The sequence below is a fragment of the Gossypium arboreum genome, chromosome 11 (assembly GCF_025698485.1).
Source record: "Gossypium arboreum isolate Shixiya-1 chromosome 11, ASM2569848v2, whole genome shotgun sequence".
NCBI classification, from domain to species: domain Eukaryota; kingdom Viridiplantae; phylum Streptophyta; class Magnoliopsida; order Malvales; family Malvaceae; genus Gossypium; species Gossypium arboreum.
Genome location: NC_069080.1, coordinates 8,674,441 through 8,818,619, shown reverse-complemented (window position 1 = coordinate 8,818,619; position 144,179 = coordinate 8,674,441). Strand labels below are relative to the sequence as shown.

Below are 144,179 nucleotides of genomic sequence, written 5' to 3'. Positions count from 1 at the left end.
TCTCCCCTTTTGATTCTTTGATATCCTGGAAATGAAACGATCGGAGTACTTGTTGTCAATGGAAATGTAGCTGCCTTTCCTAAACCCTAACCCACATAATTTCTTCAATGTCGATTAGTTTTCATTCACGTTCGTCTTCTTTATTTTTATATATAAATATTCCTTCGTACAATTCATTTTGTTTTGGCAATTTTTAAATAATTTTCTTCTGTATTGCTCTTCTGATAATTGCAATGAGACGAGCTTACAGTGAATCCGGAAATTGCTTTTGATCAACGGGGGTTATTTTCGTGTTCCAGTTCATCGTTACCGTCACCAAATCAATGGGGGTTATTTTTCTCTTTCTGATTAAAAAGTGCACGTGCCACACGTGAGCTGAGCTATTTTCCCGCCTAGCAGCTTTCGTGGCGCCTTTACAATTTTATTTTTCAAATCCCGCTCCATATTTTTCCCGAGAAAAATAGAAAAGGAGCGAACCCCAAAAGAAAAATTAGCAAAAAAAAAAAAAAAAAAAACCGAGAGCATAGAAGTAGCCGGAGCAATGATCAACGAGAGCTCCTTTTCCAAAACTATATGTTCTATCTGCTACGAAGATCTTAAACCGATCGTAGAAGATCTCCAATGCATCTCCATTTGCGGCCATGTCTTCCACGAGCTCTGGTCAGTATTTACACATTCATTTCTTAGTTAATATTCAACTATATATATATATATATCTAAACGGCGTTTTTTTATTGTTTTCTTTTGGAACCGTACAGTTTACAACAGTGGTTTGAGTACTCTTCGAGTTCTACGAAGAAGTACAATTGTCCTGTATGCAAACAGACTTGTGTTGGGCACAATGCGACTCGTCTTTATTTCCAATCAGTTGGAGACCAGACCCAGTCGGTTTGCTCCCAAAAGTTGATCGATCGTGAGGAAGATGCGGAGTCGTTACGCTTTGAAGTGAAGAAGTTGCAGTTCAAAGTATCGGGGCTTAGCGAATCCTTAAAACGTCATGAAGAGAAACACGATGAGATAAACGAGCAGGTACTTTTTGATTCAATTTTTTCGTTCTGAAGAAATGCAGAAAACGCTGTTGTTATATGGAGTAAAAATGGAATTTGAATTGAAAATTTAAATTTCTCTACTTTCAATTTCTCAAATCATGTGTCTTCTGGAGTTTTAGCTGTGTAATTTCAGAGATCAGGCGAGGAAGGAAATGGCCTTGAAAAACGAGGCCCTAAGAGAAAAGGCATCCATTCAACAAAAGCTCAGTTCTAAATCTGAGGTGACTATTGTATGCCATCGGGGAAAAAATATTTTCTTTTAGAGTTTCATTTAAATGATTTTGAGTTTTTTTGGGCGATTGTAATCTAGGAGCTTAGTAAATCAGTTCTGGAATGTTCAAGGCTGGAACAAAGGAATTTGGCACTAGCCAAGGAACTTGCTGTACTAAAACTGTGAGTTTTTTTATTCGTTTTTATACTCTTATTATGTCAAAATGCCAGTTCCAATTATGTTAACAATTAAACAAATCAAACACTTGCACTCAACTCACAACCCAATCTCAAACATATAAATCAATCAAAATTCAATAGCCAAACCCAAATCAGATACGTACCTAAACCGATCTATTAGCACTTTTGCTCTATCTTTGACACTCTAGAACTGAACCTTTAGATATACACATCCACGGGATCTCTCCTTTAGCCCCGTGGAGTGTGTACCTTGAAATCCTACGACCCTCTTTACATCTTTCTTCATGCTACGTTCTAATTAATGATGTTTGTTACTTCCTTGTTTCGCTATGGTTTATGATAGGGTGTCAGATTTCGACCTGGAGCAAGACGAGATTTTAAAGTTAGCCTCACTGGGTAATGAAGGGAATAGCCAAGATGTAGTAGATAATCTGATTAGGTCGCTATCCTGTCATAAAAAGTAAGTTGGTTACCACCTCTGCATAGTCCATCTGCTTACCTTCTTCAAGCTACGTTGTACAAGTCTAGCTGTGTTTTCTAGATAATGAATTTTTATAAGTTCAATTAGTTTTGACTTGGCTAACTTACTAAGATTTATCAATACATTTTGGAAGTTTAATATTGCTCGTCACTGATGCTCAGTTATTACAATTGAGCATGTATTAAGATTTAAGTGGCTTGGCTAACTTGTTTACTGGGATTTAGCAATACATTTTGGAAGTTTAATACTGCTTGTCATTGATGCACAGTTGTTACAGTTGAGCATGTAATAAGTGCTGGGTGATTTAATTTTAACTCCTTGTGGTGGAACACCCTATCAATTTCGAACGCTCAAATGTATATTGGGTCATTGGATGGTGGCAGGCTAGTGATTGAAAAAAAAAAGAAAAAGAAAACGGGAATTAAGATTAACGTTTCTGCTCATCTTGCTTATGACGTCTAATTCCAAATGCAAAGATTGAAAAACGAGCAAAGAAAAAAAAGACTGTTGTCCTAATGTTCTTTCTTTGTTGTGATATTGGACATTGTTTTTCTTTAATATATATTTTATTAATAATTCAAATTGCTGCAATTATCTTTTCCATTTCATTTTCCATTACTGATGGTTGCAATCCATCTCAAACTTCAACAGGAGTTACAAAGAATTGATGGCCAAGTGCAATCTTCTTGGTAGAGGTGAAGCTCGTTTGCAGAAGAAACTTGAGAAAGCAAAATCAAAGATAGACAAATTGAAAGTGAGTCTGCTATGAAGCATTATGAATATCTTTTTGCACGAGAGTTGTAATGTTACTGAAAGTTATTCTGTTTTATGGTTTCATCAGAAAAGAGTCCAGGAAATGGAGACCCTGATTGAAGTGAAAGATAATGAAGTCTTGAGGGCTCTTAAAGCTTCGAAGAAGACTGATAGTAAAATGGGTGACAATTCCGATTATTCAGATGCCAAAAATTCTAAAAAAAAAAGGCGGTTGCAACAACCTAACTTGGAATTGAGTGGAATATCACTTAAACCTTTACCAAGTTCAAAGAAGGAAAACATCCCTCTAGATAGTCCTAAGGCTGCCAATTATGGTAGAGAGGGATGCTCAAGTACTGTGGTTATAGACGATGAGGGAAACATGGGTGAGGATGTATACATAATTTCGAGTCCTGATTTAAAATGTCGAAATGGTGAGAATATTATTCAAGAGTCTGCTACATCACTGCCAAAGGCAGTGTCTGATGTTAATATGGAAGCTGCAACTATGGCTGGATTTTCAGGGTCGAGAACTAGTTCAAATATTGATAATGCTACAGATGCTGCTCCCATAAAGCCCATGTTCAACATTAAAATGGATACTCCGCTTCCACTTTCTGAACAAGGTATCTTGTTATCGTCGTAATTCAAGTTTCATAAGTAGGTTTCTCCGCGTGTTCCTAAAGCCAAAGCATAACAAGTGCATTGATCTTATATGTTGAACCAGGGACTACCTTCCGCGTCATTTCTTAACAGAATATGCATTTGGTATTCTTACATATTTTTTTTTTGGAACATTTGCATACCTACAGGGAATATTTGTTTCTCTGGTGGGCTGCTAGGTCCGGATGGAACTAAACGGCATTTAGGGAAATGGTGCAAGCGTGGCAAACTGCTTGGATCAACGCCTGAACAAGGTTCAACTAAAAATAGTGGTGATTTAATTGCTGTTGGTGCTGATGGGAGAGGTGGTAGAATTAAGGTTATGCGATCTGCGAATCAATCTTCAATGGTGGGTTCAAGAGTAGTTTTTAATCACTATATTTAGTTGAAAATTTTCGTTTCAACAGTTGATCATAATATCAGTTTTTGACCAGCCCAAAGTTATAGATCAACTTAATGAGCACATTTTATCTTTGGCAATACTTAGTATTGTATCTTGATATAGCAAAAGAAAATGTCTTGATAGAACATTGTAATAATTTTGATAAATGTCTTTACCTATATTCCTACTGTACATAACTATTGATTTTTTCCATCAATGCAGGGTGATAAGGAGAATTCAGTTAGTGCAAAGAGATTAAAATGTGGAGCTAAACAAAATAGTTTCCCTTCTGGAGGATGCTTGCAAATAGAGCACTTCTTTGGAAAGACCCATTACTGATTGAAAGTTGAAGACTCAGCACATGGTATGTCCTTGAAGGCCCCTATTCAATTTTTTTGACCAACGAGAACAGCAATTATACTGTAACATTGTTAGTTGACATTAACATTATGGTGTTCGCCATAGACATTTTAGGTTAACCTGCCATCTAGAATCTAACTAGACGGCAGACATGTTGTAGTTCACACCAATCTTCAATAGAAAAAAGGGTGTCTAGTAACTTGGTATCTAGGATTCTAGTGGTATACACATGATAAGGTTTTGCTAATTCATCACTACCATTTAAACCTTGTGAAAATTACGCTTATGAACTTATATTGGTTGATTGACCGACCGGGTTAGGAGTTTCATTCGTGAAATTGTCTTCTATTGTGTTTTAATGCTTGTTAATTCTGATAGCTTCACAAGGTAAACAATTAATCAGCTTAAACTGTCCCCATTTTTCTACATAAACAATATCATAATAAGGTTGACAGAAGTCGTACATTAGATTTTAGGTGAAGGTACTTGACAGGCCCTCTATAATAGTGACCTTATCAATTTAGTCCCTTTACATCAAATGGATTAATTTAGTTTTTGTATTATTATAATGAATTAAATAAGGACAAATTTTATAATAGTTAGCATTTACTATTTAAAAATGTTACCTTTGAAGCTTTTATCGCCTTGCAAATGAAATCTTTTTGGAATTGAATTATAAATAATAATAATAAATTTTATGTTCTTTTAAATAGTAAATGTTGATTTGTTAAAATTTAGTTTTATTTGATTTTGCTAATAATATAAATATTAAATTGATAATTTTAGGAGCCTTTTAAGTAATTTCACCTATGGAGCCTGAAAAATATATTGGTGTGGAAAACTTACAAAATCTCATTTTGTTATGTTTTAATGCAGCTTGAACTTGTACCAGGGAATAATGAAACAAGGCCGAAGCAAATTTGCTTATGTCATCAGTGTATGATGACGTAGGCTTGATGCCTCTTGAATAGTAAGTTATATCATATATTTGTTTGATAAACACTAAAACTATTAACTAATTTTATATATGAAATTTAATTTTGTGTAATTTATATATAAAATTTTGATTTAATTTAATTTTTGTAAATTATTAACATAATTATTGATATAATATTATGTTATATTTATATATATTACAAACATAAATAATTATATTGATCTAATATAAAGTTAAATTTATGTATTTATTTCTATAAATATATATGATTAAATTAAAATTAGAATTTTAAGTATACATTTAAAACACAATTAGAATTTTACATATATAATTTCATATATATAATTACATACTAAATCAAAATTCATGTATAATTTTAATATCTATTTCTATATTTGTATCATATATGTTGCTTATTTGATGTTAATAACTTCCCTACATCATATAACAAGTGGAACGCGTGGGCTGTTGCCACTGGGTGGTATCGTTTAGAAAGGAAGAAAGTAATTTAATGCTGTCCCTTTCTTTCGCTTCCGAATTGTAATTTGCCTCTCACGTTTGACACGAATCAGGGTTGGATGGGGTTGATATATTACATTGAAACTTGAATTACGCACATCGGGGGGGAGTATTAATGTTTTTCTTTGTGCAAGAATCTCGATGGCTTTTGCAGCAAACGTTTTCTAACAAAACTGGCGGTCTTACGTTGAAACATGTCGGTTTGCTGTGTTTGCATGCTGGGTTTTAAAATTTCATTATAACACGTGGTGCTGATTTTCTCTAGATTCGGCCATCGGAATTGGTTCTGTTGCTAATTAGATATGATATTGAGATTAGTTAAGAGACCACATCTTGTTATAAGACGATTGACGATTCCATAACAAATGCCAGCGCCTTTGCTTAAAAAAGAATGAAGAAATGTTTTTTACTTGACAGAGAGAGTTTGTTGAGAAAATAAGCTGAAGAATGTAGAAGATTATTACACCACTTATTCTCTTCAAAATAGGAATAATAATAATAATAATAATAATAATAAAATTACTTGGAATAAAGATTATTTCTGGAGTTCTAAAGTCGTTCTACGCTGTTGAATCAATATACTAATGGCTGCCCCCAGATTTACGCCAGTTTTTGGTCTTCTGGATTCTTTACCTCTGCACCAATATGCCCATTTTATGTAGTAATATATTTTTCGAGACAGTGCTTGGTCTTCTGAGTTTCTGTTTATAATTTATTTGATTCCTTTATTTTAATCTAATGAGAAATATAAAATTTTGAAGGGAAGTTCGACTGCTTCTTGTCGTCTCACAGACTGCTGTACGCGTGTTATTCTCCGATGACTTGAATAGCCGAACTGACTTTTTTTTTTTCTTGTATTAAAAAGAAAACAAAGAAATGGAGGGCAACCGGACAGGCGGGTCTAAGTGGACAGCTAAAAAGCAAAAAAAAAAAATTTCGGATACACTTACGCTCGCATTGAAATTTGAAAGTCAACAACCACCTAATTAGTTGACCATTGTTAGATAAAAGATTCATTTTAGATTTTGTTTCATTTGTGCTTATCTTTTTTTATTTGTTTTAATAAATAATAATAAAACAACTATAAAAAAACCGTAAAACGCTTGATATTGTAATAGTAATTGTTTTATCAAGTTTATTCTTCATATTTTAAAATAACATTATTTAATACATTTTAATTTATTATAATCTATAATTGTTAGGTAATGTTAATGATTGTAGCTAGGTTTATAGAATATATATATATTGTACCAAATTTGTAGCAATAACGAGAATGAAAAAAGACAAAAATATTATTGAAAAATTAAATAGGTAGCCAAAATTTTGTCACCTCTTAGTAGTAGATACTCGTAGGGTTCAATCAATTCAACGCTGTAAGGAAACGGAAGCGTATGTATAATAACCGTATTTGTAGTACCAATTTTTGTTATATAATAATGAAAAGAATATATGTTCTTTTCCTTATAACGAAATTTGTTTATTTATTTTTGTTAGGAAATTTAATTGTTTATGTTAATATTTTATGCTATATAAATGATTCTATATACTTATGATCTATAATTAACTAAATAATATAATCAATTTAAAATAAGGTTAATGTGTAAATTTAACCTTTCTATTTGTTATTATAAAAATTCATTTAATAAAAAGTATTTTTAATAGGATCATATCTTTTAGTAATGATAAATAAAACAGAATTCTTATAAATAATAACAATTTGAAAATGATAAAATAAAAATATAACAAACAATAAATGATATATTAATCAATCTTAAAATTTTTTTTTTTGGGTAATAGAATATAAATCAATCACAAAGGTAAAGCAATTGTACTACAAATTGGGTTTTTATCCAACTAAACTTGTTCAATGATTTCTGTTGGGATTTCCTTAAACCTGATAGAACCATACTAGATCTTTTGCATTGCACTAGCCAATATGTGAGTTGTAGTATTAGCTTCTCTTGAGACATTCTGTAAAATCACCTACCACTTCTTGCTACAAAGTTCTTTTATTCGTATCACTAAATCTTTGTACATTTACCAGGAGATTTGTCTGATATTACTGTAAGGATTTGGGCACAATCCGTGTCAACAATAATATTATCCCATTTAGCATCTCAAGCCAACACAAGTGCATTATTAGTTGCCCAAAGTTCTGCCTCCTCGACACTACATATATATTATTATCTTATAAAACAAATGTAAAAAATATTATAATTCATTTTATAAAATTTCTACAGTTGCTTAGGTAAAAAGAAAGAAAAGGAAAATGTAGAGTAAAACGTGATATTGTTTTAATTTCTATTGGTTAGAAAAATGTGGTAATGAAGACTAGAGTGAGAAATAAGGGTTGGTATTATCCATAAGCAATGCCCATGGATTACGTTTGGACAGACTGACTCAGAGTCAATGGGTTTGAAGTTTGAACAGTTGTCGGCTTTACTCCTCTCCCAAGAAATGTTGACTACTTGCCATTAATACCTAAACCAAAGTCAAACTATGTCTATAAACATTAATAAATTCCCATCACATATTAAATTGTAGACTTTCCACTTATTTTATCAATTTTTTTAATTAATTACCATCTCCTTTGGAACATAAAAACACATCGAATCAATGTCGAAATATGTAAAAAGTAGCATAGATTGAGTTGCGTATTTTCTATCAGATGTTTACATCTGAAACTGGATACCTCAAAGTTGGCTCCACCAACTAAAACGAGATCGCAGTTTTATTTATTTATGTTTATATTAATTATTTTTATTTTACTCGTATCACTAATAACTAAACAATACATATAATATTAAGTGAATACGAGATAACACAGTTTAAATTCATATGAAACGAACCATATATTATACTTAATATGTCATCTTAATGATGTTAAAAAGTGATATGTTAATTATAGTTTATTTATTGTAACCAATATTGCTGATAAATTTTGAGTGGAGGAAATCAACACATTTTACCAAACACAAAACTTGTAAAGTTGGACACTTCATTGTTTAGCCATCTCACCAATGGAAATTCAATCATCTTTGATCGTTTCTTTTTAAGAAAAAATGAATGTTGTTGGTTTGACTCGAAGGGATTTTATGTTTCACACCTTTCACATAGAGTGAGATTAATTATTATAATAATAAGGTGGTGTTGATTTGACTCGAAGGGATTTTAGGTTTCACACCTTTCAGATAGATAGTGAGATTAATTATTATAATAATTAGTATAAATCAATAGTAAAATATTTGGATATAAACATAAGGTGACGATAAGATAAAAATGAAAATGACATTATATTTTATAAATTTATTTTAATGTTTTAAATAAAATAAATAACTAATTATATATTTTGTAAATTCATTTATTATTTTAAATAAATAAAAACTTAAAAAGACGGAATGGAAATATTAATTTTATTCTCAAATATATGAACCATTCAACAATTCCATGAGGTAGAATTTTAAACTGTTCAAATTTTTAAAATTAGGTTTATCTAAGTATTCAATATTTTGAGAGATGTTGTTCAAAATATTCAATTACTATTATATGAAAAATTATATCATTCATTCTTCAACATCATTACTCTTTACTACAAATTTGATTATTTTTTAAATGTTAATAACAATATTTAATCCTTAAATTTGATAATTTTTTTAATTTAGTCATTAAATATTTTAAATTGCCAATTTTAAAGACTAATGTGAATGAAAAAAGAGAAAAATTGTAAAATTCAATTACTAAATATATTTATCATCCCCGCTTATTTATTACTGGGTGCTTTTTGGAATGTGGTTTGTTTATTAATTTGTATATTTTTTCTAAAATATTATGTGAGTTATATTTTATGAACTGAATAAAGTAATTATAAGGTTTTTGGCATAAAAATAACTAAAATTTTATTATAGGCTCTTTTGACACAATGCTTAGAAGTATCTATAATTCTTCCCGAACCCTAAATAGGAGAATAATATCCTCCTACATTTTCAACAATACTCATACCAATCAAACTAAAACTCAACCGACAAAGATATATTTATAATATTATAAAAGAAGGGTAATTTTTAGAGTAAAGTATTTTCTAATTTTTTTATAAAATAGTTTTTATGTAGTTTGTTACAAATAATTTTGGGTTTAAAGATTTTATTTAAGTTATTAAAAGGCATAAATACTTTACTCTAAATTATATTGGTTGGTTTTTTTTTAAGTTCTCCATAACACAAATTTATCATCTCTACTAATAATAAAAGGTGTAACTAAATTAACATCAATCAAACATTTAATTATTTATATAGATGCGAAAATGATGAGCGTGCAGTAATTATTTTCCACAAACATTGAATAACAATGCCCACGATTAAACACACATTACTGTTGGATGGATCCAAGTTTTGAGCGGAAATGGCTTGTTGAAGTCAATATATTTGTATCACCATGAATATTGATACAAACACGTTTTACATGGCTCACTCCTCTTAACAAAGTTTAATTTAAGGCGCAATCAAGCACGATGAGCGTGGACGGCAGGTTGGTACAATTAATTAGCCAAAATGTAAGCTGTTTTTGTTTTGGGTTTAAATTCCAATGCCAGCTAAACAAGGGTTCCTATTTTTGTTTTAAATTTGGGTCAATGGTCTAACCTTATGAGAAATGCATCGGCTTGTTTTCAGTCATGAAAGCACAAGTGGATAAGTTTTTGCCATTTTAAAGGAAGCATAAGAAAGACCAGTTAGCTGAATCAAAGCAGTAATCCCAGAAAAATGGGAAACTGATACATGCAAATTTTAGTGATCCCAATAGACATGTGCATGTCATCAATTTTTTTTTTGGTGCCATTTGTCGAAGTTGAAAAATGTGCCAACTCTGACAAATTTCTTTATGTGAGCTGTAATGAAATGATTGGGGGATGAGTTTGATGATAACCGACCAAAAGGTGGAAAGTCATGTGTTACTTAATATGTAATTAAAAACAATTAAGTATTAATTATTTAAATTTGTTTGTGGAGTTAGAAATATATGATGAAGAGTGTATCTGTAACGCCCCTAACTCGAATCCGTCACCAGAATAGAGTTACGGAGCATTACCGAAGTTACTGATTTATTTATCAGATATTTTATTAATCCGATATCTTTTCTTTTCCACGTTCAAGTCTCGTATTCAAGTCATCCGGATCTTTATAAAGAAATTTGATCGTCGTTTTTATTTATTTCATGTTATAATACATTCAACTAATGCTCTAAACAAAATTATCATTTTACCTCTAAACTTTTAATTAATGACGATTTCATCCTTAGGTTAAAATAAAATAAAATTATTGCAATTTAATCCTTATTTCCAGCCGTTATTCTCACACAAATTGATAACAACCTATGAATTCTATAAAATGTCAGAATTTTCCATAATTTCAACACTTTTCAATTTAATCCTTAAAATATGTTTTTCCCTGATCTTGAGCTAAATTAATAATTTCATTCAATTTTGTAATTTAAATAATAAAATAATCTATTTCATGTAAATTGCTCATTTCTAACATTTTTTTTACAAAATTGCCCATAAAATTTTACTTTTACTCAATTTAGTCCATGAGCCTAAAACATACAAATTAGCCATGCTAGCTGAATATTCATACATATTTTCCTCCTCCTCCTCTCCATTCCACATCCTTAATTTATATAACATGCAACAAGTAACATTATCAATAATTTCACTATTTACTTATGTATATTCAAAACTGTCCATTTGCGTCATAGTCACTAAATTATTTATATCTTAAGCTACAGAACTCGAAATTAAGATCCGCTAATTTTCCCTGAAACTAGACTTACTTATCTTATTACCATAAAATTTTTAGAATTTTTGGTTTAGACAATAAGTACAGTTTATTCTTTAAATTTACCCCCGTTCTGCTGTCTGACAGTTCCAACCCTTCTTCACTAAGAATTAATTATCTCATCGTACGAGATTCGGATGATGTTCCCGCTTATTTCTATTGAAAATAGACTCTTTAAGGATTTTAAACATATAAATTTAATCCCTTAATTATTTTTATCCAATTTTTTATGACTTTCCAAAGTCAGAACAGGGAACCCGAAATCATTCTGACATTGTCTCACGAAACTTATTATATCTCATGATTTACAATTCGATTGCTTACACCGTTTCTTCTATAAGAAACTAGACTCAATAAGCTTTAATTTCATATTTTATTCATCCTCTAATTAGATATCTACAATTTTTGGAGATTTTTCAAAGTTAGACTATTGCTGCTGTCCAAAACTGTTTTAGTGCAAAATGTTGATTTTCATTTTGGCCCAAATTTCAGAGTTCATACAATTCAGTCCTTACTTAATTAACCCCTCAATTAAACTAATTTTCTCAATTAATACTTTTCCTAGACATTATAAGTTATTTCATAACTATTGAAATTCAGAATTTCCACATAAAACTCTAACTTCAAACTCTTTTACAATTTAGGTCCCAAACATTCACTTTCTATTCAATTCTTTCAATAAAATCAGCATATAAACAATTTAAAGCTCTAATTCTATATCAAATCATCATATACTTCCAGCACATATTCATAGAAATTTTCAATTTCTTTCATAGAATCAAGAACTAATGAATTCAACAAATGGACCTAGTTGTAAAAGTCACAAAAAACACAAAAATTTCAAGAAATAATCAAGAATTGAACTTACTTGCAGTAAAAATATGAAAAACCAGCTTAAGGGAACTCTTCCATGGTGTTTTTTCTGATGAGAATGCAGAAAATAAAGAGAAATCTAGATAATTCCACTTTAGTCCAGCTTTATTAAGTAAATTTTGCAATTTTCCAATTTTTCCCTTATTTTCTTGGTGATTTCATGCTCTTGCCTCCAGCCCAAATAGACCTTGGGTCTATTTGCCTTTTAAACCCTCTTTCTTTTATCATTTAAGCTATTTAATCATTTCCCACAATTTTGCATTTGATACAATTTAGTCCTTTTTGTTCAATTAGCTATCAGTACTTTAAAATTTCTTGACGAAACTTTAATATTAACTTATTAACACTCCATAAATATTTATAAAAATATTTATGGCTCGATTTAAAATTCTCGAGGTCTCGATACCTCGTTTTCAATTCTAATTATTTTAATATTATATATATATTTTGTACATTTCACTATTTCAAAATTTTTCCTAACTTCACATTTAACTTATACTCAATAAATTAATAATATTTCCTACTCATTTTTCGGATTAGTGATATCGAATCACTGTTCCGACACCACTGAAAATTAGGCTGTTACAATATCATATATTGTTAGAATAGGGAAATAACAATCAAAGATTAAAGGGTCTACTCATTTCATTGATAAAGACTCTAATAATCCAAATAAGGATCGAGTCTGCTCTTTATATAATATTAAGCTAACAACAAGTTGAGATCAGTGCTAACAACTCTCCTAATTGATCTTCAACTACTTATCAGCTGTAAACAGAAACAGTTACAACAGCTAACAGGTTTAACTAATTTTTAACTACAATAACTAACTACATTGCAGAAGCATTAACAACTAGTAGACTTGCCTAGGTACATTCCTCAATATTCTCCCTGCCTGTCATACTTGCTAGTGACTCTGAGTTTAACTCTGAACTTTGTGAAAAAACCCAACAGATAGAGGCTTGGTGAGAACATCAGCCACCTGATCCTAAGTTGTAACATGACCAACAAGTAGTGTCCCCTGTTGCTACCTTTTCTCTGGTAAAAAATAGATCTAACTCCACATGTTTGAATTTGGAACGTAAGATTGGATTTGTTGCAACAACAACAACTCCTGAACTGCTATACCACATCATTTCTCTATTGTTGATTTTTACATGTAATTCAGTCAACAAGGACTGCAACCATATCTCCTTTACAGTAGCATGGGCCGGACTTCTATATTTTGTTTCAGCATTGGATTGAGAAACAAATTGTTGTTTTCTAGAGCTCCACAAAACAATATTACCTCCTAGATACACATAGAACCATGTGGTTGATCTTCGATCATCTATATCAATTCCCCCAGTTAGTATCTGAATAACCTTCTAGGGACAGTTGAGAGGCTGCAGTAAACATGAGATCATGCTCTAAGGTATTTTGCAAGCATCTTAGATTTCGTTTCACAGCTTTAAAGTGTTGATCAAAGGGCTTATGCATGAACCAACAGACTTTATTGACTACAAAAGCCTACAGGGTCACACCATTTGGTTAAAGCGAACATAATCCAAATACAATTGATATTGTGTTTAGTTGTTACATGAATTAAATTAATTATTGAATTAATTTAATTTGACATTAAATATTGAACACATTATATGTACAAATTTTGTGTACACAAAAGAGAATATAGTTAAAATTAATATATGAATTTGATGCATATAAAATATTAATTGAATATTGTTTACCAAATTATTAAAATAAATAGTTATAATAATTTCGGTCAAAGATAAAATATTTATGGAAGTTAATATTCTTTTGAAAAGAATATGACATTTTAATACCTTCCATAATTTTCTCTAAAAATAAAAAGAGAATTATTCCATTTTTATTATGGGTGATTAATAAAAGGAATAGAATCCCTAATAGGGTGAAAGTTACCATAAAAATAAAACAAGGTCTAGCAGCCGTTTTGAAATTTTCTATGAAAAAGTTCAAGAGAGTTTTATTGTTCGTTCTTGACTGGGTGGATTACATACATAGAGGTCGAGACATTATTGTTGTGGTTTGAGTTCGACATAACGTAGAGGGATCAGAAAAATGAAAAGGTCTATTTTTGACCCTTGGTTCAACCTGATTCGTTCCTCATTCATAGATCCATGGTTGATGATCGTTAGAATAATTTTTTTTTGTTGCGCTATAGGGCTTACCGGCGATCCAATAGTTATATCCCTGAATGCAAGTCCTGTTATAGCCATTCAAAGCAGACTGCTTAGACTGAGTGTCACCATTGCCTTTTTTCTGACTCACTGAATTGGCTTGCATTAGGACATTAGATACAAAATCCAATTGTCTTACTTCAAAATCAAGAAGCGTTTCAGTGAGCAAATCAAAGGGTTCTCAAGTTATTGATGCCAGAACTTGTACTGGCTCATATTTAATTGAAAGACTTGCCAAGATAATGTTCACCTGTTTTTGGTCAGATATCATATTGCCAGCTACAATTAAGCTATCACACATATCCCTAATCTTGAAGATATATTCTTTGACAGTGAACTGACCCTTCTTTTGAGAATACAAAACATGTCTTAGACTAGAAATCTTGACACTAGACTTAACAATAAATCTTCTTTCAATGGTTGCCCAAACATTAAAGCTAGTATGTGCACTAGTTAGATACACCAACACTTCATCCCATACTATAACAGCCTAATTTTTTAGTGGTGTCGGAAACAATGGTTCAGGACCACCAAATTTGGCGAGTAAGTTCGTAAATATTATTATTTAATATTTACGAGTCAAATATGGTTTTAAAAAGGTTTTTGAATTACTAATTTGTATTTTATAATGATTTATTAGGTCAAATGGTTTTACAAAATAAAGTATCGGAACCTCATTTCTATAAACCGAGCCATAAATATTTTTGTAAATATTTATAGAGTGACATTAAGGTAGTATTAATGTTTCATTGAAAAATTTTAATGTTTCGGTAGTTAAATAATTAAAAAGGACTAAATTGAAAAAGGTGTAAAACTTGCTAATAATAGAATTTAAGTGATTAAATGGCTTGATAAATAAATGAGGGAGGACTTAAGAAGCAATTAAACCTAAATTAAAAAGGATGAGGCGGCATGAGAAAAAAAAAGCCTTTAATGGCAAAATTGTAATTTTTATGAACTTAAATAAAACAAATTGAAATTGAAAAGCTTTCTATGCATTTCTTCTACAATATTCTGCCAAAAATCAACATAGGAGAAGGGCTTAAGCTGGTTCTTTTATATTTTTTCTTCAAGTGAGTTCAATTCTTTCATGTTTCTTGTAATTTTTATGTTTTTTAGATTGTTACAATTAGGTCTAACTAAATCTTACCTTAGTTTTTTATTTTATTAAAAATTTTGAAAGTTACCATTGATGAATATTAGATGTTTTTTATGAATAACATGGATTTAGAGCACTGATTGTGTTGTATGATGATTATATAAAGTATGTAACACCCCTTACCCGTATTTCAATGCCAAAATAGGGTACAAGGCATTACCGGACTTACATCACAAGCAAACATACATATCGAGTCATAAATTTTGTATCCAAATTAAAACCATTTGTATTCAATCATAATGTCCCTAATATGAGCCTATGAGGCACAAAATATACTTTAGAAGTGGTTCGGGACTAAACCGAGAGCTCAAGAAATTTTTATAAAACTTAGAAAATTTTTGCTAGAAACAGGGGTCACATGCCCGTGTGGTTAAATAAGCTTGTTCTTTCCCCGGTCTAAACTCAAACTTCATTTTTCTTGATCTATAATATCAAATTTAACTTATTTAATCATCACATTATTCAATTCAACCCAAAAATACACTATAGAAAAATTTATATTTTTGCCCTTAAACTTTTGACATTTTATATTTTAGTCACTAGGTTCGTAAAATGATTTTCATCCAATTTCTTCATTACCCAAGCCTATCCGAACCTTGTTCATGCTCATGAAAGCTCATATTTTCCATTTATTCACATTTTACCACACATTTTTAACCTTTTACAATTAGGTCCCTTTTTGACATTTTCATCAAAAATCACTTTGTCAATGGTTTTTAACTAACAACAAACATGAATTTTCTACCATTAAACATCAAAATACAAGCTTATTCAACATGGGTAAAATTTTTGACTTTGATTTTCTTTCAAATTAGTCCTTAGAATAGCTAGATCAAGTTATAACATTAAAAAAAATGTAAAAATCATTAAAAATGGGACAAAGACGGACTTACAATAGCTAGATCAAGTTACAACATTAAAAAAAACGTAAAAATCATTAAAAATGGGACAAATACGGACTTACAATTGTGCTTGGAAGCTTGGCCAAAACCTAGCTATGGTTTCCTCTTCAAATTCGTCTAAGGGGGGACTAAATTGAGAAGATGGTCACTTTTATTTCGTTATTTTTGTCTTGTTTACTAGATTATCAAAATGCCCTTCACTTAAACTTTGAAAATTTTCCCTAATCATGTCCATTTTTGTCCATGTTAAATTATAATGGTCTAATTACCATTTAAGGACCTCTAATTTAGAATTTCATAACAATTTACTGCCTTTAGCCTATAGAACTCAAATTTTGCACCTATTGCAATTTAGTCCTCCTAGTCAAATTGAGTACTCAATCGATAAAATTTCTTAACGAAATTTTCACAAAATTATTCTATCATGCTGTAGACCTTAAAGAAATAGTAAAATAAATATTTACACTTTAGATTTGTGGTCTCAAAACCACTATTTTGATTTGACCCAAAAGCGAACATTACAAAGTAATTTTGTTAAATATTAATTTTAGGATTAAATTGTGAAAATTTTAAAATATTAGGGTTTTATAGTGAATTTTTATTTATTAGGGGCTGTATAATGGCTTAGAATATTTGAATAAATTATTGATTGAGGAAAATGAGTTAATTTGATAGAGTAACTAATTAAAGGATTAAATTGAAAAAATTATAAAAGTTTGGGGTAATTGTGTAAATTTAAAAATAAAAAGGTATTAATTGTGAAATGAATTGGAAGTGAAATATATGCTAATGAATGAATAATTTTATATTTTAGATCAAGATCTCGTAGAAACTCGTGAAAAAGGAAAAATAGTAGAATAGTCCCTGAACTTCTGTAATTGTTACAATTCAGCCCAGGTAAGTTCATACGGTTAAAAATTTAATATTTTGTATAAATTGATGAATGGTATTATTTATTTATTCTATTTTTGGAATTATAATATTAAATTAGATTTCGGTTTGAATGGAAAGTGAGATTTGAGTACATTTGTATTTTGGTGTATGATAGTATTGTGAGGAGACAACAATATTTTTTCCAAGTAAACCGGGGTTCAACATTTGTTGCGAACTCTTGTGTTTTACTTTATGTTCAACTCTTATGAGTTTCTATTAAGCTCTTTCGAGCTTCTGTTGGCACACTCGGGAAGACCAGCTCTTATGAGCTTCTGTTGACGATGTACTTTTATCCGTAAGTCATTCTTCGAATGAAAAAATTTCGGTAATGAGATTTATTAAATGAATTTGAAATACATTTTATTTACTTTTATATTGATTTGAATAGAAATGTAATTATTAGTAGATGTTGTAAATGACAAGAAGTTGATGATGAATGACAGGGAATTGACATGAATGATTTTATTTATTTGATTTGTTATAGTAGATTTGGTAAGATTTTGTTTAACCCATCGAACTTACTAAGCTTCATTAAGCTTACATGTATTGTTTAATGTCTTTGTAGATTTTGAAAGGTTGGACGATTGGATCAGCACTCAAGTCACACTATCCAACTTATTTCTGTAATGACCCGAATTTCACAGTTATCGAAAAAGTGTATTTTCGAGTCTCCGTTTTTGAAAAGTGGATTCGTAAATATTTATTAAGAATATTTACGAAGTTAATTGAATGGTTAATTAAAGATTAATCAAGTGAATTAGCTTAAATTAAGGATTAATTAGGTATAAGGATTAAATTGAATATAGTGTAAAAACTTAATTGTAGAATAAAGAAAAGCCAAAGGACTAAATTAGCAAATAAGCCTTATGTGACAAGTGTGTGGTAAGTATAAATACATGTGTATTATTTTAATTAGTACAAATGTATGTATGTATTGGCTTATTATTTAAGAAATAATAATTATAATTAAAATATAATATAATAATATAAAGTATAATAAATAAAAGAAATAATAAAATAAAGACAAGTGTAATAATATATATATATACATACAAGTGTTAAATAAGTATTTGTTATTAAATAGATTTTTATTATAGATATTTTTATTGTTATTAAATTTTATATATATATATATATATAAAGTAAATAAAAGAAAATGAGATAATGAAAAGAAACAGAAAGCCAAACGAAAATGGAAGAAAGAAAGGAGAAAAGAAAGAAGAAAGGGAAAATTGAAAGTTTGAAGTTTGAGGTTTAAATAGGTAAGTCAATTTAGCCATTTTTACTTAATTTTGATGTTTTGGAAGCCATGAAACAAGATTTTGATGAAATTAAATTGATATATTGAAAGTTATTAGATTTTTAAATATTGTTTATGTTGAATAAAATGATGAATTAGGGATTAAATTGATAGAAATTCAAGTTAGAAGTGAGATAAGGATTGAATTGTAAAGTAATTCATAAGCTTTGAATAGTAGGGACTAAATTGAAAGAATTTTAAAATTATGGTTTTATGCTGAAATTAGAGAGCTGAAATTAGTTTAAAGTGAAAATTGAATGAAATATTGAGTTAAATGTGAAGAGTAAAAGTTAGTCTCGGTTTGGGACTAAATTGGAATTTAGACAAAAGTTGAATAAAAATTGAAACAGTCAATGTGAAAATTTTACTGTATTAATGATTATAAATTTTATTAATTTCGTAGCTAACGGGGTGTCGAAAAATCCTCGGTTAAGAAAGGAAAAGACGAGGTCAACGAGGGTTAGCTCGGAAACCACAGTTTGTGTTTCTATAATCCGAATTTAATATTTAATTGTTGAATTTATTATTTAATGTGTAGGGTGATGCATTGAAAAGTGAAATTTAATTGTTAATTATTATATTTTATTGAATGTTATGATAAGTAATTAAGGTAAGCATTATTGTGTTTTATGATTATTGAAATGAATCAAAATGTATATTGTATTGCAATTAAATTGCATGTGGATTGATATGGAAAAATGTATTAAATTGAATTACAAATGAAATTGAAAATTTGAAAGCTCACTGAATGCCCTATTAACTGTATCAGGCTAGTCGGATATAGTTGGCATGCCATAGGATTGGAAGTGTTCAGGGATATTCCGACTGTGTGTCGATGAGACACTATATGTGTTGACTACTGTGACTATTCCGGATTCATTTCGAAGAGGTACTTTGTACCGATCTTATCATATCGCTCATCGTTATTGTTATTCTTTATTACAGTATTCGGCTTCGGCCGATGAAACACTGTATACTATCCCCGGTGTGTGGGTTGGATTCGTGTATCTGTCCAGATCCGAGTCATGTTAATAGGGGTAAATAAAGGTACTGAAAAATTAATTGCTACCGAATATTTGACTGTTACGGAATAAATGATTGACTGATACTGAATAATAATGATTAAATGATTGTTTATTGAAAAATACTGACTGTCATCGAATAATTGATTGCTACGAGTAAAAGATTACTACTGAACGAATAATCGTTACTGGATGACTAATTGTTATCGAATGACTAAATGTTATTGGAAGAAACTGATAAATTATTCGATACTGAAATAAGTTTACTGATATTGAATAGTGAACAGAAACATAAGTAAGACATATGAATGGAGAATATTATTGTTGAGAATTAAACGGAAAATCTAATCAAGTTATTAGATGATGAAGGTTGAATGAGTTGTAAAGAAATTATCTATGAAATGAATAAATGAATATTTATGATTATTATAGGACAATAAGTGTATGTTATGTTTAAATGTTCGGATTATAGAAATACCACTAAGTTCATACTCAGCGTACTGTTTGTTTCCGTGCGCAGATTAAGTTAAAGCTAGAATGTTGAATAAGCATCCCAGGCTGATCCCGAACTCAATAAGGTAACACATGTTAATTGTTGATAATGGCATGTATCTAGGATGTCTTAAGTGTGTTATTTTGCATTGTGATTGTAATAGTGTAATAAGTAAATTGGTATTTGATAATGATACATGATAAGTGTTTTAAGTCAAGTATTGGATTGTTTTAGTATTGGTATTTTGTATTGATTGTGGTTTGAAATTTGCAAGGTTGGCTAGTAAAGTGTGAAAGGTTCATTATTGAGTCCACACGGCTTGGCGCACGGGCGTGTGACCAGACCGTGTGAGACGCACAGCTTGCACGTGGGCATGTTGTTAGGCCGTGTGTCCCTTGTACTTAAATTGTTACAACCAAGTTAGTACACGGGCGTGTGCCTCGGTTGCCACGGCCGTGTCTTAAAGTCAGTTTAGTACACGGGCAGGCCACACGGACGTGTGTCATGGCCGTATTTAAAAGTCAGTGTTGCACACGGGTTGGTGACACGGGCGTGTCCCAAGCAGCATAGGCATGTTAAACTAGCCACACGGGTGTGTGGTACTGTTCAAAAGAAGAAAATTTAAAATTTCACGAAAAATTTCCTAAACTTCCGATCGAATCCCGGTTTTTTTTAATTATACTTGTAAAGTACTGTGGACCCATTAAAGTTATATTTAGATGAATAATATTGCATTTATACTTGTTTATGTGCAAATGTACTGTAATGATTGGTAATAGTCTGTAATCCTGTTCTGATAACGGGACGGGGTTAGGGATGTTACAATTTCGGTAGTTTTTGAAACATTCAGTACGATTTATATGACATGTATAGGCTTTTGTACGGACTTAGTTAAAATTAGCTTGTGTAAATATTATGAAACATACATATTGGCAAGAAATTAAGGTATGAATATAATTTAGTTAAAGTGAACTGCGGTAACCTGGTTAGATAGGTCAATTAGGTAACGTTGGTTACTTGATGGACATATTTTCAAGTTGTCATTAAAGGTGCCTATGGTTATATTGGTTGTATGTGGTAATAATACATGTTTGGGATTCGATTTTAATTTGTGTAGAATGTATTGTTTTGGCTTATTGACGTATAAATTGTTGAAGCTAGGTTGGTATCAATTTGGGTGAGAAATGTGGCTTAGAACATAGCCTATTTTCGTCCACACGGGTAAAGACACAGGTGTGTGTCTTAGCCGTGTCTGACATGCGACTAGAAGACACGGTTGTGTGTCCCTTGTATCTTTTAAAAATGCAAGTCAGTATATTCACACGGCCTAGCACACAGACGTGTGGCTTGGCCGTGTGACCTAAGTCAGAGAGTTACACTAGTATGGACACGGACTGGACATGGCCGTGTATCCTTATTTCGAATGCCTACACGGCCTGGCCAAACGGCCGTGTGACCCCTGCAGTGTTGAAAATTTTGAATAATTCTAAAAAAAAATTCTCTGAGTCTCCGATTTAGTCCCGATTTGTTTCTAATATGTATTCCGGGTCTTGAGGGTTCATTTAAGGGACAATAAATATGATTTTGATTGGTTTTATTATGCGTATTGGTATGTAATGTAATGTAATGTTTGGAATTTCTATCTGATTAATCTGTAAACCTTAGTAATGCTCTGTACCCCTGTTCTGGGGACGAATATGGTTAGGAGTGTTACACTTCCAATGGATAACAGCCAAGAAGCTAGAAGCTTGTCCTGCTGTCTATGCATTAAAAAGTCTAAATTTTCAACCAAATGACCATCTTTATCTACCAAGATTTGAGGAGAGCCCAAAACATACCCTTACAGATCATATCCTTCAAGAATTAAGAGAATTTGGCATTTTCAAAAAAAGAAAATTATTCTCTCCAAGTTTGACAGTATTATATTTTGGAAAATGCTGAATTTTTCTGATGATGGTAAAAGAAACTGATCCTGATTCAGTTTGATATGGATTCACCTACTCACTAGCACTTGAGGAATGCTGTTGACTCTCCTCATTTCTTAGAACTACCTCTAGAGCCATGACAAAACTAGTAAACCTTCAGCAGCTCTAAAAAAATCACATCTTGTAACGAGAAACCATAACTCTGATACCATGTTAGAATAGAGAAACAACAACCAAAGATTAAAAGGTCTATTCATTTCATTGGTAAAGACTCTAATAATCCAAATAAGGACCAAGTTTGCTCTTTACTCTGCTGGAAACAAAAACCGTTACAACAGATAACAGACTCAATAACTAATTGTCATTAACTAACTTTTAACTACAATAAGCATTAACAACTAGTAAACTTGCCTAGGTACATTCCTTAATTATTAATCCCAAAAATTGTTTATTTTTAAGCACCTAAAATTAAAAATATACTAATTTTTTCTTTTAAATTCAAGGATAATACAAAAATAATGTGATTTAAGTTAAAAGACTCAATTAGTTTGAAGCCATGTGGATGGCGTTTCTGGGAAATTTCATGAGTTGAACATTTGAAGCACGCATTTCTGAAAATTTACTCTTTTTATCTATTTGCTTTTGTACCCGTGGAGTATTAAGCATCAACCCAAAATAATAAATTTCTAATAGAGGGTAATTAAGCAGAAATATTAAACTCCACCTTTTTTTTAAATACAAAAGCAATCATAATTAAGAATATGGAAAATATTAACATCAAACGTTGGGATTTCAATTTTTAAACCTGTTTGATATTATCCTCTAAGTGTGACTTTGAATCTATTATCACATGAGGAGGCAGAAAGTGAAGAAAAGTGATGGTTTCAAATAATTTAAATGAATTTTTAAAATAAAATAAAAGTTCATATAAATATTTATGTAATAAAAAGAAAAAAGTTTTGAGAGAAAAACTTGGTTTGCACGTGCATGATATCACATCTTGAGACGTAAGCTATTTCGAACTTTGGACCTTGAACCAACTCCTCGCCGGAGTTGGCTTAATTTTGTTGTGTCCAAATCAAAGGCTTTGAATAATAGACTTTATTTTTTCTTTCTTATATTCCAAAGAATAATGATAATAGACTTTTCGATTCTTGGTTTGTACATTCCTCGGCATTAGTCGTATTCCTCTCTCCTATATATAATACTAGAAACCTATCAAATGTTACCACAAAACTTCCTACATCACAATAACAATAATATTCCTTTACATCACACTGTTAGGTTGCCCCCACTAATACCCAAATGGAGTTTACGAGAAAGAATCGACAGCTTCTATCTAGGATAGCCACTAACGACAGACATGGAGAGAATTCACCTTATTTTGATGGGTGGAAAGCCTACGACAGCAGCCCTTTTCACCCTATTCACAATCCTGATGGTGTCATCCAAATGGGGCTTGCCGAGAATCCGGTTGGTTTGCTTTTGCTTTTTCCTTACCCTTTTCCATCCTTTCATCACTTTCCTTTATTTGCCTTCCACACCCTGATTCTCACCCCAGTTATCTTCCTCTTTTTTATGTTTCGTTTTTTCAGCTTTCCTTTGATTTGATTGAAAGGTGGATCCGGGAAAACCCTGATGCTTCCATCTGCACCGCTGAAGGACTCGATAAGTTCAAACATATTGCCATTTATCAGGATTATCACGGCCTCAGGGAGTTCAGAGAGGTATATATATATGAACAAAATATTCTCGCAACGTTTATTACTTTCTAAGGCAACGATGAAAAACAAAGTGATTAATGGCGGCATCTCTGATAAATTATTACTTCTTCTTCTTCTTCTTCTTCTTCTTCTTCTTCTTCAGGCTGTAGCCAAGTTTATGGGAAGAGTAGGCGGAAACAGGGTCACATTTGATCCGAACCGTATAGTTATGAGCGGCGGAGCCACCGGAGCAAACGAGACCGTCATTTTTTGCTTGGCCGACCCTGGCGACGCTTTTCTTGTGCCTTCACCTTATTATGCAGGGTAGGTGGAATATTCATAATTTACCCTTCAAAATTCAATATGGGTTCACCCAGCGTTTTTGATATCAAATTGAGTTGCAAAACATTTGAACTGTTTACTTTGATTATTAAAAGCTTAAGTGCTTTATTGACTCTTACCGTAAATATAATGCTGTGAGATAGGAGGCAATTTCTTAGAATTTGGTTTCTAGTCAACACCAACATTTCAAAATGGTTTGATAATAATTTTATTAAATATAAGTTAGGTCAAGCTCACGTGAATAAGAAAATACCATCTTAATTAACTCATTTGCTACATATAAACTATGATTATTGGATTAAACTTAAAACATCTGGACTTTTGTCTTTGACCTTTGGCTTCCAGAAAATTCTAATAAGTAGACCATTATGTTGACTCCAATTCCTCAAATTCAACTAAAACTTTATGATATAGCTTACAGGTAGCCAACTGTTTGGACAATTTCCATTATTCTTTACACATTTTCTGCTTTATTTAAGAGTGTTTAAAACGTACTTCTCCTCTTATTACTTGGTTTCACCTTCACATATTCCTTCATACTTCTTCTGTTTATGACATTTTCTCATATCCTAAACATTAAATTCAGTCGTTAATTTTTTTTTAAATATTTAAACCATGCAGATTTGCCCGGGATCTAAGGTGGCGTACTGGGGTGGAAATAGTTCCTGTTCACTGCAAAAGCTCAAACAATTTTCGCATAACAAGAGCTGCCCTGGAAGAAGCCTATGAAAAAGCTCAGAGATCGAATATCAATATCAAAGGCGTCATCATAACCAACCCTTCGAATCCTTTAGGCACGGTCCTCGACAAAGAGACCCTGAGAAGCATAGTGAGCTTCGTCACCGACAAGAACATCCACCTCGTTTCCGATGAAATCTATGCAGCCACAGTCTTCAGCTCTCCCAGATTCATTAGCGTCGCCGAGGTCATGCAGGACATGGACTGCAACCGTGATTTGATTCACATTGTTTACAGCTTATCCAAGGACATGGGGTTCCCTGGTTTCCGAGTCGGCATTGTTTACTCCTTCAACGATGATGTTACGAATTCTGCCCGAAAGATGTCGAGTTTCGGATTGGTTTCCTCTCAGACACAATTTTTACTGGCTTCGATGCTGTCTGATGATGAATTTGTGGGGAACTTCTTAAGGGAGAGTTCAAAGAGGTTAGCCAAAAGACACCATGTTTTCACAAAGGGACTGGAAGAAGTCGGGATTTCCACTATAAAAAGCAATGCCGGTTTGTTTTTCTGGATGGACATGCGACAACTCCTTAAAGAACAAACTACCAAGGCCGAAACAGAACTGTGGCGTGTGATTATCAATAAAGTGAAACTCAATGTCTCCCCAGGCTCTTCTTTCCAATGCTCGGAACCTGGCTGGTTCAGGGTCTGCTTTGCAAACATGGACGACGAAACTGTTGAAGTAGCACTCGACAGAATCCGAGAATTCGTTCTTCAAGGCAAGGAGGAAAACAAGCTTGAAGCAGACAAGTCTCAAGCTCAGGCTCAGCGTTGGCGAAAGCAAAATCTTCGCCTCAGCTTCTCTTCGTCTAGGTTATACGATGAGAGTCTCATGTCTCCGCACATGATTTCCCCTCACTCCCCAATTCCTCACTCGCCCCTCGTTCGAGCCAGGACTTAAAAAAAAAAAAAAACCCAATATTCATGACCTACGTAGCATGGCATGGCATGGCATGCATGCCTAGTAATGGTTTTTTTTTTTTTTTTTCTTACTTCACCTTTTAACTAGTGATCTTAATTCAATTTTAGGAGATTGGTAGAGCTCAGATTGGTTTACTTTCTATCTTTTAGTCTGAAGCGTATTCAATCTGAAACATAGTGAATACTATTGTTTCTTTCTCTTCATTTTTTTCCACATTAAAGCCTATGCTATTAAGCATTGTTTTTGTGGGAGATCACTATGTACTGTAGTATCAGGTAATGCTAGTCTTAATTTGTACCTGTTTGATTATTTCAATAATAATGATAAAATAAGTGCCTTGTACTTCTAATTTATTTTATAAATTCAGTTTTATTGTGTGCATCAGTTGGATTATCTTTTATTATTTATTTTTATATTATAAACTAGATGGAATCTCAATTTTGTAGATAACGTTCTCCATGTCTTAAATTTGCTTTGGTGGTGAAAATATATAAATAAAACACTTCTGACAAGAACTCATGGTACGGAACACGTTGTGATCATGATATGTGCACTACGAATGAGAATAAATGCATATATATATATATATATATATTATATGCTGGATTTGTCCCAAGCAATCTATTAAATTGACCAGGTTTCTAGGGATATCTAGAAAGCCAAATATTCCATGGTTAACTGAAACACGTATACTGTTAACCTACGAAATAATACATTTCCGAAAATATCTTCATTAATGCGGTTTGAGTGAAATATTGGAGAATTAAGCTTTCTTGTCTTGTTTTAGGTTTGCTGATGTAGACTAATTAGAAATATATAAGATTAGCAGAAATCGGTGAAATCAATGATTAACTTGTGTATTTTGTATGTGATAATTATCTATGAGATTTATGATAAATGTTAATTTAATTATACGTATTTTTATTTTGGTCATTTAATTTTAAAATTTTTAATTTTGGTAATAATATTTTATTGTGCAAATAGGGTAAAATGAATATTATTGTACTAAAAATCATACTAGATTTAATTCTCGGAAAGATGTGCGAATAGGGTAAAAATGAATATTATTGTACTAAAAAATCATATTAGATTTAATTCTCAGGAAAGATTGGAGGGATCACAAACAATCTCACTTAAAGCCCAACCTCCTAGACATAATCTCCGTACAATGTAATTTAATAACACAATATATCACTACAATTACACCTCACAAAATATTGAAAGATAAAATAAAAACAATAAAGAACACTAGAAATTTAACGAGGTTCGGCAAATTATGCCTACATCCTCAGACACTACCAAATATATTTCATTGCAAAAAATATAAGTGAAAAATTACAAATAAGAAGAGGGAAAATTTGCCCTATGTAGAAAATGACAAATTTTGGGATGATTCAAAGTTGGAAAAACAACCAATTTATAGTAGTACAAACTCTCCATAACATTGTATTTTTTAGATGTAGGATGGTGCTTTGCCAACAAATCTACACCTTAGCAAATTTCCACATCTTCAATCTCCTTACAGAACAACATTTGATAGTGTCTTCAAATTTCAATCTTCAAGTTATAACATTGATCAAGTCCAAACATAGTTGGAACTTGACCGTAGTCACAACCCTAGTCATCATACTCGACAGAATTATCGGTGGTTGAAAGTTTTTGGATCTTTACTCCACCTTCTTCCAAAATCTCTCGTACAAAATTATATTGGACATCAATGTGCTTCATCCTTGCATAATAAACTTGATTTTTTGCTAACTAAATAAGCACTATGACTATCACAATGTACTTTGACATACTTTTGCTTAATTTTTAGTTCACCAAGCAATCCTTGAAGCCAAATTGGCTTTTGTATAGCCTTTGTGGTTACCATATACTCAGCTTTTGTAGTAGATAAGGAATCGTTGACTGTAAAGTAGACTTCCAACTAATTAGTGCCTTTGCAAGAGTAAAAACATAACGAGTAGTTTATTGTCGTTTGTCCAAATCATCAGCATAGCCTGAATCACAATATCCAACCACATCCTGATTATCTTCTTGCTCAAAAATCAATCCAATATATCCATTGTATTATGGATATATTGCAAAATCCATTTTACAACTTATTAATGCTCCTTTCCTAGATCGTGCATATACCTACTCACGACCCCAATTATTTGTGAAGTGTTAGGTTTAATACATACCATAGCATACATTAAGCTACCAATAACATTTTCATATGGTATCTTTGATATATATTCTTGTTCTGCATCATTCTTTTGAGACATAGAGGCATTAAGCTTGAAATGAGGAGCAATGGGAGTGCTAACACATTTTGACTTTTTATTCATGCCAAAATATTTTAGTAATTTTCTCAAATATTATTTTTGAGTCAAACAAAGTCTGTTCAAGCTTCTATCTCGAGTTATCTCCATGCTAAGGATCTTCTTTGCTTCTTCTAAAACCTTAATCTCAAATTCCTTTTTCATCTATGTCTTTAGCTTCTAAATCTCTATTTTACTTTTGGAAGATATCAACATATCATCAACATAAAGCAAAACATATATGACAAAACCGTCTTAAAGGTTGCGAAAACACACACAGTGATCATATTTACTTCTTGTGTACTTTTGTTCTGTCATAAATTTGTCAAATTGCTTGTACCACTACACCAGGGATTGCTTTAAACTGTACAATGATTTTTCAAGTTTTCAAACTAAATTTTCTTTTCCAGCTATCTTGGATCCTTCTGACTGAGTCATATAGGTTTCCTCTTTCGAGTCTCCATGTAAAAAAAATGAGTTTTTGCATCCAACTGAACTAGTTCTAGCCTCAATTATGCCATCAAAATCAATAAAATTCAAATAGAGGAATACTTCACAATTGGAGAAAATACCTCATTGGAATCAATTTTCTCCTTTTGAGCATAGCCTTCCACCACCAATCTTACTTTGTAAGTCTAATTCTTATGAAGGGTTTGTATTTCTTTGTAAACACTCACTTACATCCAATTGTCTTCTTTCCCTTCGAAAGACTAACTAGTTTTCAAATCTGATTCTTATGAAGGGAATGCATTTATTAATTAATGGCAATCCTCCACTTTTCTTCTTTTGAACTCTGAATTTGTAACACCCCCTACCCGTATCCGTCATCGGAACAGGGTACGAGGGATTACCAGAGCTTATCGAATCATTATTAATTAGAGGAAAAAGTAAAACAAAGTAAGCATGTAATATTTAATAAATTCGTATAACATGGTAATTAACTTACCGCTTCTCTATATTCAACATAATTGTGCAAAACATAATTATTTGAATTGATCATGAGCCCTAATACCTATTCTTATCACATTGTTTGTCATATAATTTATATAAATATCAAGAAACATGTATGGGCTCAACTTTCATTAAATTTCTCATATGCATATACTTTTACACATCATTTATTCACATAACTTATAACAATCATATCTATGTATTTTAAATATGCTTTCATAACAATTTGTCTTGATTTTAGACTATCTTACATTGGAGCTTTACTCATCAAATCATTTGAAATACTATCTTTATACAAATAGTGCACTTGAGTTGCACAATTCTATAATTATGAACGAACACATTTTTAAAATATATTCTATGTTCATATATCATAGTCTCATGTCTCTATATATCAAATATATATACCATCATTTTTTGTGTTTCAGATAAATACATATAACCATACATAAGCATGCCATTCACTATTTCTTCATATCTATCACAATTTCAAATGATGATTCATGTGAATGAACTCAATAATAACCATGAAAATACTTACCACATTCATTCACACATATTCCACTTATAACATATTTTTTTATATTTGGCTTGACATTTACTAAGCAATATTGGATATTCATTTATTAGGCAATATCAAATATTCAAATTATTCTTTAACATATATAACATTTAATTCAAACATGAATTTATAACATTTTCATTTTAACAAAGTTTAACATTTACCAAATATAATCGAGCATGTGATCAATTTATGCATAAGTCACTCATATATTTTCTTCCTCCTCCTCTCTATTCCACTTCCTTAATGTATATAACACACTTGTAAGTAACATTATCTATAATTTTTACTATTTACTTATATGAATATTCAAGTTGTCCATTTGTGTCATAGTAACTAAATTATTTTTATCTTGAGCTAGAGAACTCCGAATGAAGATCCACAAATTTTCCCTAAAACTAGACTCACGTATCTTCTTACCATAAAATTTTTAGAATTTTTGGTTTAGCCAATAAGTACAGTTTATTCTTTAAAATCACCTCTGTTCTGCTGTCTGACAGTTCCGACCCTTCTTCACTAAAAATTAATTATCTCCTCGTACGAGATTCGAATAATGTTCCCGTTTATTTCTCTTGAAAATAGACTCACTTAGGATTCTAAATATATAAATTTAAGCCCCTAATTATTTTTCTTAGTTTTTTTATGATTTTCCAAATTCAGAACAGGCGAACCCGAAATCATTCTAACTTTGTCTCATAAAATTTGTTATATCTCATGATTTACAATTCTTACATCGTTTATTTTATAAGAAACTAGACTCAATAAGCTTTAATTTCATATTTTATTCATCCTCTAATTCGATTTCTACAATTTTTGGAGATTTTTCAAAGTTAGACTACTGCTGCTGTCCAAAACAGTTTTAATGCAAAATGTTGATTTCTATTTTACCCCAAATGTCATAGTTCATACAATTCAGTCCTTGCTCAATTAACCCTTTAATTGAGCTAATTTTTTTCAATTAATACTTTAGTCTATCATTTTAAACTACTTCATAGCCCCTGAAAATTAGAACTTTAGCACTAGACCTTAATTCCAAACTCTTTCATAATTAGGTCCTAAAATCAATTTCCATCAATTTTACTTGATAAAATCATCATACATCAAAATTAAAGCTTCAACTCTATATTTATTCATCATATGCTTTCAGCACTCATCCATAGCAACTTAAAAATTAGCCATGGAATCAAAAACTAATGACATAGCAAGTTGGACCCAATTGTAAAAGTCCAAAATATTAGAAATTTCAAGGAGAAAGTAAGAATTAAACTTACATGAAGCTAGAGTATGAAAAACAGCTTGAACCCTCTTCCATGGTTATTTTTCAACTGATGAAAATGAAAAGAAATGAAGAGAATTCTAGATATTCCATTCTAGTCCCCTTTTATTTAGTAAATTTTGTTATTTTCCCATTTTGCCCTTATTTCCTCAATTTTCCTAATTTTTCTCTGCTTGTGCCGCCTAAAGTATCTCCTTTAGGCTTATTTGCACTTTAGGTCCTTCCTAATTTGACAATTGAGCTATTTAATCCTTCTAGCAACTTTTACACCTTTTTTAATTTAGTTCTTTTTATTTAATTAATCACCCAAACGTCGAAATTTTCTAACAAAATTTTAATACTACCTCATTGACACTCCGTAAATATTTATAAAAATATTTATGGCTCGGTTTATAACACCGTGATCTCGATACTTTTTTTCTTAATTTCTTGACCAAATAAATCTTTATAAAACACAATTTACTATTTCAAAAATCTTTTAAAAGCTACATTTGGCTCACAAATATTAAATAATATAATCTACGAGTTCATTTTAAGGATTTGGTAGTCTCGAACCACTATTTTCGACAACATTGAAATTTCGTTTATTACAGAATTGCTTCATTAAAAGTGGTAGGGATGTCATTAGCTACTACTGGGAATGTATAAACCATCATATCAGTAAAGCAAATAGGTTTTCTAATTATTCTCCTTGGCTTATCAGTTGCAATTGATTTAAGTTGTTGTAGAAGTTTTTGTAGAAGTTTTTGGGTTTGAACCTCCTCTTCACTGGAGCATCTTTCTTCCACTAGATCTTCCCTACTAGAGTCTTATTCTACCATAGAAGAATCATTAACTTTTTTATTTGTTGGAATCACCACTCTTTCAAACTCCACATGCTTATGAGTATCACTTATCTGCTCATTTTACACCTTTGGCAACATCGTAGATTCATCAAAGGTGACATCCCTACTGAAGATAATTTTCTTTGTTTCTGGACACCATAGGTGAAAATCCTTTATGCCAAAAATGATCCCTAAGAACACTACTTTTCTTTGCTCTTGGATCCAACTTTAATTCATTAACATGCTAGTATGTAGCAGGCTTCGCACTCCATTTCTCTAATGGTGGTTTTCCCTCAATTGTAGTAGATGACAAACGATTGATGAGATGACATGCAAATGTTATAGCCTCAACCCAAAACTCTCTACCTAATCCAGCATTAGAATTACTTAATGATGCATTCGATTCATGTGCTTTACCACCTCATTTTGTTGTGGTGTAGATTTGATAGTGAAGTGCTTGATGATACCCTCATATTCACAAAACTTTGCAAATGGATCACTTCTATACTCTCCACCATTGTCTGTGTGAAAGTGTTTGATCCTTGATTCTGAGATAGGTAAGATAAAAGATGAACTAAATTCCAATGAACCTTTATTGAGACAGAAGAGCTACGAGGGTATTGAGGTAAACAATGAATTAAAATTAAAACCCTTTGTTGAAGAACCGCCTAAATTGGAATTAAAGCAATTAGCAGATCAAGTAGAATACACGTTTCTTGGAGATAATTCCACATTACCAGTAATTATTGCTTCAGGTTTACAGCCAACCAAAAAAGATAAGTTACTCAAAGTTTTAAAGGAGCATAAAAGAGCCATAGCCTGGAAGATTTCTGGCGTAAGAGGGATTAACCCTTCTTTTTGCACATATAAAATTTTAATGAAAAATGAATTCAAACCCTGTGTGCAAGCGCAAAGATGGTTGAATCCTAACATGAAAGACGTTGTAAAAGCTGAGGTAATTAAACTTCTAGATGCTGGAATTAATTATCCTATCTCTGACAGTTCCTGGGTAAGTCCTGTGCAGATTGTTCCTAAGAAAGGAGGCATGACTGTCGTGGCCAATGAGAAGAACGAATTAATTCCAACACGAACAGTCACAGGATGGAGAGTTTGCATTGACTATAGGAAATTGAACGATGCCATAAGAAAAGATCACTTTCCCCTACCATTCATTGATCAGCTGTTGGAAAGATTATCTAAACATATGTATTATTGCTTCCTAGATGGACTTTCTGGTTATTTCCAAATCCTAATAGCTCATGAGGACCAAGAGAAAACGACATTTACATGTCCATACGGTACGTTTGCTTATCGACGAATGCCTTTTGGATTTTGTAATGCTCCTGCTACTTTTTAGCGATGTATGCTGGTTATTTTTTATGAATTCGTGGAAGACATTATGGAGGTTTTCATGGATGACTTCTCGGTATTCGGTAACTCTTTCCATCTCTGCGTTAAAAATTTTAAAACGAGTTTTGATTAGATGTGAGGAAAGAAATCTTGTACTGAATTGGGAAAAATGTCACTTCATGGTTTGTGAAGGGATTGTGTTAGGCCACAAAATTTCTAGCAAGGGAATCGAGGTTGATAAAACAAAGGTTGAAACTATTGAGAAACTACCTCCCCCTAATTCAGTTTTAGGTCATGCTGGATTTTATAGACGATTTATTAAAGACTTTTCTAAAATAGCCAAGCCTTTAACGAATTTGCTAGAGAAAGATGTACCTTTCAATTTCAGTCAGGATTGTTTAGAAGCATTCAATATTCTTAAGGATAAATTAATTAACGCTCCAATTGTATTTGCACTTGATTGGAATTTACCTTTTGAACTAATGTGTGATGTGAGCGATTTTGCAGTAGGAAAGGTTCTTGGACAGCAAAAAGACAAGCACTTTCAACCGATTTATTATGCTAGCAAAACATTGACAGCTATACAAGAAAATTATACGACGACCGAGAAAGAATTATTGGCTATGGTTTTTGCATTCGATAAATTTAGACCATATTTAATATTATCTAAAGTTGTTGTTTGCACTGACCACTTAGCTCTTCGATGTCTCCTTACTAAAACAGATGTAAAACCTCGACTAATAAGATGGATTTTATTGTTACAGGAATTCGATTTAGAAATTCAAGATAAGAAAAAAGCAAAAAATCTTGCAGCAGATCATCTATCCAGATTAGAAAACCCACATCTCAATGAACTGAACGAACATGAGATAAATGACTCATTCCCTGAAGAACAACTTTTTGCTATCTCTGACTCTGAAGAACCTTGGTTTGCAGACATTGCGAATTATTTAGCCACTAACATTATACCAAAATAGTTTTTCACATCAGTAAAGAAGAAAAACTTGATGGTCGCTAAACTAACTAAAAATTTGACTTAAGACAAGCGCACCCATCAAACAGTAGTATAGTTATGGTGAGACCGGAAATATCATATCCACGAGGACTAAAAGTACTAGTAATTACTATCTTTTTATTATCTAGCTTAAAAATTAAGAGAATGTTTACCTAAAACTAATTATCTAATTAGCTCAGATTACGATAGAGATTAATGTTGGAAAATACTTTTGAAAAATCGATTGAGAAGACAATACCCAAGAAAGAATCCACCTAGACTTCACTTATTACCTTTGAATTAGACGATTTATTCACTTGACTTATTTCGTAAAAATCCCTGATTTATGTTAATATCCCTTTCGAGACTAAAAACAACTGACTCTAGGTTGATTAATTGAAATCTCTTTCTAATTAAAACCCCTATAGTCGCATTAACTCGATCTATGGATTCCCTTATTAGATTTGACTCTAATCCGACAGATTTATGAAGTCCTATCTCTAGGATTGCATGCAACTCCGCTTAATTATGAATGATCTACTCTTAAACAGGGACTTTTCCTCCACTGAATAAGTACATCAAAAACCTGAATTAATATCTTGGAAAATTAAAAAAAGGATTAAAACTCACAATTAAGAATAAGAACAAATATTTATCATATAAATCAAAAAGTAATAAGATTCGTCTTAGGTTTCATCTCCCTTAGGTATTTAGAGAGTTTAGTTCATGATAATAATGGAAAACATCTCAAAGTATGGAAAACAACAAAACATAAAGAAACCCAAAGAACTTTTAGGAAATTGGATGAAAATATTTAGTCTTGATGTAGATCCTGTCTCTGAGGTGATTCTGATGGTTGTTCTTGAGTACTTCATTGCCTTCTACTTGTGTATCCCCTTTAATCCTCTTCTAGGGTGTTTATATAGGCTTTAGAATACTTTAAAACCCTCAAAAGTGACTTTTTCAGAGTAGAACTAGACTTGGGCTCGACAGGGACACGTGTGAAGGTGCTCAGGCCGTATGCAATCTTGACTTCGATTAATGTTGACACGGCCATAACACACAGGCGTGTGGTCTATCCGTGTGTCATACATGGGCGTGTAGATCACCCGTGTGGAAGTGCTTAGGCCGTGTGAAACACTGATTTAGGCCCAATTTGTCCGTTTTTGGCCCGTTTCTTACTCTTTTTGCCATCCTAAGCTCTTCTGAGTATAAAATATGAATTTAAAGGATTACGAGCATCGAATTCAATAAAACCAAGGAAAAATCATCCATAAATATGTCAAGCATGGGGTAAAAATATGTATATATTACGGTTTATCAATCGTTTTGCTTGTTTGAGTTTCTATTATCTTTTTCCACTTAAGGGAAGCTCTTAACACTTCATCTTTTATCTTCCTTGTATACATCCACACTCTTTAAGAATAATCATCAACAAAAGTTACATAATAATTGTAACACCCCTAACCCGTATCTGTCGTCGGAGTAGAGTTACGAAGCACTACCGAAGTTTACATTTCAGAACTGTCAAAAAATATAAAGTATTTAATTCATATCATCAATCACAGTAAAATCAATCAATAGCATACATATTTTCCCTTACAAGAGCCCTCGAGGCCATAAAACCACATTAGAAACAAATCGAGACTAAATTAGAAACATATAGAAATTTCAAAGAAAAGATGAAAATTTACAAACTGCAGGGGTCACACGGGCGTGTGGCCAAGACGTGTGACTCACACGACCAGGAGACACACCCGTGTCTTAGGCCATGTAGGCATTCGAAATAGGGACATATGGCCGTGTCTCAGCCTGTGTCCGTACCCGTGTAACTCACTGACTTGGGTCACACGACCAAACCACACACACGTGTGCCAGGACGTGTAGCCTTCGAAATAACCTCACACGCTCGTGTGCCAGGCCGTGTGAAAACTGGAGGGTATACTGACTTGTACCACACGGCCAAGCTACACGCCCGTGTGTTAGGCTGTGTAAAGTTACAGACTTGTTTCCTTTAGAAATTACAGGGGACACATAGCTGAGACACACGCCCGTGTCTCTGCCCAAAAATAGGCTATTTTACAAGCCATTTTTCTCACCCTTTTCAACATGTACCTATAATCCCTTTTTGCACATATACTTAAGCCCTCAAAAGGCATCAAAATCATGCATAATCAAGCCAAACACATATGGTATAATAACATCCAACCAATATGCCCAAAGGCACCTCAAATGACAGCATTCAAACATGTATAAACATGTACTCAATTTGGCCAAAATAATTGATTAACTTCTAACTAAGTTTGCAACATTACACAACAAGTAAATCACTTACCAAAACATACCATTTTGTACCAACTATACTACATAATCATTAGTATCAAAAAACATATATGCTTATTATGGCAAAACACCAATTCACAACAAGTTATATGTTATATCTAATATGTACATTCAACTACTTTTCTATCTACCATCATTCAACCATAACAAGTCATATATCAACCATTACAAGGCTACTTATATACACCTTATAATATAAATAATTTTACCAATACAAGGCCAAATTGCAAACTAACCGAATAGTCATTTCCATAACCAAAACACATAAGCTAACATTAGTCAAAATACCTATACGTGCCATTATAACCTTAACCACAATTTCAAAATATACCGATATAATCGTTAGTGTAACACCCCAAACCCGGCCCAGACGTTATGGTCGGATCCGACATGCCACATCGAAGCATTCAAAACATTTTATATTGTTGATCCAGAAAAACTTACTTAGTGTTTTAAAAGATGATTATAGGTTAAAGTGGATGGAAGTCATGCACCGGTAGGAAACCGGAAAAGAGGAGGTGAGTCCATCGATCGCTTAAGTACCAAGCTCCTTCGGATCCAATCCTAGACATGCACATCGCCATTGCCACACCTTAACGTCATGTATATTTCTAGGAAACCGATTTGATTAAGTCTTTTTTAGGAAAAGTGATTAATTTTGGAAAATACTTTCATTGCGGAAGCTTTGCTTGTCATCGTGGTATTTTGAAATCAATTGTTGTTTTTGAAAACGCTACTAAAGCTTTCCAACTTCAACAGTTAAAATAAGTAATACTTATCTTAGTAACACATATTAACACCATCAAAAATAATTAAGCGGCCTTATTACATTTAAAAACCCAAAACTTCAAACGTAAAAAAAAGGATGTCTAGGTCACCAGAAGAAAATCAAACTTTCAGAACGGGTGGCCACTCCGAATTCCCTCACAGCTCCAAGCCCACTATGGTTGGGGATTTCCTGCGTGGATGAAAATAAAAGGGGTGAGTTTGGGGAAACTCAGTGTGTAAGGAAAACCCATTCAAAGCCCAAGTCAGCTCAAGCCTATTGGGCCTAAGCCCATTCAGGTAACAGTGGTACTGGACCAGAGCCCTTTTCAGATTACAATAAACAGGGCCTTAGCCCCTTATTTCGATAACAATATGGCCCATAGGCCCATTTCAAAATACATGCAACATCAATAAACATATGCAAGCCCATTTGGGGAGACTACTCAACCCACCAACCACTACACTCCACCCGTACCAGCCATACACTCCATGTGGGAATAGCTCAACCCACCCAAATTTAACACTTCACAGTTGCAGCCTTGCTACTCAGTTAACAGTAAATTGAGGCAAAGCCTCCAGTACGTAGACAAGCCACTTTTAGTACTTCCTCCGTCAATATCCCAATCCCATGCATCAGATAATAACAACATGACATGCAGTAAATAACAACAGTCAAACATGCATTTAGGTCAATTTAACCCTAGGGGTATTTCGGTAATTTTGCACCTAGGGGTATAACAGTAATTTTCCATACATAGGGGTATTATAGTAATTTAGCTGCTTTTAGAGTTTTTCATGCATATTCCTACTTTTCACGTACTAACAGAATCACGTACCGAGGGTTCTTACCAAATTGGGCCTGTTGGCCCATCATTCCAATTTTGGCCCATTAAGCCCAAAAATATCGCGGGCACAGAAATCATGCACTTTACAGTCCAAATTTTGCAGCATACCAAAAACATTAATCGATTTACCTCACGAGCATTCGCACACTCGCAAATCTACAAAATACCGGTTTTCGGCATTTCGACTTTTCGACTTTTACCGATCCAGACTAAGAAAGAGGGTGTTAGTTACACACCTGTTTGCGACGATATGTTGACGAGATCCACACACGAACCGCCTACAATTGGATTACTAACACGTTAATCTAACTATTCAAATACAAACTACGTATTAACCCCTTACAATATTCGGCCAACCACACTACAGATCATAGTAAGCTTATAAGAAATCAATAAGCAACTCATTAACAAATTTTTGTCAATATTTACCACATAATCATAATTTCACTGCAAGCTGTCTTCCTGAGCAACAGTCACTAAATCATTTATAACTGGAGCTATGAAAATATACTCATATATCTTATATCAATAAAATTTTCAGAATTTTTGGTTTGGCCAATCAATACCAGATTTTTCTCAAAGTTTCGCATGTTTCACTGTTTGACTAATCTGACCACTCTTCATTACGAATCAAATTTCTCATTGTACAGAATTCAAAATATGTTCTCGTTTATTCCATTTGAAACTAGACTCATTAAGCTTTAATTACATAATTTATGCAGCTTCTAACTCATCTCCCACAATTTATGGTGATTTTCCAAAGTCACGTTATCTCTGCTGTCCCAAGCGATTTATTACCAAATCACTCTTTCACACATAACTTGCATGCATGTTTTTTTAAACATGTATATCACCAATCAATCATCACATATCTATGATTTTACTTAAGTATAATCTCCATTTCATCATTTTAAAGCACAACATATTAGCCGATTTTTCCCTTAGCATCTAAGCACATGCATGCTCATTTGTTTGGCTCAACTTCACATATCTTCCATTTTCCATCAAAAGAACATGAAACAACAACCATTTCCTTCATTTTAATTCATGACCAAATGCTCACAACACAACCAAAAACCAAAATATGCTTCAAGAGTTACGGTAGAATCAAGAAGAACTCATGAACATCAAGATAGAAGCAAACTACCATGAACTTACCTTCAATTTTCTTCCCCAAGTGACCGAACATTCAAGAGCTTTCTCCTCTCCTTTCTCTTCTCTAACTTTAGGCTATGATGAACAAAGATGGACAAAACTTTGTTCTTTTCACCCCTTTTTCTTTTAATAAAATTTCATATTTCATCCATTTAATTCTTTAATACAACAGACATGAAATTTCAATCATGGAACATTTACTTAACCCATTATCATGAAACATTTACCTAACCCATTATCATGGAACATTTATCTAACCCATTATCATGGAACATTTATCTAACCCATTATCATGGAACATTTACCTAACCCATTATCAATTTGTATCAATTTGTACCATAAATTATGGATATCAAGTGCTCATTTTGTCTACAACAACATGATGGCTGGCCACTTCATGTAAAATGGGAGGTTTGTCATGCAAATCCTCCTATTTTGCACTCCTATTTATTTGGCCACTTCAATTTAGCCTATAGCATTTTCAAACATTTTCACATAGGTCCTATTTCATAATTTCACTCACAAATGACAAAATTAAAGCATGAAATTTTGCCAACATTCACAGAATTCCCAAAAATTGGGGCGTTACAGTTGGATAGTATGATAAACCTCCGACGAGCTTCCAACCCAATCAACCTTCCAATAGTCTGAAAAGTAAAGAAAAATAACTACGTTAGCAATGAATGTTTAGTAAGCTCTATAAACTTTAATCAGATCAATCCATTTCCAATCTGAGATTTATACATAACAAGAATAATCATATACCGATACCACACAATTCATGAAACTAAATTCAACAACTCACAAATTGAATAATTCCACAGCATCACTTATACCTATCATCTCTAACAAAGTAGGATTTTATAAAGACTTTAAATCTCTTTCAATTTTCTTTCTTTCGTTTGCATGTCATTATTTCCCATTACATTTACTTTTTTTAGCTTAAATAACATCATTAATATAACTCATCATTCTATTTTTCATCACTCATTTCATATGCATAATACACAAGACACAAGCATATCATCAACCATAGCCAAAGGCTAGTGCAATTAAACGTAGCCCTTTTTGAATTAATCACATGATAAGACATTTTATAAGAAATTACATAATTTAAATCTTACCACTTTTTCATGAGTACAAGCATATATTCATTTGAGCATTTATCATTTCAATACAACTTATAAGTAAACATAATACCATTCAACCAACAGCTTGGCACTTGCCTAAGCATCAAACAGCAGCACATGTTAGCATACTTGAACATTTTTCCTATAGATTCAACTTTGATAGCCTTATTTTTTCAACATGTCACACTTGAGTTTATTACTCGCCTCAACTTACATAATTACCATGTATCAACATATCAAATATATTCATATGTGTACATATCATGATACATATCATTATTTTACCATTTCATCATATACATATATCATTCCTTTCAATATATTGATATATAAACCATTTCTATGTAATTCACGTAAATACCTGTTCTAATTCGTATCAAACCCATATATCCTCGTAACAGAATTGTGCTTGTTAAACCACTTAGAATATCGTTAGATACGCGGATAGTACACACGAGGTGTACTGAACTGTAATCCGTCAATTCCTATACATGTATGCTCATACGAGCTATAAACGGTAAGCTCCTTTGAGCTGAATAACGGTAAGCTCATACGAGTTGAGTATCGGTAAGCTCATAAGAGCTGGAACCGGTAACCCTAATGACATTCATTTGTATCTTACGAATTTCTAAGGTTCAAACAGGACTCGACTGTCGTCGTGCGTCGTTGAATTTTCCTCGTTTCATTAAAAGCTAAATTATATAATAACATATTTATATATCGATTAATTTTCGATAAAATTTCATATAATAACATTCAATTTAATCAAAAATATACATAGTATAGTTCATACGAACTTACTGGCTAAATTGCAGAAATACCAAAGTTTAGGGGCATTTTGGTAATTTTTTATATTCCTCGATTTTCCACTCGATCTTGATCTAAATTAATAATTTTATTCAATATATTAATTTAGACAATAAAATAATTCATTTCATACAATTTGGTCATTTTTAAATTTTTTACAAAATTGCCCCTAAAGTTTTACTTTTATTCAATTTAGTCCTTGAGCCCAAAACATACAAATTAACCATTTTTACCCAGAATTGAGCTTAGTTGAATGTTCATGGTATCCAAAGTAGTCCATTTATGCAACAATTTCACATTAAATCCTTGTACTTTTATTAATTTAACAATTTAGTCCCTAATAGAAAAAAATCATCAAAATCACTTAACAAAATACTTTTAAATACAAATAAACATTCCAAATTCATCATCTAACATAAAAAATCACAAGATTCATCAATAGAAACATTCAAAATTTTTAACAGTTTCAAAATCGAAGGTAGGGGCTAGTTGAACCTCGTTGCAACGATCTCAAAAACATAAAAATTACTAAAAATGAGACGAAAAATACTCACATGCAAGCACAAATAGGGATGGTCGAATTAAGCTTCATCCATGGATTCTTTTTTTCTTTGCTATTCGGTTGAAGAAACAAAAATAAAGATATATGTGTTATTTTGTTTCTTTAATTATTAGCCTTTATTAATTATTTACTTATTTAACATTGAAAACTAACCAAAATTTCAATAATTTCAAGCCATTACCATCCACTACCAACTCTAATGGTCTAATTTTCATATAAGTACTTCCACTTTAAAGTTCTATAGCTATTTAATACCTTTAGCTATTAGAACTCAAATTTTGCACTTTACGCGATTTAGTCCTTTTTATCAAATTAAGCATGTAAACGTTAAATTTTCCTAATGAAACTTTAATACCACCTTAATGACATGCCGTAAATATTTATAAAAATATTTACAGCTCGGTTTATAAAAATGAGGTCCCAATACCTTATTTTCTAAAACCACTTGAACTTAATAAATTATTTATACAAGAGAAATCATTATATCAAAAACCTTTTTAAAAACACAACTAACTCGTAAATATTAATTATAATATTTACAAACTTTTCAGATTTGGGGGCCCCGAAACCACTTTTCTGACATCATTGAAAAATGGGCTGGTACAATAATGTTTTCTCTGAAAGAGCTTGTTTTAGAGGGACCCTAGACATCTGAGTGAACATAATAGAAAATGACTTTAGTATCATAGATTACAGTCTTAAACTTTACCATTGTCTATACTTCTCTTTGATGTAACGATCATTGAAATCTAGTTTAAAGGTTCTTACTTCTTTTAATAACCCTTGATTTATGAGTAACTTTAAGGATTTTTCACCTATATGCCTCAAGCATATATGTCATAGCTTAAGTGCTTTTAACTTCCAGTTTTCAGTTGATGTCGTAGCAACTATCCCATTAACTATACTACCCAGATAATGATACATGTTATTATTTTGGTTGAACCCATTTATTACCACATGCACACATAATCTTCATAACATCATCTTTATCTCTCACTTCAAAACCTTTTGATTACAAGGTTTCCACTTAAATGAGATTCTTTTTTGACAAATAACGAATATAATGTAAAATTATGATTGATTCATCATGATTTCTCAATTGAACGAAATCAATCACATATATGGTAAGAGGAGTATTATTTGTTGTATAGACATCTTTACATTTAGTTCTTTAAAATCAAGGAACCATTCCAAATGAGGACATATATGATAGCTACAAACTGAATCCAACATTTATACATTGGAATGGCTAGTTACTTATGTAACAAGTGAAAGATTTGAATCTTCATCATCACCCTCAGCTATTTGATTTTGTTGCAGCTTTCCCTTTATCAGGTTTACCCTTATTTTTCGACTCTGGGAAATCTTTCTTCCAATGTCATTTCTCTCGATAGAAAGCACACTCATATTTACTTAGTTCCCCCATTGACTTGGATCTCCCTTTCTATACTTCAAATATGTGAATGACCTTGGACTATCAAAGCTTTTTCATCTCCAGTTGAGTTTTCATGCTTTTCCTTCTTTCTCAGTTCATTGTTGTATAAAGTTGCATACACTTCACTAAGAGATACATCAGTTTTCCCATGAAGTAGAATAGTTTCGAGGAATCAAACTCTTCAGGAAGTGACCCCAACAACATCAAATTCAAATATTCATATTTGAAAGTCTTATCCATATTCACAAAATTAGTGACTAATTGATTAAAGCGAGTGATGTGATCATTTATAGTAGTACCCAAAACATAAGTGAAGCGAAATAACCTTTTCTTCATGTAAAGTTTATTATGATTGTTTACATAGATTAATTTTATTAATCTATTTTGAAAATATATTTTACATAGTTTAAATTTAAATTTTAAATTTTAAATTTTAAATTTTAAATTCAAGTATGCTACCTAAAAATTAAATTATTTTTAATTTACTAATAGTTGGATGGCTACCAATGTAGTTTAAAAAAACACTCAGAAACCCACATCTATAGATTACAAAATGATTAAATATATTTTAATTGATACACACATCTAGCCAGTGCATTGCACAAGTATATTTTGTTGCACAAGATATAAACAGGTGTTTTTGTTTTCTTGGAATGTCCCTTGTATTGCTTACAAATCATATACTTGTTGGGTTAAGTGATAAAAAATTTAATATCTAAAATTTTAAGTTTGAGTATTGTTAATTAGAAAAAGAAAAAGTTTTCTTGGGTTACTTTGATATACCAATTCAGAGCGCTTACCATTTGTTATATTGGAGAATTTTTTTTTTGGGAGGAGAGGGGTTGACAAATTTATAGATGTGAAACTCTGTTTTAAAAACTGATTGATAGGATCTAATTGATAGGATATGTAAGTATTGATGACTAAATGAGTTATTATACCAATTAGAAAAAGGCTTTTTGTTATCAAATTAACGGTGGGTGACCAAAATCAGAACGAATTCAAACGTTAGGTGACCAAAACAAAAATACAGACATAATGAGTAACCATTTATATAGTTTAGCCAAGATTTATATATTTACATAAAGTTTCATACGTTAATTATTCATAATATATAGATTTTAATTATTGATATATATATTATTTATTTAAAATTCACAACATGCAATATGAATTATTTTTCCTTTTTCAATAAAAGATAGTTGTTCAAAAATTCAACCTAATACAATTAACTATGTAATATTATTTGTTTCATCTTTGTTATTTACTTACCTACCACTATCCAAAAAAATCTAAAATTAGGTCCAGATGTTACATAAAGGAGAGGATCATGAGTTAGAGGAAAAACCTAATTATTGTTAGCGAAATATTAAAAAAAAGTAATGTAAGACAAAAGTAAAATAAGTTACCTTTTGGATTATTATTGAAATAAATAAATTTTAATTACAAAATTTAAAATTCAGATAATACACGAAATACCAACTTTAGATATTACTATCAACGTCAATTGAATGCTTAATTCAACGATAAGAACTCTAGTATGGTAGATGTATCTTTGTCTGCAAAAAAAAGGACACGTATAGATACGAGAATATATAACATGAAAGCCTGATGATTACGATTTATATATATAGCAGTAGTGCAAAATCTGAGAAAAAAAGACAGGTCAGTTAATTGCAAGTTTGGGACAGTGTGGTGGCAGATGGTAATTGGATCCACGTTAGTGAACCAACATGGAAACGTAAAATTGAAGTCATTTCTCAAAGGGGATGAAACATCCTGCCCCCACCACCAACAATATGTTTGTACTCTATTCTGCAGCTGATTGCCCCATCAGCAGAGTCCAGAACCGACCACCCAGCTTTAAATGCTTTTATATCTGTACAAATTAATCAAGGGGCGACATTTTGGCTATGTTAGCTCAATCCATTACTGATTTGTTCACCGTCCAAGGCTTCTCTACACCTATTTCTTTCTTCCTCACCTTAAATATGATCTTCTAGAATCGTGAGGATATGTATATGTTAATTAATTTTATCAAGGATAGAGAAATGATAGTTTAGAAATCGAATTTAAGATATTATAAAACAGTAAGCGAAGCTCACTTAGTTATAACTTTTTTTTTAATAATTTTATTGTAAGTTGTGAATATATTTGTTCTTTTTTATACAATATTTAGAATTATATATAGTTTATTTCTAACTTATAAATAGAAAGATAATACATTTCAGTACACTCAAACTCAAGTCCTCTTGTATTAATAATAATGTCCGTACCAATCAAACTAACACTTAATCGATCGGCATTATTACATATTTTTGTTTTAGTACAAAACTATAATTAAGTATTCAACAAGGGCAACTTGCACTTGGCAGAATATCTCTTGCCAAGTATCTATATATGTTATCCTAGTCAATGTAATAATAAATTGTTTCTTCCCCGCACCAGCCAAATCATAAGTTTGCTTATGATAAATTTATTTTTGGTATGATGGTAAATAGTCTGTAATGTTAATAATTTTATGTTGTAATGAGATACATAATATAATGAATTTAAATAACTTTTTTTATGCTTTGTGTAATTGAATTAGGTGCTTAGTTCATTAAGTATGTGAGTTTAGTTATTAAGTTTACGGTTAAATTTAATATTTCTAATTATTTTTCTTAATTTTTGAAATAATTATAATAATTATTTTATCAAAAACATAATTTATGCGATAAAGTATATATCAAGTGACATATATATTAATGTACAAATATTTAGTATGTATAGAATGACTCAACTCAAATCATTTTCATGATTCTTTTTGTACTACAAGTTATCTAACAAAGATCACACTCAAGATAATATCAATGAAATTTGATAATATATAATTTGTGTTAACACGTATTTTAAATGTGAATGCTTTATCTAACTTTTTTTTTTTTTCTCTTAGTCCAATTTCATATGGCATGTTGTGTTGAAATGTTCAAATAATCGAACACTATCCTAAAGTCAACTAAAGTTTTTCATCAATTGAAGTGAGGATGCAGGAGAATTTTATACGTATAGACAAGTATAGAGGTCAAAAGAAGCAGGCATGCGATTGGAGTTGATTATGTGCGTTAGATGAGCTGACCTCAACTCGTCATTTCGACGAAGAAAAAGAGCACGTCGTGGACTGCTTTAAATTTTTTTATTTTTCCATTCACTCTTCGGCAAGTGCACGTCTCTAAGTCTCCAACAATGCTGGGCTATTTCCTTTGCCATTAAACGAGATGCGGCCTCGTGCCTTTTCTTGAATATTCTTAATTTCAATTATGGACAAAATTACTATTATTATTAATTCGTTTACACAATGTGTATAGTAATATTGATATAAATTAGTCGAATATTTTGTTGATATAGTTTTTTACATACAAAATTTATTATCAAAATAGCATATTTATTAGGATTATTTATCAAAATAATAAGAAATCAACTGTAATCGTCTTAGTCTATAATGATTTACGTTATTTTTTTCATTTCATATGCACTAAAGTGTTTTAGAAAAATTGTTTATGAAAAGTGTTGTGTTACATAACGGAACTTATTGATGATATTAAATAAGATTATGACCATAGTTGTGGACTTGGGATTTCTGTCAGCTTCATTATTGATCATATTCAACTATTGGTGAAGGTGAACTGGGAAGAAGCATAGTAAGACAGTGAAGGTCTTATTTTCTGTTTCGATAGCTTTTGTATTTTTGGTGTACATTCAAGATGTCTCCGATGAATCCAGGTTTATTTAAAATTATATTTGAGTGAGATTTCCATCATTTCAACTAATGCTTATAATGGATAAACATTAATAAATTATTTTAGCCTGTAAATCATTCTCATCCACATGTTAAAAAATAGAATTTGAAGGAACCAAAATTCCATCACACGTTTGTCGCATACAGCTTAAATAAATGTACTAAACATAACATTATTAGACATCAACAGGTTAAAGGTATGTGATTTCTATTTTTGGCCAATACATACTTTGTTACAAGCTTGACAAATTGGATAAAGTTGAAGAGTTGAGTGAGAAGTTAGGGTAAAGCATTTTTTTTTTCTTTCAATCTGACACATTTGATGCACTTTGTATTCATCTATTTTTTAAATGAATTATGATTCACGTGTTGTTTAAGATGAAAAAGTGCACGCTGAATACTTATCAGATACAAATAATGCAACGGGTCACGTTGGTTATCAACTTTAATAAACTTGAATACAAGAATTCCATCCAGGGCCTGATCTTCATCTGGAATGTTGCATTACAGCAGCTATATCTGTTTCTTTTTGCTTTTGCAAAATTAATTTATTCAAAGAGTTGATTAGTTTAATTTGAATATATATATGCATGACTTAAATGAAGCTACACCTGCTAATAGTAGTTCATTAAACTCTAAATAATGAGAAAGAATGACAGAAACCTGGAAAGCTTGACTAGTAAAGTCGGACCCTTAAATTCATGAAAGACAGGCAGACGAAGCGATCTTCAAATGAGAATTTGTTGATGAGCTAACTTCATTGTTTAATTTTCAGCTGGGATTCCCTTTGACATTGATATTCAAATTCAAAGGTGGAACTTTATTTTGCTTGTCGTAGGGAGAAAGAAGAAGATTCAAAAAGAGAACAGTTTGCAGTACAGTAAAGGATAAGATTCAAGGACTCGCGGCAGCAAAGGGTCACCAAGTTTTCTATTAATTTGAAAAAATTCCACAAGTAATTTTTTTTTAGCATTCTCAAACTTATCTTAGAACTACCCATAGTCCATCGTCAATCCATAAATTGGAGGATAATAAGCTTTAGCGCACTTGAACTTACATTTTCCTTTATTGATAATAATATCTATGTCACTCAATTGGCACAAATAAAATATAATAAGACGGATGACAAATCTACAACTCTACTTATAAAATTAAAAAAATATATTATTAATATACCAAATCCTTAATTACGTAAAACATTTTCTGAATACACAACATAATACAATTGTTGAAATGAATTACATAAAAAATTATCCAATTACACAAATTATTAAAACTTTTTAAGGACACACTTTCTAGAAATTTTATTGGCAGAGGAATCAGTTGCTATTAGATTTGCAAACCCAAAGATACTTTAAGAAGAAAGACAAAGTAATTCCGTTTTCAAGCCCAGCTGAAAAGGAAATAAATACACAAATAATAAATTGGGCTAACATTTTAAAACTAGTGTTAAAGATCCAACTCGAATTGAGTTGGATCTACTGAATTCGGTATATAGTCAACAGGTCTTGACCCAACAATCTTAATCCACGTTAACTCACCCAATTTAACTAAGCTGGTCCAAAGTAAAATTATTATAACAAGACATAATGACATAATGATAAATTTAGTATTTAAATTTTAATTTAATTGGTATAGATATTGTTGTTAATGCAGAAAAATATGAGTTCGAGTGCGCTGAAGTACATTATTCTCTTATTTATGAGTTAAAGGAGAGAGTATAGGTAATTCTAGGTATTGTATAAAAAAAAAAACAGATATAATCGAACCTAGAATGAGATAGTTCAAAAAAATAGTACTTAATGCTTATTTATTTTGTCACTTTAACTCTATTTCTTTTTAGATCATTTTGACTTATAATCTTTAAATTTTATTTAAATTACTTTATTCAAGAGACTTACAAATTGATTGAAATTTTGAAATTTTAATGGCACTAAAGTAGTAGTTTATAGGCAATTTACATGTAATTTATTGTCAACATAGATAATTTTTAAAATTTTTATGAGTTTTTTTATTTTTTTAATTTTAATGTTTTTAAATTTTTATAAAACATATGTAGATTGTCATATGAATTATCACATCACTATTGTTAAAATTTTAACAGGTCAATCAACTTTTCTATCTAAAAATATCAATTTAACTAAAATTTAAAAGTTATAGATAAAAAATCCCCAAAAAATTAAGATTAAAGTGATAAAATAAATAAATTTTAGAAACTAAATACATTATTATCCTTACAATAAAAGATGACTAATGGTTTTAAGAGTTTTAAGTTTTAACATGCAACTACCTCTTAAAATAACCACCCGTTTAAAAAAAAAGTCTTTATTCTTTTTCCAAAATATAGTTATCTTCTAAATTGCAAATAAAAAACATTTGTAAAATAATTAAAAATAAATTAAGCCTTTAATAAAAATTGTAATAAATTAAGTTCTTAATTGAAAGAGTTAACTACATAGATAGTCATTTAACTATCAAAAATTTTCATTTTAGGCACTTAAAAAAAAATACAATTTAAGCACTCATGTTACATAATTCGATCATTTTAGTCACTTCCGTTAAAATCACAAACGACAAATTGACATGGCAGTTAAAAAATATGTATAATAACAACATTAAGATCATTATAGGTTCTGATCATATTTGCTCTTTTTGATACAATGCCTAGAACTATTCATAAATAAGAGAATAATACGCTTCAATACATTCGAACTCACATCCTCATGCATTGACAACAATACTTATGTCAATCGAATTTATTACGGATCAGATATCTCCCTGTACAGAGTTTTAATGATTATGCCGTCTGTTTCTTATAAAACTAGACTCAATAAGGATTTCATACATGTAAGGTAAAACTCCTAATTATTTTTGTACAATTTTTGATGAATTTTTAAATTCAGAACAGGGGATTCAGAGACCACTATGACCCTGTTCCACCAAAACTTAAATATCTCATAAAATATAACTCATTTACCTGTTTTGTTCCATCTATATGAAAATAGACTCATCAGGCTTCAATTTCATAACTTATTCATCATTTAATTTGTAACACCCTCTAATTCTAAACCGTCGCCGGAATAGGATTACGAGGCGTTACCGAACATATTGGTTAATTTACAAACAATTCATGAATAAACAATAAATATATTAAAATTAAATCATTAAGTCTCTTTTATGAACCCTCGAGGCCTAAATCACATATTATAAATGAATAGGGACTTATTCAAATACTCCGAAAATTTTTCGTAATATAATAATTATTTTTTTTTAAAAAAAATTCAATATAATCTCTTTAGAAACATCTAACCTTTCCTGCAATTTCAAATTTGCAACTAACTCAACACAACAACAACTCAACAAATACAATCTTCATCCAAATCACATTCGTTTCATAACAATATCTCTAATCCTTATTTTATCTAACATTATATCCATTCATACTTTCAAGTAGTATTTAAACATCTTAATTAATTTCCATTCATATCATATATCAACTTATATTAACTTAACTAATATATTCATGAGTCGATACAAAACATAGTCACATAAGCTCCTATACATGCCATATAAACCATATAAAGTATTTATAACAAAATCTACTGGAAAGTCGAGATAGTGTGACTTGAGCGTGATGATCCAATCCTCTGACCCTCCCGTTAATCTACAAAGAGCAATAAACATTACAAGTAAGCTAACTATAGCTTAGTAAGTTCATCGGCTTAAACTATAAACCTTACTAATATTAGTTTCTAAAATTCAAATCATATGGACATTTCAAGTAAATTACTTTCATCCTGTAAGTTATAATCTCATTTTAAAAATAATTTACTTAATTGAGCTAAAAAATAATGATAACATTATCTATATTTCTTTTTCCACACGTTACAATTACGACTTACCAACTTATCAATTTAAGGAATGACTTACGGATTTGAGTACATCGTGATCTGAAGCCTGAAATCTAACTGAAGCACATAAGTGTTAAACAGAAACCCGAAGGCTAGTTGAAGCTCACTAGAGCTGAACTGAAACCCCAAAAGGGTTAACTAAAACTCATATGAGTTAACGGAAGCTCGTAAGAGCTAAATAGAAAGCAAACATGAGAGTTCGCAACAAATACTGAATCTCGGTTTACTGGGGTAATTTACCGTCAATTCATCTTTTTCACCGAACGATTGTACTCATTTCCTGCGTTCCGTTCCTCCGAAATACTCAATTCAATTTCGTAACTTTTGTACATGATTTAATTATTTTCAACAATTAACATACATAAATATTAATCACTATTCATAAAATAACATTGAAATTTAATAATTTAACCGTACGAACTTATCCGGAACAATTTGCAGTAGTTGTAGAGATTTCTGGAACTATTCCGAAATTTTCTCTTTTCCTCGTTTATCCTTGATTTCTTGATCTATAATATAAAAATTTTCACTTATCAGTATTGACTTCACATTCATTCTATTTCACATCCTTAATGTTTATAACCCGCTTATAAGTAACATTATCTTCAATTTCACTATTTATCTATGTATATTCAATGTTGTCCATCCGTATCATAGTCACTAAATTATTTTTATCTTGAGCTACTGAACTCCAAATTAGAATCCGCTAATTTTTCCTAAAACTAGATTCAGATATCTTCTTATCATAAAATTTTCAGAATTTTTGGTTTAGCCAATAAGTACAGTTTATTCTTTAAAGTCACCCCTATTCTGCTGTCTGACAGTTCCGACCCTTCTTCACTAAAAATTAATTATCTCCTCGTACGGAATTCGGATGATGTTCTCATTTATTTCTCTTGAAAATAGACTCATTCAAGATTCTAAACATATAAATTTAAGCCCCTAATTATTTTTATTCAATTTTTTTATGATTTTTCAAAGTCAGAACAGGGGAACCCGAATTCATTCTGACCTTATCTAACAAAATTCATTATATCTCATGATTTACAAATCCTTTGCTTATACCGTTTCTTCTGTAGAAACTATACTCAATAAGCTTTAATTTCATATTTTTTTCATCTTCTAATTCAATTTCTACAATTTATGGTGATTTTTCAAAGTTAGTCTACTGCTGCTGTCCAAAATTAATGTTTTAGTGCAAGCTGTTTATTACCATTTTTCCCCTAAGCTTTTAATAAATAACAATTTCGTCCCTACTCAATTAGCCTCTCAATTGAGCTGATTTTTCTCAATTAACACTTTACCTAGACATTATAAGTTATTTCACAACTATTAAAATTCAGAATTTCCACATAAAACCTTAACTTCAACTCTTTCACCATTAGGTCCCAAACATTCACTTTCCATTCAATTCTTTCAATAAAATCAGTATATAAACAATTTAAAACTCTAGTTCCATGCTAAATCATCATATACTTCCAGCACATATTCATAGAAACTTCCAATTTCTTTCATAGAATCAAAAACTAATGAATTCAACAAGTGGACCTAGTTGTAAAAGTCATAAAAACACAAAAAATTAAAGAAATAATCAAGAATTGAACTTACTTGCAGTAAAAATATGAAAAAAAACTTAAGAAAACCCTTCTATGGTGTTTTTGCTGATGAGAATGCAAAAAAATAAAGAAAAATCTAGATAATTCCACTTTAGTCCTAGCTTTATTAAGTAAATTTTTGTAATATTCCAAATTTGCCCTTAATTTATCAATTTTCCTGCTGATTTCAAGCCCCTTGCCGTCCAGCCCAAATAGACCTTGGGTCTATTTGCCTTTTAAACCCTCTTTCTGTAATAACCTAAATTTTTAGTGGTGTCGGAACAGTGATTCGAGATCACTAAATCGAACAAATGAGTAGAAAATATTAATAATTTAGTGAATATAAGTTAAGTGTGAAGTTAGGAAAATTTTTAAAATAGCGAATAGTGTACTAGAAATAAAAATTTTAAAAATTAGAATCGAAAATGAAATATCGAGAGTTTAAAAATTTTAAAACGAGCCATAAATTAATAAGTTAGTATCAAAGTTTCGTTAAGAAATTTTAAAGTTTCGATAGTTAATTGAATAAAAAGGATTAAATTGTAACAAATGTAAAATTTTGGGAAATGATTAAATAGCTTAAATGATAAAAGAAAGAGGGTTTAAAAGGCAAATAGACCCAAGGTCTATTTGGGCTGGACGGCAAGGTGCATGAAATCAGCAGGAAAATTGATGAATTAAGGGCAAAATTGGAATATTGCAAAATTTACTTAATAAACTAGGACTAAAGTGGAATTATCTAGAATTCTCATTATTTTTCTGCATTCTCATCAGCAAAAACACCATATAAGGGTTTTCTTAAGATGGTTTTTCATATTTTTACTGCAAGTAAGTTCAATTCTTGATTATTTCTTGAAATTTTTGTGTTTTTATGACTTTTACAACTAGGCCCACTTGTTGAATTCATTAGTTTTTGATTCTATGAAAGAAGTTGAAAGTTTTTATGAATATGTGTTGGAATTATATGATGATTTAGCATGGAATTAGAGTTTTAAATTGTTTATATGCTGATTTTATTGAAAGAATTGAATAGAAAGTGAATGTTTGGGACCTAATGGTGAAAGAGTTTGAAGTTAGGGTTTTATGTGGAAATTATGAATTTAAATAATTGTGAAATAACTTATAATGTCTAGGTAAAGCATTAATTGGGAAAAATTAGCTTCATTGAGGGATTAATTGAGTAAGGACTGAATTGTATGAACTGTGAAATTTGGGGCAAAAATCGAAATCAACATTTGCACTAAAACAGTTTTGGACAGCAGCAGTAGTCTAACTTTAAAAAATCACCATAAATTGTAGAAATCTAATTAGAAGATTAACAAAATATGAAATTAAAGCTTATTGAGTCTAGTTTCTCATAGAAGAAACGGTGTACGCAACGGAATTGTATACCATGAGATATAATAGATTTTGTGAGACAATATCAAAATGATTTCGGGTTCCCCTGTTCTGACTTTGGAAAATCATAAAAAATTGGATAAAAATAATCAGGGGCTTAAATTTATATTTTTAAAATCCTTAATGAGTCTATTTTCAATAGAAACAAACATAGACATCATCCGAATTCTGTATGAAGAGATAATTAATTTTTAGTGAAGAAGAGTCGGAATTGTCAGACAGCAGAACAGGGGTGACTTTAAAGAATAAACTGTACTTATTGGCTAAACCAAAAATTCTAAAAATTTTATGATAAGAAGATATATGAGTCTAGTTTCAGGAAAAATTAGCGGATCCTAATTTGGAGTTCTGTAGCTAAAGATAAAAATAATTTAGTAACTATAATACCGATGGACAGCATTGGAATATACATAAGTAAATAATGAAATTATAGATAATATTACTTATAAGCGGGTTGAAGATGAAGTCAATACTGATAAGTGAATGATTTTACAATGATAGATCGAGAACCCGAAGCAAGTCGAGGAAAAGAAAAAGTAGCTGATTAGTCCCTGAACTTTCACAAATTTTGCAAATCGACCCAGGTAAGTTCATATGGTTGAAGTTTAATGATTATATGTTAATTTTATGAATTATATAATGTAATATGTATGATGAAATATATTTATTGATAAATAGAGAATAAAATAACAACCCGAAAATCAAATAAATGATTAAATTGAGCGGAATGTCGGATTTGAGTACTTCTGATCAGTGACAAGTGATAAGTGGTAGCCTCAACTACACTTATCTGATCAGTGATAAGTGACAAGTGACAAGTGATAAGTGGTAGCTTTAGCTACACTTATCTGATCAGTGACAAGTGATAAGTGATAAGTGGTAGCTTTAGCTACACTTATCTGATCAGTGACAAGTGATAAATGTGATCAGTGTAAGACCGTGGCAGGACTATGACGTCAAAAGGTGATAAGTGATCAAACACAAGACCATAGTTATACAATGGCAAAGTGAAAGTGAAGTACTCAATTTTCCGTAACTATTCCCTAATTTGGTTAAAGAATGATATGTGACAAATGGGCCCCAAAAGAATTAAAGGAAATGGATAAGTGGTAGTAAGTTTATACAAGGGAACTCATCAATGGCTGTGGTTGACAGGTGAACTTAATAATTGTGTATATTGTATAAGTGTATAAATATTTGGTAAGATTTATGTTTTATGCCTATGAACTTACTAAGCTTCTATAAGTTTACATGAGTGTAATCAATGTCTCTTGTAGATTGACGTGGAAGTATACGGAGGATCGGATCAACACAGAGGATCACACTATCCAGATTATCTCCGGTAGCTTTTGTAAATTTCTTTTTGATTTATATGGCATGTATAAGGTTTGATGATTATATAAATGCTAAGACTTGTTTAATGAATATACATTAAAGTAAAGAATGATGAATATGTTAAATAGTATGATTATAATAGAAATATAATTTGGTATCAAACTGATTGAAATGAATTGGTTGGTTGGATTGGTCTCGGTTTTAAAATTTGCAGGGAAGGTTAGATATTTATAAAGGGGTTATATTGAACAAAAAAAAAATACTTTGGGATTTTGCAAAAAATCCCCTATGGTTTCGATTTAATTCTGGTTTGGTCTCGAAGTATGTTTTGGGCTTTGGAGACTCATCTAAAGGACGCCATGACATGTTTTAATAAATGAATAGTATTTAACTCGTATTAATGTAAAATTAATTCAGTAAACTCCAGTAATGCCTCCTACCCTATTCCGGCGATGAATACGGGTAAGGGGTGTTACACTTTCTTTTATCATTTAATCTATTTAATCATTCCTCATAATTTTACCTTTGTTACAATTTAGTCCTTTGTATTCAATTAACTATCAGAACTTTAAAATTTCTTGACGAAACTTTAATACTAACTTATTAACACTCCATAAATATTTATAAAAATATTTATCTCGTTTTAAAATTTTCAAACTCTCGATACCTCATTTTCGATTCAAATTTTTTTTTAAATATTTATTTCTAGTACACTATTCGTTATTTCAAAAATTTTCCTAACTTCACATTTAACTTATATTCACTAAATTATTAATATTTTTCTACTCATTTGTCAGATTTAGTGATCTCGAATCACTGTTCCGACACCACTGAAAATTTAGGCTATTACATAATTCCATTTCTACTATTTTTAATGATTTTTCAAATTCACATCACTGCTGCTGTATGAATCTGTTTTATGGCCAATTTTACCATTCCAAGGATTTTCATGATTTAGTTAAGACATAAAGCATACATGTTATCATATATAAACTTGATTAGCCATTCCAATAGCTAATCAATTACAAACCCTTTTCTTACCAAACCATAACCATATCATATGATCATTTATACAAAGTGAGTATATTGCTATACATGCCACACTCAAAATATACAAGCCATTTTACCAATTTAGGTCTTCGGATAGTGTGAACAAGCCTTCGACCTATCCTGATACTCAAGCCGGCTTGTCAAAACTACAATGAATGAAAAGGAGGGAGTAAGCATAAATGCTTAGTAAGTTCACATGTAAATAACAAGTAACATGATTATGCAATCCAACATAAACATCAATAAAACACTCATAACATAAAAATACTTACTATCTTACCACAATTTTGTCTCACCAAGTTCTCAACCAAAAATTAATCTCATACCTGTCCATTTTCACTTCTTCAACACATCCATCATCGAATCACTTTCGTTTTAAGCATCCTCAATATTCTCTTAGGATTCTCCCGTTGAACACGTAGGAATATAATTTCGGATACGCGGATAGTGTGCACGTAAGTGCTATACTCATAACTGAACAAGCTCAATAGCTTTTGAATCTATGTAGCCAAGCTACCATGTAACTCGCCCATAAACGAACTCGGACTCAACTCAATGAGCTCGGGCGTTCGCATCCATAAGTGAACTCGGACTTAACTTAACAAGCTCGGATGCCTAGTTACATCTCACGAACTCAGACTCAACTCAACGAGTTCGGAACTCAACCATCCTAGTGACATGTCACTTGTACCCTAATCTATTCCCAAGGTTCAAACGGGATTCTTTTCAATTACACATTTCGATCGCCTTCTTCAATATATAGAAATCGATACTTGCTAACATCTCATACTTATCAAGTTGTTCACATAATTTGCATATCACCAAATAATAATTTACAAAACATCATATTTCATGATAATAAGTATCATATCATATAAATAACATTAAATCACTTAAAATAAAAATTATGTTACCTTATTTACACATGAACTTACCTCGATACAAAATATTAGCAATCGAGCCTATTCCTCGTAAACTTTGTTTTTCCCTCGATCGCGACTTGAATCTTGTTTCTCTTGATCTATAATGCTAAATTAATTTTATTTAATACATACATTCATCAAAACAGCCCTTAGTACGAATTTTGGCAAAATTACCATTTTGCCCCTAAACTTTCACATATTTGCACTTTTTCCCAAAAGCTCGTAAATTAAACCTCATCCTATTTTCTTATATTTTATGACATGCTGATCATTTTTCCCTTCTATGGCAACATCAAATTCACACTCTAACATGTACTTATGACTATTAGGTATTTTTACCGATTAAGTCATTTTTCTCGTTTTCACTTAAAACCGAGTAGCACAAGTTATCTAACATAATTTAAAACCTCATATTCTATCATAAAGCACCAAAATACACAAATTTCACCTATGGGTATTTTTCCAAATATGAATCCTAGGTTGACTTATTGTTAGCATAAGCTAAATCGAGCTACCGGGATTCAAAAAACGTAAAGAACATTAAAAACGGGGCTTGGAATCACTTACTATGGAGCTTGGAAGCTTGAAACAAACCCTAGCTATGGAGAACCCTTTAAATTTTGGGCCTAATGAAGAAGATGGACAAAAATTGGCTTTTAATTTTGTTTTTAATTCATTTTAATAACTAAATGACCAAAATGCCCTTAATTAAGAACTATGGTGTTTTATCTTCCTTTAGGTATTTTTGTCCAAAATAGTATAATGGTCTAATTACTATCCAAGTACCTCCACTTTAAAAACCCATTACTCACAAGTACTTAATACCTTTGTGAACTAGAACACACATTTTACAACTTTTGCAATTTAGTCCTAAATATCAAATTGGACCCTCTATCGATAAAATTTCTAAACGAAATTTTCGCACAATCATGAAATCATGCCATAGACCTTAAAATGATAATAAAATAAATTTATCTACCTCAAATTTGTGGTCACGAAACCACTATTCCGATTAGGCCCTAATTCGGGATATTACAACTCTCCCCCCTTTAAGGATTTTCGTCCTCGAAAATCTTACCAGTAAACAGGTTGTGGGTATTGATTTCTCATAGTTTCCTTAGGTTTCCATGTAGTCTCTTCTACCCCGTGCTTTTGCCACAATACTTTCACGAAAACCACATTTTTATTTCTTAGTTGTTTGACCGCTCGAGCTAAAATCTTAATTGGTTCTTCTTCGTAAGTCATATCCGGTCGTAGCTCAATTTCTGTCGGTGAAATTATATGTGAAGGATATGAACGATACTGACGTAGCATAGATACGTGGAACACATCATGCATCTTCTGTAATTCAGATGGCAATGCTAACCGGTAAGCTACTGGTCCAACTTTTTCAATTATTTCATACGGTCCAATAAAACGCGGACTTAACTTGCCCTTCCGTCCAAATCTAATAACTTTATTCCATGGAGACACTTTTAAAAATACCTCATCACCAACTTGAAATTCGATTTCCTTTCGTTTCAAATCCGCATAAGTTTTCTGTCTATCCGATACAGCTTTCAAACAATCTCGAATCACTTTCACTTTTTCTTCGGTTTCTTTTATTAGATCAACTCCATAAATCTGATTTTCCTTGAGTTCAGTCCAATACAATGGCGTTCGACATTTACGACCACACAATGCTTCATAAGGTGACAATCAAGAACAAGTATCCGTTACCGAGAATTGATGATTTGTTTGATCAGCTGAAATGAGCAACATGATTTTCAAAGATTGACTTGAGATCTGGGTACTACCAGCTGCGAGTAAAAGAGTCGGATGTGCCTAAAACTGCTTTTAGAACAAGGTACGGTCATTATGAATTTTTAGTTATGCCATTCGGGTTAACAAATGCTCCTGCTGTGTTTATGGATTTGATGAATCACATATTTCGACCATACTTGGACAAATTTGTTGTGGTATTTATAGATGACATCTTAATTTATTCGAAAGATGAGACAGTGCATGCCGAGCACTTGAAAATAGTTTTGCAAACTTTGAGAAATAATCAGTTATATGGCAAGTTTAGAAAAAGTGAATTTTGGCGTTGGATTTTTGGGTCACATTGTTTCAAGTGATGGTATACGGGTTGATCCTAGTAAAATTTTGGCCATTTTTGATTGGAAACCACTGAAAAATGTAACCGAGGTTAGAAGTTTCTTGGGGCTAGCTGGGTATTATCGGCGGTTTGTAAATGAATTTTCTATATTTGCGTAGTCGAATCCTGAAACAGGGGAGATTTTAACTAATAAACTGTACTAATTGGCTCAACCAAAAATTCTAGAAAAAAATTTAGTAGATAGATATATAAGTCTAGTTTCAAGGAAAATTTACGGATCTTAATTTTGAGTTTCGGAACTCGAGATATGAATTTTTAAGCGACTATGACACAGTTAGCCAGCTTGTCTGGAAATTTTAAAAATAAATTATTTGAGCTGCTTAATTAATGAATTAAGTTCGTTAACACCTCGTACTCGACTCTAGTGACGTTCTCGGGTAGAGGGGCGTTACAGAATTAATACTCAATCAGCAATTATAACATATTTTTATTTAAGTGCAAAACTAAAATTAAATATTCACCATACAACACTTAGCACTTGGCTAAATATCTCTTGCCAAGTATCTATGTTATAATAAATTGTTTCTTTCCCCACCAGCCAACTCATAAGCCGCTTATGATAAACTTATTTTTTGGTATGATTGTTAGTAGTCTGTAATATTAGTAATTTTATGTTGTAACCACATGCATAATATAATGAATTTAAATAACAATTTTTTTATAATTCGGGTAATTGAATTAGGTTCTTAGTTTTATGTGAGTTTAGTTATTAAGTTTATGCCCAAACTTAATCATTTTAATTATTATTTTTAAAAATTTTGAAATAATTATAATAATTATTTTTATAAAAAACACAAGTTAGGCGATAAAATATGTACCAAATGACATACATATCGATATACAACTATTCAATACCTATATAAAGAGTCAACTCACATCATTTTTATTATTTCTTTTGGTACTATAAATTATCTAACAAAGATCACACTCATCACAACATCAATGAAATTTGTTAAATATAGCTTAATATGGTAGATAAATATACCCCAACCCTTGAATCATAGACTTGTTGAGATTTTAATTAAGTTTCATTGTTGAATGATTAGAGTTTAGTGAGATAATTATGAGAACTCCTGAAAATAATTGTAGTTTTTTAGTATTTTGAAGTCCTGTAATGTATTTATAAAATCGGATAGAATCAAATGGGAGAACAGATAGTTATAGGGAAACTAAATATTAAAGCCCTAGTGGGTTAAATTGAGAAAATGCATATTCATGTTTGAGTTTTGATTGTTTCTATGTTTGATTGTGTAATCGATATTGTTTTCGTAATTGTATTGTCGTATGTAGTTAAAGACGACACCAAGATGTCAAAAAACAAAAAAAGCAAAAGTTGTAGATGAGTAGCATTTTCGGTTTGTATTTTCATAATTTGTTTTCAATACATGGCCTATTACGTAGTTGAACTTATAAAGTTAGTGTTGAGAAGAAATGATATGAGAGGTATGTCTATATTTGTTCTATTTGAGATGAATTTGTATAAGCTTAATGTTTATATATGTGTATGTTTGAGATAATTATATTATGATACTAATTATGTTGGTAAACGCGTTTGATAATTATTGGTAATGAAAACTGCCCTATTAGTGGTGTTAGATAGAGTTACAGGTATAATTGGCATACCATAAGGTTTGTTATGTCAGAGGGGGTTTTGGCATTGAGCACGGATTATTATTTGATAACTCTCTATTACCCTGAGGGCTAAGAACATATCACTAGTTCAAAAACCTTGGGGTACGAGTATATACTAGTTTAGTTGTAAGTATTGGTGCATTTATGCCCGACCAACACTTATGTGTGTACTCTAATATGTTAGTGGATTGATACATGTATCCATTCTTAAGTCCAAATCAGTTAATAGGGGCCGAAATGTGTATAAATTGTGTATTAGATTTGATAATGAAATGTGAATAATGTGATAGTATTGAATACTGATTACAATATAATAAAACGATATGCAAATACTTTAAGGTGCATCGATATTCTATTACGTTGTAACGCCCCCTTTACCCGAGACCGTCGCCGGAGTCGAGCACGAGGCATTACTAAACTTATTTGAGCACTTAAACAAATTCAAACAATTTATATCACACTTTCCAGATAAGCTGTCCAACTGTGTCATAGTTGCTAAATAATTCATATCTCGAGTTATAAAACTCGAAATCCAAATCCGTAAATTTCTCTGAATTTATACTCATATATCTACTTACCAATTTTTTTCTAGAATTTTTGGTCAAGCCAATTAGTACAGTTTATTATTTAAAATCTCCCCTGTTTCAGGGTTTGACTATTCTGACCTTTGTGTATTACGAATCAGATATCTCTCTGTACAGAGCTTCAATGACTATGCCGTTTGTCTCTAATAAAACTAAACTCAATAAGGAATCTGTACATATAAAGTATGACTTCTAATTATCTTTGTAAAATTTATGGTGAATTTCCAAAGTCAGAACAGGGATCCAGAAATTGCTCTGGCCCTGTTTCACAAAAATTTAAACATCTCATAAAATATAGCTCATATACCTGTTTTGCTTCTTCCATATGAAAATAGACTCATCGAGATTCGATTCCATAATTTATTCATTATTTAATTCCATTTCTACTATTTTTAGTGATTTTTCAAAGTCAAACTACTGCTACTTACCGAAAACTATTTTAGTACAAATATTGTTAACTAGTTTATAACATCTTTACTTCAATTCATTCAAACTCTATACATGCCATATAAATCTTCAAACATAAAACAAAAGCTACCTAATTGATCTGGATAGTGTGCTTTGTTGTGTTGATCCGATCTACCCACTTCACTTCAAGTCAATCTACATAAAAATATTAAACACACACCAAGAAGCTTATTGAAGCTTAGTAAGTTCATAGGTTAAAAGTAATGCTTACCAAACATAATATTTCCAAACAATACCAAAACATTTACTAAAGTTTCTGCGATTCACAACCATTGTTATAATAATTCACATAGTTGAGCTCAACAAAATAACTACTCAATCTCTTTCATTTGGATCACTTCTCTTTATTTCTTATAATCAAATTAGGAAACGGCTTACGAAATTGAGTATGTCGTTGCTCAATGCCACGATTCACAACTCAATATGGTTTTCCTCATTGAAATACCATACCTACATTTTTCAACTCGGTATGGGAAATGCCATACCTACATTTCTTAACTCAAGTATGGATTTGATAATACCATACCTACATTTCACAACTTCAGTATGGATAATACCATACCTACATTTCACACTTTGCCATGGAACAACCATGGTCTTATCCAATCAATTCATCACACGTCCACGATACTGAACGTACTCAATCCTGCGTTTTTCCTAATTTGCATTTCCACATTTATTCTTTCATTAACAAAATCTACACAATCCCACAACAAATTCGTATATAATAACACATTATAAACTTCAATCATTCACAAATAAACATCTAAATTCAACCATATGAACTTACCGGCTAATTTGTAGAAGATATTGAAATTTTGGGACTATTCATAACTTTTTCTTTTCCTCGTTCTTCTTTGGATTCTTGATCTATAATATAAAATATTTCTACTCATTAGCATTTATTTGATTTCTATTTCACTTCACAATTTATGCTGTTCAAATTTCGAAATTTCACTTTTACCCCAAAATTTATAGTTTTCACAATTTAGTCCCTACTCAATTCACCCATCAATTGAACTAATTTTCTCAATTAACACTTTATTTTATCATTATAAACTATTTCAAAACCTTTTATATTCTTAATTTCAACAGCAACCTTCAATTCACAACTTTTTCACAATTAGGTCCTAAATATCATTTCCTATCAAAATCACTTAATAAAACCACCTTAATATGAAATTAGAACTTAAATTTCATAATAATTCATCATAAAATTCCTTATCCATCCAGGGTAACTTCCAATTTCACCCATAAAATCAAAAACTAATGAATTCTACAAGTGGACCTAATTGTAAAAGTCATAAAAACATAAAATTATCAAGAAAAAGCAAGAATTAGACTCACATGATGTAAAAATATGAAAAACCAGCTTTCTCCAGACCTTCTATGGCGTTTTGGCTGAGAAATTATGAAGAAAATGTCTAGATTTTTCAATTACATCATTATTTAACTATTAACTTTTATCTATTTCCAATTTTGCCCTTGTTCACATTGTTTTCTTGCTTATTTCATACCCAAACCGTCCAGCCATTAACCTTTGGGTCTAATTGCTCTTTAAATCCATCTTTTAAATACTTAAGCTATTTACTCACAATGTAACAAATTTTGTGCTATTTTCAATTTAATCCTTTTCAATTAATTAGCCATCCAAACGTTAAAATTTTCTAACTAAACTTTAATACTAACTCAATGACACTCCATAAATATTTATAAAAATATTTATAGCTCGATTTTCAACTTTGAGGTCTCGATACCTCATTTTTGACCCGTTTGACCTAATAAATTCTTTTAATTCACTAATTTCACCATTTCACAAATTCTTCTAAATTCTTACTTGACTCATAAATATTAAATTACTATCTTGTTCAATCTTATTTGTCGAATTTAGTGATCTCAAATCACCATTTCCGACACCATGAAAATTAGGCCGTTACAACTCTCCCCTTTAAAAATTTCGTCCTCGAAATTTGTTACTGAAAATAGATTTGGATCTGTGATCTTATTGACTCCTCTGTTTCCCAGTTGCCTCCTCCATACCATGTCGATGCCATAATACTTTAACCAATGGTACTCTTTTGTTCCGCAATTCCTTAACTTCACGAGCCAAAATCTTCACTGGTTCTTCTGAATAAGTCATATCTGGTTGAAGCTCAATTTCAGTATGGGGAATTACGTGTGAAGGATCTGACCTATACCGCCTTAGCATAGACACATGAAACACATTGTGAATCTTCTCAAGTTCCGGAGGTAAAGCCAAACGATAAGCCACAGGACCAACCCTTTCCACAATTTCATATGGCCCTATGAATCTCGGACTTAATTTTCCCTTTTTACCAAATCGTAACACCCTTTTCCATGGTGAAACTTTTAAAAATACTCGATCACCCACTGCATATTCTATGTCTCTTTGTTTTAAATCCGCATATGACTTCTGACGATCCAAGCGACTTTTAGACTATCTCGAATAATCCGGACTTTCTCTTCGGTTTCTCGAATCAAATCAACCCCAACTATTTTTGATTCACTCAATTCAGACCAACACAATGGAGTCTTGCATTTTCTACCATAAAGAGCCTCAAATGGTGTCATTTTTATACTAGACTGATAGCTATTGTTGTAAGCAAACTCAGCCAACGGTAAATACCTTTCCCAACTGTCACCAAACTCGAGTATACAACATCTTAACATATCTTCTAAAATTTGAATCACTCGCTCGATTGTCCATCTGTTTGAGGATGAAATGTTGTACTAAAATTCAATCTGGTGCCTAAGGCTTCTTGCAATTTATTCCAAAATCTTGAAGTAAACCTCGGATCCGATGCGAAATGATAGATATTGAACTCCATGTAGTCTCACAATCTCTAACACATACAATTCGCTAACTTATTAAGTGAAAAATCTATCCCGACCGAATAAAGTGTCGACTTTGTCAATCTATCAACAATCACCCATATCGAATCTTTCTTTCTGAGTCACAGCAATCCGACACAAAATCCATTGAAATATGCTCCCACTTCCATTCAGAATCATAATGGGTTGTAATAAACCCGTTGGCACTTGATGCTCGCTTTAACTTGCGGCAAATCAAACATTTTGCAATAAATTCGAAATTTCTCTTTTCATACCGAGCCACCAATATGTCTTTTTCAGATCACCATACATTTTTGTACTACCGGATGAATAGAATACATACTATTATGTGCTTCGAAAGAATATCATTCTTTAAATCGAATTATTGGGAACACAAATCCTATTATGATAGCGCAATATACCTTCATCATCAATCTTGAACTCGAATCTAAATTATCTCGAACCATTTGTCGTTTCAAAGACCAATTTTGGATCTTCATTCTGCAGCTTCGAATTTGTTGAAGAAACATTGGTTTTACCTTCAATTTTACTAATACAACACCTTCTTCATTAAGAGCCAAATGAGCATTCATTGCGAAGTGCAAACAAGGATGACTTTCGACTCGAAGGCATCAAGAACTACATTAGCTTTCCCGGATGATAGTCAATAACCAAATCATAGTCTTTCAAAGAACTCTAACCACCGCCTCTGTCTTAAGTTCGGTTCCTTCGAGTCATTAAGTATTTCAAACTTTTGTGATCCGTATACATATAACACTTCTCACCATATAAATAGTGTCTCCAAATTTTTAAGGCAAAAACAATTGCACTAACTCAAGATCATGTGTAGGGTAATTCTTTTCATGTGGTTTTAATTGCCGTGAAGCATAAGCCACTACCTTTCCGATCGCATTAACACACAACCCAAACCACTTAAAGATGCATCATCAGTACACAACATACGGTATACGATTCGGTTGAGTTAAGACCGGAGCTTCATTAACATTTTCTTTAATCGATCAAAGCTCACGACATTCATCGACCACATAAACTCAACATTCTTCGTAATAAACGAGTCATTGGTGAAGCAATCATGGAAAAATTCTTTACAAAACGGCGATAGTATCCTCGCTAATCCCGAAAACTTCGCACTTCAGTTACATTCTTCTGTTTTCCAATTCACCACCGCCAAACTTTACTTGGATCCACACGAATTCCTTCAAATGATATAATATGACCCGAAATCCAACCTCATGAAGCCAAAACTCACATTTACTAAATTTCGCATATAACTGTTTTTCTCTCAAAGTCGTAGTACAATTCTCAAGTCTTTGTGCATGTTTGGATTCGTCTTTGAATAGACCAATATGTCATCAATAAATACCACCACAAATCTATCCAAATAAGACTGAAAAATTCGATTCATTAAATCCATAAATGCAGCGAGGGCATTCGTTAAACCAAAAGGCATTACCAAAATTCGTAGTGACCATACCGAGTTCAAAAGCGTCTTTGGCACATCACACTCTTTAACCTTCAATGATAATACCCGGATCTAAGGTCTATTTTTGAGAACACCTGCAGACCTTTCAGTTGATCAAACAAATCATCGATACGAGGTAATGGATATTTATTTTTAATTGTTACCTTATTCAACCGCACGTAATCAATACACAATCGCAACGAACCATCTTTCTTTTTCACAAATAAGACAAAGCGCCCCAAGGTGATGTACTCGATCGATGAACCCTTTATCCAATAACTCTTGCAACTGTGTCTTCAACTCTTTTAACTCGGTTGGTGCCATTCTATACGGTGTTATTGATATTGGAGTGCATGCGGAATTACATCAATTGTGAATTCAACCTCACGATCGGGGTAAACCGGTAATTCCTCGAAACACATCAAGAAACTCATTAACAATCGACAATTGTTCCATCTTCAATTCGAACCCGAGTATCAAGAATATAAGCTAGAAATGCTTTATTACCTTTCCGAATCAATTTTCGAAATGAAAGGTGAAATAATCCTCGACATCATTCTTTTATCCCCAAACTCACCTGAAACTATTTCCCACATCGACATTTTAAATCAATCCGTTTTTCTCTACAATTTACTATGGCATCGTGTTCAATCAACCAATCCATTCCAAGAATAACATCAAATTCTCGGAAAGGTAACAACATTAAATCGTGAGAGAATTCACACCTTGTATTTTCAAGGGACAATTCCGACATATTAAATTAACCAACACACTTTGCCCTAGTGGATTAGTAACTTGCAATTCAAGGTCGGTGGACTCAACAGGTCATTTTCTTTTCGACACTAATGCAAAGGTAAATATATAAATGTGTAGATCCAGGATCAATTAAAGCATACACGAATCATCAAAAGATAGAAATTACCAGCTATCACATCCGGAGCGAAGCTTCTTCCCTTGCGGATAGCATATGTACGTCAGGTACTCTTGTCTCTCGATCGGTCAGTAGTATCTCTCGTTCCCGAATGAACAGTCCCAGTAGCACTACTTTGACTGAACGTTTACCTTTCGAGGAGTATTTGCTTGCTTCTCCCTTGTTCTCTATCTTCTTTTAATAATTGAGGATGTCCGAATAAAATGATCAGTTCCACCACATTTATAGCAAGCTCGGCTCTTCCCCAACACTCACCAATATGAAATCTACCACAATTTTTACATCTAAGTCTCGAATATTTTGCACACTACTAACACTAGCTGCTGGTTTCTTAGTTACTCCGACATCTTGTTGAGTCGTTTCTTTGTTATTCGATCGTTCGGGATTATAACAGTCGACGAATCATTTCGAACTTTTTGGCGAAAAAGTCGAAGTTGGTCTAGAAACTTCTTTTGTATACCTCTTTACCTCTTCTTTCTCTTTGCATCTTTCGTTATACACTTCTTCCATCTTTTGAGCTCAATCGAATGTAATCACAAATTCCGAATCTCTGTACCTCCAATCATCATTCGATTTCATCATTAAGCCCTTCTTCAAATCTAATGCACATTTCTTCCTCTGTCGGTACAACATCCCGAGTATATCTCTTGAGATACACAAATTCTCTTTCATATTCGCCACTATTTTATTCCTTGTCAAGATCAAGAAATTCTCTCTTCTTCTTATCTAAATATCTCTTTCCCACATACTTCTTCTTAAATTCGTTTTGGAAGAATTCCCGTAAGTTTATCTGCAGTACCACTTTGCCTCAATGGTTTCCCACCAATTATACGCTTCTTCTTTCAATAGCGAAACGCACATCCCAAATAATCCTCCAGAGAACACATCATCTGCTTAAAAACTCTCTCAAACTCTTTAACCAATACTCGCTTTAACCGGATCATCGTCCGATCTCCTCGAAATTCTTCACTCCAAACTTTCGAGTTTTTCAATTGGTGTTCTTTGCTAGATTCAGTTATCGGAGGAGGTGGAGGAGCAACCGGGGTACTACAGATGTTGAGATAGGGGAGGAGGTTGCGAGTCTGATTTCTTTCTCGCACATTCTCATTATACCACCGATTCATGAATCCATAAATCATATTTTGAGTTCTTGTTCTCGCATCAATGAAATTGGAGCTTCACTACTTGTTCCTTGTTCAGAGGTTTGTACTGCTATTAACTACTTCTTGCTCGGTTTGTTCTGGTCTATCGACATCTTTTCAAATCGAAGATAATCTATAATAAAAACAAGGATTAGATCGGATCATACACAAGACACTATCACGATTTATATGGCATGTAATTCTAGATACTTTTCACATCATACATATTCCGAGAATCGCTAAACCGAAGCTCGATACCAATAAATGTAACGCCCCTTTACCCGAGACCGTCGCCGGAGTCGAGCACGAGGCATTACTAAACTTATTTGAGCACTTAAACAAATTCAAACAATTTATATCACACTTTCCAGATAAGCTGTCCAACTGTGTCATAGTTGCTAAATAATTCATATCTCGAGTTATAAAACTCGAAATCCAAATCCGTAAATTTTCTCTGAATTTATACTCATATATCTACTTACCAATTTTTTCTAGAATTTTGGTCAAGCCAATTAGTACAGTTTATTATTTAAAATCTCCCCTGTTTCAGGGTTTGACTATTCTGACCTTTGTGTATTACGAATCAGATATCTCTCTGTACAGAGCTTCAATGACTATGCCGTTTGTCTCTAATAAAACTAAACTCAATAAGGAATCTGTACATATAAAGTATGACTTCTAATTATCTTTGTAAAATTTATGGTGAATTTCCAAAGTCAGAACAGGGGATCCAGAAATTGCTCTGGCCCTGTTTCACAAAAATTTAAACATCTCATAAAATATAGCTCATATACCTATTTTGCTTCTTCCATATGAAAATAGACTCATCGAGATTCGATTCCATAATTTATTCATTATTTAATTCCATTTCTACTATTTTTAGTGATTTTTCAAAGTCAAACTACTGCTACTTACCGAAAACTATTTTAGTACAAATATTGTTAACTAGTTTATAACATCTTTACTTCAATTCATTCAAACTCTATACATGCCATATAAATCTTCAAACATAAAACAAAAGCTACCGAATTGATCTGGATAGTGTGCTTTGTTGTGTTGATCCGATCTACCCACTTCACTTCAAGTCAATCTACATAAAAATATTAAACACACACAAGTAAGCTTATTGAAGCTTAGTAAGTTCATAGGTTAAAAGTAATGCTTACCAAACATAATATTTCCAAACAATACCAAAACATTTACTAAAGTTTCCTGCGATTCACAACCATTGTTATAATAATTCACATAGTTGAGCTCAACAAGAATAACTACTCAATCTCTTTCATTTGGATCACTTCTCTTTATTTCTTATAATCAAATTAGGAAACGGCTTTACGAATTGAGTATGTCGTTGCTCAATGCCACGATTCACAACTCAGTATGGTTTTCCTCATTGAAATACCATACCTACATTTTCAACTCGGTATGGGAAATGCCATACCTACATTTCTTAACTCAAGATGGATTTGATAATACCATACCTACATTTCACATTTCAAGATGGATAATACCATACCTACATTTCACATTTCAAGATGGATAATACCATACCTACATTTCACACTTTGCCATGGAACAACCATGGTCTTATCCAATCAATTCATCACACGTCCACGATACTTAACGTTACTCAATCCTGCGTTTTCCTAATTTGCATTTCCACATTTATTCTTTCATTAACAAAATCTACACAATCCCACAACAAATTCAGTATATAATAACACATTATAAACTTCAATCATTCACAAATAAACATCTAAATTCAACCATATGAACTTACCCGGCTAATTTGTAGAAGATATTGAAATTTTGGGACTATTCATAACTTTTTCTTTTCCTCGTTCTTCTTTGGATTCTTGATCTATAATATAAAATATTTCTACTCATTAGCATTTATTTGATTTCTATTTCACTTCACAATTTATGCTGTTCAAATTTCGAAATTGCACTTTTACCCCAAAATTTACAGTTTTCACAATTTAGTCCCTACTCAATTCACCCATCAATTGAACTAATTTTTCTCAATTAACACTTTATTTTATCATTATAAACTATTTCAAAACCTTTTATATTCTGAATTTCAACAGCAACCTTCAATTCACAACTTTTTCACAATTAGGTCCTAAATATCATTTCCTATCAAAATCACTTAATAAAACCACCTTAATATGAAATTAGAACTTAAATTTCATAATAATTCATCATAAAATTCCTTATCCATCCAGGGTAACTTCCAATTTCACCCATAAAATCAAAAACTAATGAATTCTACAAGTGGACCTAATTGTAAAAGTCATAAAAACATAAAAATTATCAAGAAAAAGCAAGAATTAGACTCACATGATGTAAAAATATGAAAACCAGCTTTCTCCAGACCTTCTATGGCGTTTTGGCTGAGAAATTATGAAGAAAATGTCTAGATTTTTCAATTACATCATTATTTAACTATTAACTTTTATCTATTTCCAATTTTGCCCTTGTTCACATTGTTTTCTTGCTTATTTCATACCCAAACCGTCCAGCCATTAACCTTTGGGTCTAATTGCTCTTTAAATCCATCTTTTAAATACTTAAGCTATTTACTCACAATGTAACAAATTTTGTGCTATTTTCAATTTAATCCTTTTCAATTAATTAGCCATCCAAACGTTAAAATTTTCTAACTAAACTTTAATACTAACTCAATGACACTCCATAAATATTTATAAAAATATTTATAGCTCGATTTTCAACTTTGAGGTCTCGATACCTCATTTTTGACCCGTTTGACCTAATAAATTCTTTTAATTCACTAATTTCACCATTTCACAAATTCTTCTAAATTCTTACTTGACTCATAAATATTAAATTACTATCTTGTTCAATCTTATTTGTCGAATTTAGTGATCTCAAATCACCATTTCCGACACCACTGAAAATTAGGCCGTTACATACGTAGCAAGGGAAATGATACATTGATATTGAAAATGATCCTGTTAGTAAAAATTGATAACTGAAACATGAATATCCTGAAGGTTTATATCAATAACATGAGATAATGTGATTATTGATGTTGAATTTAAACTTGGATATAATGTTTTATAATGCCATCTTATTATGTTTTATTATTTAATACTATTACGTGTTTATTTCAAATATGTTAGCACTATTGAATTTTCATACTCAACGTGTGAATTTGTTATTTTTGTACGTAGGTATCGACAAGTTGTGATTTGATCACGAGAATTGAGAGCATTCAAAAATTCATACTCCAGCTCGGCAAATGTTGGATATTCTCGTTTTGAACCTAGTTATAAATGGCACCTACCTAAGTTACTAGGTTGAATTATGTGTCAAATATGTTATTTTGGCCATTTGGCTATATTTTAGGCATAGTTTGGTTCATTTTTTGAATTTGATCACTAGATTTATATCTATGCATATATGTGTTAGTGTTTCTTGTTGGTCATTTAATTAGGTTATGATATGATGCATTGGGTGCCATGGTTTCAAATGTTTTGGTTGTGTGTTCACATGTTAAATTGGTTTATTATGATTTGGTGATAAGTTAGATTATGTTAGATATGAAATGGTAGTCATTTGTATGCTTTAAAAGGCTAATTTTAGGCTATTTTGCATTAGTGTCTCAAGATATCAAGAGTATGTCTCGAGATTTCAAAACAAAAATGATCATTTGGTGCATTTTTGGGTTTAGGTCTTGAGACTTGCAAACATCGAAGTTAAGGGTCTGAAACAAGAGACTTGTGTCTTGAGACATAAGAGACCAAATCTTGAGACATGAACCCCAATGTCTCAAGAAACAAAAATAAAAAATCAAGGGAAACAAGTCTTAAGACTTGTTTATATTGTCACAAACATCAGTTCAGAATTTGTTGATTGAGTTAGGATTCGTACCTTAATTTTATATTTGATGTGACATAACTCGAGCCTCTTTGTATAGGTCCATTTGATTATGGAGTAATACATTTTTCATTTGCATAATACGAATTTTATTAGTAATCCTCGTATGCATGTATAGTTATAAATGAAATGGGTTGAGATAGTTTGAATTGCTCTCACAATGTAATGTGACATTACGCATTCGGATATACGATCGGGTTGAGTGTGAAATTTTACATCTTTCACATCTAATTTTTGTTATTAATGATTTGTCATGACAAATTATAGTTTCTTAAGTTTTTTTTATCAAAATGTTTAAGGTTTTAATAAAATATACGTGTAACATTTACCCTCCAACCCCTAGAAATCGAAAAACCTTTTAAATATACTTAAATTCTTGTCTTATTTGTTGTTACAACAATAATGGTGTCATCGAAATTAAAGTTGGATCGAAAACCAAAACTAAAACCAAAATCTCAATCATATATCATATATATTATATTATATTATATTATATATTACAAGGTATGAGATCTAAAGATATAGACAACTTACTTAATTCAGACGTGGGTCATTATTATTTAAAATCTTAAGTGAAATTTTGACAACACTCAGTAAATTTTTATGTAAAAAGAATATAAAATTAACACAAAGATAAATAGTATTAATTATGAAAATATTATTTAATTATCATTAAGATAAATAAATATTTAAATTTTTATCATTAGATTTTTAAAAATTATCATTATGATTATCATTAAATTTAAAATTTTATTTTATTTATTTCATTAAATTTTAAAAAATCATAAATATGTATTATTTAATTTAATATAACTATATATATAAATTTTAAAATTTTTAGAAAAAATTATATAACTATTGTATAAAATTATTTTAAAAATAATATTTTAATATCTTCATTTTAAACATATTTTATACTCGTACTTTCAATTTTTAAAGCATTGTTAATTCTTTTTAAAAATTTAATATAATTAATACAAATAATTAAATTTTACATGGCACGGGAAAGAAACTAATTATGGATATATATTAAAACATTTTTACATAAATTTATTTTTCAGTCGCATCATAACTTATTCGAAGTGAGCATGGTGAGAGTGAGTGGACGAGGGGCAGAGCAGAGGTGTGTCAGGGCCTATGATATGATTCTACACTCACACCAAGATCCTGGGCCCAAGCCAGCAAAATATGAAAGCGACGCGTGTCTTTAACCATTAATATCTCACCTCGCCATCTAAGCTCCCTGAGGCAGAGCCGCATAGGTTCTTGTCTTTGACTCGGCCCTTGTTTTGCTCTTGGCCACTGCCATTGCCGAATTATTAACTTCAAATTCACAACAAACCTTCCAAAAACAAACAAACAATCAACAACAAAAACCATCCTTGAGGGTGTTCATTCCCAGCCCCTCAATCTTCCTAAACCCTAAAATCCCCCCCCCCCCCCCATAAAAAAAAACTAAATCCCATTTCTTTTTTCCTTCCCATTTCGGTCATTCACGGTTATCCCCAAAATTTCCTACTTTTGATATCCCAATCATTCCCTCCCTCTCTAATTTGTATGTCATGGACCATCAAATGCATGATCGTTCGTCAATTCTAGCCCAGAAAACCTCGAATTCCTACGATCTCATAAACCATTCCTCGGTATGGCTCGAAATCCGTCTCTTTTATGTTCGAATTGCGCCCTGCGTGGTCGACAACGTTCCCGACCACCTAACGCTCTGCCACCTCCGCCGCGAAATCGGTGTCTCTCTCGAAATCAACGGCTCTCGTGTCCCGGCTTCTGATTCGGCCGTCCTTACCCTTCGCTGCGACCGTCTCAATCGGGAATCATCCGAGGTTACTTATTTAAGCACCGATAGCGTCCGTGTCACGGGAGGGTTTGAATTCGAGGCTTACGAGGATGAAAAGAAGGTATTGTTGTGTGGCTCGTTGGAAAGGATGGAAGGAGAGTGGAGCATGGATTGTTATCTGGCGGCAGCGGCTAAGGAACCTGGAAATTCAGCTTTTTTTAAGCCCAAGATGGGTGTTTCAGCGCCGAGTATTGAAGTTTATATTGCCGGGTGTTGTGCTGGCAGGCCCGTGATATTGACCAAGACAATACTTGGGAGCCCTAGGAGGAAAGGAGCATCGAGGCTTAAATGGATGTTGGATGCAATTCCTGAGGACGAGGAATTCGGGAAAGGGAATGATAAGGGTGGCAATGGGTTTATCAGACACCGGAAATTGCAGGTAAAATGTAACTGGTTTTATTGTCAGTTTTTTCAATATCTGATCAATATTCATTATGTTGATGTAGATGCAATCATTCAAGCATGGTAGAAGCAGATTGGCATTGAGTGAAAAATGTTGATTGTTTAAAACTCTTATGACAGGGTTTCAAAGGTTATTTATGTTATTGGTGCACAAAGATTGTTCTTGCTTTTATAATTCTGCGAGTCGAAATGCCATCTGGGCTTTGGGTTGACTATATATGATGGGAAAGTTATTTTTTTGTCAGATGGTAGGCACCAAGGATTTATGTATGACGATACTTCTAGGGATATAATTGCGTTCTACCTGTTTCTTGATAAAGGGTTGCCGTTTTCTTTGCTGTAATTATGATGATTAGGTCGTTCATTTGCACCTCCAAGCAGTTTTTTTTTTTTTTTTGGGGGGGGGGGGCATCTAATCCGAATTATTTAGGGTATTGTCAGCTGCTCTGAGTAATCGGTTTTTTATATTTTCCCACCCAAATTTGTCTCCTGGATTCACTTTTAGGGTGCAAATATAATATGTCTGAGTTCCGGAGGAATAAGAGCAACAGCTGCCTGTTATGATGGCATAGCTACATCATAAACCAACATAGGATGACTGCTGCTTTGAGTTTCTTATTTTCTTTTTATACAGATGTATATATAAGTTTGTTTCTTTACCCCTTGTGTGTAACAACGAGCTTCAAAATAACAATGGGAATATCCAAAATGTGCTTGTTTTGTGCATTGCAGTAGATTCTCAGCTTCTATTTTTTCTTTCTTGCAATTCAATTTGTCCATTAATGGTTTTCTTGTCATCACATTTTACTACAATGGAATGATTGTTGTGGTGGTGTACAGGTTACAGATGCCGAAGTCGAAGATTACGACTCGGATGGTAAAATTGGACTTAGTCACTATGCTGAAGAAATGTATGCTGGCGAAGATGGCCAACTTTCATGGTTTAATGCCGGTGTTAGAGTTGGTGTTGGAATTGGCCTCGGAGTGTGCCTTGGGGTTGGAGTCGGAGTTGGACTGCTTATGCGATCATATCAAGCAACTACCCGGAATATCAGGAGGAGGTTTTTCTAAGATAGATCTCTTCACCTATCAGCTTCGTTTTTTGTTCTAATCATAAAGGAGAAGGATATCTTTCAGGATTTTGATGGCAATCTGGAAGATATCAGGGTTTCAGGCCAGAAATAAATGAAAAGCACAGGACAGCAACTCAAACTTATAAATGCAAGGTCCTTTTGGGTTCTGGTAGGTGGGTGGAACTTGTTTGCTTAGCATGGTTAAGATATGAAATTGCTCTCGAGAATCTGCTAACTGCTATAGTAAGTGACTCTACGATCCCCTCAATAGCTTAGTAGACTATGGATTGTAAATATATCGTTTTTTTAAATTACACCTTGAGCCTGTTGATATTACGGACTTGTTCAGCAGTTGGTTTGGTGTGAGGCTTGAGAGTAGTCTTCCACAAAAACATATCTAGTTTTCTATATCCTGTAGAAATTTTGATTTGTATGGTCTGTGAGAAGATCATATGTTTGTTGTTTTGGTAGGAAATGTAAAAGTTTTATGTTCTGTATCGAACTTTGGGCAATTCTTCCATTCAAATTGAGTTGCAAGCTTGTGAGCTGTCTGCTGCTTTGTGAAAACTAAATAAAAAGTCTCCGCTTTTAATTTTTAGCTTATTATACAGGTATCCTGTTTAAAAACATTGTTCATGATACAAGGTTCTGAGTTAGGTAATTGGAGGTTGGCACCTTTAGTGAGTTCTTGGAGACTCAGTGCTTCAATCAGTAGGGGCTATTTGCTACTAATTCCTACTTCTCATTCCTTAATTCTCCTGCTAATAAATGCACAAAAGAATATTTGAAAGTACTAAGGCGCTATATTCTACTCTATGATTATTGCTTTGTGTGGATCAAATTAGACGGAACTGGTTATAATATTAGGCAGTACATTACATGTACTATAATTAGAAGAATTCACTTAGATAATAGATTGTGATATTATTATTTGATTATTGTTTAAAAAATTAATGGTAAAAACTTATCGATAACTCTTTTTTACCAATTACCGATCATTAACAAAAAGCTTTTAATAATTAGAAGTGTAATTCAAAATTAAATTTTGTACTGTAAAATTGAATTTTCTGTACACGCTTTGTTTTAATACCCATTTGCCTAAGCTGTTTGGAAGGCATCCTTGCTGCATGGATTTGTTGGTGCATTCGAAAAGCGTGTAATGAATTTGTGTTCGTGGGGATCAAAACATGCTTGGGAATTGTTTTGGTCCAATCATAATGAAATCATGAATCCATATTTCTTACTCCACTCAGTGTAGAAAAGAGATCAGTCTTATGAATAGCATCCTCCATCATTTGATGGTGTCAAAACTTAACATCGATGCAACCTTTGGTCTGCTGAAAAGAGTGGTAGGCATTTCATTGCCAGGGAACCATTATTACGTGTGACATTTATTGTCCATCAGCATTTATGCTTAAAACCAAAAGCTTTGAGGTTTGACTCTGATATGATATCATTAAGAACCAAGAATTGTGGAATGTAACAACTTTGGACTGATCAATGGTGCTAAATAATGTGATCATCCATGACTGACTACATGCGCCAACGTCAAGTTACAACAAAGTTGCAGATTGGATGACACATGTTCCCTTATGATTCCTAATGAACTAATAATTCTCGCGTTCTTTAACGAAAGAAAGAAGGGGATGTTTCGTATACTATATATTTGGACGGAGTTTTTGTAACATATATGCATGTAATGTCACAATTCATAGCCTAGCCTACTATATAAAATGTGGCAGACAGAGCTTCAAAAAACAAAAATCTTATGCCAATAGTCTGAACGCAGCGCAGGGCGTTTATTTGCCAAAAACTGGGACATAATTGGAATTTTGAAATTAATGGTCAGTTGCCCAAAAACAAGGGTACACATTTCATTCCTTTAAAATTTCTCCCGAAGCTGAGGTGCTACATCAAGCAACAAGGATAAGACAAGACGCGTAACCACAGTTTTACTTATGCAAGCAACTACCCCTGGCGAAACTTTAGCCCCGCAAAATGCCCAAAGTTACACTCATCAACCATATCCAGTACCAGTAACCTCTAATTCCCACCCGAAGTCTCTTTTAACCTCGTCACAATAGTGAGTGCACGATCCGAGGATGAACCTCGCCTCCAACTCCACGGCGTCGCCTATGCTCAGATCCTCTTCCGGAATGCGTCACCGTGACAACCCTACGCCTCTCCCTTTGGTTATTTCCCTCAACTGCATTGAAGATTGCGCCCTCGAGCAAGAATCCTTAGCCGGCGTCGCAGTGGTCCACCACGTCCCTCTCAGCAGCTTAGGCGACGGGAAGATCGAGGGGGCCGCCGCCGTTCTTCTCCACTCCCTTTCCTACCTCCCTCGAGCTGCCCAGCGTCGCCTCCGTCCTTACCAGCTCATCCTCTGCCTCGGCTCTTCTGACCGCGCCGTCGACTCCGCCTTAGCTGCTGACCTCGGACTACGTCTTGTCCATGTCGACGCCTCGCGAGCTGAGGAGATCGCAGACACTGTCATGGCGCTGTTTCTGGGCTTGCTCCGTCGCACGCACTTGCTCTCTCGCCACGCGCTTTCGGCTTCCGGTTGGCTTGGATCAGTTCAGCCGCTTTGTCGGGGAATGAGGCGGTGCCGAGGACTAGTGTTGGGAATTGTTGGTAGATCTGCGTCGGCTCGATCTCTGGCCTCTAGAAGCTTAGCTTTCAAAATGAGTGTGCTGTATTATGATATTGTGGAGGTAAAAGATCGGCTAGTCTCGGGAATTAATGGTCAATTAGGTTGACTTCCTACTGCACTAGACACTCTTAACTTTCTTTAACTCCGTTAGACTGCTACTTAAAATTGACCTCTTATTTCCTTCCCCAATTTAACTTCGAACTTAGCATTCCTGTACTTGCTTGTTTATGAAATTTAGCAAGTCCTAATAAGGTATTCTCTTATTTACTTTGGGCGGATGCTTTGTGAAAAGTGTCACAGATTTTGTCAAAATCAACACTATCTGAAATTGCTATAGGCATTTTGACCTGGTGTAAAGATCTTAAAGATATACTCTCTTCTAACATGTTATTCAGTTATACCTTCTTAGGTAAACTGAAAAGGAATTACAGATCTACTGCAAAGTGCATTTAAATTAAAAATGAGCTTGGTTTTTAGTGGTATATATATGCATGTTTTATATTGTTTACATGGTCCGTTAAATCAGAGTCTCACTGTTTGGATTTTAGTAATTAACAATTATTTCTCATGCTGTTGGATCAATTTTCCATTGGAATAAAATTTCCTCTGAATCATGTTTTTACAGGACAATGGAAAAGTAAGTAGGTCGTCTATAACATTCCCATCAGCTGCCCGTAGAATGGATACACTTAATGATTTACTAGCTGCAAGTGACCTTATATCACTTCATTGCGCTTTAACAGATGAAACCATTCAGATTATAAATGCTGAATGTTTGCGGCATATAAAACCTGGTACTTTTGCTTTCATTTGTTGTTCCAAGAAATTTATGATTTCTTCTCCTTCTTTTGTATGAGTCTGTTTATTTTTCGGGGTATTTCCCTTTAGGGGCTTTTCTTGTAAATACGGGTAGCAGCCAGCTCTTGGATGATTGTGCATTGAAGCAGCTTCTCATTGATGGCACTTTAGCTGGTTGTGCGCTGGATGGAGCTGAAGGACCACAGTGGATGGAAGCGTGGGTATGATGAATTTTCTTATGCTATGAGTTCAGATTTTACCGTGCTATGCTGTTTATATAGGAAGATAGTGATTATCTTTAAAATTGTGTGTGTCTAGACAGAATTGGTTCTTTTTGTGTTTTGAAACACCAAAAAGGTCTCTGGGTCTGTGGTCAGGTTACAAGATCAGCCATCTAAATGAGTTCATCTTTGCAATATGTTACATTCTTGTTTCTGTTCCATGACATATCGGATTCCTTCCATTTTCCATAATCTGCGATTTTAGTTGAATTCTGTTCCAGTACATGCAAATTCCAAGCATGCTGAGGTCAAAATTTTATAATTCTGCATATCTTTATCTCCTTCATCATCTTCATCTAAGATAAAATAGTACTTTTCAGCTTGTGATAGAAAGAGTCAGTTTCACCTGTGTTGAGGTAGTATATTGCCATTTTGTTTTCCATAACTAAGATTACTGAAGATTTAACTAATCAAATTATCCTCACATACTTTGTTTCAGGTGAAGGAGATGCCCAATGTATTGATACTTCCTCGAAGTGCTGATTATAGTGAAGAAGTGTGGATGGAGATTAGGGAGAAGGCTATCTCTATGTTGCAAACATTCTTTTGTGATGGGGTTATTCCAAAGGATGCTACTTCTGATGAGGATGAGGAAGAAAGTGAAATAGTTGATGAAAAAGGACAGTCTAGCATACAAGAGAAAGAAAGTGCTTTGCGGGGATCCAGCGGTGAACAATTTACTGATGATATTCAACATAGTCCTGAAAGTTCCCTTAAAAAGGATACCAACCAAGCTAAGGATTATCCTAATCAGAACCAGCATTCTGGTATGTCTTCTGGTACTCCAACTAAATCAGATGCTAAACGCAGCAGATCAGGTAAAAAAGCCAAAAAGAGGCATGCCCGCCGAAATAACCTACAAAAATCGGATGAGCCCTTAATATTAGAGAAAGAAATTACTTCACAAAGAGAAGATGACACTGCTATGAGTGGCACAGATCAAGCATTAAGTTCTGGTTCTCGTTCTCCTGTAGACTCAAGAAGTAGGAAAACACCTAAAGAATTAACACAAGGGTCAACTTCTGACCAACTTCTTAAGATGAGCAGGAACCTAAGTGGACAGTCTGGGGATTTGCTGAAGGAGGGATATGTTATAGCTATGCATGCAAGAGATCGACCTGCACTCCATCTGTCCAGACAAAGAGTTAAAGGTGGTGGTTGGTTCCTAGATAGCATGTCAAATGTAACTAAAAGAGATCCTGCAGCCCAGTTCCTTGTTGTCTGCAGAAGCAAGGTTTGTTGACAGGAATTTATGACTTTTGCAGTTGGTCCTTACTTTCTGCACTGCCTTTACTTGAAATTATTTTTGGTCGGCTTTGTTTGAACTATAGTTCTGGGGCTTTTGGCAATTGTAGTTGAAAATTTTATGCATTTTTCCAGGACACAATTGGTCTGCGTTCTTTTGCTGCTGGTGGGAAGTTGCTGCAGGTAACTTTACATTTTACAAATTATTAGGGAATCTCTTGCTAAGCATGACTTCACTTAAAAACTTGTTCCATCTTTTGATTGATTCTTAGCTCAAAATTTCACTGTGAATCAGTACCAGGAATTTGTCGTGAAATAGTCTTTTAAAATTTTAAAGAGCCTGTGCAATTAAAAGTTTTTGGGTGAAATTCTAATTTATGCTATTGTTATTGGCTAATGTTTTCTTTGAATTAGAGCAAAGTAATCTTCTCTGGGTAATACCTCTAATTTTGTCACCTATATACGAGAGTAGTTATGTTGTACCTTCTCATTAGAATATTGCAATTTTTATGACATTATCAGCCTAGACACAATGATGGCTTTTTGGTCCCAAAAGAGCACACTTGTTTTGCTGTTGCACTTCTCTTTAAATATGTTGAAATCCAGCTTACACTGGGTAAATAGACATTTCAAAGGGAGAGAGATTTTCAGTGGCAATGTATCTCAAACAATGTTGCATATTTAAGATACTAAATAAGAATGCTAGTATAGACAATTGGGGTATTGAGAAATCTTTTGTTGTCTTATGTTTTAATCCATTCTTAGTTTCTGCTTTGTGATGAAGTCAGATTTTAGTGGTCTATATTCTCGTGGCAGATTAATAGAAGAATGGAATTTGTATTTGCGAGTCACAGTTTTGATATTTGGGAAAGTTGGACATTGCAAGGTCCGTTGGAGGAATGTAGGCTGGTCAATTGCAGAAATCCTTCAGTAAGTGCCCATCATTTATGTAATCCTCTTTGTACTGACTATATAGTGTATGAACGCCTTAATTCTAGGTTATATTACCCGGATATGAAAGCGAGTATGGACATAGACTCGACAAAATGTATCAACTATTTAAGAATAAAAAGAAGCAATTCCAAATATTTGAAAGATTTTACCTCCATATTTTATATTGGATTATGTTTTACGGTACAAGTATCCCGACATGGATATTTTAAAGAAAATAAATAGTGCATAGCTCAGATAAGTGTCTCTCCGTAGATTGTTCTCCCTTTTCTCCTTTGCGGTGTTACCTTCTCTCATTGTCCTTTGCTTCGATTACTTGAAATGGCAGGCAATTTTGGATGTACGCATAGAGATTCTGGCAGCTGTAGGGGAGGATGATGGGGTAACTCGGTGGCTTGATTAGGTTGTCAACGGATTTAGCGGCTAACTTTTCGATAGCCTACTTTTATTTTTTATTTTAAAATTCTTCCGAGTTTGTATTTCCAAACGAAATCGCCAGAACGGTTTGTAAATCTTTCTTTACTAATTTTTGTTCATTATTTTGGTTTATTTTTGGGTGGGGGAAGCATTATGAGCATTGAAAATCCATTACAGATGAGCTAAAAGGTCGGGGGAGGATCCAAAAGTAATGTGCAATTGTGACTCGTTGCATATTGTTAGCGGTACATGGTTCACGTGACATGTTGAATCGGACCCCACCCTCCGTCCTCTAGCCAAGCATCTGACGCAAGCATGCTTAACTAATAATTTCGTTTTCGATTACGACATAAATTACCGGTTAAACTATTAAAATAATTATTTTTGTTTGTATCATGTTACATTTTAATTATTTATATTTAAAATATTATATTTTAATTATTTATGTTATTATTTTATTACGAAATGGTTATTTTGCCGTTAATATTTGTTTCTTTTCAAACGGTAGTTTGCTGTGACAGTTAAAATAAGTTTTTAAATGTCAATGTGGATGCCAACATGGATGTCAAGTTAGATGAGAAAAGTCAAAAAATTTTATGACAATAAAATACAAAATTTTGTATTAAAATTTAATTTTTTTATTTAAAAAGAAGTAATAGTTAAGTTTTTTTTTTGTTATCATCATATAAGAACAAAACAATAGCAATAAGGGGAAGAAATGGACGCACTGACTTGTATACCTGCTTGCTACTGGTTGTCCAAATAAACAAAGGTGAAGCATGCTTTTTTTTTTTTTCATATGTAAAAAAAATTATAATATTTGAACTTAAAACTCAGGTAAAGAATAAAAAAAACCGTTACTTATTGTAATTCATGTCAAGATCTTCCATTGAATCAACCTTTTATTCTTCCATTTTGAATAAAAAATTCAACTGATTGATGGAGTACTCAATTTGATTTTTATTGTTTTGATAACTATGAAAATGGATGGTTTTTTAAGTCAAAATAGAAACGAAAACTAAAAGAAAAAGGAGACCAATGGTTCTTTTTTCTAGTTTAAAGATTAACCCGATGCATTAGTTTTGATTATTTCGAAAACCAAATTAACATTTTCTTTTAATTTATTTAATTAAAAGATTAATTAATTTACTTCATTGGACATCTACATTAACATTTAAAACTCATTTTAACTGCTACGTCAAATTATTGTTTGGGAGGTAATAATCTTAATGATAAAATGATTATTTCGTAACAAAACGATAACATTAAGACTAAAATATAATATTTTAAACATAAGTAATTTGAAGTAAATAAAAATGATTATACTAATAATTTACAGGTAGTAGACCGTTGTTTAGCCAACTATCCACCCACAAACTGCTTTTTTCCGGCAATGGTATGAAGTACAAGCACTCGTTTCCAACATCTACCTTAGCTGCTTATTTTGACGGTATAACCTTGTAAATAAAATAATTCTGAGCGAAATATTACACGAACCACTTGTTATTGTCTAAATTGCTGATGTTTTTATGATTAAGTTCACTGGTTTTTTATGAAATCCTGGAAAGCTTTGATAAACACATTTGCTTCCTATGAGTCTAGAATTTTAGTTTTTAAGCCTCCCAAGATTTGGACGGTGCTAACATGATCATACTTGATGTTACACCCGTGGCATCCACTTTACCTTTTGAATAGAATAAAGGTTAATATATATATATATATATTCTTTTATTTGAAATTTAAATTGTTTATAAAAAAAGATTACTTTTTTTTTCAGTAAGTAGTAGTAGGTGGGGAAAAAAATCTTCATGAGTTAGAGAGAGAAAAAATAGTTTATTTTTATCGAAATATTAGATTGTGATGTAGTTAAGATGCGGGTAAAAAGAAATATAAAAAAAGTAAAATTTGGAAATCTTCCATGAATTAGCTTTGTTTTTTTTTTTGAATATGATATATTTAATATGCGAGTGAAGGAAATTTATAAAAAATTATATAAAAATTAAAATTGACTTTAAAAACAATTATCATAGCACATTTAACCAATATCTTAGTTGAAGAGTGGAAACAATGAAAGAGGGCACACCGCAACTGATTGATTCGAATGTTACTTATAAATAAATTAATTTCAGTTGAATCTTTTATAAATATTACTTAAAATAATTAATTTTGATTTTAAAAATTTTAAAAATGGCAGACATAATTCCAAATTACTGGTATAAAAGAATAATGATTGGATGAGATTGTAAGTCACTGTCGTTCTTTCCAAAAAAAAAAAAACATAGCTACTGTCGTCCACATCAATCTAATGATCTAAAGTTATCCACGTGTACGGTAAAAGCTCGCCATTATGTAAAATCCGGAGTTTTTGGTTGTGCCGTCTCCCGCACCATGGAAACCAACCATACCCCTTTCTATATAAAATCTCATTGTCAGTTCCCTTACCACACTTCATTGCTCCTCGCCTTTTGTCTGCATTTTCTGGAAGTTAAATTATACATAACAAGAGAAAGGAAAGCAAAACCAAAGCCTTAAGCTTATGGTGTCCGTGAGCCCCAACCCGGCTCCTGGGTTTTACTTTTTCGATCCCATGAATATGGGTCTTCCTGGTCTTAGTTCTCTGCGGCCTGCCAACGCGGTGGCGCCTCCTCCCCCTACTACCGGTTCGCCGTATTTGGAGGATCCGAGTAAGAAGATCCGGAAGCCTTACACTATTACCAAGTCGAGAGAAAGCTGGACTGAGCAGGAGCACGATAAGTTTCTCGAAGCTCTTCAATTGTCAGTAAATTCATTAAGATATTTTTTTTTTCTGATTTTAGCTACTGTTTTGTTTGTTGGAAAATTGAATTGAGTGAAGTAAGAGGCAAAGTCAATTCCTTTTTCTTTTCCTAGTTTGGTTTTTACTCCACATAAATGGCGTTGTTTGTTTGGTGAGTTACTGGATTAACATACTGATATTAACTCCAAGTGTATAACTTAAGTTCATTCAATGCATAGAATTTGCATTAGCCTCCAAGATAGCAATTCTGTTGTTTACGCTTTAGATGCACATTTCCTGGCTCATGGTGCTGATGTAGTTCCTTCATCAATTTATCATTGTAGATTTGATCGTGATTGGAAGAAGATTGAAGCATTTGTTGGGTCCAAGACAGTAATCCAAGTAATTAAAAAATATATATATGTTATGATTTCTTCACTAACTACTAGGCTATATGTTATTTTCGATATGTTTTACTGAACGCCTCAATGGATGCTCTTGGCAGATCCGTAGCCATGCACAAAAGTATTTCCTTAAGGCTCAAAAAAATGGGGCAACTGAACATGTACCTCCCCCTCGGCCAAAAAGGAAATCAGCTCATCCGTACCCACAAAAAGCTCCCAAAAATGGTCAGTGAGGCCGCGACATTCGTATTCTTTTTAGGCAATTCTTGATCTTAAATTGACCCTCATCTACTTGTTGCAGCTGCTGTTGTACCCCAAGTGGTTGGACCGTTTCAATCTTCATCTGCCTTGCTTGAATCTGGTTATACCTACAGACTAGATTCATCATCAGTGCTTGAAAAGCCAATTGCTAAGGGAGCTTGGTCTTCCAGGGGTTACGACTCTGTCCCACCTGTCACTGTTTCTCAACGGACTAAAGGTTTTTAATTATTCCTGCACCTTTTTATGACCTTGTTCTCTTCCTCTTGAGTCTCAATACTATAGTAACATACTGATATTGTATGTTGTAGATGATGCAACATTTGCTGGACCAAATATTGCGCCCAACTGCTGTTACAGTAGTAGTAAGGAAAGCACTCCCAGTATTTGGTCATTTGGTGAAACAATTGCCCAAGGGGATCATAGGAAGCAATCTAGAGGTTAGTATTTTTATTTCTACTTTGAGCTTGATACTGGCATCAATGGACGATGTTAATGTATTTTTGTGGACTTCAAATTTTTGCTTAGTTCACTCCAGAGAAAAAGCTTCATTCAAAATTTGGGTAACTATTTACTTGGTTTTGTTGCTGTCATTCAAACACTTGACTTTTAGGAAAACCATATAAAGAAAAATCTTTTTGATGCTTTCCTGTCATGAATTTTCCTTTGCCCTTTTGACGATAACTCAAAAACTCTGCTTTTATTTGATGCAGTTGTGCCAGATTTTTCTCAGGTGTACACTTTCCTTGGCAGTGTCTTTGACCCCGGTGCAAGTGGGCACTTGCAGATATTGAAGCAGATGGACCCAATAAATGTGGAAACAGTATGTCACCCTGAATGATGTTCATATTCTGAATGTTTCAGTTGGCTGTGTGTGTCGAGGTAGAGATTTCATTGTATCTTAGAATCTTATGGTCTTTGCAGGTGGTGTTGTTGATGAGAAATCTTGCTACCAATTTGAAAAGCCCCGAGTTTGAGGATCAAGTAAGTTCTTGCTCCTCTTATTGGCATGCATTTAGATTCACTGTTGGCACTCGCACTGTATATGTCTAATTTTATGATTCAGTTTTTAGGCCCGAAACATTATCTGCTCTTATAAAACTGAAACCACATTCAAGTTGAATATGAACTGATCACTCTTTACCTCCTTACCATCATTTGTCTTGTATAAATGTCATCCTGTGATTTTGTTTTATAATTTCTTCTTTGCAAAAGAAAATGAAAACTGGTTAATGCCAAAAGATTAAACACAATTGTTTCATTTTTCATCTATTAGGAATAGAGATTTCATTTTTTACTGACTAATAATAAAATGAATGCAGAGAAGGTTGCTTTCAACGTATGATGCAGAGTCCAGAGGAGGTTAAATTTGGTAGATTCTACAATGTTATTCACCATCATAAACCAGCTACTGCTGTTACAACAGCATAATAAGTTACTTGAAAGTTTTTGAACCATCCTTTCTTTGTCAGCTCATTGCTCTTTTGATGGCTTGAGCACCAGGCTGCAAGAAAAACGGATGCAGCCGGTTAACTTGCAAACAAGACGTAGAGGTCAGATGTGCATGTATATATGGACACATGTATGTAATGTATGTATGTATGTACGTATGTACATATGTGAGGTGTAGATATGATCTTTCGTGGACCTGGTAGCTTGTCATATAGACTGGTGTCCTTTTTTATGCACTGTGTATATCATACAAAAGTCGTTGGTTAAGAGGCTAATATCATGTATAAAAAGAGCCGTTGAGTTTTCCACTGTAAATATTCTCAGGACTAATAAAATTAGGGTTTGCATTACCGTCATTGACTCATTTCCCAATGCTGTGCCGTGCTTATTAGAATCAATTTTTATCTGGTACAATTTCTATACCCAGTGTAATTCTTTTACTCCTTAAAATTACCTAATTGGATTACATTTACATAGCTGAAATCCACCATTTGTAAAAACATATATCAATTGTCAGCTGTGCTAATGTTACTAAATCATGACCTTATAATGTTCTTTGCAGACAATTAACTTTAGCATGGATGGTGTTGGTGAATTTGAAGCCATGGAACGTGGTCTAATACTCTTATTTTGATTTCATGTTAGCATCAACTAGAAAATGCACGCATGCAAAGCTTCCTTTAAAAAACATGAAACCAAACCCAGTATAACTGAATGTTTCAGTTGGAAAAAATTTCCCGTGCATATATACCAATTTTTTTAAAGAAAATAAAAATAAGCTCATCATAGTTCAGACTATCGGCACATACTTTTTCAGGTTGGGTCACAAAGGCCATGTATAGAAACTTCCGACATTTTTCAACTGTTTGAAAGAATTTCCACGTAAACTCGGGAAAATCATCCCCAACAATGGTGTTAGCATCAACATTTTTCATTTTTAAGTGAAAATTCTTTCAGGCATGTTTGAAAAAAATGATGTTACAAAACAAACAATCGAATGCAGTAGGTTGAGTGAAGGTGGTTCATTTTATTTGAAAGCAAAATCAATGTTGGGTAAAACTCCTGAGCTGTTATTATTAACACCCAAAACTATTGGCGACACTAATACCTCTGGAGCTCCAAGATTGTAGACAAAATTATCTAAGCTGGGAGATGGACAAGGTACGCATGAATGATGCACCTGGAGTACATTGGACTCAATATGATGCTGAGATGCGAGTTGGGTTTTGTAAGAATGAATCACACATCCTATGTTTGAGTTTGTTAGCTTGAAGCACACTAATATTGTGGATGATTACTACAAAGAATTTGAAGCTCTATTAAACTTGTTCCAATTGTGTGATGATTATGCTTTAAATATCTTTACTAGCAACCTTAGATCTAAAATTTCTCATATCTGCAACGGCAGCCAATGAATGCTCCGGAGGGACTCAATTGACAGGCCAAATTGCCGGTCAGGTTTCTCAAACGGGAAACCATCAGACAACTGGTGCAAAACAAATTTCCTTTTTATTTTTTATCAGTTGAGTTCACAGAATCCATCAGTTTTCTCTCCAGCTGTTGATGCCAATGCAAGGAGTCCACAAAAGCCTTCTATTGGCCACAAGAAACCACTTGAACCTCTTGCTTCATCACAAATCCTGAGAATGATTGTCAGTGGTCTACTATAACCGAAACTAAAGGATATTCGGTCCATCTTTAAGATTAACCATTTTGTACACATTTTAACGGGATTCCCCGCAGTAGAAGGAGAATGGTATTCGAGGCCTTCTCTGACCACGGCATTTATCAACTCAATGATATTTGACGGTCACCTCTGTTGCATGCAGATTTCATTTATTTATTTCAAATAAGGGTCAGATTTCCAAATAGGGAACTTCACTAAAATTTGACATTCTATGTTAACGTTGAGCACTTTATTGATGATATCTAGTTTCTCTATGTGTACATTTATTTCTGCCTTTTTTATATAAGCAATGTTGATCCTTTTATTGGTATCTACTTTCTCTATGTTGTTGGTAGTGGCCAAATGGGGGAGATGATATATCAAAACGGCAGCAGATTAAGGGGAGACAAAGGCAAGGTAAAATCAGTAAAGATAATCATGCCATGGAATTTGCTAAGCACCATCCCTTTACCAAGTATTTACATTAAGTTACTAATTCTTGGATACAGTCCGGATGAAAGAGGACGTCTTTGCTGTACGTGCTGCTGTTAGGGGAGATGATATATCAAAACGGCAGCTAACGACCGAACAAGCCTGGCATAGATGTGCGAGTGGGGAAATGGGAAAGGATGAAAAAGCCAGTTCTCAAGCAGGTAAAGATTTGAACCATAAGTCTTCCTCAACATATGGATTTAAGCACAAAGGACAATCAAGAGCCTGAATGGAACCTCGCTTATATTTTTCCAAAAGGAATCCACTCATTGTAATTGCCCAAACTTATTTTATGTTGTAATATAACGACATTTTTCCTGGTCTGATGTCTGTTCCCTTCCCTTTAATTATATCAAGTCCTACCCTATGCAACATGTTGCTCTCTATATATTGCTTTTTTAGTTTCTACTCTACTATTGTTTCAACAGGACCAAAAACCAAGGGGCAATTGCTTTTTTAGTTTTTACTCCCCAACTAGAAAATTCGGTCAGGACCAAGGGGTCGTCCCTCAAACCAGAGTAGCTCGAACTATTTGCTGTTCTGGAAAAGGAGCCCCTACTGCATAGATCAACACTGATTTATCGCCTGTACGAGAGAATTCAATCCCTAGCTGCAGTTTAAGTTTAGGGATTTAGGCTATACTAGTGTTTAATCAGGGTTCTTGATCACAGGAGAATTTCTGTTGTCTTAGCTTAATTCACCTGCAGAATTTGATATTACAGCTGGATAATTACGTTAGAAGGTTCTATATGCAAAAAAAACAATGATATTGTGAGGTTAGGTTCAATCATTTTCACTTTAGTAAAAACTTAAAGCTCAGAATAACACCAAAACGACAAAAAGAACAAAGAGGCAATTGCAACCAAATGCCAATTTCAAATATGATAATGACCATTTTAATTACAGTAAGCCAGAGAAATCCCTCCTGAATTAAGAACATCAAACCTATCCTCAATTCTAGGAGAAACAATCCACTGGGGATAGGGCAAAACTACAACCAATGCCATTATCTATACTGAAAACCCATGTCTGGCTCATGACCATACATACCTTGGCCTTGACTATGGCCAGGTGCACCAAAAGGGCCCATCTGCTTCGACTTTGACCTGAGTTCCATCTCAATAAGCCTCTGCAATGCCTCAGGATGATGGCTCCCACTGCCGACATCATTACCTGAAATATCAAACAAATAATAATGTGGATAATATTCGCAAATAGAACGCGAAATGTAATCATTATGGTAACAGTAGTTCAAATACAAGACAACCCACAACAGACTGCAGGAAAATGTCTTTTCATTTTTTCCAGCAGAATTGGGGGATCCCAGATGAAGTAATCATTTTGCAATTATGTGCAAAAAGTTTTGGCATGGTCATTATCATCCTTCTTAAATCACCTTAAGATAAAAACAGTCCATAACATTAATTGTAGGCATTTCCAAGAATGAAATGGGCGGGTAGGTTTTCCAAATTTGATATTGGCAAAGATGAGAAAGAGACAAGACATGTATTATATACTTTACCTGGAGGCATTCCAAGACCAGCAAAGTTGGGTTGGGGCTGCCGGTGACCATGCCCCAATGGAAAACCATGCATTGGATTCAATTCAGGTAGCAAACCAGCCATCTGATTAGTTGAATGAGGTGCCAGCGGTGGAACACAGGGAATTCCACGTTGCATGATTGGAGGAAAGTTTCCGGGTATATGCATTTGTTGTAACATAGGATGATGAATCGGAGGATCAAATCCAGTTAGTCCACTGCTAGGATGATGGAGAGGATGAAGCATATTTGCAGGTAAATGATGATTTGGTGGGGCATCATGATGGATCATGCCTTCTGGAGCCACGAACTTCACCTGAGAACCGATGTTAGAGCGATGAGAATCTAATGGATGAAGCATAGGACCTCCATGATTCAATTGAGGATGAAGCAGTGGAGAAGATGGTTGGACATTTAGTGATGGAATATCTGGATCCCTCATGTCATAGGGACCAGGAAGAAAAACGGGACCTTCTTTCCCTCCTACCACAGGTCTTTCATCCTGGAAGATGGCCTTTAAAGCTACTAGCTTCTCAGCAACATCAATCGGTGTCTCTTGGGAGGGCAGTAACTCTGATTTTGCACTACCAGCCATGAAATTCTGGAGTTTCACAGGATTACTGACACCAAGCAAACTATCCTCTTCAGGAAGTCCAATTTCAGCAGATCCATCAAAACCACCAAGTTTAGATCCTAATCCAGCTCGGATACGTGATGAATCTGCTGCAGATGGAGCATCATTATAGCCTAACAAATGCTCTTCAATGCCATCAGATTTCATTCGCTCTCTCTGGGTAAATGGTAAAATATTTTTTTCAAAATTAGTCCTGTTTGACACAATGTGACCTGCAGAAGGAAGAAGACTGTCATCTGTAACATGTGGGGGAAGCCAGTTAGATTCGGATATATCAACTCTTGCAGAATCCGTTGAGGCCCTCTGAATAGAAGCTGGTGCTCCAACTGATTGTAGTTCTTTCATGAAAGCACTTCCAAAAAGTGTTTCAAGAGTTAGACTCTTCCCTGAACTGGAAGCATTTTCTGCATTTGTGTCTATTGAATCACAAGGTGCCATATCAACACTTGCTGTTTCAACAGTGTGTACCCTTTCTGGAGACCCAACGTCAAGATTGGAAGGTGATGCTATGTTTTTCACACTTGTTTTATTTTGTAACAATGAAAGAAGGTGCTGGGATGCATGATTGTCAATAATAACTTCTTGCTTCTCACATTTGACATCAGCTATTTTCCGTCCTTCAATAGCAGGAGGCAACCTCGGATCATTTTCAGTGCCTTCGGACAGAATTGACTTTTCAAGATCCTCGCATGTGAGGACAGTTGGAACTGCTGCTAATTTATTGACATCCTTAATATTCCATGATTGCTCAGAGTTTTCAATTCTAGGAGACATCAAATTTGATATAACATGCCCGTCCGCAGGTTCAGAGTTTTCAAATGGAAAGTTTGCCTCTACATGCCTAGTAGCTATCCTATCATGGGAACCACCTTTTTCACCACCCTGAATAAAAGAGAGTAAGTCTTTTGGCCTGCCAAGGGAGAAATCATCTGTAGGCTTCTTTTCTGCGATGACAAGATGAAAAGAATATTAGATCATACTTTTTACTTGAAAACTAAGCAGATTCACTTAAAGCCAGATTACTTGATGAACAAGAGCCAACAAACCTTCATCAAGAAACAAATGAGCAAACTTAGAAGAATGCGAATTGTCAGAGGCCCATGTCTCATCTGTGTTGCTGTCATTAGGCTGAAGAACAAGAGATATTAAAGGCTGTTAATCATTTCTTCAAGGAAAACAGGGAGTAAAAGGATAAAAATAAAATACTTAAATAAACTATACATGGATAAGATGTATGGTTTATTGATCAACCAGGTTTTAATTACTTTAAGCAGGGAATTAAAAATGAACATCTAAGTCATACGGAGCAGATGTATTTGACATATGTTTTTGAATTTGAAAGCAATGTCTCGAAACCAAAATAATACCGCAGTGATATTAGTGGAGCCACCTCCATTTGCTGTTACAGCAGTTCCAAAAAGCTTGTCTAGAATTGAAATTGAACCATCCTGGTTGGTTTCAGTCACAATTTTATCAGCAACGAGCTTCTTGGAATCAAGTTCAGTTACTTCACCATTCCCAGGGGCTATAAAGGCTTCTGAAAGACTAGAACTCTTGTATATTTGGGAATCCTTGCTTACTGTGTCATTAAATTTATCTAAAGCTGATGGGGTATTTGGAGCCTTCACACTCTTAATATTGTCTAAAAGGTGAATGTTTTTACTTTCAAGCCTCTGCTCACTCAAAGTTTCCTCTTCACACTGCTTAGAATGTTTGCCCAAAAGATCATCAGAAATCCCATTTATAAGAAGGCTGCCTTTGGACTCTGAAAGGTTGCCATCAATTTCAGAACTCCCAACCTATAGAAGCATACCAGAAGATCAATTCCTAATAAAGTGTAATGGCAAATAATGTATGTGAAATATGAGAAGCAACATCTGTCAATATAATTGAAACATGCTTTCTCTGAATGGCATCAGCTCTAAGTTACAATATAAGAAAAGTACAACCACTGAATGAAAACAACATGCAAGCACAACCACCAGGTAACAATACCCCATATTTCAGCTCTCCAAACAGAAAAATAACAGATTGGCAAAAACAAGGAACAGGAAAAAATACACGTCACAGCACAATGTAACCTGTGTCAAATCTATACTTCCATTAAATAACTTAAAATATATATATCATCTTCAATAGAGTCTCAGTTATGCATGTGTACCATTGGTGCCCTTTTTCCAGTCAAATCCAAAAGGAGGAGAAGGGAAGTCTTCACCCAAAACATCCCACAGAATTTCAGCTATATACAGATGGCCATTTTCACACACTAATTTTAAATGATAAACTTGCTCCTCCCTATTCCAAAAAAGATAATGGGAAATTCAAAATTACCTTTATAAATTGGGAAGCAACACAATTTAAATGGAAACGTTGCTAGAGAACAAAAAACTTAGAAGTAACAGGTACATGAAGAGCAAATAGTTGGTTGCAATTAAAGATCACAATGGCAAAAAGGATGTGAAGTTACAAACTTACGATGGCAAAATTAGATACCAGAAGGTACAACAGAGAACATGATGAGTGTTTTAAATCCTGAAAACTATTTTAGTACCTACCTGTGAAGAATGGGAGTGCATTGAACTTTTGGTTCCAACATTCCTTTCCAAAACTGTGCTCGTAAAACCAGGTGGTACAAGTGGTCTAGATGCAGGAGTTTGTGAGTGAAGAGAAGTTTTGTCAGAAACAATATTTGATGCTGGAATAGATTCATCCGATTCCTTGTTTCTATTTGCAACTCCTTTATCACCTTTGGAGTCCTTTAGCAATTCAGAAATATCGAAGTCATCTTTACGCCGTTCAGGATTAATCTTCTTCTCCTGGAAAGCTTTCTGTTGTTCCTTCCTCCATGACTCAAAGGAAGCTAAGAGGGAAAGTGATCATGCTTCAGTTTTTATTATTCGAAAAGAAAGCCAGAGTAGAAAAGAAGATAGAACAAATACAAAATAAACTACAATCAGCAGAGTTATCTACAAAAGAGAACCTACCTCTTCTCTTTCTTTCCTCTTCTGCTCTATCTTCACTAGTGAACTCAGCGGAACCAAATGTTTCATCATTATATGAGTCCTTAGTTTCCCTCCTTGAATGAGGTACAGCCTGAAAAGAATAACATCTATTAAAGCAGCATTTCAATTGCTACCGGATCATCTTACAATTCCAGACAGATATAATTTAAGCAGAATACTTAATACTTTTATGCTAAAATGGATAAAACAGCTATCATGATGCTAGTCCCAATATTGTCTGCAAATGACAACTAAAAGCAAATGAGTACCTTATAAGGGCGAGGTGGATGGTATGGCTCATTACTTCTATTAAGATGGTATTGGTCATTAGCTCGAACCTTTGGACCAGAAGCTCCGGCCATATATCCAGACGGTCTAGGAAAAGAACCACTCCCCAAAAGCCCATCATGATCAGGACCTTGCCAAGACCGCCGGGATTGATTACCATGGCGTCTTCCATGATCTATGTAGCATTAGAATCATTCAATTTCCAACATAATACAATTTTTAGATGCTGTATGCAGCACATAAATGAAGTGGATAAAAGCCCCAACTACAAGAATGGCTTTAGCAAACATCATGGAGGTTGAGGCAATGAAGTGAATTACCACACGTGTTAACAAAAAGCACAATACATACTAGTCCGTATAAACAGTAAACATAAATCATACCATGAATAGAACAATAGAACTATAAACATTACCAGAGTCCCAATCAGATTGAGTATCACTGTCTCTATCACTCTTTCCACTAGAACGGCTGTCCCATCGTCCATGAATGCCCCGGGAATAGTCTCCTCTTGTAGGTGGTGAAGAACTATATTCATTACGTCTATAACCTGACAAGGTGCCAGGAATTCTTTGCCGATCTTGTGATGTATCCTCAAAGTCACTGCAACCAACCACATACCAATGAATACCAAAAAGATCTAAGTTTGCCTTCTTCACAATTTTATTAAGTACACACTCCAAGAACATGAAAAAGAATCTCACCTCAAAATTGAATGATCAAAACCCAGGGGTAAATTTTTGCAAACATCCAGTTCACTCAATGACAATAAAAAGTCTCTGGTGTATGAAATTCTTGGTTTCCTGAGTCATTAAAAACAAATTGGCATCAGCGTTACTCAACAAAAAACATATGCAAAACATTGAAAAATTAAGTATTCATCCGAACGAAGTGATTACTTTTGAGGTTCCTTACTGGTATCCGCAGGCTGATCTAAGGAATGCTGTCCTTCATTTTCTAAGCTCATTTCTACAAAAATTCAAAGATGAGAATATACTAAATATTCTTTAACAGTTTTAGCTCTATTTAGCTCCCCGCAAAATTCACTACTCAAGAACTCAAATTTTTGAATCTGCTAAGCCAATTCCCATATATCTTATCCCAATCCAAGTTCCCAAATTCTCCCAGATTAAGGCGTCGCCATCATCAATTAACCCCAAATCCAAAGACCCCTAAATGAAGATACAGCTGATATGAGGCTACTCCATTCTTTTATCAAGATAAAATCTACAATAAAACCCAAATGACTAACAAAATATTACACTACTACGGCCACCAGAACTTCTCTCCGGGAATCCCCTAAACCAAACACGATCATTTTTCCCGATCTGAACCAAAAGGATATTTACGAAAAAAATCAGCATCTCCTAAACATATATATCATCCCGAGTATTTAATCAAATAAAAGCACTAATTAAATCGAAATGAGAATTTCTAGGGTTTTGTGCTAAACTTCGGAAATTCAGAGAGAAAACTAGGGTTTTGTTCTTAACATAGAGAAATCAAATTGTAAACGAGCTACCTCGATCGAAGGAAATGTGTGAGAGAGATCGAAAGTTAAGGTTTCGATCTGTAAGCTTCTTTTTTTTTCAAAGAAATTGAATCGATGGGATAGAGAGAGAAAACAAGTAGCGTGTTTTTGGGGTTGGAGAGAGAAAGTTTTGACCTTTGAGAGAGACAGCGACTGGCAATGCCTCTCTCTCTCCCTGCGCCAATTTACTCTTTCAGAACGACGTTCTCTACCTTTCCCTACGCTAAACAAACAAAGAAACAATAATTAACGTGGAAGTTGCGTCTCGTTTTCTACACGCTCCAATTTCATTGGCTCCTATACTCCTCTTGCGCGCGCGTGGGAGCATAAACCTAAAACATGAAATTTACAAGCGTAGAAAAATTAACAAATGCCTCCTCTAATTTTCAGATTAAAATATGCAATAAATCCCATAAGGCCATAATCTTCAAAAATTTAGAATTTAATTTTGTATTTTTAAAATCTTTTAAAATTTAGATTTAATTATTAATATTGTTATTTTTTAATTTATTAAAATGATATTTTAAAATTTTAAAAAGAATCAATTTTATAACCATATAATATAACTAAAAAATAATATTGTAATAAATTTAAATTTAACAAAGTAATCTTAATTTTATTAACAGTTGGACCTAAATTTTAAATTTTAAAAAGTAAAAGGACTAAATTTTTAAAAATAAAAAGTATAGGATCTAAATTCTAAATTTACAAAGAGTCAGGGAGTGTTTACATATTTTAACCTTTACAATATCATCATTTTTTAGTGGCTTAAATGATACTATATGTTATTATCACTACTTCTGGCAAGGTTAAACAATTCCTCTCGTTGTTTTATGAGATCCTGACTCCTGATAATGATCATCAATGGTCTATTAAAACAGGGTTTAGAGGCTATTTGATCCAACTTTGGGATTAACCATTTTGCACATAATTTTTCAAACGTTTTAATGGGGGTTCCCTCCCCTACAGTAAAAGGAAAAGGGTATCAGGTGCCTTCTCTAACATCACCGCCGTTGGTTGAGCCGAGTTCCAAATAAAAACATCTAGAAAGGTTATGCATGAAGGAGAAAGAGGGATTCAATTGAAAATTCCTTTGCAGAAAAAGTTGGCTGAGATTAGAGAATACTTTGATACCCTGCTTGTTGATTCATACAACGAAGATCCTGCAATTACATGTGAGTACATTAATTTCTGCTTTTTTTCTGTGTTTTGGTAGTAGCCAAATGTGTTTTGAAGAATATAAGCAATCATGTCGAGCTGAAGCTACTTGGTCTTTTTATTTGTAATGAATTTATACTTCCTCTTATGTGAATTTAATTGTTAGTGTTGTGGAACGAATCTGTATATGCGATTTAATCAGACTTTCAGAACAGGTAAGCCTCGATACAACTCGGTTAACTCTAATGTTCTTTCGTAAGATCTTTCTCATTTCAAATTTACCCCATAGCGGGCTGATGCTGAGAAAACTATGCACCCAAAGCTTATCACCTCAGATACCGGGCAACAAATCAGTGAACTGAACTGCAAGGCCGAGGAAGAAAAGGACAAAAAGCGGGCTGAAGTCAGGAAGCACCAAAAGTTTTAAGGTGGGTCAGGTGCTGTTTGTATTTGATGATAAGAGATCCATGGTGCAGAGAAGAATCCAGAATGCATGCACAAATAGACATATATGAGAAAACCTGATTCCATGGCCGTGTTTCATCTGTTTCATCAGAGATCTGATTACAGGAGAATTTTGGATGTCTTAGCTTAATTCATGTGCAAGAGATCAGCTGGATAATTACATTAGAAGGTTCTATATGCGAATAATAAAGATTTAAATTGTAAGGTTTGAATAAATCTTTTTCAGTTCGTAAAGAATTTTTCAACTTTTCGCCAAGTTAAATCACTATTTTAGACCTAAACTCGATACTTTTTCTCACATTGATATCAGAACTTTTAAATTTGTTTTTAACCAAGTTGAAGTTTAATTTGTACTTAATAATTGTTCTCATTTTGATGTTTAAACTTGACAATTGTTCTCAAATTGAGGCTTAAACTTTAAAGCTTTCAAAGACAAACTTGGATAATAAAATATTGAAATCCTAATGTTAGAACATTTGCCAAGTTCAAGGTCTAACTTGAATTAAAAGAAAAAAATTCAGACTCAAATGTAAGAACAATTACCAAATTTAGGAACTAACTTGAACCAAAAAGATATTCAGGCCCCAATATGAAAATAGTTGCCGAGTTCAAACCCAAAATGTGATTTAACCCTTAAAGGAAAGAAAAACACACTACACAAAGCACAAAAGGGCAGATTGCAACCAACAGCCAATAGCAAGTATGATAATGATCATTTTAGTTACAGTGAGCCACAAAAATCCCTCTTGAATTAAGAACATCAAACCTAGCCTCAATTCTCGGAGAGAAACAATCTAGTAGGGACAGGGCAAAACTACAACCAAATGTCATTATCTATACTGAAAACCCATGTCTAGCTCGTGGCCATACATCCCTTGGCCTTGACCATGGCTGGGTGCGCCGAAAGGGCTCATCTGCTTTGACTTTGACCTGAGCTCCATCTCAATAAGCCTCTGCAATGCCTCTGGATGATGGCTCCCACTGCCAACGTCATGACCTGAAATATAAAACAAATAATAATGTACATGGTATTCGCAAATAGAACGTGAAATGTAATCATTATGGTAACAGCAGTTTACATACAAGACAACCCACAACGGATTGCCGGAAATTTTCTTTTCATTTTTCCAGCGGAATTGGGGGGTCCTCGATGAAGTAAACAGTTTGCAGTTACATGCAATAAGGTTTTGGCATGGTAATTATCATTCTTCTTGAATCACTTTAAGCCTTAAAACAGTGTAACAGTAACTGTAGGCATTTCCAAGAATGAAATGGGCGGGCAGGTTTTCCAAAGTTGAAATTGGCAAGGATGAGAAAGAAACAAGACATGTATTAAATACTTTACCTGGAGGCATTCCAAGACCAACAAAGTTGGGTTGAGGCTGCCGTTGACCATGCCCCAATTGAAAACCATGCATTGGATTCATTTCCTGTAGCCCAGTCATCTGATTATTTGATTGAGGTGCTGACGGTGCAACACCAGGAATCCCTCGTTGCAAGTGGGGTGGAGGAAAGTTTCCAGGCATATGCATTTGTTGTAACATAGGATGATGAATTGAAGGATCAAATCCAGTTAGTCCACTGCTAGGATGATGGAGGGGACGAAGCATATTTGCAGATAATTGATGATTTGGTGGGGCATCATGATAGACCAAGCCTTCTGGACCCATGAACTTCACCTGAGAACCGATACTAGAATGATGAGAATCTAACGAATGAAACAAAGGACCTCCATGATTCAATTGAGGATGAAGCTGAGGAGAAGATGCTTGGACGTTTTGGTTATGTAATGGAATATCTGGCTCCCTCAATTCATAGGGACCGGGAAAAAAAACTGGAACTTCTTTCCCTCCTACAACAGGTCTTTCATCCTGGAAAACGGCCTTCAAAGCTGCTAGCTTCTCAGCAACATCAATTGGTGTCTCTTGGGAGGGCGATAGCTCTGCTTTTACACCACCAGCCATGAAATTCTGGAGTTTCAAAGGATTACTGCCACCAAGCAAACTATCCTCTTCAGGAAGCCCAATTTTAGCAGATCCATCAAAACCACCAAGTTTAGATCCTAACCCAGCTAGGATATGTGATGAATCCGCTGCGGATGAAGCATCATTATAGCCTAACAAATGCTCTTCAATGCCATCGGATTTCATTTGCTCTCTCTGGGTAAATGGTGAAATATTTTTTTCAAAATTAGTCCTGTTTGACCCAACGTGACCTGAGGAAAGAAGAAGCCTATCATCTGTAACATGAAGGGGAAGCCTGCTAGATTTGAATACATCAACTCTTGCAGACTCTATTGAGCCCCTCTGAACAGAAGCTGGTGCTCCAACCGATTGTAGTTCCTTCATGAAAGCACTTCCAAAAAGTGCTTCAAGAGTTAGACTCTTCCCTGAACTGGAAGAATTTTCTGCATTTGTGTCTATTGAATCACAACTAGCCGCATCAGCACTTGTTGTTTCAATAGTGTGTACCCTTTCTGAAGACCTGATGTCAAGATTGGCCGATGATACTATATTTTTCATACTTGTTTTATTTTGTAACAATGAAAGAAGGTGCTGGGATGCATGATTGTCGACAATAACTTCTTTCTTCTCACAGTTGGCATCAGGAATTTTACATCCTTCAATAGCAGGAGGCAACCTTGGATCATTTTCAGTGCTTTCTGATAGAATTGACTTTTCAAGATCTTCACATGTGAGGACAGTTGGAACTGCAGCTGATTTATTAACATCCTTAATATTCCATGATTGCTCAGACTTTTCAATTCTAGAAGACAGCAAATTTGATCTAACATGCTTGTCCGCAAGTTCAGAGTTTTGAAATGAAAAGTTCAACTCCCCATGCTTAGTAGCTAGTCTATCATGGGAACCACCTTTCTCGCCACCCTGAATAAATGAGAGCAAGTCTTTTGGCCTGCCAAGGGAGAAATCATCTATAGTTTTCTTCTCTGCGATGACAAGATGAAAAGAAGATTATTAGATCATACTTCTTACTTAAAAACTAAGCAGATTCACTTAAAACCAGATTACTTGTAACAAGCACCAACAAACCTTCATCAAGAAACAAATGAGCAAACTTAGAAGAATGGAAAGTGTCAGAGGCCCATGTCTCATCTGCATTGCTGTCATTAGGCTGAAGAACAAGAGATATTAAACGTTGTTAATCATTTCAAGGAAAACAGGGAGTAAAAGGATTAAATAAAATACCTAAATAAACTACATGTAGATAAGATGTATAGTTCAATGATCAACCAGGTTTTAATTACATTAAGCAGGGCAACTAAAAAGGAGCATTTAACTAAGTCAATCAGTGCAGATGTATTCAATATATGAGCTTGAATTTGAAAGCAATGTCTCATAACCATAATAATACCTCAGTGTAATTAGTGGAGCCACCTTCATTTGCTGTTAAAGCATTTCCAAAAAGCTTGTCTAGAATTGAAATTGAACCATCCTGGTTGGTTTCAGTCACAATTTTATCAGCAACCAGCTTTTTGGAATCAAGTTCAGTAACTTCATTGTTCCCTGGGGCTATAAAGGCTTCTGGAAGACTGGAGCTCTTGTATATTTGAGAATCCTTGATTATTGTGTCATTAAGTTTATCTAAAGCTGATGAGAATGTTGGAGCCTTCACACTCTTATTATTGTCTAAAGGGTGAATGTTTTTAATTTCAAGCCTCCGCTCGCTGAAAGTTTCCTCTTCATTCGGTTTAGAAGGCTTGCCCGCAAGATCATCAGAAATCCCATTAGAAAGAAGGCTGCCTTTGGACTCTGAGAGGTTGCTGTCGATTTCAGAATTACCAACCTATAGAAGCATAACAGAAGATAAATTACTAATTGGGTGTAACAGCAAACAATTTACGAGAAAAATAGGAGACACAACATCATTCTATATAATTGGAACACGCTTTTTCCTAATGGGATCATCTCCTAAGTTACAATATAAGAAGAATAGCATATCGGCCAAAACAAGGAATAGAGCAATAACATGCTAGAGCAGAGCGCCATGTAACCTTTGTCAAAACTGTACTTCCATTAAGTCACTTGCAAAAATATATCATCTTCGTTGAGTCTCAGTTCTGCGCGTGTACTATTGGCATCATATACAGACATCTACCATAAAACAACAGGGATTTTTTTACAGTCAAATCCAAATTAAGAAGGAAAAAGGAAGTCCTCGGTTAAAAACTTCCCACTGAATTTCAGTTATATATGGATAACCAATTCCACGCACTGGTTTTAAGTGATAAACTTGCTCCTCTCCCCATTCCGACCAAAATAATGGAAAATTCAAAATTGCCTCATCTTTGACTAATTCATACTTCATTCCTGTTATATTATATATTAAGAAGCAGCATAATTTTAACAGCAAAGTTGGTAGAGAACAAAATTTGAAAGCAACCAGTACATGAACAGTTCGTTGCGATAAAAGATCATGTGATAGCAAAAAGGAAGAATACTAGAACTGGTCACTGACACTTACAATTAAAATTAGATGCCAAAAGGTACAACAGAGATCATAATGGGTGTTCTAAATTCTGAAGACCTATGTGATACTTACCAGTGAAGAATGGGAGTGCATTGAAGTTTTGGATCCAACATTCCTTTCCAAAACTGTGCTCGCAAAACCAGGTGGTACAAGTGGTCTAGACGCAGGAGTTTGTGAGGGAAGAGAAGTTCTGTCAGAAACAATATTTGATGCTGGAATAGGTTCATCTGATTCCTTGTTTCTATTTGCAAGTCCTTTGTCAACTTTAGAGTCCTCTAGCAATTCAGAAATATCGAAGTCATCTTTACGCCTTTCAGGATTAATCTTCTTCTCCTGGAATGCTTTCTGTTGTTCCTTCCTCCATGACTCAAAGGAAGCTAATAGAAAGACATCATGCTTGAGTTTTTATTATTGGAAAACTATGACACAGTAGAGAAAGAAGATAAAACATGTACAAAATAAACTACAATCAGCAGAGAGTTATCCACAAAAGAGAACCAACCTCTTCTCTTTCTTTCCTCTTCCGCTCTATCTTCACTAGTGCACTCAGTGGAACCGAACGTTTCATCATTGTATGAGTCATTAGTTTCCCTCCTTGAATGAGGTACAGCCTGGAAAAAAATAACATCTATTAAAAGAGTACTAGATTTGCTAGTGGATAATCTTACAATTCCAGGCAGATACAATTTAAGTAGAGTACTTATATTTTTTAAGCTAAATTAAACAGACAGGTATCGTGATACTGGTCCCAAAATTATCTGCAAATGACAACTAAAAGCAAACAAGTACCTTATAAGGACGGGGTGGATGGTATGGCTCATTGCTTCTATTTAGATGGTACTGGTCATTAGCTCGAAGCTTTGAAGCAGAAGCTCCTGCCGTATATCCAGATGGTCGAGGAAAAGAACCACTCCCCAAAAGACCATCATGCTCAGGACCTTGCCAAGACCGCCGAGATTGATTACCATGGCGTCTTCCATGATCTATGTATCATTAGAATCATTCAATTTAACACTAATTAGTCCATAAAAATTTTAAACATAGATCATATTATTTGATAGAACCAAAGAACTATAAACATTACCTGAGTCCCAATCAGATTGGGAATCACTGTCTCTATCACTCTTTCCACTAGAACGACTGTCCCACCGTCCATGAATGCCCCGCGAATAGTCCCCTCTAGTAGGTGGTGATGAACTATATTCATTGCGCCTATAACCTGACAAGGTGCCAGGAATTCTTTGACGATCTTGTGATGTATCCTCAAATTCACTGCTCCAACCACATACCAATGATTAACAAAAAGATCTAAGTTTACCTTCTTCATAATTTTACTAAGTAAATACTCCATGACCATAAAAAATAATCTCACCCCAAAATTGATTGATCGAAACCCTTGGGTAACTTTTTGCAAATATCCAGTTCACTCAATGACAGCAAAAATTCTCTGGTGTATGAAATTCTCGATTTCCTGAATCATTTAAAAACAATCGGTTATTAGCGTTGCTCAGCCAAAACATATACAAAACCATTAAAAAAATTAATTATTCAGCCGAAAGAAATGCTTACTTTTGAGATTCCTTACTGATATCCGCAGGCTGATCTAAGGAATGCTGTTCTTCATTTTCTAAGCTCATTTCTACACAAATTTAAATTTGAGAATATTCGAAATACTCTTCAACAGTATTAACTCTAGTTGGCTCCCCGCGAAATTCAATACTCAAGGACTCAAAATTTTGAATCTGCTAAGCCAATTCACTTGTGTCTTATCCCAATCCAAGTTCCCAAATGCTCCCTAATCAAGGCGTCGCCATCATCGATTAACCCCAAACTAAAGCTAATTCACAAATCCTTAAATGAAGATAGAGCCGATATTAGGCTACTCCATTCTTTAATCGAGATAAAATCTACAATAAAACCCAAAAGACTAACCAAATATTACGGCCACCAGAACTTCTCTCCGGGAATCTCATAAACCAAACACGAACATTTTTTTTTTCGATCTGGACCAAAAGGATATTTACACAAAAATCAGCATATGTAAATATATATCATGCCGAATATTGAACCAAATAAAAGATCCTAATTAAAATCGAAATGAGAATTTCTAGGGTTTTGTGCTAAGCTGGGGAAGTTCAGGGAGAAAACTAGGGTTTTGTTCTGGACATGGAGAAATCAAATTAAAAACGAGCTACCTCGATCGAAGGAAGTGTATGTGTGAGAGAGAAGGTTTCGATCTGGAACTATTATTTTAGCTTCTTTTCTTTCTTTTTTCTTTTTTTCAATGGATCGATGGGATAGAAAGAGAATTAGAGAACGCATTTTGCGTGTTTTTTGGTTTTTTTTAGCATAATATCAAAATAATAATAATTACGAAACTAATTTAACACTCAATTTATTTGGCGAAACAGTAATAACACAAAATCTCGTCTCCTTAACAATTTCTGGGGAAAGTTGGGATAAAAATGTTTGGTTTTTTTTTCTCCAAAAAGGATAAAAATGTTGAACGGGATAAACTTGAAAAAAAAGAGTGAATTTATAATAAAATTACAATATAAATATTAAATAATATGTTTAGAGTTTTAATAAAAATATTAAATATTTTAAAAAATAACAATGAGTTGCTATTAAGTAAGCATGGTAATAATGATGAGAATGAGAAGGATATTGATATCATCATATTTGTCAAGAAATTCAATAGCCTCATCAAATTTTAAAGGGTTAAGTTAAAAAAATTGCATGTCGCATTGGGAAAAAACCAAATCATATCAAATATGAAGTAGACAAGTCAAGAAAGAAGTTACTATAATCGCCTGGTTTGGAGTAATACTTCCGATTGATGGAGCCTTTCACATCATTTGCTTCCTAGCTTTTGAAGACTTTAAGGTATCATCTACCTTTAGTGAAAAATATGCATTTGATGTGTTGGTTTTAAAATTTTGAGATGATGAATTCTAAACGTAGTAAAATGAGATAATTTTTTTCTTTTCTAAAATAAAAGTTGATTTGAAATTTGTTAGGGCGAAATTAAATTATAATTTTATAATAATAAAAATATAATTTTATAATTTTAATAATATATATCTTTATAATTTTTAAAATATTAAATTAAATTTTATTATTTTAGAGAATCAAAGTATGATTTTATTTTTAATATACCCTGCATATTATTATTATCATCGTCACACATCATATACTTGTCCGAATAAAGGAACTTGGTATAAAATTAAAAATGTATGGGTTTCTAAAGAAACAAGAGACGCTGCAACTAGTCTTCAAATACTCAAATTAGGTACAAAAATTCAAGTAATTGTCGTGTATTAAAATACTGAGAAGTAAAATGCATTGCTTTGGATGCTTTAGACAAATAAAAAATGATGGGTAACTTTTAAACCATGTATCTTATTGAATATTAGTTGTCGATGTGCATTAGTGCTTTGTTTTATTTTGAGCTTTAATGGTCTTGTATTCATGTTTTAAAATGTTTTATCGATATATGAGGAAGACATACAATTGAATATATGTTAATGCATTTAATATTAAGTTAATTAGTGAGAAAATTGAGATTAATGATATGAGATAATCTCAAGTTTGTTTTTAGAATCCTGATTAAAGATGCTTATGGATACATCTTAAAATAAGGAAAGTTATAAGAATCTTAAAATAGATGCCTTGTCCTTATTTTCTTACATGTTTTTACGAATATCTAGGCCATACAATGTAGTTTCAAGAGATATATTCCTTATTACATGATTAATATGCATGCACGTTGAGTTGCACATGTTTTTTAATAACCTATAGTTTTTCTGTGTTATGTTTTGTGTTCCTTTCATCTCAAATGTGTTTTGATTGGTTTTTGATAAAACTTTTAAGGGGAGAAGAAGAGAGAAAAATTATACATGCTTTGATGTGTATATATTTTTTAAGGGTAAATTATATTAACTATTAATTTTTTTTTGTTACTGAAGTGTGTTGCCTGCTTAGCTGTATAGTTCTTAGAGCAGTCAAACCTAATAATAGTTTTCATGCAGCAAGATAATCCATATCCTCCATCTTTAACGAGCCACACAAGTCAAGTGCCAATGCGGTAAAAAAATAGCAATTTATTATGCTTAATATTTAGAACATGATCTGTTTGTCTTCATACTATGCTAGATTTGTCCAAGTTGGATGTGGATTTGGCAATGGAAGTTGAATTATATTCCAAGACAGTGAAATAAGTGGCTAACTTGGTGGCAAAACATAGTCTTGTCCTAGATTTATGGTTGGTTAAGCAGTTTACTAGTTGCCTTCCGTCTTACTTCAAGGGATAAATAGTTGTGTGTGGGACACTGGTTTTCAGTTGCATAATATCATTTCCATGGTGACATTTTCTTTCTGTTATTTTTGGTGCATGTTTCATTCCCCGTCAATATGTACGAGTTTTTGCAAGCTTTTTCATGCTGAGGGCATTATATCAATATGGATCCACAAGTCTGCTTAACCTTTTAAATAATTTGATGTTGCAGCTGCAAGATTTACAGAGTATTTATTTAAATGAAAACAACAAGAACCATTGATAAATGGAGAACATGGAAAAAGCTTATTTTGGACTTGATATGCAAAATCTGCTATTGTACAGTAATAATATTCAAGGTATTTGAACATGGAAAAAGCTTTGTTTTGGTTTTGTTAGTGTTCTGGGCCCCGGGCGAAATGGGCCGTCTACACATATTACGCAGTATTGACATTGTTGATTGTTATGTTTTTTTTTGGGTAAAAGTCCAAACATTAGGGTTCGTTAATGATCGGTTTAAGTTGTTGCAATATTGTGCGAGCTTTGAATCTACTCTACATGCAAGGATTAAGAAGGTTGGGTGGTAGCTAGAACTGTTATGCTTAAAAGGCATATCTGCCGGAGTAGATTCGGTCCATTTTAATCCAAGATGGGAAAAACTGGATTATGACCCATAACCAGTAGACAAGGAATGGATTTATTCTTTTATGTTACAATTTTATTTAAAACGATTTATATAAATTTTAATACATTAATAATTTATTTTATATAATTTCTGCGAGGGAAAATATTTGGCAATTCTTTCCAAATATATTCATGCTCGATTATGAAAAATTATAATTTGATCATTTAATTATTATATATTTATCATTTAAATCAATCTTTTATTAATTTGGTAATGAATGCCAATGTGGGTCATTAAATTTCTATTCACCTCGAATATACCATTAGTTATCCAATACTAATAAGTTTTCGTTTTAATCAAACAACCATAAAAATTATTCAATGGTCACTGATGTTATTGATTTGTAATGTTTTAGTTGCCCATTACTTCAATAATAGACTCAAGATGTGGCACATTAACTTGTGTAATAACTAATTTGGTCCCTAACTTAATATGCTTTTAGATCTTTTCAATGTTAAAGCCAAAACAAATAAAAAACTTAAAATCTAAAAATTCATAATTTATTTTCTGGGATTATAAAAATTATAATCATATAAATTTTCTAAAGAAAATTAAAATATTTGTAAAATTATAAAAAATTGCCTAAATTTAAAAAAGTCTAAAATTTAAAATTTTTATTAACTGCTACAATTTACTCTGCAGTTTATCCATATTTGAGAATTGTTTGTAAATATCAATTCACAGTCTAAATTATTGACATCATCTTTTCCCTTTTTGATGCACTTTGTATTATTAAGTTAACAACTCACGTTAATGTCTGTTATCAAGTTAAAAGAGGGATGATTTAAATGAACAAATTGAAGAGTTTGAGTGATGAAATTGTAATTTTATATAATTAGATGACTTTAAGGTAACTTATTGATAGTTGAAGGAGCATGGTTCGGATTTGGAGTATACTTATTTTTTGAGATCATAAAACGGATAATCGTAGTCGGGTCGAACGCGGGTTTTAAAAACCGTACCCGTCTAAGACCATTTAAATATCGAAGAGACTAGGGCCGTAGTGAAACCCCTTCTATCTTTTTCTCTCTCGATTTCGCTGTCTGGATTCTGAATCCTTCATCGATACGACATGGAGTTTCCGTACATGGAAGCTGTTGTTGGTACGCTCTTCTCTTCTTTCATTTCTTCGTATTGTTTTAGCTTGAATCTCTTCACTTTCCGGATTTATTCTTGTCTTTCCTTGCTCACACATGTTGATTTTTCCACCCTATTTCTGACGATATTATTTATTTGTTTATTTTTAAATCTGGTTCGGATTGAAATTATTAAAATCTTTTTACGTTTTCATCGGGACTTTTTTTGTTCCTTTTATTTTATTGTCCGTTCTTATTTATTAGTTTCCACTGTGGTTCCTGAAATGAAATACGAAGCGCTTCTCTCTCTCTCTCTATTTTTCTTTCCTTTTTAAATTTTCATAGATTAGTTGGAATATATTTTTTTCCCTAGTTTCAATTTGTATTCATGCATATGAATATGTTTTCTTTGATTGCTAGTGATTGGAAATTCTAGGTTTTGGAGTTAGCTTTCAAGCATATTTCGAGTCTTTTTTTTCCTTCTTATATCAATGAAATATAAAGAAATACGCGGAAATGAGCTAAATTATGTTGGCAGTTTCTTCAAGTGTCCTGTTTAGTGATTGTCGGAAGGGGACGGGGGTTGATCTACTAATTAAGTAGCTTACAAGTTGAAGGAAATTGGGCAATCATGATAATGAAACTTTTCACTCGAAAGAACCAAAACATGTACTTGCATTTATGCCCCGTTGAGGCGTTTTATGTTTTGTGGTTTTGCGCATGTGGGTACTTTCAGAGATGATCGCATGAGTATGTTTCATCATGCTTAAATGGTTTGTATCTAGTTCTTTGGGGTTTATCTTCTTGTTGGTTGCTAAAAAACACTGGGAATAGAAGTAAAAGGACAATTCCAAATATTTAGACAGTCCTTGTTGCTGTAAACTGTTGATTGAACTGAATATACCTTATTGGTTTTGGGGGTCCAATGATTTGTAAGATCATTTTAGCCTGTTTATAGGTTTTATCTTTTGCATTTCAACCTCTTTGGCTTTTCGCTTTTTTCTATTTGTTAAGGAATGTGTTGTGCAAAGTACATGACACAGATTGTGGGACTTGTTAATCACTTGGTTACTTATGTTCTTAAAGAAGTTTGTTTTTCATTCTTGTACTAATTTGATGGTTATTAATGAGTTTGTAAGTGCTCTGTTCTTTTTCTCTCCCAACTTACCCTCTATTATTTACAGGTTTTATGATATTAATGTACTTATTTGAAACTTATCTGGACTTACGGCAACATGCTGCTCTCAAATTGCCAACTCTTCCAAAAACATTGGAAGGAGTAATCAGCCAAGAGAAATTTGAAAAGTCTCGAGCCTATAGTCTCGATAAGAGGTTGGTTTGTTGTTTCTGTTGATCATTTACTAGATTACATTGTTACATTAGTGAATAATCAAGCTTCTTTTTAACTTGATTTGACATAGTCCTTGATGCATCTCTCCTATTCGCAGCCACTTCCATTTTGTTCATGAGTTTGTGACAATCCTGATAGATTCTGCAATTTTGTTCTTTGGCATATTGCCTTGGTTTTGGAAGGTGAGTTGTTTGCTGTTTAATAAATGGATCCTCCCTTTTGATGATTGTCACTATCTTGTAAATTAATTGTTATTTATTGCAGAAGTCAGGAACTTTCTTGCCTTTAATAGGTCTAAATGAAGAGAATGAAATATTGCACACCCTTTCATTTTTGGCTGGTGTTATGATATGGTCACAAGTGAGTTCATGATCTTTTCTTTGTCTTCTGCATCCCTATACAATTATCATTTTGTGTAAGTTAACACAGACCATTTATTTGTGGTTTTATCTTGCAGATCACTGACCTACCCTTTTCTCTTTATTCAACTTTTGTAATCGAGGCCCGCCATGGTTTCAATAAAGTTCGTATTCTTAATTGCTAAATCTCTTTCTTGTTTCTTTGTTTACTGCTATTTTTGGAACTTTTTTTTTTTTAATGTTTAAGATCACCCTTATCTTGCTGTTCCTAATTATTTTCTCATATGTTTGGCAGCAAACAATATGGTTATTCTTTAGGGACCTTATCAAAGGAATATGTCTTGCTATTGTACTTGGTCCACCGATTGTTTCTGCTATTATTGTCATAGTACAGGTAAAATTGTGTACATTTCTAGCATTTGGTCTCTCTGGTCAAATATTACTGGTCCTTTCTATTATAATCAGACAATTGTTAGCTTAAGAACAAGATTTTATGGTCTTAATTGCTTTGTAGTCTTTTTGCTATTATTGTTATCCTTCTCTGACTATGGTGAATCTTAATTTTGTGATTGCAGAATGGAGGTCCATATCTGGCTATCTATCTTTGGGCATTTATGTTTGTACTTTCTCTTGTAATGATGACAATTTACCCTGTTCTGATAGCTCCACTTTTTAATAAGTTCACCCCTGTGAGTATTTCTTAACCATTGTGTCATAGTTTCATTCAAGCTTCCTCGTTTCCCCTAAGTCTAATTACTTTTGTTTTGCCTTGGATGGCACTGTGGGAAATAGCTTCCTGAAGGAGAGCTCAGACTTAAGATTGAGAAACTTGCTTCCTCCCTCAAATTTCCTTTGAAAAAACTATTTGTTGTTGATGGATCCACAAGATCAAGTCATAGCAATGTAAGTATTATCATTTGTAGTTTTTTAATATTCTATCATTTAAGACAACACTATGTCTTTCTTTTGTAAAACCATTTATGTAAAAGTTTGAACTGATAGTCTAATAGTGATTACTTCAATCATCTTACTTTATATAGACTTGTGGCTGCTAAATATATTATTTACACACTCTAGGGGCATTATTGTCATGAATTGTGTGATGCAGTGGATGGCATTGAGGAAAAGCAAACTAAGTCTATTTCTTTTTCTTTTGGCCAGAAAACTAATTCTATTTCAATTTGATAAATATTTGTCCCTTGTTCACAAAGAGATTGATTGCACAAGTGCTTTTTCATCCCACTTATGGTTCAATGTTTTCAACATCGTGCAGGCCTATATGTATGGTTTCTTTAAGAACAAGCGTATTGTCCTTTATGACACATTGATTCAGCAGGTATGGATCTAATACTAAGCAAAAGTTTCTTTGCCTCTTATGTCTGCCCTTTCCTATCTTAAGATTTTTGTATTGAGCAAAGGATGGGTGCAATATTATCGCTTGTGTGCTAGGATCATCTTCCTTCATTGTTAGGCATACAGGACCTTCCAGTAAAATGTCTTAGGTCTTCATTTTAAACCTAGTGATGATGATTTTTTGTTGAAGCTATTCTGAGTAATTATAAAGTGAATGGAAATTCCAGTCTTCTAATATTTAATTCAGACTCAATATATTTTTTTCCTTCAACCTTATTTCCTACTGTTGAGCATATTGGCTGTTATGTACATTTACTTGTAAACTGGGAACATTGTCTGCCAATCTCAGGAGACTTGAGTTTGTGGCAAATATAGTCGAATGTTATGCCAGTAGATTTCTCTCCTAGCAAACAATCTTATTTCTTATATGGGAACTTATATGTAAGTCCACTCTGTTTATTTTGATTCTGAGGATGCACTTGACTTAAAGTGAAAATTGCCGAATACATGGCTTTTTCTTTTTCCAGTTTATGGAAGAAGTTGGAAAGAATGATTAAATGATCTCGTCATTGTCTGTGTAGTGAAGGCTTCCTTAACAGTCGGGAAAGATCTTATTAATTTGGATTCTTTTTGCAGTGCAAAAATGATGAGGAAATTGTTGCTGTTATTGCTCATGAACTGGGGCATTGGAAGCTAAACCATACTATGTACTCATTTATTGCTGTGCAGGTATGCTGTGGTTGTTCTCTTGCAATCTTCTTTTTTTCTCAGAAGAAAAAAAAACTCACTCCCGTTTTATTTATCCTTGGATATATGAGCACCATGTTATGACTATATTATGGTTCATGACTCTTCATTTTTGTTGTGGTGGAATAGCAGTGAAGCTGTTAAAAATGATCAGAAAATAATTGTTCATGGAGGTGATTTGCCTGCTTAGCAATATAGTTCTTAGGGCAGTCACACCTTATGATAGTGTTCATGCAGCAAGATAATCCCATATCCTCCATCTGGCACTACAAAATATTATTGAGTTAGATAAACCAAAAGCATGTTAATGAGCCACACAAGTCAAGTGCCTATGCTGTAAAAAAATAGCAATTTATTCTGCTTAATATTTAGAACATGAACTGTTTATGTCTTTATACTATGCTTGCTAGATTTGTCAAGGTGTATGTGGATATATTTATAATTTCTTGCTCCAGTAACTAGTTCCATTCCTTTGTTTTGATGTTTGTTTGTTTTTCCCTTCCTTCCAAATGCAGATTCTTACTTTTTTGCAATTTGGAGGTTATACACTGGTCAGGAACTCAAGTGATCTTTTCCGGAGCTTTGGGTTTGACACACAGCCGGTACTAATTGGTCTTATTATATTTCAGGTACAAAAAATACCTAAACAATGTACTCATAGTTGAGATACCTAGCCTAATAATGAGATGTACTCTATAAGCATAACTAAGCTCTTAACAGGCGGCAGATACATTGTTATTTGTTTGCATATAGATAGGATTGAAGGTTATGAATCATTGCTCGTTATGATGGAATGGAAAAAGAATCAGTTGCCATACTAACCATTCTCTGACCTTATTATATGCAGCATACTGTAATACCACTCCAACACCTTGTAAGCTTTGGTCTCAATCTTGTAAGCAGATCATTTGAATTTCAGGTAACTTCTATTTTGCAGCAAATGCTGATTTTGAGTTTTGGTGCTTTTCTCATAGGCTTTGACTGGCATGAAGGATAGAAATGAGTGAGGATGGAAAATTTTTTAATTAAACGAGTTTAGGTTCATAATCACTTTCCTACTATGTAGCTTAACCATTAAATTAACAGAATTTACATCCTTGCTTATTTCCATTGTAACACCCCTAACCCTTATTCATCGTCGAAACAGGGTTACGAAGCATTACCGGACTTTTCAGATCAAATAAGAATATTTCATATACATATATATCAGAAACCAATCATAAATCACTTATATTGTCCCTTATATGAGCCCTTGAGGTCCAAATTATGCATTAGAAATAAATCGGGACTAAATTGGGAACTCAAGAGAATTTTTCGTAAAATTTCAAAATTCTTCTTAAATGCAGGGGACACACGCCCGTGTGGCTAGGCCGTGTGACTCAGACGGCCAAGAGACACGGCGTGTGTCCCCTTTACCTAGGAAGAATTTTGAAATTTTACGAAAAAATTCTCTGAATTTTCGGTTTAGTCCCGATTTATTTTTAATGCATAATTTGGGCCTCGAGGGCTCATACAAGGGACAATATGAGTGATTTATGATTGGTTTCTGATATGTATGTTTAAAGAAATGAAATGTTCATATTTGATCTGAAAAGTTTGGTAATGTTTCGTAACCTTGTTTTGGCGATGGATAAGGGTTAGGGGTGTTACATCCATATCCTTCTCATCAATCTTTGGATTTAATAATGTATGGTATTTATTGTTTTATGTAGGCTGATGCCTTTGCTAAGAAGCTTGGGTATGGATCTGCTTTACGTGCTGGTCTAGTGAAGCTACAGGTGAATTTCTAGTCATTTTGCTTTCCTTTGTTGTTTAAATCGGAATCTACTATATCGTTTCAAATATGAAATCTGCTTCATTGTTGTTACCTTCATGCAAAGTCCATCCAATGATAATATCTGCATGTAGCTTATATTAAGAGAAAAAAAAAGAAAGGTTAATGAAGTTAAAATAAAATACTAGTTACATGTTAATGAGGAGTTGTTGGTGCAATTTTTTCAGGAAGAAAATCTGTCTGCTATGAATACAGATCCGTGGTACTCAGCTTATCACTATTCTCATCCTCCTCTTGTTGAAAGATTGGCTGCAATTGATGCAGCTGACAAAAAGGAAGAGTGATAGGGATGACATAATATTAAGAACTGGGTTTGAATTATTTCATTTCATTGTAATATTTTTGTTTGATGATCTGTATTTGAGTTGCATGGCGTCCTCACTTTGTCACTAGTTCAGGCACACTTATTAGTCAGAAAGCTAGTTAAAATGGAAGGAACTCAGCAGAAAAGAGGGAAAAAATAGACTAGACAAATGATCGGAGAAACATCGAATGCAATGAAACTTTGATTAAATATGTTCTGTCTTTTTACTGCACTCCTTTTATTTTGCCACATCTGCAGGTCTATTTTCAAGGCAAGGAAAAAAACCCCAAAAATAAGTTTCGAGTATTTTTTGTTTTTCTTAAAATGTTTTTATTAGTTGGTGTGTTGTTCTTGTCAAATACAAAAGAAGGGGGGGGGGGGGGATAATAACGTAATATTATTGTAAATAGAACGTGGCTGGGATTTGTGAAGCAACTAAGCATAATGTTGCTATGTTTTGTCAAATTAGCTGGGGTTTCAATTTTAATGGCTTTTTTTTTTTTGAAGCTGAATGGAAAATTTAAAAAACTACGAAATTTTCTAAATGTCGAAGTGATTAGGGTCACAGCGGGGTTTACTCACTAATCAAAAATTGGAAAGAGAGACATTGCCTGTTGGTTGCATAATTAGATTTTCTATGATTTACTTACCAACATTAAAATAGATAAATAAAGTAAATGTTAGTAGGAAGTTGTTGAGATATTAAGTGTTGGATATTCTTTTTCTCTACCTTTCGATAAAATAATTTACTACCATTTGCGTCGCATGTTTGAAAGAATGTATGAAGAGTCACTCGCCAACTCTCTCACCTCACCTCACCTCACCATCTCATCACATCTCCAGTGGACTGCGGACGTCGCTACGCAATCTCATTCAGTCCTCCTAATCACTTATTCTTTTTCAGCTCTCTCTCTCAAACCATAACCCACGTACTCCTCCTTGTCCCCATAGTCAGCAGGCAGGCCTTGCTATTAGATGGAACAGAAAAAAAAAAAATTTCAATCTTAGATTTGATCATTCTCGAAGATTTATAATTTAAGCACTTTTAGGGTGAGTTTGGATGGGTGGCGCGTTTACCTGTGGTTAGTGTAAAAATAGCGGTGATGGTGAGATTAGATACTGTAACGATATTGTAATATGAGACAAAAAGTAAGTTAAACGCACCGCACTGTCACCTCAAATCTACTCTTAATTAAATAAAAAATTACGCATCTGACCGTTCTCAAATATTCATAATTTAATCTAAAATTGGAAATAGAATGAATTAAAAGGACCATGTAGTCTTTTTAGTTTCAATCACTGAAGCTACAAGATAAAAAGAACCAGACGCGCACTATCATTTTTAGTTTCCCTTGTTCGTAAGGAAAAAACGATACAATGCACAGACAACCAGTAAAAGTATCGGCTGAGTTGCATTTCAGTCCCTTTATTAAAAATAATAATAATCTTTATACATCTCAAAACATGCTAAATTAGTCTCTCATTTTTTATTTATTTTTTCTGTTAAATAAAGACATGAAATATCCTGAAAGTTATTTTTATGGGTAAACAATAAAATGGTCACCTAATTATACCTTTCGTTTTATTTTAGTCATTTAATTACTAATTTTTTAATTTAGCCACTAAGCTTTTTGAAAGTCAATGTGAGTTTTCTTATTGGTCCAGTAATAAAATTAGTCTTTTAATATTTACACATTCTATAAAATTAATTTTAAATATAAAAATTCAACCAATCTAGCCCTCAATATTTACAGAATTTATAATTTTAGTTCTAATTCTAAAAATAAATTTAGTTCTCAACATTTACAAAATTTATTAATTTAGTCCTAACTCTAAATATTTTAAAATATATATTAAAAAATCATTTTAGCCATCATAACCTATCGGCTAACCCACCTAAAATATTGAAATAAGAAAAAGAGCACCCTCTTTTTTTCAAGTCACTTGCAACATTTTTTTTACTATAGTGTAGGCTTCACACCGATTAAACAAATTGATTTAGAATCTATCTGGAATAATTGGTTACATTACTACTCAAACATATAATATTTTTAATGCCTTTAATTTTTTTTGAATCTTATATTTTTTGTGTTTTATCCCAACTCTTTAGATTTTTTTTGCAAGTTCTTAAAAGAGAGCCTTTTTTTTCTTATTTTAATATCTCATATGGGTTAGCCATAGGGATGGCAAAAAACTCGAAATTGACCCGATAGGGTTGGTTTTTTATTAAAGTTGGGGGACAAGGTGGGACGGGTTAATTTTTAAAAATAATCTGGTCAGGTTGAGGTCGGGTTTAGAATGAAACCACTCACCCCTCCCCAAGATATTTACAAAATTATCATCTATACATATTTAATATTAATTAAATTAAAAATCTATAAAATTTATCACTACCAGTCTGTTCTATGGTCTATACTAATCCCCTTTCACCCTTATAAGGTTATTTCTCCTATTAAAGACATTTTTTTTTTGTGTTGTAATCACATTATTTGTGTAAATATACATTATCACACAACTCGAGAGATAAATCATTTAGCAAATCTAATAAGAAATTGTGCCAAAACCTTTCGTATTTTTTAATTAATCATAATTTCAAAAAAATTAAAAATAAAAAAATTAAACTCGGGTAAAATTGGATTGAAGTCAGGTATACTATTAATTTTCTGATTCAGGTTTGGGGCGGGTTAGATTTTTTATGTCGAGGTCAAAGCATGGCGATAGAGCATCGGGGCGGACCCAAGTGGGCAAAAAATTGTCCCGCCCGCCTGCCTGCTGCCATCACTAGTTAGCTGATAGATTATAAGGGCTAAAAATTATAATTTTAAAATAAATTAAAAATTTTAGAGTTAGGACTAAATTGACAGATTTTATAAATATTGAGCGTCAAATTTATTGAATGTTTTAGAATTGGAACTAAAATGACAAATTTTATAAACAATGAGGACTAAACTTATTGAAATTTTTTATATTTAGGATCAAACTGAAAGGATGTATAAACATTAGAGAGCTAACTTTGTTATTAGACCAATTTTAAAAAAACTACACCAACCTGTAATAATTAAAATATTTAATTTCAAAAACTTAATGATTAAATCAAAATTGATTAAAATAGAAAAAAAACATAATTGAGAAGCTATTTTTATATTTAGCATAAAAACAAAATTCAGCCGGTTGATGTCATTATTTAACATAAAATTTTAGTGAAGAGAGTAATTTATATAATTTAAAAGTATGAGGATTAAAAATTATTTAAAAAGTAGCTAAGAAGATAAACAAATCATTCTCTTCTTCTGTGTCTCTCCTTTTCTTTCTTTAAACTTTCGTATTTGTTTCCTACTTTTTCTTCTATTCAATTTAAAACCTTATTCCCCAGTTGTGGAGCTAATGCTGGCCGGATTATTTAACAAAGTATAAAGATAATGCCTGTGTACGACGTCGCTTTCCTTAACGCCGAGCTATCAAAGCCGACGCCGATTTTCGGGGTAAGACTATGGGTATTGGTCGGCCTTCTTTTCGCTTCATTCATTCTCTTCATTTTGTTTCTTCTCTCACTTTGCCTCACTGCCCGCCGCAAATCCGGTAGACACCGCCACCTGCACCCTTCCCCTTCAATCTCCAAAGAGGTTCAACAAATACTCCATCACCCATCCACTGCCGATCACCACCCAATCTCGCCGTCCGCGGAGTTGGGAAAAATGGAGCACGGAATGGTGTTCTCGAGTGAGGAAAGTAGAGGGCCGACGAGTGCAGGTGCCACTGACACGGCATCATTGGGGAGTGGAAGTACAGGGCCGGAAGTGTCTCATCTTGGCTGGGGAAAATGGTATACTTTGAAGGAACTAGAACTAGCTACGAATGGATTGTGTGAAGAGAATGTGATCGGTGAAGGTGGCTATGGAATTGTTTACATTGGCGTTTTAACTGATGGAGCTAAAGTAGCTGTTAAGAACTTGCTTAATAACAGGTATCTCTGGTTAATAAACTTAATTTGATTGCTAAGAGAAAATGATGTTTGTCTTTCCTATTATTCAGTCCATGCAATAGTTAGCTTCTGATCAAAATGATGTTTTTCTTCTTCTTTGCTTACTTGTTTTTATAGATGTATACAAATTAGCTAATCAAAATATTCTATCAACCCTTCAGGGGCCAAGCTGAGAAGGAATTTAAGGTGGAGGTGGAAGCAATCGGGCGAGCACGACACAAGAATCTCGTGAGACTGCATGGATACTGTGTTGAAGGTGCATATAGGTAGTGCCATTCTCTGAAATTAAAGGCTTTTCTTCCCCTTTTTTGGTGTTGATACAAGTGACTTATTACCTGGTTTTGCTGTACAGGATGCTTGTATATGAGTATGTTGACAATGGCAATTTGGAACAATGGCTTCATGGGGATGTTGGGGATGTCAGTCCTCTTACATGGGATATCCGGATGAATATCATATTGGGAACGGCAAAAGGGTACATCAGCTAGAATTGTATTCTTCGGTTCATGTATACTATTTGTCGTGGTTCTTTGTTATGAGTGTTTAATGCATTGTTTTTGCAGTTTGGCCTACCTTCATGAGGGTCTTGAACCCAAGGTTGTCCATCGGGATGTAAAATCTAGCAACATCCTACTTGATCTCCAGTGGAACCCCAAGGTTTCTGATTTTGGGCTTGCTAAACTCTTGCGTTCTGAAAGGACTTACGTGACAACTCGAGTGATGGGAACATTTGGGTTGGTTGATTTCCTTTTGCAGTTTTTCTAAAAATTAAGATTATATGTTATGAATGCATACATGCATCATAAGAAAAATGTTTGTGTGGTTCATTAATCTAAAACATGAAATTCTTTTCTTCCTTCAGCTATGTTGCTCCGGAGTATGCTTGTACTGGAATGCTGAATGAGAAGAGTGATGTCTACAGCTTTGGAGTGCTTATTATGGAGATTATCTCTGGGAGAAGTCCCGTTGACTATAGCCGACCGCAAGGGGAGGTTAGACTTACTAAATTTCATCCTTGGCTAGTCTAGTGTCACGGCTCCTAATGTTGCTAAGTTGGAAATGATTTGATAATTGCAGGTGAATTTGGTGGAATGGTTAAAAATCATGGTTGGGGATCGAAAATCCAAGGAAGTAGTCGATCCTAAACTACCTCAGATGCCTGCTTCAAAAGCACTTAAACGTGTTCTATTGGTTGCTCTTCGATGTGTTGATCCTGATGCAACAAAGAGACCAAAAATGGGACATGTTATCCACATGCTTGAGTCTGATGACCTGCTATTCCATGATGTAGGCACCATTTTTTTGCAAACTACAAAGATATTAGCATTTATGGCACCTGAAGAGGGAGGCTTCATGTTATTTTCTTTGTGGATTGTCTTGTTTTGCAGGAACGGCGGAATGCAAGAGAGCATTCAAATGACCAGCAAACGAATAGCAATGCCACAAAGTTAGGTGGCAGCCGATTTGACAGGGCCTCTGCTTCTCATACATATGAAGGCAATAGCGAAAGGAACCATCACCAGCCAACTAGGTGGAGATAATGCTATCAATGACTAGGTAACTAGCAAATTTAAGCCTCTCATGAAGCATTTTCTTTCTTTCTTTATTTATCTGTGTATTAGTTCCCCAGTGTTTTGATTGTATATGCTCCATTTAAGCAAACAATAATCAGCATTTATCTATGCCTTCTATACAATATGCATTTGTAAAAAAAAAAAAAATTGGATGAACTCATAATTGTTATACCATTTGTAATTGATTGTCTTCATTTATTTATAAGAAAAAAAAAAAGGTTTCTGGTTTGGTATTTGCTTTTGTGTGAAGATGAGTTAGATAGTTTGAATGGATGTGCAAATTACTTGCAATGCCTGAAATGAGATGAGGAATTGGTGGCGGACCATTTATTCTGACAGAAATAATATAATATATGGATTAACCATCAACATCAGTGAGAAATGGAGCCAACAACCAGCTAATTTGATGGAAAAACGACCATAGGGGTTTTGTTGCATTATTGGAACTGCCCAAGAAACAGTAAGGGATGACTATGTCCTTTGTTTTCACCGTGAACGTCTAACCGCAAAGGCAAGTTCTGCATTGCTATTCAAAAGTATTTTTAAAAAGAAAAATTAAAAATTTTAGTTTTTCTCTCTCAAAAATATTTTTAGTGCTTAATTATTTTTTACTCTTCCAATAATATAGTACTTTTTTTTTTGATACTTAATTTCAAATGTGTTAAAATTATTAATTAAAAATAAATTTAAAATATTAATTACAAATATTTAATAGTTATATTTAAATATTTAAAATATAGTTTATATCTTCTAATTAAATTTAATAAATAATTAATATTTATTGCTTAAAATATTTAAATTTTTATTTTAATATTAAAACATTAACGAGAAGTTATAATAATTTTTTATATTTTTGTTAAAATATAATAATATTAACTAATTTAAATATTATTTAAATGCATATTTGTTATTTGATAATAATATATGTAAAATAGATATTTTATTTCTCAAAAGTATTTTTGACAATAATGCTAAACACTTAAATTTTAAATTAAATTTTTTAAAAATACTTTCTAAAAGTACTTGCCCACAGCACTTTTCAAAAGTACTTTTTAAAAGTATTGCCAAACTAACCTAGAGGTATGATAGAATTTTAACTTGTACTTAGAGCAAAAATGTTGTGTTTTGGACGTAGTCTTAGCCAGCCATCGGCCAATGACCTTTTAATATTATCTACCAATCACGCCATGTTCTGATACTTGGGCGGAATTAGACCGGCGAATTAATTATTACAGGGGGAGGCGATGATTTCATATGTTAAAACGACATAGTAACGAAGAAAACGATGCATAATAATATGAGACAATCTGACGGTGGAATAGTTTTTATGGATTAATGAGATTAGAAAAGGAAAAATGCTAATGAAGTTATGTGCAATACTGTAATAATTCACAAATTTTAAAAGAGATAATTATAAAAATACGATTTTCATTAAAAATCATAAATAACATGGTATTATTTTTAAATATATTAAATAAAATTAAAAAAACATAACGATATTTTTGGCCTCTAACTTTACAAAAAATTATTTTAGCTCTTTATTTATTTTTTGTCCTCTTTTAACTCTTAAACTTGAATTGTTTGTCAAATCACCTAAAATGAATGGAAAAATTAAGATCTCATTAATTTTGCTAACATGACATATATGTGGATTATCACATGGATAATATACCAGCATTTAATTTAATTTTTAAATTTAAAAGTATTATTTATATTTCTATATTTTTTAATTATTTTAGTTTTAAAAATAATTTAATAATTTTTGAATTTTAAAATTTTAAAAATTAATTAAATACTAACGTGTATGTCACATCAGCAAAGTAAAAAAAGTTTTAACTTTTTCGTCCATTTTGGGGTTATTTAACAAAAATACATGTTTAAGAGCTAGAAAAATTGAAAAAAATATAGGGTTGAAATGATTTTTTTGTAAAGTTAGAGGTCAAAAAATCATTATAACTAAAAAAGAGAATGGATTGGTATAGGTTGCATTTTATATTAAATTTCAAATTTGAATTTTAGACTCATTAAATTGATCAATTAAAATGAAGTGATTTCTTGTGTATATTATACAAAAATAATAAACGGACATAGTATTATTATATATATATATATATATATATATATATCACATAAGATTTTAGAAATAATATAATTTAATAAATTATCGTTTCAAAAATTACATGAAGTATACTTTGTTATTGAGTTAGTTAAATTTGAGAATTTGAAAATTGAGATTAGTATTAGTTTAAGTTTAAGGTTTAACATCTTGAGACTATGTTATGGATACTTATATTTGATGAGTTTTTGATGGGTGTGGCTTGACTTAGTTCAAACATTTTGTTTTATTTAGTTTATTTTGGACATCATACTAATTGTTTGTATTAATATATTTTTAACTCCTTACTCTATACGTGCAATGGTTGGTTGCCCAAGAAATGATATTTTTTCTTCACTTGAATTTAAAGACGATTAATTTAAGGAAAGTAAACGTGATAATTGAGTGTGAGATATAACTTTTAATGTGCGCGGTAACATAAAGCATGCATACTAATCAGCGGAACCGTAGGGATTTAGCGAACCAGCGTGCGGCACTGCTGACCATTTCCTCCTCCCTTTTGCTGGAAAAAAGATTACATTGCCGTGTTTTAATGGTTATGTTATGTTTTGGAATAAAGAAGCGGATTCCACCCGTCAAGCTTCGCTTTTCATTTTGACTCTAGTTTCTGGAAAGCAATCTTTTGCCGTGCTTTAATGGTTATGCCCCCTTTTTTCCTTTTTTCTTTTATAGCACGATTTCATTACCTAACTGTACAAATAAAACAATTTATATAACTTCTTATTTTTACAGAAATTGATATCAAATCTAAAAATTATTTCAGATATAATAAAACATATATTCAAAAGACTATAAAAATATAAAAAGAGATAAAATTTAAAATTTTTAAGTTATTTTTGTCTTACAATGATCATGGATGAAATTAGGAGGCTGGCACAGATCGGTTAAAATGAGTAAAGGTAAAATTATATTTTCATTTCTTTAAAAATATAAAATAAATTATTAAAATGATAGAAATTATATTTTTATCATTATAAAATTTAAAATTTAATTTTAAATCCCTAAAAGTTTTGTCATTTCGCACCTTTCAACAATGGAAAATGAATCAATTTATTAAAATAAAAAAAAAGTACTTAATTAATACATCTCATTTTCGTAATGAGGCAAATCATAGACTAAATACAGTAATCGCTAGGAAACATGCAAGTGGCATGGCCGCCCATTTTTACCCGTTGATTTATTTGGTACTGATTCCAAACGGCTTTGTGGGTAGCTAGGGCTGACGTGTGGGTGTGGGCTAATTGAGAATTCAATTCCAGCCGACAGTCTTTTTATAATCAAATACGACAATGTCCAGTGCTGCTATTCGTAATATAATATCTCTATTTCCCCTCAAATCGTTGTTCTCCACGTACGTGTTCTGTCACGGAATCCTCGTGACAGGCAGTGGTTTAATCAACACTCTAATCTACAGCTACCACACAAAATAAAATAAGAGATAAAACCCACTTATTCCAAGGATGAAATTTCAACGAAGATCAAATACACCACGCGTTTGAAGCTTTCATAGAATTTTCCCGATTACCGACTTCTAAATCAGGTATACATCTCTCTTTTCTTTTGTGTTTCGTTTTCTTAATTTCTTGCGATCATTTTAATTCGCTCTTCTTCGTGCGATTTTCAAGAAACCAAAATTCCTTCCCCCTCTCCCCCCTTTTTTTTGTTGCTTTTTCTTTAGATCTTTTCGATTTGCCAATCTTTTTAGGATTTTGAAGATACAGAAGCTTTTTCTTTTGAATTTTTTTGTAGTTGAAGATTATTAGGTGTGGGTTATGATTCTTTAAGCTTCAGTTCTTAACAAAGCACTATCTATCTGTGTAGAATTTTTGCTTCTACCCGATATAGCGGTATTTTGATTTAAGGATCTAATACTGTGTAAGTTTTTTTTTTTGTTTTCTGTTTTGGATTTTTAAAATCTACGTTTTTTTGACTTTATGTTTCTGGGTGTCTTTGTGATATATATATGCTTGATTCACTAGATCTGGATCTAGTTTACGTGTTTACGACTTTGAATGTTAAAGCTGTGTTTAAAGATGTGATTTTAGTGTTATATTGAAATTTCAGGTTCAGAATCATTTGATTTTATTTTTATGTATAGATAACGTAGATTTGGATAACCATAAAGCAAATGAAGGCAACCAAGCTGATCTTTGTTTGCTGCACCATATCTTTTGCACGTATTAGTCATGCTTTTGGTGTTGAATAATTGGTCTTCTCTGTGGTCAATTGTTTGTCTTTAATCTATAAAATTTATCTAATCTAATTGGTTTTGAAGTTTGATATTTATGAGATTTTGTGGTGATTAGATCTAGTGGGTATGGTTTCGGAGAAGGGTTTCAGGAGGAACACCCTTACCTTATTGTTGTTTCCTGGTACTAACGGTTTGTTATTTTTATGGAGATTATTATGGCTTTAAAACTTTGCCTGCGGTTGTAAATATAAAGATGGTTACTTGTGGAAACTTCCAGGTTTTTTTTCATGATCTGTGGAATTATTAATGCTAATTGAGTTTTGAGATCTTGTTTCTATGATGATGGATTTGATTTGTTTTTCTATATTTTGCAGCAAATATCAAGATGAGTCGTCCTCAGGAACCACATCGCCCTTTCTTCCATTTTGCAAATCCTTTCCGTAAGAATTCACATAAGGGTTCTCAGTTTAATCCAAAACTTCGTTCTTTATTGAATGATTTTGAAACCGCCTTATCAAAGAAGCTGCAAAAACTTGTGCCAAATGACAAGGGTGACATCCTTAGCTTGTCATGGATGAAACTAGCAATGGAGTCACTTTCTGAGATTCATTGTGACATAAAAAACCTGATAACTGAACTTGACCTCCCTGTGACTGAGTGGGATGAAAAATGGATGGATGTGTACCTGGATATCAGTGTGAAGTTGCTTGATATTAGTATTGCTTTTACCTCTGAGCTTACACGGCTTAACCAAGGCCATCTCTTACTTCAATATGGTCTGCACAAGTTGGAGTCGGATTCCCCAGAACTGTTCAGTCGGGCCTCTTCCTCACTTAATAGCTGGAAACAGCACATTGGCTCCAAAAATCCCAGAGTTGAAACTTGTCGACCTATCTTGGACAACCTTGTTGAGTCACTAAACTTGCCTAAGGTCAAAAACTCTTCCAAAGGAAAAGTATTGATGCGTGCTATGTATGGAGCTAAAGTGGCAACTACTTATATATGTAGTGTCTTTGCTGCAGCTCTCTCTGGTTCTTCCAAGAATTTATTGGACTTAACTGTTCCTAACACGCTACCATGGGCACAAGTTTTTTCTGATGTCCAAAATACTGTGAATGTAGAGATTAGAAATATATTTTCTTGCGGAAAATTTACAGTTGTAAGAGAACTGGATGCTGCTGATGCATGCGTCAAGGAATTGTCAACTTTGCTCCAAGATGGGGTGGGAACAAGTGAAAGGGAGTCATTCAAGAATTCTGTTTCAGATTTGAGAAAGACGGAAGAGAAATTATCCCAAGGGCTAGATAATCTTTTGAAGGTGATAGATGGCTTTTTCAAAGTAGTTTTGATGGGGCGTGATGCTTTGCTTTGTAATCTAAGGAAGGCTGGTGGTGCCGTACCAGATTCAGTGATAGGGAAAAATGTATAAGAGAAGTGTGAGGTGAATCACGAATGTAATGCATGGTTTAGGTATGAGGCCTTGTGTTTTCTGACCGGTAGGCGTATACAACCATGGGGTCATATGCTAGTATGAGTGGTGTCTTAGGGGTAGTAATTACTTTGGTTGTACAAGTAATCTTATATATCGAAAATTATATACAAGTATCATATTTGGTTGCAATTGTTCAGTACTTGTTGCTTTGAATTTCCATTCCCCTCTGATATCAATGCGTAATGTGTTTTTTACCAATTTTGCCTTTTCAGTTCAGGCAGGGCAATTCTTGACGGATTTGGCTTCCCCTGTTTATTATTATCCACTGTCCATGTCAACCGTTATGCCATCATTTATCAGCACTTAACATGTGAAGGGTTTTGACAGAAAAATGAATTCAATGGTCTCAATTAAGTAGAAATCATGATTCAAAGGACTCAATAAGATACACTTTTTCTAAGGGCTTTTTTGATATTTTAGCCAAATAAAATGTATGAGTTGAATTTATATTAATGAAGCTTTATATAAAAGAATTGATTATATATATTAGTGAGAAGTGTAGACATTTTCATTTACTTTAGTGTTCTAAAATAATATATATATTTATTATGTACTTGGTATCTTTTTAAAAAAAAATTATATCATTATGTTCATATCATGTATTTTGTTCATGTTTTCATTTTATAATTTATTTGTACGGTGTTCACAATGTAAGAGGATTATAAATTATAATTTTCACAATATAAGTAATACATGTTTGAACGATGATTATTGTGTTGAAAAATGGGATGTGAAGGAATCTCATTTTTAACATGCATGCTTTGTAAACATAGATTACTTGTAGATTCTTTGTGTAGTTCTTTTCTAAATTTGTAATGGCTTATGATCTTGCCAGAATCGACATTGAATGTTGAAAACATACTCTCTTAGGGATATGACGCGGGAATGGAATGGGATGGGGGCAGTTTTAAATTTTTATGTTTGTGAGAAGTCGTCAGAATGGCAATACAAACAACAACTATGGCAATGAAGTCCTTGGTATTTCCAAATTCACATATGGTGTTCAATCTGAGATTAGATATTACCGTGGCAGGTGAAGCCACAAGCTATTTCCCTGCTACTGGTACTGCTAGTGTTCTTTTTTTCTTAATCACACAGGCGTGGCCGTGGACTGGACTTTTATATACTACAGTTCCTCTGATCTTTACTTGTTATGAAGGCTTTTGTATGCTGGAACTGCTGATCCTAAGACTTGTTCGATCTTTACTTGTTATGGAACTACCTAAAATATTTGTAGATGTTGCTGAAATCAAAAAGATACTTCCGACATGTATTTTAGAAGCAGTTTTTTTCATGGATGAGACTTGAGAGTGCATTGGCTTTATATATTTATATATAATGTAACACTTGATAAGATAATTAAGAAACAGAAACCCATAAGATCCCAACTATGAGAGCTCTTGCTACATCTAGCTACCAAACTTAGTTTTACTTTGCTACTATCAGTCACATGTATTTCGTCCTATATGTACAACTTTTGAGCACCACTCTATCAATGGACAAAGGCTCTGCAGGAAAGTCACAAGCCGTGATTTTCTCCGGCCCTTGATCTGGTAGTTGGTCACATGGCCGAGGACTTACTCCACTCGTGATCCCCTCGACGTCTGTGCAAGTCCATGGTACCTTCTTAGCCTTAGCTGCCATTCCAATCGTGACATTGGATATGCAGATTTGAGTAAAAGGATCACCTTCAATCCCTTCCAACCTGGCAGCCATCGACACATTATCCGCCATGATGTCTCTGTAATTAATCCCCTGAATCACCGGCAATGCATTGGGATCATAGTGATTATCAGCATGTGCTTTATAGTTCCCTGTCATCCAAAACACCCATTTCATGGTATGCAAAGTCATTCCTTTGACGTATATGTCTTTCACGAATCCCCCTCTTCCTCTAGCAGTCTTGATCCTGACCCCAGATTCCGTATGGATGGCCGTGATGTCTTCGGCCCTCACGTCCTCGATTCCGCCCGACATCTCGCTCCCCAGCGCAATGGCTGCGCTGTAAGGAGAAATGCATGTCAGCCTCCTAATGACTAATTGTTTGGTGGGCATCCCAAATGAGATCCCATATTCATCCCAACCGCTCTTCACTGCGATACAGTCATCTCCCGAAACTATGTAACTGTCCTCAATTCTAACATTCGTGCAAGAATCTGATCATCAAATTAAACACAAACAGTGATCAGAGCTGAACAACTTATCAGTTTTCGAAAATTACTATTGGCTTGAAATAAACACTATACCTGGATTGATACCATCTGTGTTTGGAGATGTGATAGGAGCAATAATGGTGATGCCTTGTACGAGAATGTTACTGCATCATATAAATGAAAAAACCCCAGAATTCAATTAATCAATGTCATTTCCCACGTGGACGGATGTGATTGAAGAAAGCATATATGATGCTGTTTACCTACTATAAACTGGATGAACATTCCATGATGGAGAGTTGAGAAAGGTTAGGTTGGAAATTTGGATATTGTCCGAGTACATGAATTCGATTAGGTAAGGTCGGGTGTATTTCAATTTGCCCTTGTGGAAATTTTGCCACCAGAATGCACCTTGACCGTCGATTGTACCATTGGCCCCTGATAATTAACACATAAACAGGCTCATTATTGTCTTGAAAATGAATGTTGATATATAAACAGCGTTCATGAACCTACCTGTAACAACGACATCAGTGAGATTAGTTCCAAATATAAGGCTGGCAAACCTTCCACCAGCTGCATCCCTTCCTCGACCATACGACGGTAAAGCCTTCAAAACAGGCCATTCGCTCATATCCTGAATCACTTAACCAAGCAATGAGAGTCAATAGCTGGGTCAGGGATACCTAAGACTATACTAACAATATATTTGTTCAAAAATCACCTACTATACTATGCTATACTAACAATTGTTAGTTGATGCAACGAATCAAACCTGAGAAGCAAGGAGAACAGCATCTTTGTGAAGATAGAGAGTGAAATGGCTGGAGAGGCTAAAGCTCCCAGTCAGCCATTGTCCAGCGGGAACATATAACTGAGCCCCGCCATCATTTGCATACTGGCTCAGATGATTTACTGCATCTTGAAATGCTTTAGTATTTGATGTTTTCCCATCACCAATTCCTCCAAAATCAGTTATTGATGCGGAGTGCGCTCTGCAACTCATAGCTATGTACTCAAACGACTCCAATATCCTTCCTTTCCTGGCCTCAGCTCCTTTTTGACCCAAAATTAATGCCACCAACACAAGGAGTGTGGCTATCCTAGTCACCTGCAAGGTCAACAAGGCAAAGTAAGTACACATTTTAGGTGTTTTATTATTAAGGTGAAGTTAGAAGCTGGGTTATAAACAGAAGGACAAATAAGAGTGCAGAAGGAAGCAAGTATGTCGAGGAACAATGGGCGTTTTAGATTGACATAAAAATAGTTTGGTGCAAAGACCCAAAACAGCTTTCTTTTGATTCAAACTAAGTGCGTATATGCATTATTTGTTTTGTTTGTAAGTGAAGGAAAGAAAGCTGGGGAACGAAAGGTTTAAAGGAAATTTACTTGAATTCTCATGGGAATCATCCTTGCCAACTCCATTGTTGGAAGACTTGCTTTGTGATACGGTAGAGAGACAAATGGTGTCTTATATATAAGGTGAGAGCTCCACTGTTCAAATTGGACAGTAATACAAATTCAAGTAGGATTCTAAGTGTTATGCTAAGTTTACAACTCTTAGGAGTTTTACATTTAAGTAGAGATATATTGTATTTCTTTTTTAAAGTATAGCTGGATAGGGTTTAGTTATAGTTTTATATTATTTAGAAATATATTAAATATTTATTTAATTATATATATATATTTACACACAGTTGAAAAATCCGATATTTTTAATAGGGTTCTTTTCCTGCTTCATAGACCATATTGAAGTATTGTTTATACTTTACCATTCAATTTTTTTGCACTTAAAATAATTTAGCTATTTTTAATTATTTTCAATTTATTTTTATTTTTAGAAATTTATTGATTATGATTTTTTGTTTACATAAACATCACTTTTTTAGTTTAATAAAATATACATATTTCATAAAAATTATTCTTATACAATGTGGTAGAAATCAACGTATGACTTGAAGGACATGATTAATTGTAAATGTCAAAATTTACCACTTTCCATTATGTAGAAATGAATGTGTTTTTTTCTTGACATCCTTTGTTCTTTTATAATTCATCTTTTTGTTGGGTTGTAATGTAAATATTACATGATAGAGCTTGAAGAGAAACATTCATTTTTCAGGGGCAAGGATCTAGGGTTAGTTAATAAAAATTAATAAGCTGGAACAACTTCGTAAGTCTATTTGTGATATAGAAATTAAAAGTATCTGATCCAAACTATTTTCAAATGAAAAAGAAAAATTGTTGGAATTGATGTAACTTTTTCGATCAAAAGTGTACATGCAAGAATTAACCGTTCATATAATTCTTTGATAGAAAGGAAAAAAAGAGAAAAAAACAATATTTTACTACTATTTTTGAAATGATTAAATATCACTAATATTTAAACTCAATAATTCTCAAAAAAAAAAAAAAACTCTTAACAGAAATAGTTGTAGTTTCTCTTTCTTATGTGTATTTATCTCTCTTGTGATTTTGCATTTTTTTTCTTTTTAAATTTGAGAAATAAATTTGTGGCTAGTATTACATTCTCAACTGAATCGATAAGGAAGAGCACCATTTCCATTGTCTGATTTTGTAGTTAATGGGAGAAACGTGGAGTTAGCACTTAGCACTCTGAGTAGCCTGGGAGTGTGGTATGGAACTTTATCATCATATATTATTTCCATTTACCAACCAAAAACACCAGCTAGTGGCAATAACGATGATGGATCTCTGGAGGAAAGCAAGGCTGCAATTAGGGGTGGCTGATTTATTATTTTTAAAAAATGTGCTAGATAGGCATGTGACTTTAGTTGTGACCTTTTTATGTTGCGGACAAAAATAGGATTTGGGTTTTATTTATTTATTTTATTTTAATCTGTTGCTGCTCGGCCGGTTCTGCTAGAAAATAGAAATGGGTCCCCATTATAGACTCATTGGGGTCACTTTCTTGGAGTTAGCTTAAAAAGTTTTCATCTCGTGAGGCCCTTGCACTCTTGCCTCCAATCCACCTCCACCACCATTGCCGACCCATTTCACGGGTGAATATATTGGTAGGTCCCTTTCCCTCCATTCTCTTCATCATTACTGACCTCCTCACCTAGAATATACCACCTTTCTAGCTTCTACTACTATTAGAGAACCAAACTTTATATTTAAATTACAATTTGGAAGAAGAGATGTACTGACAGGGTTTAATCTTTCTTCCAAATTTACAAATTTCAACCCATTTGCTCTCAAAAAGTTTTTGATAATTGCATTGGCATTAAAGAAAAATGAGTTTGTCTTCGAGATTATAATGAATGTTGTTAAATATGTTAATGTGAATGCCACTCCCCTTAAACGAGAAATCCAGAGAGTGGTGGCTTTTATGGTTGAAAACAATAGCTTTTTGGCCTCTTCTTAAATCAGGTAGCAAGTCAAAAAAGTTTCACATGAGCCCCATTCCTGTGTGTGAGACACAGTTTGTCTCACTAAATCCATTCTGGTCCAATGGGACTCTTCAAAATTGTGAACTATATTATCCCTTACCCATGCCTTCTTTTACATCAATATTTTTTTTAATAATATCCATTTCGACAGAATTGCGCATAAAATATCAGTTAGACACTTGGTTGTAAAAATAAAAATATGTGATTCTTGTGACTACCGCCGGCGGGAAAATATGTTTGATCTTATATGATATCACATGTATTTGAACTTGACGCATAACATCAGTGTTTAATATTTATATACCAGTTTCTAAACTTTAAATATGATAAGAATAGAGTAAATAGTAGCAATACTCAAATTCAGTTCACGTGAGTGGCAATAGTCAGTCTCCCCATCAGGTTCCGAATTTGGAGTTTTCTTAATACCAATTGAGAAACCAGAGATTAGGAAGCATTTGCATGTGTGGCAACCCCACCACTAAACAGGACACACTATCCTTATTAACTATGATAGCCGCTTGTTGATTATTTTTTTGTGTTTGTATTTGAAAGAAGTTAATTTTTTTATTTATATGATACGGTCTTCTAGATAAGATGTCTTAAGTAGATTCCTATGCATGACAACACGTATTCTATCTTAAGATTAACACGTGTTCTCCAGACGTGAGTTCACATGCATGATAATGTGAACATCCCACGTGCGAACCTATACGGAGATGCAAACTATACATACTGTTATTGTTAGAGCAAAGAGGATCAGGTCGATCTTAGTCGAGTAGACGAGTAATAAGTTGATAATAGCAAACACCATAACAAAACTATAATAGATTTGAATTTTATAATGTTATGTACGTTCCGGTATTTTAAAGTTTTGTCTGTCGAAAATGCATTTTCTAAGTATAAACTAAAACCAGTTGGTAGTCTTTTTCACACACATGATTGTGAGAATGATTTCTGGTGGTCTTAATTCAAGTGAATCTTTTAATAACAAAAGCTAACAAGGATTAATCAAATTTCCAAAAAGGCTTATACGCTTACAACGAAGCAAAAATATAATTATATTACCTTAGCAGACCACGACTGGCACAATTCTTTAAAAAAAAAAAAATTTAGACTCTAGAATAGTTGAGATCTGAAGTAAGACAATAAATTTTGAGTGTGATTGGTAAGGAAAAAAAGAGATGAGATGATAGTTTTTTATTCTAATGCATAAAAATCAATCATTTTACATTGGAATAATGAGAGGAGAGAAAATGAGTGAAATGTGTAATGTTAGTTTAAAATTATGCCTTTTTCAAATGTTTTATTTTTTCCTTCTATTTTTCCATCTTTCCTATTTAGTACACTTACAGAATGAAAAAAATTTATTTTCTATCCCTTCAATTTTTCTTTCTACTCTACCAAGTAAGCAAGTAAACATACTTTCGACCAATAAAACTGACCCACTTGTAATCACAACCCAACCTAATTAAAGTGAAAAGAGGCTAACCAAACTTTGGTGACATAGGCCCAAATAGCATATTTAGATGGGTCAAGTCTAGGCATATTTAACTTAAAATTGGGATTAGACTCAAAAGGCCCATTTAGGGGTTTACTGCCTACATTCAACAGATCTATCTCAACCTTTAATCATTCTTCGCCCACACTTCACATTATATAGTTGTGTAAAATTATAAATTAAAATTTTGAATATTAAAATATATTCTAAATACTTATACACTTCGTACATTTGAAATTTAATCTTATTTTAGTTTCTTTATATTTTCTATTTATAATTTTATTTTAATTTTTATATTTTTATTTATAAGTCTAGTTATTATCACCATTAAAATTCTGCTATTAAATTTAATGTTTTGAAATTTAAAACAAAATATTCACTTAGTAGTTATATAACAATAAAAATAACATTGAAAATAATCATATGAATTAAACAAAAAAACTCATTCGAACTTGTTTCGATAAAATATTTCTTTTGTGAAAATAGTATTCTTTAAAGAAAATTGACAACATCGATTTAATTTCTGTTAATTATTTATACTAACTAATGACATTACAAAGTAGCAGAATCAAATAACGTCGAATGACTTTTTAACTATTTAATTATTATTTTATTATACCTTAAAACAAATAACATAAACCCAACAACTTACTGGACTAGCAATATATAGAATAATTATATTAAAATTCCAAAAACATTTGAAGATTTGCTCATTCCCACTAAGTTAAAGATATGGTTAAGTAATTAAGTTGATTCTAATCTGATTGATTAATTCCTTTTATAACCCCAAATTCCTTTCTTAGTCTAATATCAAATATTGATATATTCTAATCCCTACAATTCTATTTCCTATTTTCAATGTTGTTAAAGAAACTAACAGTGAGGGGTTTATGGACAAAAGCGCCACTGTCATACTACTTATTATATTTTTAAATTTAATTCTAGTTATTATCATAAAAATATAATTTTAAATTTATGCATCTCATAATATTCATAATTATCATTTACTAATAACAACCATTAAATCTGTCAAACAGTTCGCTTCAGCCTATTTATGTATTTTTCAATTTCCATTAATTGATCATACTTTTAAAAAAATTATGTTTTAGAAAATTAAAGAAAGTAAAAGATTTTGTTTTGAAGTGGAAACAAAACAAAATAATCATTTTTAAAATTTAGTTTTTATTTAAATTTAACTTTTAACTTTAAAAAATTAAAATTTAACCATTAACCTTTCAAAAATAATCAAATAGTTAATTTTCTAATAAAAATATTGATTAAAACATTTAAATTTTAAATATTGCAGACTATATGACTATCCAAATGTAGAGTTGTTTATGGGTCGTCGGGGCCTAAATATGATATTAGCTTACTTTATGTTTACTAAAGTTTTGCTCGACCTAAAATATGGGTTTAAAATTTTATCTAAATCTATCTAGATTTGTAAATAGTTAATCGAAACTCATTTTAGATCTGTCTATATTAATTTTTAAGAAAATTAAAATTAAAAATATATTTATATTTTTTATTTATTAATTTTATATATAAATTTTTTAGTGTTTATATTAAAGTAATATATAAAAATAACATAATAGAAACATTACATACTTACAAAAATATGCTGATTGGCTCGAGCTTTAACAATCAATATTTTAATCGGACTGAATTTCTTGTTCAAACCCATTTTTCGAGCCTAATATTATTGTCCAAACCATCCCAAATTTCAGACGAAGCCTAAAATTGTATTTACATGTACTCTATTATTATTTATAATATTTCCAATTTTTATAATTTTTATAATATTGTTATATCAGCATAAACTAAGTATATATGAATTGTTATGTGAGTTGTATATTGTTAAAAATTAATATTTTAGTGAATATTTTATTAAAATTATTTAATTCTTTTTAAATGTTGTAATTGAATTTAATTAAAAAATAAAAGCTAAATTTGCAAAATTAAGGCCTGAATTTCGTTATGCCAAACAAAATACTAAGGAAATTGTATTAAACCGAGAGACGTCTCTTTTTGAGAAAACGCTACCACTTTGGCTTTGGTCAGCTCTACTTCTTTTCACCTCTCTTCAATTCCTTTGCACAGTTTTCAGATGTGCAAAAAAAAAATCCCTCTTCACATCTAACATCAGCTCTAAGTTAGAACTAGGAATCTAGGATTAGAATTGCTGAGCCAGCCTTCAACACCAAATCTCTAATTAAGCTCTTAATCAGTGAAGTCCTTTTCGTTTCTGGGTTTTCATGAGTCCTGATTCCAGACCATGAAAAGCAATCGAAAAGTTGAAGAAAACTTTCTATGGGATCAAATCATGAAAAAACATTTTTCTATTGCTTGGACCTTCCCCAAGTTGGTAGTTTCTTCCGTTCTTTTGATTTCTATCATCTGCATCTTCTACAATCTAAGCTTCTCCAATGCCTCAAACCCGTCTAATCACAGATCCAATATCATCAACACCCTTCATGTTGTTGACCAAGCGATGCCGCCACCTGTTTCTTCCCCACCAAAACTCGGTCCTCCAGAAAAAACTACCCTTCACCACTTAGTTTTCGGCATTGCCGCCTCGGCTCGGCTATGGGAGCATCGTAAAAATTACATAAAACTCTGGTGGAAGTCCCAAGAAATGCGTGGCACCGTCTGGTTAGACAAGGCCGTCGCAAATAGGTCCGACGATCATCTTTTGCCGCCGGTAAAGATCTCATGCGACACTTCCAAGTTCAAGTACAAGAACCTGAAAGGCCACCGTTCTGCCATTAGGATATCCCGCATAGTGTCCGAGACTCTACGGCTTGGCTTTGAAGATGTGAGATGGTTCGTGATGGGAGACGATGATACATATTTTGTGCCGGAGAATTTGGTTAGAGTTTTGTCAAAATACGATCATAATCAGTTGTATTACATTGGGAGCTTGTCGGAGAGTCATTTGCAGAACATACATTTTTCTTATGGGATGGCTTATGGCGGTGGAGGCTTCGCCATCAGTTACCCTTTGGCTAAAGCTCTTGCCAAAATGCAAGATAGGTGTATACAGAGATACCCCGGATTGTACGGTTCCGATGACCGGATACACGCTTGCATGGCGGAGCTTGGAATTCCCCTCACCAAGGAACCCGGATTTCACCAGGTTTGTCTGTTTATTTATTTATTTACTTTTTACTTTTTCTTTATCAGTCATTTTGCTGATTTTAACGAAGACCAAGAAATTGAACAATTCAAATATTGGAAGATTTTGGTTCCTTTTTGGGTCCAAACTCCAAAAATCTTGATGGTTTTTGTTTGATCCTTCCAGTTTAGGGTCAAAACCCTTGAATATATTTAAAAAAATAAGAAGAAAATTAAATTAAGTATAATCAAGCTTTTTAGAAATTTCCTTAAAAGTTGAAAATTTGTTTTAGACAAATCTAGTACTTGGGGTTTGTTCCCTATTCCTACTCGAATTAATTAAAATAAAAATCCAAATCAAATAATAATATAATCAGACATTTTCTGTGGGTTTATCATTATTTTTGAAATTTATTTTAAAATAAGTAGATGAAATTATTTCCTTTAAAAAAAAATTACAAATAGCTAATGCACCATTTGCGGGTTATTCCCTGTTATCTAGGAATAATATGAAAAACCTAATCCACCCATAAAGTTGAATTTAGAGTTGCCGGATTTGGATTGTTAAAATTACCTAATATAATCCTACTTCTTTTTCTGTTTTATTATCATCATGTCCTTTAGGTTTTAATAACGACGGTTTATACAAATTCAAATTATTGGGTATTTTTCATTATGTCGCATATCACGGCATGGATAGAGGCATAGTTCAAACAAGCCGGTGTTCTTTTGGTTCTCATGTTTCAGCCCTTTGCAATGAATCCATTGACTGTGGAACCTGAGCCAATGCTCCGCTCCATGGTTGTTTGTGCAAACTCACATTGGACCCCATCGTTGCAATTTGGTCGCTTCTCCTTTTAACGTTTTCGATCTTCTTCTGTCTGTCGTAATAAGTCTTTTCTCCTTTCTTTAATACCCTAATTATGGGTTCTAACACACGTGGACGACAAGATCTCGATATCAGTTTTAACTAAGGACTTCGATGTCGACACGCGTTTCACTTGAAAAAAAGTGCTTTGACTTGGTTGATGACCCATTTCAACATCTTCACAACTGATTGATGGGAACTTTTGCTTTTTGTCGGTTTTTATACGTCACTGTTTTTTTTTAAAGAAAAAATCTGGTTTCAAATTTCAAATACGGCTTATCTTTGATTTTATTCAATCATTTTCGGTTTTTAGTCTAAATTTATTCTTTCTCATTTATTAATAATTATTCGAATTACAATCTTAAAAAACTAATCCATGGTTATGATTGGTTTTATATCAGTACGATGTTTATGGGAGCTTATTGGGCCTACTATCGGCTCACCCTGTAGCTCCTCTAATCTCTATCCACCACCTAGACGTGGTTGAGCCCATATTCCCAAACGTTAACAGGGTCCAAGCCCTTCAACGTCTAAGGGTTCCAATAAAACTGGACTCCGCCGCAATCATGCAGCAATCGGTTTGCTACGACAAAACCCGAAGCTGGACAATCTCGGTCTCTTGGGGCTACACCGTTCAAATATACCGAGGCATATTTTCAGTTAGAGAGATGGAAATGCCTGCCAGAACTTTCTTGAACTGGTATAAGAGAGCTGATTACAGTGGCTTCTCTTTTAACACCCGCCCCGTTGCAAGACATGCTTGCCAGAAACCGTTTGTGTTTTACTTGTCTAATGCTTTGTACAACAAGAACACGAACCAGACAGCTAGCGAGTATGTTCAGGACCGGCTTCCAAGCTCTGAGTGTAAATGGAACATGGCGAATCCTTCACGGATTGAGAGAGTCCAGGTTTATAAAAAACCTGATCCCCATTTATGGGACAAGGTAAGTTTGTTGTTTCATGGTTTTGCTTGGTCGAATGTGACCGTAGAGTTATAAGTTGGCCTGATAACTCTGTTTTGTGTTTGTTTTTTAACAGGCTCCGCGAAGGAATTGTTGCAGGGTCTTGCCAAGGAAAAAGAAAGGCACCATGGCTATTGATGTCCGAGTTTGCGGAGAAGATGATGTCATTGAATTGCAATGAGCAGTTTCAGTCATTATTTGATTACTTTGCCTCTTTTGTGAAGTTTAGACGATATAATAGCCTTAGCAATGGATGTTGAATAGTTTGTTATAGAAAATCGTTACAGCAAAAAAGCATTTTACATGATTTACGTTTTACATATTTATAAACAACTTAAAGTCTTCATTGAGGACTCGCTCAGAGACTTTAATTAAAGTAATGAGGAATTTGGGGTATCTTCCCCACCGCAAGCAGAGCTGTGGGCTACGTTTGATGGCCTCTCGTTAGCTTCGAATGAAGGCCATCGGAATGTGATTCTAGAGATGGACGACTTGCAAGTGGTTAATATGCTGAACCATGTTGATGTTGTGGACAGTAGCTGCACTGTTATTACGAGCATCAGAGGACTATTGGACTGTCTGGAATGTTAAGATTGAACGTGTATACAGGGAAGGAAATGTGGCTGCAGACTGCTTGGCGCATATGGATTCTATCGCTAGTTATGGTTTATGCATTTTAAGGGATGTCCCTTCTAGGCTAGCTTCTATTTCGTCTGAAGATTAATCTGGTTCTGCTCGAGGGCAACTGTGCTGGTTCTGCTCGAGGGCAACTGTGCACTTCAGTTTCATCATTTGTTAGATAAGGCTGTTTAGCCTCTTTTATTTGTATAAAAAGCATGAATTGCAATTTTGCATATGAATTGTTTTGTTTTGGCTATGGCGGGTTTTGATCATTTAGATGTATTTCTGCTAGTTTCAGTCAATACTAACTTAGTACTAGTTTGTACCAATTCATAGCACAAAATTTTGATATTTTAAATTAAATTTTAATTTTTTTATTTTACCCATTTTAATTTTTCTAATATTACATTTAAAATTGATAGCTATTAAATTAAATTATTGAATATAATAAATAATTTTAAAACTTATATTTTATGGATGTAATTGAGATATATTTACAAATATATAATATATAATTTATTTTTGACTAAAAATATATAATTTATTAAGATACTAAAGGTTAAACTACAAATATAGAAATAAATAATATTTAAATGTATATATAATTCATAAATAAACTAAAAATAGACTATAAATATATATAATAATTCAAAATATCAATAAACTCGAAATGATATATTGAAACATGTTGGTATTGGTACATACCAATACTAAGACAAAAACAATACTCCCACACTGATACGGTACTAATTACCTTGATTTATACCATTAGATGGGATTTGATAAGGAGAATGCCTAGATATCTTAAATCAAGACCTATTTTATATTTGCTTTTAGCAGCCAATCTAATTCTTTTTTGTGAGGTAGATTTAGGATAGGTACGGATAATTAAGAATATCTTATATCAACTTATTATTTTTAGTCAATCGAATAAATAGTTGGAAAATTAAGAAAAAGTATTTTAAAAATGTGGGTGATGAAATTTCTTGCTCCATAAGTGGAATGTTGGAATTTTAAAGAGTTTTATGAGTTTATCTGGAAGTATAACCTATAAATTTATTATCGATAAAGGTTAAAAAAGATTAACTAGGTGGAATGTAAATTTGTCGTCTTTAGCGGAACATGTTACATGCGAGATCTATCCTTATGGCTATTCCAAATTCAGTGAGCCTTAGGGAATATGGAGAAAATGGTTAGATGCTTTGTTTGGAGGCCGATTGGCACAAGTCGAAAACCAACTTTGATAGCAAATTCTATTGTTTGGAAGTCTCTTACTACTAGGATTTGGGGAGAAATAAAAGAAATCGAATGGTGGACAATAGGTGAGGGGAAAAGTGTTAAATTTTGGTTGGGTGCCTGGGTACCTAATGTTGGTCCATTACCGGATCATTGTACTGATAAGTCCATAGACGTTGATGCGTTAGGATGTTGGAAGTGGAGCTAATTCACGCCTTTTCTTGATCACTCGATTTATTGAGGATTGCAACAGTATTTCCTCCAAGTGAAGTTGCTGGATCCAATAATTGCTTGTGGAATTGGTCTAAAATTGGTCAATTCTGTGTCTAAAAGTTATACGAGTTTAGCGAAGGGAAGATGGGCGCCAATGGGCAAGAGATGGATTATAATATGGACACTCAAATGCTCGCAAAGGGTCCAGTTTTAATTATGGCTAATGGTAAATGATAGATTGTTAACGAACTCCGAAAGGTGTAAACGCGGGATGGCTACAGATGCCTCATGCTTAATTTGCGAATGTTTCCGAGAGACGACCTTGCATGTGATCAGAGATTGTGCAGCTTCGCATTCGACATGGATTCACTTTGTGTCGCAGCAAATTAGAGGTAACTTCTTCAATTTGCCACTTGCTTAATATTCAGCATGATACAATATTTCATTTAGAAGAGGTGGATTGGAGTACCTTGTTTGGAGTGGTCTGTTGAAAATTGTGGAAACAGATGAACTTTGGGTATTTGCAAATCATAATTTTTGTGATGTTGCAACACAAAACCAAAGAATTAGCTGGGCAAGAAGTATCAAACAAGTTGAATAAAATGATCTTATGATCAGCAACAGCTACTGAGCACTGGTTGGATCAAAGTGAACACGAATGGCGCTGTTAATATAACAACGGAGATGGCAATAGTTGGGGATTTGATTCGAGATGAGAAGGGAGAACGGCTGTTGGGCTTTAATAGACATAATCCAAGCAGAATTATGGTCCATTTATGTTGCTTGGACAAAGGGGTTGAAGAAGGTAGTCATTGAAAATGACAATGCAATGGTGGTGGATATGATTAACAAGGCTGATTTTGGATGAAGTTATATCAAATACTTGTGTGCAGACAATGGATTGTTAAATTCGTTCATCATGTGTTCCCAGAAGTAAATTCTACAGCGAATTTTGTTGCGGCCTTTTAAGGGCTATTCTCTTTACCCCCAAAAAAAAAGCCCTTCAAATTTTAAATTTCTAAAAATTCTTGGATGTGTCAAATTTCTAAAAAAGCCCTTTTCTTTACGTTATACATGATGTGTATTTAGAGGTTTTCATGAATCAGAGTTGAATTGAATTCGAATAAATTCATGTAAAGTATTTAAATTAATTTTTTAAGTTCGAGTTTGGCTCAATTTAAAAAATGAACTTATTTGTTTCCCCAAGCTAACCCAATTTAAGAAAAATAAATTTAAGCTCGATTGGATCCACTTATATTTAACTTTTTAGATTACATTTTAATAAAAAATTTATTATATTAAATATATTTGGGTTGGATAATTTAATTGGATAAATTTCTTTTTAAAGTTTTTGAAACAGGTTAAATTAATGATTTAGTATAAATATATATATAATTAATATAAAATTATTTTATAATATTCGAACTAAACTTAAGTAAAAAAAAAAGCTTTACTCTAATCAAATAAAAACATAAACAACACGTTGAAATGAAAGTAAAACGTCCAAGTGGCGTAAATTATAAACATAAAATTAAAACTGGTATGTGAAGGTTATTATTATTAATATGTTTTCAAATGAAGATTGATTGGGTGGTGCGGTGTCAAGTTTCATACGCACGTTGCTTACCCCAGCGGCAACGCGCATTTCTCACCTAAATCCCAAAAGATATAAGTAGAATCTCCCGTGTCCTGACAACTATCTTGACTCATCAATTTTCTCGATAACTCAGGTCGTCTCCTTTTTGACTCAGTCTCACAAAACCACGCTCAATCATATCTACTTCCCCATTTTTCCTTCACTTCCTGCATATTCTTTGATCCGTTTTCTCCCATGGAAACTTTGTTTACGAGATTGGGCTTCTCTTTCTTCCTTCTTTATTTCTTGGTCTCTTGCGATCTCTCTTTATCTTTCTCTCCGGTGGACAATTATCTCGTCAATTGTGGCGCCTTGCTGGATGCCACCGTAGATAATCGTCGCTTCGTCTCCGACTCGTCCGATTCTTCTCACTCGCATCTCTCCTCACCTCAATTGTTCTCACTCTGTGCTGGAACTTTGCTGCCGGGTCTGCCTCCGATCTATCATACCGCCAGGGTTTTCAAGGCACCGTCTAAATATGTTTTCGATGTCAAGGATCCAGGGACACACATGTTACGTCTCCATTTTCACCGATTCAGTTCACCACAATTGAATCTTGCTGACTCTAAATTTCACGTTTTGGTTAATGGGTTGGTAGCTTTGACCAATTTTAGTGGTGGGGGTTCGGTGGGTCCTAAGGTTATCGAATATTTGCTTTGGTTTAACTCTGAAAAGGTTGAAATTACTTTTCTTCCTGCTGAAAAATCGAAATTTGCTTTTGTTAGTGCGATTGAAGTGATATCTGCACCTAAAGATTTGATACTTGAAACTGCTCAGTCTGTGAATGGTGATAAAGTTGAGAATTTAAATAAACAAGCATTTGAAGTTATGTATAGGGTAACTATAGGAGGTCCTAAAGTCACTCCATTTAATGATTCTCTGTGGAGGACTTGGTTGCCTGATGACGACTACTTTAAATCGAAGGAAGGATCAAATAGGGTGTATTTTAGTGGTAGGATTAAGTACCAAGAAGGTGGTGCAAGTCGTGAAGTTGGTCCTGATAATGTATATAATTCGGCTCGGTTAATCGAGAGCAAGAATGCTTCGATTCCTAATGTGAACCTTTCATGGGAGTTTCCGGTGATTGAGGGTTATCAGTATCTTGTTAGACTCCATTTCTGCGATATTGCTAGCATATCCCTTGGATTGTTGTTTTTCAATGTTTATGTTAATGGACATTTGGCATATAAAGATTTGGATCCTTCGGCTGTTACCAATTATTTGTTGGCTTCTCCGTTTTTTGTGGACTTGGTAGTTGATGCTGATCATTCCGGGATAGTGAATGTAACTGTTGGACCTTCGAACAAGAGCATGGCATACGCGGTGGATGCTATCCTAAATGGAGTGGAGATCATGAAGATAAGTAACTGGATGGGTAGTTTCGACGGTACTTTGCCTGCAGAGTCAGTTTTGAAGTGTTTGCCAAGGAAAAGAAGAGTTGGTTTTCTGCTTCCTTTGATTGCTCTTGTGTGTTTATTGCTGAGCTTATCAGCAATCATACGTAGGAGGAATGAAAAGGTGGAGTCAGTGCTATGGTCAAAATTGCCAATGGAGGTCCATGAAATTTCTCCAAAGCAAGGTAAACAACAATTATCAAGTAAAGTATAAATACATGGTTATGGATCCACTGGGTTTTGTGATATAATACCGCATACTAATGGTGGCTATCAGTTCCCATCATATTAAATAGTTTGTTTGAGTTTGAAATTTGTGAAGGAGCTTTGTGTCTGTAAACAGAATAGAATGTTGTGTTCCAGTTTATCTCATCATGTTTGTGATTGGATTGATGCTATTGGGATGGTTTATTTAATGTAATAAATATTTCACCATGAAATCCTAGTTATTTTTACTTAAAACCAACCCGAAATCTCATCCTTTCTCTGAGGTCAGTGGACAGTTAAATGCTAAATTTCTTTATGTTAACCCAATTTACACATTAAAACATTGGTTTTGGTGGCTGTTTGAATTTACCTAAAAAATGAGTTGTGCTACTTCTTGGATCATGGTTCATATCACACCCACCATTACGGCCAGATTAAAATTAAAAATTATTAAAGATATTTACTTAGAGTTAAAAATGGAAATAGAAAAAAGGAAAAAGAAAATTGAAGATTAGTATTGTTAAATGAAGGGTCCAGTGCATCCACTAGAATCTCTTTATCTTGCGCTGAAAATTGTATAGGGGCATTTAAGTGAAACAAAAATGGAGCCTACATCTCCAAAGTTAATGGACCTATATATTGTAACGGACATAAACATTTACTATTTAAGAAAGAATACTCGGAGAAAGCCCAAATGTCATGGTTTGCTTATGCACCTTACTCCCTCACCGTATACCTAACGTAGGCTTTTTTTCATAAGTTATTTGTGCAAAATTTTGTACGAAAATTATCTGTTGTTTATTGTATATGTTCGTGCTGGTGATCTCACCACTCACACTACCTTCCATCATCTCCTAATAATTATTCAGTTTATAAAAAAATAATTTTCTTGAATCCATACAGTGTTCGCCAATATTAGTATATATTTTTTAAATGTACTTAAAGATATATAAATATATATTTTTAATAATTGTTTACATTCACGTTACGGAAATCGGTTCAAATTTTAAAAAATTAAATTTTTTTTTACTTTTGGATACTGACGTTTTCTTTATCAACACCTATATAAATTTTTTTATTTTTATTTTTATCGGTGTACTTTGATTGCCGGAACCAATAAAAAATAGAAAAGAGATAAAGCTAAAGAATTAAAGATAAAGTCTTTTAATTAACTTGTGGTGCATCAAAATACCGTAACTTTCTTGCATTAATTGTAGTCCATATACAGCTTTTTACCATTTAAATGGTTTTCTATATTGAAAATCATATACAACTTTTATTAATTAATAAAAATCTTTTAAACATTCAAAAAATTTAAACATTTTAATTAATGTTTTTAATTGACGCAATTAAATCATTTAAATGTTTAAAAAATTG

The 144,179-nt window shown here is 33.1% G+C and overlaps 12 protein-coding genes and 1 long non-coding RNA gene across 23 annotated transcripts in view; 10 read left to right on the top strand and 3 right to left on the bottom strand.

The window, feature by feature from the left end:
• The window catches only part of LOC128284208 (uncharacterized), a 5,332-nt gene extending 156 nt beyond the window's left edge, over positions 1–5,176 (top strand). Inside the window, exons 1-10 of the mRNA XM_053022050.1 lie at positions 1–660; positions 759–1,029; positions 1,169–1,270; positions 1,360–1,442; positions 1,804–1,920; positions 2,593–2,695; positions 2,783–3,320; positions 3,507–3,706; positions 3,962–4,103; positions 4,976–5,176. The exon at positions 1–660 is cut by the window's left edge and continues 156 nt beyond it. Of these exons, the coding sequence (XP_052878010.1) occupies positions 542–660; positions 759–1,029; positions 1,169–1,270; positions 1,360–1,442; positions 1,804–1,920; positions 2,593–2,695; positions 2,783–3,320; positions 3,507–3,706; positions 3,962–4,078 (1,650 nt within the window). The 5' untranslated portion in view covers positions 1–541 and the 3' untranslated portion in view covers positions 4,079–4,103; positions 4,976–5,176. The remainder of the gene's footprint in view (positions 661–758; positions 1,030–1,168; positions 1,271–1,359; positions 1,443–1,803; positions 1,921–2,592; positions 2,696–2,782; positions 3,321–3,506; positions 3,707–3,961; positions 4,104–4,975) is intronic.
• Positions 5,177–23,415: 18,239 nt separating this feature from the next.
• Positions 23,416–26,245, top strand: LOC108465156 (1-aminocyclopropane-1-carboxylate synthase). Its single transcript, XM_017765480.2, has 4 exons — positions 23,416–23,661; positions 23,784–23,915; positions 24,055–24,215; positions 24,855–26,245. Exons 1-4 carry the CDS (start codon positions 23,494–23,496, stop codon positions 25,873–25,875), a joined length of 1,482 nt encoding a protein of 493 aa, XP_017620969.1. The 5' UTR covers positions 23,416–23,493; the 3' UTR covers positions 25,876–26,245.
• A 47,216-nt stretch (positions 26,246–73,461) lies between these two features.
• On the top strand, positions 73,462–82,146 carry LOC108465675 (C-terminal binding protein AN-like). Its single transcript, XM_053021151.1, has 9 exons — positions 73,462–74,573; positions 75,437–75,657; positions 77,771–78,383; positions 78,948–79,116; positions 79,211–79,341; positions 79,841–80,635; positions 80,782–80,829; positions 81,463–81,576; positions 81,926–82,146. The coding sequence occupies exons 1-9, from the start codon at positions 73,905–73,907 to the stop codon at positions 81,998–82,000; spliced, it is 2,835 nt and encodes a 944-aa protein (XP_052877111.1). The 5' UTR covers positions 73,462–73,904; the 3' UTR covers positions 82,001–82,146.
• A 2,112-nt stretch (positions 82,147–84,258) lies between these two features.
• LOC108465672 (protein REVEILLE 5-like) lies at positions 84,259–87,233 on the top strand. 2 transcript variants are annotated; one of them, XM_017766046.2, is made up of 8 exons: positions 84,259–84,789; positions 85,114–85,171; positions 85,275–85,398; positions 85,475–85,651; positions 85,743–85,871; positions 86,145–86,254; positions 86,356–86,415; positions 86,754–87,233. In XM_017766046.2, exons 1-8 carry the CDS (start codon positions 84,551–84,553, stop codon positions 86,796–86,798), a joined length of 942 nt encoding a protein of 313 aa, XP_017621535.1. In that variant the 5' UTR covers positions 84,259–84,550; the 3' UTR covers positions 86,799–87,233. The 2 variants fall into 2 exon arrangements, with proteins under 2 accessions (XP_017621535.1, XP_052877446.1); XM_053021486.1 differs by having other exon boundaries at positions 84,325–84,789; positions 86,154–86,254.
• Positions 87,234–89,810: 2,577 nt separating this feature from the next.
• LOC108465673 (uncharacterized) lies at positions 89,811–96,336 on the bottom strand. 3 transcript variants are annotated; one of them, XM_053021484.1, is made up of 11 exons: positions 96,028–96,336; positions 95,405–95,833; positions 95,210–95,308; positions 94,921–95,108; positions 94,487–94,680; positions 94,200–94,308; positions 93,771–94,075; positions 92,583–93,014; positions 92,262–92,343; positions 90,564–92,159; positions 89,811–90,214 (listed from the first exon to the last, which is right to left on the bottom strand). In XM_053021484.1, exons 2-11 carry the CDS (start codon positions 95,470–95,472, stop codon positions 90,048–90,050), a joined length of 3,240 nt encoding a protein of 1,079 aa, XP_052877444.1. In that variant the 5' UTR covers positions 95,473–95,833; positions 96,028–96,336; the 3' UTR covers positions 89,811–90,047. The 3 variants fall into 3 exon arrangements, with proteins under 3 accessions (XP_052877444.1, XP_052877443.1, XP_052877445.1); XM_053021483.1 differs by having other exon boundaries at positions 95,405–95,474; positions 96,028–96,330; XM_053021485.1 differs by lacking the exon at positions 95,405–95,833 and having other exon boundaries at positions 96,028–96,332.
• A 468-nt stretch (positions 96,337–96,804) lies between these two features.
• On the top strand, positions 96,805–97,896 carry LOC108482380 (uncharacterized). Of its 2 annotated transcripts, XR_001870875.2 has the most exons (3): positions 96,805–97,211; positions 97,361–97,409; positions 97,484–97,896. It is a non-coding gene; the product is annotated as an uncharacterized LOC108482380 (long non-coding RNA). The 2 variants fall into 2 exon arrangements; XR_008274301.1 differs by lacking the exon at positions 97,361–97,409.
• A 293-nt stretch (positions 97,897–98,189) lies between these two features.
• On the bottom strand, positions 98,190–104,836 carry LOC108483177 (uncharacterized). 5 transcript variants are annotated; one of them, XM_017786435.2, is made up of 12 exons: positions 104,343–104,836; positions 104,080–104,150; positions 103,717–103,998; positions 103,520–103,618; positions 103,232–103,419; positions 102,937–103,130; positions 102,650–102,758; positions 102,220–102,524; positions 101,032–101,463; positions 100,710–100,791; positions 99,005–100,606; positions 98,190–98,656 (listed from the first exon to the last, which is right to left on the bottom strand). In XM_017786435.2, the coding sequence occupies exons 3-12, from the start codon at positions 103,782–103,784 to the stop codon at positions 98,490–98,492; spliced, it is 3,246 nt and encodes a 1,081-aa protein (XP_017641924.1). In that variant the 5' UTR covers positions 103,785–103,998; positions 104,080–104,150; positions 104,343–104,836; the 3' UTR covers positions 98,190–98,489. The 5 variants fall into 5 exon arrangements, with proteins under 5 accessions (XP_017641924.1, XP_052877442.1, XP_017641923.1 ...); XM_053021482.1 differs by having other exon boundaries at positions 103,717–103,942; XM_017786434.2 differs by having other exon boundaries at positions 104,080–104,836.
• Positions 104,837–108,074: 3,238 nt separating this feature from the next.
• Positions 108,075–114,344, top strand: LOC108483323 (CAAX prenyl protease 1 homolog). Its single transcript, XM_017786658.2, has 14 exons — positions 108,075–108,211; positions 109,369–109,516; positions 109,633–109,717; positions 109,800–109,895; positions 109,993–110,058; positions 110,190–110,288; positions 110,470–110,583; positions 110,687–110,797; positions 111,168–111,230; positions 111,884–111,976; positions 112,510–112,623; positions 112,842–112,913; positions 113,707–113,772; positions 113,996–114,344. The coding sequence occupies exons 1-14, from the start codon at positions 108,181–108,183 to the stop codon at positions 114,110–114,112; spliced, it is 1,275 nt and encodes a 424-aa protein (XP_017642147.1). The 5' UTR covers positions 108,075–108,180; the 3' UTR covers positions 114,113–114,344.
• A 3,007-nt stretch (positions 114,345–117,351) lies between these two features.
• LOC108483321 (probable serine/threonine-protein kinase At1g01540) lies at positions 117,352–119,921 on the top strand. Of its 2 annotated transcripts, XM_017786657.2 has the most exons (8): positions 117,352–117,614; positions 117,716–118,096; positions 118,276–118,380; positions 118,467–118,589; positions 118,678–118,848; positions 118,977–119,106; positions 119,192–119,401; positions 119,503–119,921. In XM_017786657.2, exons 2-8 carry the CDS (start codon positions 117,828–117,830, stop codon positions 119,653–119,655), a joined length of 1,161 nt encoding a protein of 386 aa, XP_017642146.1. In that variant the 5' UTR covers positions 117,352–117,614; positions 117,716–117,827; the 3' UTR covers positions 119,656–119,921. The 2 variants fall into 2 exon arrangements, with proteins under 2 accessions (XP_017642146.1, XP_017642145.1); XM_017786656.2 differs by having other exon boundaries at positions 117,352–118,096.
• Positions 119,922–123,113: 3,192 nt separating this feature from the next.
• LOC108483330 (protein BPS1, chloroplastic-like) lies at positions 123,114–125,616 on the top strand. 2 transcript variants are annotated; one of them, XM_017786667.2, is made up of 3 exons: positions 123,259–123,344; positions 123,626–123,679; positions 124,370–125,616. In XM_017786667.2, exon 3 carries the CDS (start codon positions 124,381–124,383, stop codon positions 125,422–125,424), a length of 1,044 nt encoding a protein of 347 aa, XP_017642156.1. In that variant the 5' UTR covers positions 123,259–123,344; positions 123,626–123,679; positions 124,370–124,380; the 3' UTR covers positions 125,425–125,616. The 2 variants fall into 2 exon arrangements, with proteins under 2 accessions (XP_017642155.1, XP_017642156.1); XM_017786666.2 differs by lacking the exon at positions 123,626–123,679 and having other exon boundaries at positions 123,114–123,344.
• Positions 125,617–126,843: 1,227 nt separating this feature from the next.
• On the bottom strand, positions 126,844–129,254 carry LOC108483747 (probable polygalacturonase). The gene is made up of 6 exons (XM_017787311.2): positions 129,030–129,254; positions 128,416–128,751; positions 128,157–128,277; positions 127,904–128,078; positions 127,734–127,804; positions 126,844–127,643 (listed from the first exon to the last, which is right to left on the bottom strand). Exons 1-6 carry the CDS (start codon positions 129,063–129,065, stop codon positions 126,934–126,936), a joined length of 1,449 nt encoding a protein of 482 aa, XP_017642800.2. The 5' UTR covers positions 129,066–129,254; the 3' UTR covers positions 126,844–126,933.
• Positions 129,255–134,551: 5,297 nt separating this feature from the next.
• LOC108483343 (uncharacterized) lies at positions 134,552–138,479 on the top strand. Its single transcript, XM_017786690.2, has 3 exons — positions 134,552–135,687; positions 136,935–137,477; positions 137,572–138,479. Exons 1-3 carry the CDS (start codon positions 134,827–134,829, stop codon positions 137,674–137,676), a joined length of 1,509 nt encoding a protein of 502 aa, XP_017642179.1. The 5' UTR covers positions 134,552–134,826; the 3' UTR covers positions 137,677–138,479.
• Positions 138,480–141,139: 2,660 nt separating this feature from the next.
• On the top strand, positions 141,140–143,035 carry LOC108483344 (probable receptor-like protein kinase At5g24010). The gene has a single exon (XM_017786691.2). It carries the CDS (start codon positions 141,397–141,399, stop codon positions 142,807–142,809), a length of 1,413 nt encoding a protein of 470 aa, XP_017642180.1. The 5' UTR covers positions 141,140–141,396; the 3' UTR covers positions 142,810–143,035.
• The last annotated feature ends 1,144 nt before the right edge of the window (positions 143,036–144,179 follow it).

Bases quoted from the DNA above. Each gene is read 5' to 3' on its own strand.
- LOC108465156 (XM_017765480.2), top strand. From the start codon at position 23,494: ATGGAGTTTACGAGAAAGAATCGACAGCTTCTATCTAGGATAGCCACT. The intron at 23,662-23,783 runs GTTGGTTTGCTT...TCGTTTTTTCAG, and splicing joins TGGGGCTTGCCGAGAATCCG to CTTTCCTTTGATTTGATTGA. The intron at 23,916-24,054 runs GTATATATATAT...CTTCTTCTTCAG, and splicing joins GCCTCAGGGAGTTCAGAGAG to GCTGTAGCCAAGTTTATGGG.
- LOC108465675 (XM_053021151.1), top strand. From the start codon at position 73,905: ATGGACCATCAAATGCATGATCGTTCGTCAATTCTAGCCCAGAAAACC. The intron at 74,574-75,436 runs GTAAAATGTAAC...GGTGGTGTACAG, and splicing joins TCAGACACCGGAAATTGCAG to GTTACAGATGCCGAAGTCGA. The intron at 80,830-81,462 runs GTAACTTTACAT...TTCTCGTGGCAG, and splicing joins CTGGTGGGAAGTTGCTGCAG to ATTAATAGAAGAATGGAATT.
- LOC108465672 (XM_017766046.2), top strand. From the start codon at position 84,551: ATGGTGTCCGTGAGCCCCAACCCGGCTCCTGGGTTTTACTTTTTCGAT. The intron at 85,172-85,274 runs GTAATTAAAAAA...TGCTCTTGGCAG, and splicing joins GGTCCAAGACAGTAATCCAA to ATCCGTAGCCATGCACAAAA. The intron at 85,652-85,742 runs GTTTTTAATTAT...TGTATGTTGTAG, and splicing joins TGTTTCTCAACGGACTAAAG to ATGATGCAACATTTGCTGGA.
- LOC108465673 (XM_053021484.1), bottom strand. From the start codon at position 95,472: ATGAGCTTAGAAAATGAAGGACAGCATTCCTTAGATCAGCCTGCGGAT. The intron at 94,681-94,920 runs GTAATGTTTATA...AATGCTACATAG, and splicing joins TCAATCTGATTGGGACTCTG to ATCATGGAAGACGCCATGGT. The intron at 94,076-94,199 runs GTAGGTTCTCTT...TTTCCCTCTTAG, and splicing joins AGAGGAAAGAAAGAGAAGAG to CTTCCTTTGAGTCATGGAGG.
- LOC108483177 (XM_017786434.2), bottom strand. From the start codon at position 103,784: ATGAGCTTAGAAAATGAAGAACAGCATTCCTTAGATCAGCCTGCGGAT. The intron at 103,420-103,519 runs GTGAGATTATTT...TGGTTGGAGCAG, and splicing joins TTCGATCAATCAATTTTGGG to TGAATTTGAGGATACATCAC. The intron at 100,607-100,709 runs GTTTGTTGGTGC...TTGTCATCGCAG, and splicing joins TCATTTGTTTCTTGATGAAG to AGAAGAAAACTATAGATGAT.
- LOC108483323 (XM_017786658.2), top strand. From the start codon at position 108,181: ATGGAGTTTCCGTACATGGAAGCTGTTGTTG. The intron at 110,059-110,189 runs GTTCGTATTCTT...TATGTTTGGCAG, and splicing joins CCCGCCATGGTTTCAATAAA to CAAACAATATGGTTATTCTT. The intron at 110,289-110,469 runs GTAAAATTGTGT...TTGTGATTGCAG, and splicing joins CTATTATTGTCATAGTACAG to AATGGAGGTCCATATCTGGC.
- LOC108483321 (XM_017786656.2), top strand. From the start codon at position 117,552: ATGCCTGTGTACGACGTCGCTTTCCTTAACGCCGAGCTATCAAAGCCG. The intron at 119,107-119,191 runs GTTAGACTTACT...TGATAATTGCAG, and splicing joins ATAGCCGACCGCAAGGGGAG to GTGAATTTGGTGGAATGGTT. The intron at 119,402-119,502 runs GTAGGCACCATT...CTTGTTTTGCAG, and splicing joins ATGACCTGCTATTCCATGAT to GAACGGCGGAATGCAAGAGA.
- LOC108483330 (XM_017786666.2), top strand. From the start codon at position 124,381: ATGAGTCGTCCTCAGGAACCACATCGCCCTTTCTTCCATTTTGCAAAT.
- LOC108483747 (XM_017787311.2), bottom strand. From the start codon at position 129,065: ATGGAGTTGGCAAGGATGATTCCCATGAGAATTCAA. The intron at 128,752-129,029 runs GTAAATTTCCTT...TTGACCTTGCAG, and splicing joins TGATTCCCATGAGAATTCAA to GTGACTAGGATAGCCACACT. The intron at 128,278-128,415 runs GTTTGATTCGTT...TAAGTGATTCAG, and splicing joins CTGTTCTCCTTGCTTCTCAG to GATATGAGCGAATGGCCTGT.
- LOC108483343 (XM_017786690.2), top strand. From the start codon at position 134,827: ATGAAAAGCAATCGAAAAGTTGAAGAAAACTTTCTATGGGATCAAATC. The intron at 135,688-136,934 runs GTTTGTCTGTTT...GTTTTATATCAG, and splicing joins AGGAACCCGGATTTCACCAG to TACGATGTTTATGGGAGCTT. The intron at 137,478-137,571 runs GTAAGTTTGTTG...GTTTTTTAACAG, and splicing joins ATCCCCATTTATGGGACAAG to GCTCCGCGAAGGAATTGTTG.
- LOC108483344 (XM_017786691.2), top strand. From the start codon at position 141,397: ATGGAAACTTTGTTTACGAGATTGGGCTTCTCTTTCTTCCTTCTTTAT.